At 42.0% G+C, this 120,861-nt stretch overlaps 6 protein-coding genes, 1 long non-coding RNA gene and 9 other non-coding genes across 22 annotated transcripts; 11 read left to right on the top strand and 5 right to left on the bottom strand.

The window, feature by feature from the left end:
- Positions 1–6,265: 6,265 nt before the first annotated feature.
- Positions 6,266–15,959, bottom strand: LOC118385159 (period circadian protein homolog 1-like). Of its 3 annotated transcripts, none has more exons than XM_035772057.2 (17): positions 15,779–15,958; positions 14,095–14,729; positions 13,709–13,962; positions 13,475–13,596; positions 13,151–13,352; positions 12,655–13,035; positions 12,387–12,540; positions 11,993–12,233; positions 11,709–11,823; positions 11,289–11,558; positions 11,032–11,190; positions 10,616–10,924; positions 9,385–10,502; positions 9,117–9,282; positions 8,194–8,371; positions 7,803–7,953; positions 6,266–7,637 (listed from the first exon to the last, which is right to left on the bottom strand). In XM_035772057.2, exons 2-17 carry the CDS (start codon positions 14,421–14,423, stop codon positions 7,320–7,322), a joined length of 4,467 nt encoding a protein of 1,488 aa, XP_035627950.1. In that variant the 5' UTR covers positions 14,424–14,729; positions 15,779–15,958; the 3' UTR covers positions 6,266–7,319. The 3 variants fall into 3 exon arrangements, 2 of the variants coding, with proteins under 2 accessions (XP_035627950.1, XP_035627953.1); XM_035772060.2 differs by having other exon boundaries at positions 13,709–13,929; XR_004825962.2 differs by lacking the exon at positions 6,266–7,637 and having other exon boundaries at positions 7,804–7,953; positions 9,395–10,502; positions 15,779–15,959.
- Positions 15,960–23,229: 7,270 nt separating this feature from the next.
- On the top strand, positions 23,230–28,010 carry LOC127930745 (uncharacterized). The gene is made up of 2 exons (XR_008139214.1): positions 23,230–24,560; positions 24,594–28,010. It is a non-coding gene; the product is annotated as an uncharacterized LOC127930745 (long non-coding RNA).
- Positions 26,451–34,695, bottom strand: LOC118385158 (vesicle-associated membrane protein 2-like). The gene is made up of 5 exons (XM_035772056.2): positions 34,384–34,695; positions 29,220–29,322; positions 28,814–28,972; positions 28,583–28,634; positions 26,451–28,409 (listed from the first exon to the last, which is right to left on the bottom strand). Coding segments are annotated over exons 1-5 (333 nt in total). The 5' UTR covers positions 34,386–34,695; the 3' UTR covers positions 26,451–28,392.
- Positions 34,696–46,900: 12,205 nt separating this feature from the next.
- On the top strand, positions 46,901–47,034 carry LOC118385765 (U8 small nucleolar RNA). The gene has a single exon (XR_004826109.1). It is a non-coding gene; the product is annotated as a U8 small nucleolar RNA (small nucleolar RNA).
- A 417-nt stretch (positions 47,035–47,451) lies between these two features.
- Positions 47,452–47,533, top strand: trnas-gcu (transfer RNA serine (anticodon GCU)). Its single transcript has one exon. It is a non-coding gene; the product is annotated as a tRNA-Ser (tRNA).
- Positions 47,534–47,958: 425 nt separating this feature from the next.
- trnat-agu (transfer RNA threonine (anticodon AGU)) lies at positions 47,959–48,032 on the top strand. The gene has a single exon. It is a non-coding gene; the product is annotated as a tRNA-Thr (tRNA).
- A 425-nt stretch (positions 48,033–48,457) lies between these two features.
- Positions 48,458–48,539, bottom strand: trnal-uag (transfer RNA leucine (anticodon UAG)). Its single transcript has one exon. It is a non-coding gene; the product is annotated as a tRNA-Leu (tRNA).
- A 240-nt stretch (positions 48,540–48,779) lies between these two features.
- Positions 48,780–59,702, bottom strand: LOC118385156 (uncharacterized). Of its 3 annotated transcripts, none has more exons than XM_035772055.2 (5): positions 59,320–59,702; positions 52,103–52,160; positions 51,820–51,852; positions 50,016–50,173; positions 48,780–49,830 (listed from the first exon to the last, which is right to left on the bottom strand). In XM_035772055.2, the coding sequence occupies exons 2-5, from the start codon at positions 52,149–52,151 to the stop codon at positions 49,123–49,125; spliced, it is 948 nt and encodes a 315-aa protein (XP_035627948.1). In that variant the 5' UTR covers positions 52,152–52,160; positions 59,320–59,702; the 3' UTR covers positions 48,780–49,122. The 3 variants fall into 3 exon arrangements, with proteins under 3 accessions (XP_035627948.1, XP_035627946.1, XP_035627947.1); XM_035772053.2 differs by having other exon boundaries at positions 52,103–53,016; positions 59,320–59,701; XM_035772054.2 differs by lacking the exon at positions 59,320–59,702 and adding an exon at positions 52,876–55,670.
- A 7,663-nt stretch (positions 59,703–67,365) lies between these two features.
- On the top strand, positions 67,366–77,661 carry LOC118385155 (trimethyllysine dioxygenase, mitochondrial-like). Of its 3 annotated transcripts, none has more exons than XM_035772051.2 (9): positions 67,366–67,533; positions 67,642–67,740; positions 67,918–68,092; positions 72,182–72,358; positions 73,038–73,317; positions 74,114–74,233; positions 76,129–76,365; positions 76,696–76,834; positions 77,008–77,661. In XM_035772051.2, exons 3-9 carry the CDS (start codon positions 67,921–67,923, stop codon positions 77,137–77,139), a joined length of 1,257 nt encoding a protein of 418 aa, XP_035627944.1. In that variant the 5' UTR covers positions 67,366–67,533; positions 67,642–67,740; positions 67,918–67,920; the 3' UTR covers positions 77,140–77,661. The 3 variants fall into 3 exon arrangements, with proteins under 3 accessions (XP_035627944.1, XP_035627943.1, XP_035627945.1); XM_035772050.2 differs by having other exon boundaries at positions 67,915–68,092; XM_035772052.2 differs by lacking the exons at positions 67,366–67,533; positions 67,642–67,740 and having other exon boundaries at positions 67,943–68,092; positions 71,899–72,358.
- A 365-nt stretch (positions 77,662–78,026) lies between these two features.
- Positions 78,027–86,358, top strand: LOC118385153 (H/ACA ribonucleoprotein complex subunit DKC1-like). Its single transcript, XM_035772048.2, has 15 exons — positions 78,027–78,189; positions 79,248–79,309; positions 79,429–79,515; positions 79,869–79,960; positions 82,407–82,591; positions 82,705–82,769; positions 83,152–83,278; positions 83,378–83,508; positions 83,788–83,931; positions 84,044–84,164; positions 84,363–84,481; positions 84,696–84,799; positions 85,148–85,187; positions 85,333–85,485; positions 85,884–86,358. The coding sequence occupies exons 1-15, from the start codon at positions 78,174–78,176 to the stop codon at positions 85,935–85,937; spliced, it is 1,500 nt and encodes a 499-aa protein (XP_035627941.1). The 5' UTR covers positions 78,027–78,173; the 3' UTR covers positions 85,938–86,358.
- Positions 79,570–79,782, top strand: LOC118385758 (small nucleolar RNA SNORD17). Its single transcript, XR_004826102.1, has one exon. It is a non-coding gene; the product is annotated as a small nucleolar RNA SNORD17 (small nucleolar RNA).
- On the top strand, positions 80,008–80,087 carry LOC118385753 (small nucleolar RNA SNORD83). Its single transcript, XR_004826097.1, has one exon. It is a non-coding gene; the product is annotated as a small nucleolar RNA SNORD83 (small nucleolar RNA).
- On the top strand, positions 82,896–83,079 carry LOC118385759 (small nucleolar RNA SNORD17). The gene has a single exon (XR_004826103.1). It is a non-coding gene; the product is annotated as a small nucleolar RNA SNORD17 (small nucleolar RNA).
- On the top strand, positions 83,568–83,700 carry LOC118385754 (small nucleolar RNA SNORA36 family). Its single transcript, XR_004826098.1, has one exon. It is a non-coding gene; the product is annotated as a small nucleolar RNA SNORA36 family (small nucleolar RNA).
- On the top strand, positions 84,214–84,291 carry LOC118385766 (small nucleolar RNA SNORD83). Its single transcript, XR_004826110.1, has one exon. It is a non-coding gene; the product is annotated as a small nucleolar RNA SNORD83 (small nucleolar RNA).
- Positions 86,359–86,624: 266 nt separating the features above from the next.
- LOC118385154 (55 kDa erythrocyte membrane protein-like) lies at positions 86,625–104,209 on the bottom strand. Its single transcript, XM_035772049.2, has 12 exons — positions 103,590–104,209; positions 91,552–91,680; positions 91,319–91,397; positions 91,053–91,138; positions 90,840–90,908; positions 89,306–89,502; positions 88,657–88,760; positions 88,438–88,518; positions 88,242–88,322; positions 87,942–88,144; positions 87,688–87,762; positions 86,625–87,508 (listed from the first exon to the last, which is right to left on the bottom strand). The coding sequence occupies exons 1-12, from the start codon at positions 103,710–103,712 to the stop codon at positions 87,332–87,334; spliced, it is 1,404 nt and encodes a 467-aa protein (XP_035627942.1). The 5' UTR covers positions 103,713–104,209; the 3' UTR covers positions 86,625–87,331.
- Positions 104,210–120,861: the final 16,652 nt, after the last annotated feature.

The following is a 120,861-nucleotide window of genomic DNA, read 5'->3' as shown; positions in this document are numbered from 1 at the left end:
ATTTGCCTCAATGAAACATAGAGGGGGGGGGCACAAAGGAAAGAGAGAACTAAAAGAGAGCAACAGAGACTAACTTCCCACAATGGCTGGACAAATGTTTGCGCAACAGATTTATTCAAAGGCATAAAGAACTGCACCTTTACAACCAAGGTCACTTCTCTTTACATACCAGTACGACCATCTGACCAGTGACCACTACACTCTTTGAAAAAATGGTTCCAAAAGGGTTCTTCCACTGTCCCCAAAGGAGAACCCTTTCGGGTTACAGTTAGAACCCATTTTGGTTCTAGATAGAACCATTTTGGATTCCATGTAGAACCCTCTGTGGAAAAGATTCTACCTGGAACCAAAAGGGTTCTATCTGGAACCAAAAAGGGTTCTTCAAAAGGGTTCTCCTATGGGGACAGCCAAATAACCTTTTTAGGCTCTAGATAGCACTTTTTTTTCTAAGAATGTACCTTGACTGATGTATTTAGATCAATGGTTCTTTATCAAAATCATGACATTTTTGATATTCATGAATATCATTGACAATTAGAACAGCTTTATCTAAGCAACATTCCCAAAGTCGGAAGAATGTAAAGCTACACCCAGTATCTGCAGCCCCCTAGAGCTCCACATACAGACAGACTCCCAGTCAGGGCGGCTTTATCTGCCCCACAATGCAACGAGCGAGATAGGGCACAACACTCCAGAGAGAGCTGGGGGAGTGTTTTCCATGATGGCCCTTTAACCCACATCGCTCGGCTGGGGCCTGTAGAGGGAATGCCGTTTCAGACAGACCATAAAAACAGCCTCATTCAGGGGGACAGAGCAGTAGAACCATGATCAAAGCACAGGGGAGCCCAGAGGAGGGGCATTGACATATGTCTATATATTCACATCCCGTCGTCATAGACAGATGGTCTCTCATTTTAACATGGATTCATGACTTACTGATTGATTTATATAAGCTAGCTAGAGCCAGGGGTCTGCTTGAAATGTTGTTATGGTTCTGTAATTATAATGGTATGATGTGCCCTCTTATCAACAATGCTATGGAACAGCTGTTCATTAGCTTGCCTTTGACTCCCAAATCAGTGTCTGCTGAATGTTGTACAGATGTAGGAGCTTAATTTGACACCTCTTTTGTTGCTGAGAATGTTCCTGCACTACAGGAAATGCTAATTTGTAGTGTATTTTAAGGTTTAAAAAGGCTTTTAAAGTTTGTAATTAAAAATTAAAATTTCCTGTTGCCGCTGATGCAAACTGGCTCAAATTAAGATACTACATCTGCATGTGAGGCAGCAGTGGAGGCAAGTGGGAGGAGCTCATTGTAATGGTGGGAATGGAATAAATGGAAGAGTCTCAAACACATCAAATATATGGAAACCACATGTTGGACACCATTCCATTTATTCCATTCAAGCCATTATATTGAGCCGTCCTCCTATAGTCCTCTGAGCCGTCCTCCCACCAGCCTCCTCTGAGAGTCAGAGGGCGCAGGAATGTGGTGACTTGCAGAGTGAGTCCGCTTGGGGGGCGGATGGTGTCTGTGTTTAAGGGCTGCTGGACCTTAGGAGTACAGTATGAGTAACCCAAACACCTGGCTGGAGTCCAAGGGTGTAGACCTCTGTTTCTGCCAGGATTCCAGAACAGTCCGTCATGATAGACACACATCCCTGCAATGGGGCATTATGGGTCTGTGGTGGGGGAGGGAGGGCTGGATGGATGGAAAGGAAGGTTCTTGGAGCAGAGAACAAGACATGAACTGAGGCGATGGAACGAAGGGGGTGGGAGAATGCCACTACAACCAAGGGCTACTCAACAGTGCCAAGTATTTATGGTGTAGATTGAGTCATGTTTATTTCAATCCCCCCTGCACACTCAAAACATCTCTGGAACCAATTTGGGGGGGTATTCAATAAGAGATGCGTCAAGGAACGATAGAGAGAGATGCATGAAATGGGAGTGACAACAGCCTTCCATGAAGAATGAGTGAGGAGGGTGACAAACTGCAACTGCTGTTCCCAGAAGAATCAAAAACCATCAAAGTGTACTGGTCGTGTACACATTTTTGCAGACGTTATCGCAGGTGCTATGAAATACTTGTGCTTCTAGTTCTAACAGTGCAGTAATATCTAGCAATACGATAACAATACACACATAATTCAAAAAGTACAAAAAAAAATATAGAAATTAAGAGATCCAAATCTCTTCTCTCTCCTGGTAGTTTCACGCCAAAGCATTCGCTCCTGCTTAAAAAAAGAGCAGTGTCCACAACATGCACACACACACAGAAAGAATATAAAATCCCTCACAAATATTTACTCTTGCAATAAAGATGTAAAAATATCCAAGCATACAGAGTAATGGGTGCATCAGGTTATTCAGAGAAATGTCCAAGGCAAAGAGAAACAGTAAACGGACACTAAAGTAGACAGTGGTGTGTCCATAATCATGAGAAGGAGGGTGAACATTATGGATATAAACAGCCAATAGGCCAGGTGACCACATGTCTTATGGGAAGTATTGTGGTTAGATTTGGATCATAGACACTGTGAGGGAGCAATGAACTTGAGATGCAGAATTTTTTTTAAATACAAAAATAGTTAGATATTGACATTTTAGCAGATGCTCTCATCCAGAAGCAATTAGGGTTAAGTGCTTTGCTCAAGGGCTCATTGACAGATTTTTCACCTAGTTGGCTCGGGATTCGAACCAGCAACCATTCTGCCCAACATTCTTCACCACATTATTTTGTTTCCAGCCAACTCAGGTCTCATGGGGAAATCCATACACTACTTCAGTGGTATTCAAAGTTGGGGTCATAAACCTCAAAATGTAAAATATATACAGTATATATATATATAAAATATATATAAAATATATACAGTTGAAGTCTTTGAAGTTTACATACACTTAAACTCATTTTTCAATCACTCCACAACTTCCTTGTTAACAAACTACAGTTTTGGCAAGTCGGTTAGGACATCTACTTTGTGCATAACACAAGTAATTTTTACAACAATTGTTTACAGACAGATTATGTCACTTATAATTCACTCTATCACAATTCCAGTGGGTCAGAAGTGTACATACACTAAGTTGACTGTGCCTTTAAACAGCTTGGAAAATTCCAGAAAATTATGTCATGGCTTTAGAAGTTTTTGATAGGCTAATTTACATAATTTGAGTCAATTGGAGGTGTACCTGTGGATGTATTTCAAGGCCTACCTTCAAACTCAGTGACTCTTTGCTTGGCATGTTGGGAAAATCCAAAGAAATAAGAAAGACCTAAGAAAGAAAAAAAACACCTGAATGTACCACGTTCATCTGTACAAACAATAGTACACAAGTATAAACACCATGGGATCACGCAGCCGTCATACCGCTCAGGAAGGAGATGTGTTCTGTCTCCTAGAGATGAAAGCACGGGAGTGGCAGCATCACGCCTGATTGGTGGAGTGCTGCAGAGATGGTTGTCCTTCTGGTAAAGTGCTCCTATCTCCACAGAGGAACTCTGGAGCTCTGCCAGAGTGACTATCAGGTTCTCGGTCACCTCCCTGACCAAGGCCCTTCTCCACCAATTGCTCAGTTTGGTCGGGCGGCCAGCTCTAGGAAGAGTCTTGGTGGTTCCAAACATCTTCCATTTAAGAATGATGAAGGCTACTATATTCTTGTGGACCTTCAATGCTGCAGTGTCACACCCTTAAAGAGCCTTTTTATGTCTCTATTTGGGTTAGGTCAGGGTGTGATTTGGGTGGGCATTCTGTTTTTTAGTTCTTTGTTTCTGGCCGAGTGTGGCTCCCAATCAGAGGCAGCTGTCTATCGTTGTCTCTGATTGGGGATCATACTTAGGCAGCCCTTTTCTCTCCTTCTGTGTGGGATCTTGTCTTTGTTTGTGTGCAGGTAGTTTTGAACAACGAAGCTGTTCAGTTGTTGTATTCTTTTGTCTTTTCTAAAGATTCACTTTGTTAATAAATTATGTGGAACTCAAAGTACGCTGCGCCTTGTTCTCATCCTTCATCCGACGACACCCATGACATGCAGACATTTTTTGGTACCCTTCCCCTCGACACAATCCTGTCTCGGAGCTCTATGGACAATTCCTTTGACTTCATGGATTGGTTTTTGCTCTGACATTCACTGTCAACTGTAGGACCGTATTACAGGTGTGTGCCTTTCCAAATTATGCCCAATCAATTGAATTTACCACAGTTGTAGAAACATGTCAAGGATGATCATTGGAAAAAGATTATCATAGCAAAGGGTCTGAATACTTATGTAAATAAGGTATTTCTGTTTAATACATTTGCAAAAATGTCTAAAAACCTGTTTTCACTTTGTCATTATGGGGTATTCTGTGAAGATTGATGATAAACATTTTATGTAATCATTTTTAGAATAACACATTTTGTTTTTATTACAGCATGAAATTCAAACGAATTATATGTATATTTTTGTCACTGGCCACTGGTCTACAACATGATCCTGTTGCAAGACAATTAACTTTTTGTCATAAACCCATTGTTATATTTGGGGAAAATACAATACATTACTGAGTACTACTCTCCATATTTTCAAGCAAAGGGGTGGCTGCATCATGTTATGGGTATGCTTGTAATTGTTAAGGACTGGGGAGTTTTTCAGGATAAAAAAAAAAGAATGGAGTTAAGTACAGAGAAATCCTAGAGGAAAACCTGGTTCTGTCTACTTCCCACCAGACATTGGGAGATTAATTAACCTTTTAGCAGGATGATAACCTACAACACAAGGCCAAATCTATACGAGTCGCTTAACAAGAAGACAGTGAATGTTCACGAGTGGCCTACTTGAAAATCTATGGCGTGACCTGAAAATGGTTGTCTAGCAATGATCAATAACCAATTTTATAGAGCTTCAAGAATGGGCAAATGTTGCACAATCCAGGTGTGGAAAGCTCTTAGAGACTTACCCAGAAATACTCAGAGCTGCCAAAGGTTCTTCTACAAAATATTGAATAGTGGTGTGAATACTTATGTAAATGTGATATTTCCATATTTAATTTTCAATCAATTTGCAAAAGTTAAAAGAAAAATGTTTTGACTTTTTGTGCGTAGATGAGTGAGAAAAAATATATTTAATGTATTTTGATTTCAGGCTATAACAAAATGTGTAATAATTCAAGGGGTATGAATTATTTCTGAAGGCGCTGTACAACGTTTTTGAGAAAGACAATTTGAAAGATACAATTGTATGTATTTATTGGTTTCTTTTCATTTTGATAAGAGATATAAATGCAATGAATTTAAGGTTATTTGTGCACATAAAAATCTAAATTTACAGATTTTAAGGCTGTGTCATTAGATTTGGGGTGGGATTGCAAGAAATTCTTGGGGGGAAAAAATATGATTGAAATTTATGGTTTTCAAGAGAGATTAACATAAGTGCATTCTAGCGTATAGGTAAAGTTTTCTAGAGGACTCTACTACTAGGCTAACAACGAAATAGACAATCATTTGAGTCTCTGTTCTTTAGCCCAATGGTGAACAGTCTGGCATCTGTTGAAAGTACAGTTGACTGGTCCTAACCATTTGACCATGAGTCCATCCGTGGGTGGAGGTGAGTGCCAGTATAAGAAAAAATCCCTCTGCCTCCTCGCTCACTGGGCCAGTGTCCAGCAGTTCTCAGTCCCTTCCTGCACATGGAAAAGACAGTGTAATGTTCAGAAACACTTTGCACTTCGTTTTGCAATTCCAGAAAGGGAGAATACAGACGATTTGATTTAAGAAGCGAGGTCTTTTAGCTATTTGTTAGTCCTAGTGGAGCCCCTCACAGCCGCCACACTGGGTTTATCTGACCTAAGACCCAATCTGCTCTAATCTACTCTAAGTCCCACTTCCTGTTGCACCTAACCTGTGGATTTGGAGCGGAAGATTCCAGGAATTATTTTGACCCATGTCAATACTACTGAGGACTGGAGTGTGGCCTGCTGCGAGGGTCAGGGATGCCCCCTCTTAACAAGCTGTGGAGGACCTGGGTGGTGGACAATAAAACAGCATTTCTTAGGAATATATTGGTGGCATCTTTAAATGACTTCAATGTGTTCAAATACCTAGATCAACCAATGTGGCCAACTTCAGAAAGTCCATGTTGTATCACCCATCAGGATGCTGCCCTTGAAATGAGCCTAAAACAAATCTGTCACAACACCATCTAGTGGCAGAGAAGGCAGAACACATGACTAGATTTTAGCTCAAACTCACATCCTGCACATCACAAGAGACAAAAAACAAAAACCCAATTATATTTCAGTTTTTTTTATTACATAACAAAATCCTCCGAAGAGATGTAATAAGTGACTATCAAATCATTTTATTTACACTAATGAGATGGAGAAATAGTGGGGGAATAAGAGGCAGCAGAACATATTGGCATTCACCAACTCTGTATGAACAAGGCCTGCTCTTGTAAAGCTCAGTCAGTCAGCCCCTGCTCCTTTCCTCCCCACGCTCTCACATCACTGTATGGTCCAATCAACAAGACTGGCGCCATCGGGTCTGTTACCATGGGAACACCCATCTCTACTCCTGACAAATCAAAGATACCTTTTTGTACAGAAATACCCATAACGATGCAAACAAATAAAATGGTCTTTAGAAAATGTGTATTTCTCTGGAGGAGACAAAATAGTCAGGATGTTTGCCCAATAATGCTTAAAACGTGACATCTTGTTACAAGCATTGCAGTGTAAAATTATATTACAATAAAATGAACCATTCAGAACATTACATTACAGCCCACAAAAAAACTGTAGTATGCCTGCTCTTGGTTGGTATACTGTAATAAATACACTGTACAATAACTGAAATTACTTTGAAAATATTAAAAAGAATTCTACCAAATATATTTTTCAACATGAATTTTGGATTTCATTTTTTTACGACTGATTTGACATCATTTTCCAATATGGACATTGGGACTATTAAATGATATTGCGTTGATACATGCAATAAATTGTAAACTACCAAATTGTCACTACAGGGGAGGAAAAACCCCAAAGCAGTGAATTACAACTGGAACATGTCTTCAGTCCAGCGGACCAGGCACCAAACATGCCAATTAAATATTTACCAAGGGCTTCTCTTTCCAGTTTACATTTGAAATATATCAAATATTTACACCTTCTTAGATGCAATATACATTGAGCTACATTCTCCATGTGTTTAGACAGGAACAGGTATTCTTTGACTCCTTATTTTCACTTCTTTGTTCCAACACAACACATTGACCGTGAGCTTGGCCCCCGTTTGTCCCAATGCATTGTGGTTTAGAGTCATTGGCCATATAAGAAGTCCTCAGTTGCCGTTTACAGCCACAGAGTCCCCTTTCTCTGTTACAGATGATGAGGATGTTACCTCCAACTCCTTCACTCTGGTGTCCTTACAGTTTCCTTCCTGCTCCCCTTGCCTCTCAGCCTCACCCCCCTTAGTCTCTGTCTGGGGGGCTTGTGGTGGAGAGATGGAAGTGTCTGTTGCCGTGGTAACATGTGTCTCTGTGTGTGCGGTAGCCTCTTCCTGTAGCTGGAGGACCCCAGTCAGATCCATGTCCTGCAGCTCCACATCAAAGGTCCGGGGGGCGGAGGTAGCTGGAGGAGAACCGCACCCGGTACAAGTCTAAACACAAGCAAAGGGACAAGAGATGAATAAACACATCTTTTACAAGTACATTCTTTTTTGAATTACTCTCCACTGTCATCTATACTGATTCCTGTGAATCTTTGTGGTCAGAGAGACAGGGTGTAGCTACTAGCTCCAGTATGTGTCTGTGTGCTGACTTACAGGGTTGTTGATGGCCTGTGGCAGGCGTCCGGTGCCCATCCAGGGGTGGACCTGGATCAGCTCTCTCTTCTGCTCCTCAGTGAAGTGCGGCTGCCGTTTCTGCACCGCCCTCAGTACCATACGATCTTGCCTTAGAACAGTCTCCCTGTCCCTGTAAAATCATACACATGTCCATAGATAAGCCATAGTCTAAAATGTTGTATTAGCAGCATAATGGTGTGTGGAGAGCTTCTATTTTTCAGTCTGCATTAATAAATAATATACAAATATACGACTTGCATTCCATGCACATCAATCATAAATACAATTAAATAGCTGTAGCATTAATTACTAATCATGACGGGTTAAGGTAACTATGACTACAATTGCCATGACTACGACGGTTTCTTACCTGGTGGGCATTTGGTACGTCATCATAACCTTGTCATCCGTGTTGGCCATGAGGAGCCAGATAGGGTTCTGAAGGACATACTTCATGAGCTGGGCCTCTTCAGCCCCGCCTGCTGCCTGCTTATGGTCGTTCTCCGATGAGTCAACGCTGCCAAAGTACTTGCTGGTGTTGCTGCTTCCTGTGGTTGAAAAAGAAACATGTTCAGTTATGTCCTGAAACTATCAGTCATTATATACAAATATCCTTGACCATCACAGTGCGAAGAAGAACATCTGGCCGGTGTTAAAACCTCTTTACGGATCCATTTTCGCTGAAAATGACATACCCAAATCTAACTGCCTGTATCTCAGGCCCTGAAGCAAGGATATGCATATTCTTGATACCATTTGAAAGGAAACACTAAAAGGTTTGTGGACATTTTCAAATAATGTAGGAGAATATAACACAGTAGATCTGGTAAAAGATAATACAAAGAAAGAAACAGTTTTTTTTTTAACCATCACCTTTGAAATGCAAGAGAAAGGCCATAATGTGCCAGCCCAGGCGTAATTTCGATTTTGGCCACTAGATAGCAGCAGTGTATGTGCAAAGTATTATACTAATCCAATGAACCTTTGCATTTCTATTCAAAATGTTGTATCAAGGCTGCCCAAATGTGCCTAATTGGTTAATAAATACATTCTCAAATTCACAATTGTGCACTCTCCTCAAACAATAGCATGTTATTATTTCACTGTAATAGCTACTGTAAATCAGACAGTGAAGTTAGATTAACAAGAATTGAAGCTTTCTGACAACATCAGATGTCTATGTCCTGGGACATTTTCTTGTTACTGACAACCTCATGCTAATCACATTAGCCTACGTTAGCTCAACCGTCCTGCGGGGGACTGACCGATCCTGTAGAGGTTAATTAAACTCACTTGTGTCACTCCCTGAGGTGCTGCATCCATTAGAGCCAGAGGACCCGGAGCCAGAGGACCCGGAGCCAGAGGCAGCCGAGCCAGTGCCTGAGCAGGCGTCCTCTTGCAGCAGAAGGTCCAGCAGGTCACTGGAGGTGGACATGGCGTCCTGGTTATCAACATCAGCCTGGAGGAAGGGAACACAGGAGAGACAGCGGTTAATGACAAGAACTCACTAGACTCAAAACCTTTTCAGAATTACATTTTGTTTAAATAGTTTAAAACCCACATTATCGTACTCTTTGGCATCACCCTTCATGTTGCTGCTGCGGTTAACAGAGCCTTGACCTCCGACCTGAGACGACGAGCCAGGTGGGGGTGGGGTCTGCTGCGCCCCTGTTGACATGCCCTCCTGCCTGTTGCCTGGCAACTCCTCCAGCTGCAGCAAGTTGAGGGGGGAGGAGCATCGTGACTGGAAGAGGGGCGAGTTGGTCCCCTCCAGGGGGGATTGGCATGTGGACTGAGGGGTGCTGGAGCGAGAGTTGCCACGTGGGAAAAAAGTGGGATCAATCCTGGGTAAGGCAAAGCAAGGAAGCCCGGGCACCGGAATGGGATTTGGGAAAGGTAATGTTTGGTTGGGATTGTGAAAATCTTGTGGGATCATCGACAAAGCAGGATGGACCTGTAATGCAGGATGGACCTGTGACGGGTTGTGTTGAGCTAGAGGCATGCCATTCATCTGCGTTCCAGAAGGGTTGAATTGAGCCAAGACAGGATTGAGTTGTGGTAGTGGAATAGCCTGGTTGAACTGTGGTAGTGCCTGGTTAAGTTGTGCCATACCAGGGATACTGGGGTTAAGGTGAGGCATGGCTGTGTTATACTGAGGCATGGCTGTATTGAGCTGGTTGAGCTGTGGTACACCTCCATTGAGTTGAGGGAACATGTAGTTGGGCAGAACAACCATCATCGGGGGAGCCATTGGCATGGAAATCTGATTGGCATGCAGGGGGTACTGGAAGCCTGGCTGGGGGCTGGGGTAACCCATCTGCATGGCATTGGGGTTCACCCCGGTGTGGGCCAGGAGTTGTTGTTGCACGTTGGGGTAGAGGGGGAAGAAGGGCAGGACTCCTGGAGGGTACTGGGACACGGCAGGAGGGAGGCTGGCCACAGAGGTGGGCCAGGAAGAGGACGAGGTCAGAGGTCCCTGTCTCATTAGGGGTTGACCCATGGGGAACATGGGGCCTTGGTGCCCCTGCCCTTCCCTTCTGGAACTTCTGTTCATCCCTGAGCCTGTCTTGGGACGGCCCCCGTGCTGGGAGCCCTCCTGCTGGTGCTTCGGCTTCTTGGCCCCCCGGCCCCTCCTCCGTCCGTTACCACCTGCTGGGTAGTCCTTCGAGGTGTGCACTCCTGACACACACAAACACACACGGGTGAGCTGCATGGAAAAACAATGGATTCTCATCCACATCATCTTTCAGAGACAATAGAAACTAAATCTCCACTTGAAGTGTCCATCTTACCTTTGGGTGTGGTGGTGTGTCCTCTCAGAGGAGAACCGGGGTCCAGCATGCGGAGCTGTCCCAGGTCCCTAAACCGGCTCAGGAACACCTGTTCCTCCTGCTGGGTGTGTGCAGACAGCACCTCCTTGGTCAGACCCAGGCTGCCTGAGCATCCAGCCGACCTGCGGCTATCCCTCTCAGGCAGGGCAGGGCTGGGTGTTGCTGGGCTGGGAAAGGTTGAGGGACGGGGGGTCACTGCCGTGGTGATGGCGTTGTTAATGGCTGGGGGGGTGGTGGTGGGTGGTGTCTCCTCCATCATCATGATAATATCTGCAGGGAATAAGGTTGACACTATATTTGAGACTAGAGAGAAGAGACAGAGGGAGGTAAATAACAGCCAGTCAGACAGTCAGTCAGATAACAGGGATGTGTCCTACCTGACTCTGGGGGCTTCTTGTCCCCTACATGGACGATGGTGCTGCTGAAGCTGCATTGGGACGTGAGCGAGACCACACTTTCAGCCTTGCAGTGCAGCGCCAGAGGACTCATCTGTGGCCCCCCTTTAGACCCTTCCTTACCCTGTGACCCTTCGAGATCTGTAGGGAAACACAGATATTTGGTCCAAAATACCTGCAGACCTTAAAAGAGGCATAAAAATACATAATAGGATTTCAATAGGATCTGTATTGTATACCTTTAGCTGTTCCAGACAACTCCCTCTGCTTGTCATCGTCTGACGTTGATGATGTGGTGCAGGAGGAGGAGCCACATTTCCTCTTCACTGTGTTGGGGACGTTACAGCTCTCAAGGTAGCGTACGATGCTGTCCAGACAGTTGATCTGCTGGTAGGAGTAGTTGGCTGACGGATCTTTCCTTGACTGCACAGAGGCCAGGGTTTTAGTTGGCCCCAGAGCGCCAATAGGTCCCAAGTCTTTGTTTAAATTCTCTGGCGTCACGAGGTCTCCTGAGAAGAGGAAAGGGAAGTACTGTTAGAATTTCATTTTCATCTCGACCCTTGTGGTTATACTTTTGTAATGAAAACGTTCCAGACATTTTAGAGCACACCGTGACAAGACATTTTACTACAAATATGACTACAAAGTCAAATGTTTACCAGCGCTGGCGTGTTTGCGGAGCGGTGGGCGGTTGCGGGACTTGATGAAGACCTGCTGACCATTGGTCTTCACCATGTGGACGTCTTTACACATCTGCTGGAATGTCATCTGCTGCTGTAGGACAGATAAGAGAGGGTAAAGAGTTAGACGATGACACCTCAACTTTCTTCTGAGTCAATTCCACTAATTAAAATAATGTCGTTTGTTACTATTTTGTAACCACAAGTTATAAAGTACCTTGTTAAAATCTGCGTAAAACATCTGTGATTGTATTAGTACTCACTGGTCTCTGGATAGTCATCTGGATGATACCCTTAGTGGAGGGGCTGCTGCTGCCTGAGGAGCCCGGGCTGGGCCTGTGTGGCTGGGATCCATGGGAGCTGCAGTAGCCCTGGGAGACACCACTGTGGACAGGCTGCACCAGCACACGGTGGATTTGCTCACTGAGCCTAGGGATCTCTGGAGACATGGCCCGCACCTCCACCTCCATACTAGGGGTAAACACATCTTCGTTCAGGGGACTCCTGCAGATGAGGGGAGAAGGACAAGGGAATGGGGTTTAGAACAATGCAATATGTACTGCTTGATAGCGACACAAACAGGTTACAGTTCAGTTAAAATGTGGCTATTGCAAGCTTGTGAAGGTCATTGACATAGCAGAGAGGTGGACTACTCACGTTCTGACTTTGTGTCGACCCACGATGAAGGCCACTTTGCGGCTCCAGGGGTTGACGAAGGAGGACCAGCTGGTATCTATGGTGAGATACTCCCCGTTCCGGGCACACATACGCAGAGGAGAGTGTTCAATGGGCTGCCCCGCTGACTGGAGAACTGAGCGGAGAACCAAAGATGTTACAACTATTACTACATAACCAGTCATCTATTTGCTGGTTTCTAAATCCTTACAGAATATATAAGGCATGACTGTTAGACAGGAGTACTCACTCTTCTTGTGTATGGCCACCATGACAGGCCTGTCATCAGGGTGGAGGTACATGAGGACAGGAGTCCCAACCAGGTCCTGGGGCAGGTAGCCTAGCAACGGCACAGCTCTTTCATCCACTTCCTGAAAGAGACAGCCGGGGGTGTGGCTAGTGTTAAAAATCCTCTTGTCCGCTGGGATGCGGGGAGCTTCGTATCCTGAGTGCACCTTCTCAGCGATGAGCAGGCAGCAGGGCTGTGGCTGGGACATGTCGGAGTCCCGTAGGGTTAGCTGGTAGGGGGTCATACGGAAGGGGTAGTACCGCACCTCCCCGTCGCTGTCCCTCCCAATACTGATACGGCAGAACATGGATTTCTCCTGGGTGCAGTCCACAGGGGAGGTCACTGAGCGAGATTGGGGGGGGGGGGTACATTAACATCACATAGACATGCAAAAATGTGATCATCCATTTCCATTTGAATTCAGAGCTAAATTAAAGGACTGCTGTAGGAGACTTACTGGAACCAGTACAGGAGGCCCAGGGGGGCAGGCGGCAGGGAGCAGTGCTGCTGTAGAAAGTGCTGACGTCCTGGGGGGCCAACAGCTCAGAGAAGAGTGTCCCCTGGAGTCGATTAGGCTTAGTGCGCAGCATGGGAGAGGCCTGGGGGGAGATGTACACCACCTTCCCAGAGAGGAAGGACACTCCCACTGAGAACGTGTCCTGTACAGGAGAGAGAAGAAACAAGGGAGGTTAGAACAATGGTTTGTTGGGTTTAGCTTTTAGTCTGTTTGAGAGCTGTTGGTCTGGTTTGTAGTAGATGAAGATTGTGCTCTAGTTCCTACCGTGTTCTGGAGTGTGTATTCAGAAGTAATGTTGTCCAGTTCCTCTGTGGTGAAGGCAGAGAGGTCCAGACTGCAACCGTGGCTCTCTTCCACACTCCACTGGTGATAATACTCCTGATTCGCTAAACACACACGTATAAATAGAATATAGATAGTAAGCTTGCTATTTCATGCTAAAGCCACACAGTATACAGTACATCTAGCAAAAGGCAGGCTCAAAAAGCAGCATCTTACCTCGGACTTGTTTGACACAGTTGAGAGCATACTGCAGGGAAGCCAGGGTGCTGGAGCGGCCTTTCGCCCCGTGGTCTGCAGGCATGCGGATCTTTAGCTCCTTCAGAGCCATGAGCAGCTCTCTCTGGGTCTGCAGCCGGGCTGGCTGGTCACTGCTGCATCCGCTGGTGGACGGGTGGTCCTGCTCCGAGCTGCCACTCAGCAGGCTGTAGACCATAGAGCTGTTGGGAGGGGAAGAGCTGTGGGAGTTGGCGCTGACAGGGGCAAAATAACATGTTATTACCACCGCTGAGCAGACACTTTTATAGTATTATAAGAGGTGTCTACTGCCTACCATCTGAAAATGGTTGTGGTGTTTCAAATATGAATTCTGTTAAATGTGTTACCTTTTGCTCTCTGTTGTCTCCATGGCAGAGTCCTTCCCGTTATGGGAGCTGCTGCAGGTTGATGTCTCACGTCCCATGTGACCTTCCACCTCTCGTTCGGCTGAGTCGTTCCCACTCGAGTGGGCATCGGTGTCATCGGAGTTTGAGGACTTGGGGGAGGACTTGCCCCCAGACCGAGTTCTCTTTCCATTGGAGCTACCAGAGCTGCCAGTCTGACTCTGTCCAGACTCAGGGGACTGGCAGCCCGCCTTCAGTCCCACCACATTTTCTTCTACACCTACTCCACTAGTGTCATTTACAGAAGTGGTATATGCATTCTCATCACTCATAATAACCAGTATGAGTGATTGACTATTGCTGTTTGACAAAAATGATATGTCAAAACAAAGAACTGTGACACTAATACTGCTACTAGGTGGGTCTACTAGACTTAGATAGAGTCATGGTTTGGTCAAGTAAAAATGAGCCAGAAGATAAACTACTGTGTCTCATTGATCTTGAGATTGTATTTTTTCTTTGTCAATTCTAAGCTTATGAATCTGATAAGCCAATTGAAGAGAAGATGGGTGAAACCTTTATCAGTTTGCTCTTCCTCATGTGCACAGTCAGTGTGCGAAATGGTTTTGACAGAATACCTGATGGAAGAAACAATTCCCAATTTATGAGTGGTGAGTAACATAACATCATGAGTCATACATCTGTGTAAAGACAGTGTTACATCTCATCTGCAATTAAACATTCATATAATGACACTGCTGTAAAAGTTAGTGTTCACCCAAACTACAAATGTACATAACTAAATGGCTTGATTTGAAATCATCTAAGGTCATATAAGCATCCAAGTAAGGACTTTCTTAGTAAGGATTTAACTAATAGCAAAAATAATCACGTTAGGCTCTAAACATACTCAAAAAGTTGTACATAGCCTAATGTCAATCTATTAAGACATTCAAATAATATTGCTAGCTAGGGGAACTATCCTTTTTCCAACAACCTCACATTCATTTTTGGGGGGCTCAAAAAACTTGCTCTCCATATATTCCATTGACCATAATAAATCATTTCATCACTTCGAAGAACAGTTAACCGACGATATCAGGTGACATATGGTAAACGAACTTCACAGCCCATTTCACTATCTGGCATGTCTTGAGGGTTTTACTGTAAGTAGCAGGAAGACACCGTTGGGAGATATTATTGTTGACGACAGAAGACAACGTGGGCAGGATGACCCCGGTGGGGGATGTTTGTGTTGACGACAGCGAAGGCAACGTGCCTCAACTCGACTGGCTATGGCACGACCCGCATGCGCTCATGCATTTATTCTACCTGACACAAGTCTGGCAACAGATGGGTCTCACTTGTAGTGAACACGAATTGACCAAAACAACATTAAATTGTACCTCGATATCTGACCGTATATTGAAATGTGTATCGATATACAACATAAATCCCTTTAACGTGTCAGTACTCTTGCCAGCATGCCACAACAATGTTAGCTACACTAGCCAATGTCAATGCTGTTGCAGATAGCTTGATCATATATATATTTTTTAATGCTAGCTAAGTTAGCTATGTAGGAACTATTTATTGTACTACTAATAATATAGCTAGCAAAGTAGCGTTATTTTTTACCAGTTAGCTAGCTAGGTAGCAAGGTTTTGATCAAAGTTGACATTCTCACCTTTTTCCATGAAGAAAAAGTACGCTCCGTGGTATTTTTTGTTTTAATGTCTTCAAACAATGTATTCTGTAAAGTTAGGCTTAAAATTATTGAAATTGCAGAAACCTAGAATGACATCTTTAGCGAAACAACTCAATGTGGATCGCCTATAACTACACAGAATGTGTAGAGAACTGCACATTCGCTTTATATGACTGGGAGGGAACACGGAAAATAACACGTGCTTGCTCCCATGTGTTGCAGTGATTGGTCCTCAACTAACACTGACTCCGCCCTAGTGCAGTGTCCCAGGCCTGGCGAATGCATTCATTGGTTGAGTAGGGCGGTGTCCTTGGCTGCACGGGGCTCTGCTATGCTTTTCTATCACGTTGCCCCATCGGTGCCCTGTCGGTTCCAAAAGCATGCGAGAACGTTTGTTGGCAACGTGCCTCCATCAATACTCTGAATTGGCGACATTTCCTCACCCCATCCTTTCATTGTGTACGTTACTGAACCACAACACATGCATGTGAACCATTGTAGAGGTTTCTTTATATCAAATTGTTTCCCCATACTAACCAGGTAATAATAAAGGAAACAATGCATGGAAATTGGTAAGACACATTTGAACTCAATTCCAGACTTTGCCGACTAATTGCCGACTAAATGAGCTTACAAATTCTACTGCAGTATGACAAGCCTTTGCACAGACATAAATCATTTCCTCACCAAAAGTCTACACTACTGCCAGAGGAGGAACCCCCACCCCCCTGATAACACTAGCCTACTATTAAAATAATGTCCTTAATTGAACCGTTAACACAGAGGTATTAAACCCTGCCTCTGTTTTGGTATAAAAAAATGTTTTTTAAAGCTGTGGGATGGGCCTGGAGAAATATAACCCCTCTCAAATTCATAGACAGAGCTATGGAGGCAAGGACTGACCATCCATTTAAATCCATAAAATAGTTTTAACCATGTGTTGAGGTTATACAGTGTTTGTTTACATGTACATTGTTTATAAACATTGGAGTAAAACAAGCTCATATAATTGGTTCTGATGGGGTATGACAGTTGAGCTAAGCTCGTGACGCATTTATACATTATATTCTTCAAGAATCAATGGGTATCATTCATTTATACGTCCAAAAATGGATGTAGCAACTAAGGATTCTAGCTTCAAAAGCCATAATTCATTCAGTTCCATCCCTTGTAATTGTTTTCAGATTCTAATTGTTTCTAGATCCTTATGCTATCTTCATTATTTGTATTGTTTACATTTCCCTTTGGGCATTAAAATGAAATATCATTTCATCTCGGGCAGTAACACCAACAACATGTGTCATGTGGTGCAGCTATGGGGGGTGACACATGGGGTGACACATGGGGTGACATGCATTCACAATTCAATGAAGTAATTGTTATGGTAAACATCCACTGGGTGGTGCTACTGACTTTTTGGACCTGCCTTCCTGGGGTGTATTCATTCTGTTGCAGAAAAAAATCTAAAAGCTGCAATATGTAGCTTTTGGGGCAACCCTACCTGAGTTATATATCTGTCATTCTCATTGAAACAAAGTCTAGGAAACAGTTGATCTGTTCTTTTAATGTTCTACCTTCCTTTATCTAGGCAAGTCAGTTACTAACAAATTCTTATTTACAATGACAACCTACCCAGCCAAACCCAGATGACGCTGCACCTGGATTTGAATCAGCAACTAGTAGTGATGCCTTTTAGCACTGAGATGCCATGCCTTAGACCGCTGCGCCACTTGTGAGCCCACTATGTTCTATGTGTGTTATTTCTATGCTTCAAAACAAATCAAATCAAACTTTATTTGCCACATGCACTGAATACGTGTAGACTTTACAGTGAAATGCTTACTTACAAGCTCTTAACCAAAAGTGCAGTTCAAGAAGACGAAAATATTTACCAAGTGGGCTCAAATAAAAAGTAACAATAAAAAGTAAAACAATAAGAATAACAATAATGAGGCTATATACAGGGGGCACCGGTACTGAGTCAGTGTGCAGGGGTACAGGCTAGTTGAGGTAATCTGTACATGTAGGTTGGGGCGAAGTGACTATGACAAGGTAACAAACAAACAGCGAGTAGCAACAGTCTACAAGGGGGGTACAAGGGGCGATACAAGGGGCAATTTTTACGAATTGTTCAGCAGTCTAATGGCTTGAGGGTAGAAGCTGTTGAGGAGCCTTTTGGTCCTAGAATTGGTGCTCCGGTACTGCTTGCCGTGTGGTAGCAGGGAAACAGTCTATGACTTGGGTTACTGGAGTCTCTGACAATTTTATGGGCTTTCCTCTGACACCGCCTATTATATATGTCCTGGATGGTAGGAAGCTTGGCCCCAGTGATGTACTGGGCCATTCACACTTCCCTCTGTAGCGCCTTACGGTCAGATGCCGAGTAGTTGCCATACCAGGCGGTGATGCAACCGTTCAGGATGCTCTCGATGGTGCAGCTGTAGAACCTTTTGAGGATCTGGAGACCCATGCAAAAATCTTTTCAGTCTCCTGAGGGGGAAAAGGTTTTGTTGTGCCCTCTTCATGACTGTCTTGGTATGTTTGGACCATGATAGTTCGTTGGTGATGTGGACACCAAGGAACTTGAAACTCTTGAACAACTCCACTACAGCCCATTCAATGTTAATAGGAGCCTGTTCGGCCCGCCTTTTCCTGTAATCCACGATCAGCTTCTTTGTCTTGCTCACATTGAGGGAGAGGTTGTTGTCCTGGCACCACACTGCCAGTTCTCCAACCTCCTCCCTATAGGCCATCTCATCGTTGTCGTGGGTTGTCAGCAAACTTAATGATGGCGTTGGAGTCGTGCTTGGCCACATAGTCGTGGGTGAACAGGGAACACAGGAGGTGACTAAGTGCACACCTCTGAGGGGCCCCAGTGTTAAAGATCAGCGCGGCAGACGTATTGTTGCCGTCTCTTACCACCTGGGTGTGGCCCGTCAGGAAGTCTAGGATCCAGTTGCAGAGGGAGGTGTTTAGTCCCAGAGTCCTTAGCTTAGTGATAAGCTTCGTGGGCACTCTGGTGTTGAACGCTGAGCTGTATGAACAGCATTCTCACATAGGTGTTCCTTTTGTCCAAGTGGGAAAGGGCAGTGTGGAGTGCGATTGAGATTGCGTCATCTGTGGATCTGTTCGGGTGGTATGCGAATTGGAGTGGGTCTAGGGTGTCCGGGAGGATGCTGTTGATGTGAGCCATGACCAGCCTTTCAAAGCACTTCATGGCTACCGACGAGTGTCACGGGGCGGTAATCATTTAGGCAGGTTATCTTCACTTCCTTGGGCACAGGTGCTATGGTGGTCTGCTTGAAACATGTAGGTATTACAGACTCGGTCAGGGAGAGGTTGAAAATGTCAGTGAAGACACTTGACAGTTGGTCCGCGCATGCTTTGAGTACACATCCTGGTAATCCGTCTGGCCCAGCGGGTTTGTGAATGTTGACCTGTTTAAAGGTTTTGTTCACATCGGCTACCGAGAGCATTATCACACAGTAATCTGGAACAGCTGGTGCTCTCATGCATGCTTCAGTGTTGCTTGCCTCAAAGCGAGCATAAAAGGCACTTAGCTCGTCTGGTAGGCTCGCGTCACTGGGCAGCTCTCGTCTGGGTTTCCCTTTGTAGTCCGTAATAGTTTTCAAACCCTGCCACATCCGACGAGCGTCAGAGCCAGTGTAGTAGGATTCAATCTTAATCCTGTATTGACGCTTTGCTCGTTTGAGGGTTCATCTGAGGGCATAGCAGGATTTCTTATAAGAGTCCGGTCCTTGAAAACGGCAGCTCTAGCCTTTAGCTCGATGCGGATGTTGCCTGTAATCCATGGCATCTGGTTGGGATATGTACGTACAGTCACTGTGGGGACGACGTCATCGATGCACTAATTGATGAAACCGATGACTGAGGTGATGTATTCCTCAATGCCATTGGATGAATCCCAGAACATATTCCAGTCTCGGCTAGCAAAACAGTCCTGTAGTGCAGCATCCTCGACATCTGACCACTTCCGTATTGAGCCACTGGTACTTCCTGCTTTAGTTTTTGCTTGTAAGCAGGAATCAGGAGGATTTCAGATTTGCCAAATGGAGGGCGGAGGGAGAGCTTTGTATGTATCTCTGTGTGTGGAGTAAAAGGTGGTCTAGGATTTTTTCCCCCCTGGCTTTTCCCTGGTTGCACAAAATTTGGTAAAACTTATTTAAATTTGCCTGCATTAAAGTCCCCTGCCACACCATTTCTGCATATGCTTCTTTGTATATGGCCTTATAGAGTTGGTTGAGAACGGTCTTAGTGCCAACTTCGCTTTGTGGTGGTAAATAGAAGGCTACGAGTAATGCAGATGAGAACTCTCTTGGTAGATAGTGTGGTCTACAGCTTCTCATTAGGTATTCTACCTCAGGCGAGCAATACCTCAAGACTTTTTTAATATTAGACATCGCGCACCAGCTGTTATTGACAAAAAGACACACACCTCCACCCCTCGTCTGACCAGAGGTAGTGTCTCTGTTCTACCGGTGCATGGAAAATCCCGCCAGCTCTATATTGTCCGTTTCTTCGTTCAGCACGTCTCGGTGAAACATATGATGTTACAGATGTTACAGTTTTTAATGTCCCGTTGGTAGGACAATCTTAATAGTAGGTCATCAATTGTATTTTCTAACGATTGCACGTTAGCAAGAAGAATAGAAGGCATTGGGAATTTGCTCGCTCACCTCCGGATTCTCAGAAGGATCCCCGAACTGCGCCCCCTTTCCTGGCATCTTTTTTTAACGCAAAAGGCGTGGATCTGGGCCTTTTCCAGTGAAAGCAGGATATCCTTCTTGTCGGACTCATTAAAGGAAAAAGTTTCTTCCAGTTCACGGTGAGTAATCGTTTTTCTGATGTCCGGAAGTTATTTCGGTCATAAGAGAGAGTAGCAGCAGCATTATGTACACAATAAATAAATAAATAAGTTACACAAAATGCAAAAAAATAACAGTAGTTTAGATTGTACATTGATTCTCTACATTTGCTTGTTTTGTCACGTAAACTGAAATTAAGCGAACTTTTAGAATTTTAGCAACCAGGAAATGGTGTACTGATTTCTGCATATTGCACCTTTAAACAGAAGCAAACAGAAATTAAACAAGGATAGACCTACCTGAATTTGTCCAATAGAAACTCTTGTTTGCTCTGTTTGTTTCCATTTGGTTCTTGAACAGTAAACTGTTTCCGTAATGAATTACACCCCTGCTGAGGCCTTCTCCTGACAAGACTGCATTTGCAATCTCTAGGCATTGTGAGGGGATATACCTATAAACACTAATGTCAAACCAATGAAATGTTGACTCAAACCTATATTTCCTATGGCAAAAGTGTTGAAATAATTCTATGAATGTGCTGTGCCCATTTCAATTACAGTTGAAGTCGGAAGTTTACATACACTCAGGTTGGAGTCATTAAAACTTGTTTTTCAACCACTCCACTAATTTCTTGTTAACAAACTATAGTTTTGGCAAGTCGGCTAAGACATGTACTTTGTGCATGACACAAGTAATTTTTCCAACAATTGTTTACAGACAGATTATTACACTTATCACTGTATCACAATTCCAGTGGGTCAGAAGTTTACATACACTAAGTTGACTGTGCCTTTAAACAGCTTGGAAAATTTCAGAAAATTATGTCATGGCTTTAGAAGCTTCTGATAGGCTCATTGACATCATTTGAGTCAATTGGAGGTGTACCTGTGGATGTATTTCAAAGCCTACCTTCAAACTCAATGCCTCTTTGCTTGACATCATGGGAAAATCAAAAGAAATCAACCAAGACCTCAGAAAAAAATAGTACACCTCCACAAGTCTGGTTTATCCTTGGGAGCAATTTCCAAACGCCTGAAGGTACCATGTTCATCTGTACAAATAATAGTATGCAAGTATAAACTCCATGGGGCCACGCAGCCGTCATACCGCTCAGGAAGGAGACGCTTCCTGTCTCCTAAATACGAACGTACTTTGGTGCGAAAAGTGCAAATCAATCCCAGAACAACAGAAAAGGACCTTGTGAAGATGCTGGAGGAAACAGGTACAAAAGTATCTATATCCACAGTAAAATGAGTCATATATCGATATAACCTGAAAGGCCGCTCCACAAGGAAGAAGCCACTGCTCCAAAACTGCCATAAAAAAGCCAGACTACGGTTTGCAACTGCACATGGGGACAAAGATCGTGCTTTTTGGAGAAATGTCCTCTGGTCTGATGAAACAAAAATATAACTGTTTGACCATAATGACCGTCGTTATGTTCAGAGGAAAAAGGGGGAGGCTGGCAAGCTGAAGAACACCACCCCATCCATGAAGCACAGGGGTGGCAGCATCATGTTGTGGGGGTGCTTTGCTGCAGGTGGAGCAGTTCACAAAATAGATGGCATCATGAGGATGGGGGAAATTATGTGAATATATTGAAGCAACATCTCAAGACATCAGTCAGGAAGTTAAAGTTTGGTTGCAAATGGGTCTTCCAAATGGACAATGACCCCAAGCATACTTCCAAAGTTGTGGAAAAATGGCTTAAGGACAACAAGTCAAGGTATTGGAGTGGCCATCACAAAGCCCTGACCTCAAACCTAGTGGGCAGAACTGAAAAAAACATGTGCGAGCAAGGAGGCCTTACAAACCTGACTCAGTTACACCAGCTCTGTAAGGAGGAATGGGCCAAAATTCCCCCAATTTATTGTGAGAAGCTTGTAGAAGGCTACCCAAAAGGTTTGACCCAAGTTAAGCAATTTAAAGGCAATGCTACCAAATACTAATTGAGATATGATGAAATAAATAAAAGCTGAAATAAATGATTCTCTCTACTATTATTCTGACATTTCACATTCTTAAAATAAAGTGGTGATCCTAACTGACCTAAAACAGGGAATTCTTACTTGGATTAAATGTCAGGAATTGTGAAAAACTGAGTTTAAATGTATTTGGTTAAGGTGTATGTAATCCTCCGACTTCAACTGTACATACAACTTCATCTGAATGTACAGTTCACACACAGTGTTCTTCTGACCTGGCCTTTGGTTCCTGTTTTTGGAGTGGATTCACAATGTTGGTGATCTGAACACTCAACAAATGTTGTCTTTACTAGCATAGATGGACACCTTCCCATAGTAACCCTAGCTAGCCTAAATATAATTGTATAATCCACATCTTCTCTCCAGGATGGTGAAACCCTAAATTGGTGAGAGATTATGTGTGTGATTCATACATTCCATGAAAGCTACGCGACGGCTGTCTGCTAAAATATTTTGTGAAGACAATTTATAGTTATTTTAGGTTCATGTTTTTGGTGTGTGATTAATCTCTTTCTTGCTCAAATTCAAGTGAGATATGACATCCTGACTTGGTGACATGACAAATATATCTGGTTTGCAATGCAGTTGTACATAAATCAATTATATTATCGGACCCATTTTATCATAGATTTAATTTAATTTCATCATTAGTTTCAAACTCGGAACAATAAACACAGGTCATCAGAATGATTGGTTTTCCAATATATATATATATATTGGAAAACCAATGAATATCATGGAAATATATATATATATTTCAATGATGTTCATCAATATAATAAGAGATTGATCGATTTACACTACAATTGTTTTTTATGTACTTCTGGTTTTAAATTGGTTTCCTCTGGTACATTGCAATCCACTTTGTTGAATATACAATCCCATTCAAAACAAAAACACAATAAATAACATAAAACAGACTGAACAGAACACACTACCCATGATCCCCCAGTCTATTCCCTCCTGAAAGGCAAGGCAAAAAGAGGCAATGTTGACTGTCACTTCCCCCAACCACAGTCCTCAAAGAACAAAATAATATTCCCTCCCCAAAATGAACAGCTCAAACAAAAATAATCATATTAACAACAGAGGAATCTGTTTCGAATCGTGACACCATTCTAAGAATTCTGGAAATTTGACTAGAGGGTTAAAATAACATGTATTTTTCCAGTAACATCCCATTTTCTTAACTTGTCTGACATGATTAACATAGAGAACAAGTCTTTATTTAATCCCCCCCCCCCCTCTTCCAATGTACACACAACCCAAGCCATTGACATCATACCTAAGTTATTACTAACTTTATGCAAATTACAAAGAAAACATAGGGTCCGACATGATATTTTATAAATGTCATGTGTTTTAGTTAGAGCATTGTGATTTTATTGCCAACCTGTGACGGTCCAGTGCCTCAAAAGGTTGCCTCCTATGTTGAATCCACCGAACACCTCTAAGGGTTGGCAATAACACAATATTCTCATCCACATCATATTCTAGCCCCGCAAAATGCACCCAGAATACAACAGGAAAAAGTGCCTGGACATTAAAAGTTGCACAGACCCATCTTCACAGAGAAAAAAAGCAGCAGAAAATGAGCACTCACAGAACATAAAGTTGTCTATTTTTGTATCTAAATTTACTGAGCACTCTTAGGTCAACCCTTGGATATTTACTGAGCACTCTTAGGTCAACCCTTGGATATTTACTGAGCACTCTTAGGTCAACCCTTGGATATTTACTGAGCACTCTTAGGTCAACCCTTGGATATTTACTGAGCACTCTTAGGTCAACCCTTGGATATTTACTGAGCACTCTTAGGTCAACCCTTGGATATTTACTGAGCACTCTTAGGTCAACCCTTGGATATTTACTGAGCACTCTTAGGTCAACCCTTGGATATTTACTGAGCACTCTTAGGTCAACCCTTGGATATTTACTGAGCACTCTTAGGTCAACCCTTGGATATATACTGAGCACTCTTAGGTCAACCCTTGGATATTTACTGAGCACTCTTAGGTCAACCCTTGGATATTTACTGAGCACTCTTAGGTCAACCCTTGGATATTTACTGAGCACTCTTAGGTCAACCCTTGGATATTTACTGAGCACTCTTAGGTCAACCCTTGGATATTTACTGAGCACTCTTAGGTCAACCCTTGGATATTTACTGAGCACTCTTAGGTCAACCCTTGGATATTTACTGAGCACTCTTAGGTCAACCCTTGGATTTGTGAACAACACAGTAGTCCTACCCCGACACGTCGTGTCATGTCACTCCAATTCACTGAGACAATAATAACGAGAAGGCAGCCCTCAATTTTTTGTCACCTTCAAAATTGTGATTATTTACTATTCAAATGTTTATATAGCTTCATGTAGTTTTTCGTTTTCACATTGTAGATTTTCATGAACTATTATAATCCCTGACCTGAGGAAATAGGAACCCCCTTCCCCCAAATATACCCCCACACTACAACACCAGACAATACAGACTTGTTTTTATACATGTTTTGTTTGTTTTGTTAAACAGCTATAGATAATGGTCATAGTTTTTTTTATCTTTAAATTGTTGTCAGCACGACAGAGACACACAAAAGATAAGTTGTGCTATTATTAGTTATAGGAGCATATGTCTAAAGACTTGGTACAGATTAAAGTAGTTTTATGGTGGGGGAGAGGGATGAAGCACATTTTACTTAGGTTTGGTTTCTCTTGCATATCTTCAAATAGCACATAATGTCACCATCTATTTGCCGGGTATGACATGTTGACTAAGATCTGAAAGGGTTAAAAGGTCATGTGACTAGGTATTTTGGGTTAAGGGTATGCTTTCAAAAACAGGTACCAGTACTATTGCTGTTAAAGTGACCCGGGTAAAATATGTTGTGTTCCTCTACTTGTTTTTGATGGCAGTTGGCAGCATAAGCAAGAAGACCTGGTCTTTGGTAATTTCCCTCTGAATTAGTTCTCGCTCTACTTAAGTGGATTAAAGGGGGAGGGTGGGGGATATGCTTCACAGGGAGATAATGGATAAGGCCATTCCCATTAACATGTGTGTGTGAGAGAGAGAGAGAGAGAGAGAGAGAGAGAGAGAGAGAGAGAGAGAGAGAGAGAGAGAGAGAGAGAGAGAGAGAGAGAGAGAGAGAGAGAGAGAGAGAGAGAGAGAGAGAGAGAGAGAGAGAGAGAGAAAAGAAAGAGAGAGTGTGGGGGGGGGGGCGAGAGCAAGAGCAAGGGAATATCTGTGTCGTTTATTCGTAAAGTGATGGGTGGTTGGGGGGGGGGGGCTCTGCCAGTTAATATTCCTTGAGCATACCTGGAGAAATGGCAAACTTGACCAGTCTGAAAGAGTCAGTGGGCTAATCTGTTACCTCACCACTCTGCTCATCGAATTCAGTTGTCATGGAAACAGCTTGCCCACATCGGTGAGGTCTAAGTGGCCTAATCTGTCAAGATAAACTAGGGATATTCCCAGGGCGGCAGTGTTTCACCAACACACACTCACACACACATTCACAGTGTAGGATCCTGAATCAGTGAGGGGGGAGCTGGGGACGGAGGTGAAACAGGAGGATGTAGGAAGTATGCAGATCCGGTGGACCAGAGGGGAAGAGGTCATGTTGAAGTGACATAACCTATGGGAACAACTATATATCCCACAGTTCCAGGGGTCTTTCTGTTACTACTCATAACGTAGGCTAACAGAGCTGGCAGATCGATAGCACTAGCAACAGGTAGGCCTTTACGAGGACATGGGACAAGAGGTAACCATGCAAGAGCAATCCACTAAGACCATACCATTAAGCGCACCAATGAGAAAATAACAGAAAATAAAAGCCTCTCCCTAGTTTCTTGGCAGTGTTTATCTTACAGAGGTAAACCGCAAAAAGACACATACACGCAATAAGGTAGAGAGGAGCTCACTGCTCACAGCAGTTAGTGAAGCCCTGCTTGAGTTCAGTTTCCTCTTTACCTGTCTGCTTCACACAAACACAAAAATATGCTATATAAAATATACTCTATTACTATGTTTAAAAAAGAAAAAGGCAGTAACTAGGGAGAAATGAAAGAAAGAGAGAGAACCACAGCACTAGCTAAACGCTCACTCTATCTTGTGTGCTGGAATGCTAAGACGTTTTTCATGACATTTCTAGGAATGTTCACTTAAGTTTTACAGCAACTCTGAATCTGTCGATGAAGCTGGTACCCTTTCTCTAGATCCTCTTGTTCTACTACTGTTTGTCTATGCCAGTTGCTTCATCTATCTTAATACTTGTACCTTCACTTTCAAATAAGGCTGAGTTGTCTGTGTGTGTGCTCATCAATAGGTGAGGTTTTGCTGCAAGAGGTTCTCTCTCTGCCGGTCATTCTGTTCACCAGTCAGACAGCGGTCATTCTGTTGACCAGTCAGACAGCGGTCGTTCTGTTCACCAGTCAGACAGCGGTCATTCTGTTGACCAGTCAGACAGCGCCATCAATATCAAAGTCCTTTGTGCATTTCACACCACCTAACCGTTTTCAGTCAGCCATTCCCCCTACACAAAATAAAGAGTGGATGGGAACAATTTGACCATTAAAGTGATACGTTTTGATTAGAGACTAAGGCTTTTACTGTGTCATTGTGATTATTTAGTTAGTAATGACATCTCTGTAGGATTGGTCCATTGTCACAGCAACTTTATGCAATTTTATGTTGCTGAAATGAACAGATGAATCAGGTTCAAATTATGATCCACCATACAAAAACTAGTTATTCCCTCCTTTCTATCAATATTGTTATTTTCCCCACTCTGGCTTGTTATATTGATCTCTACGATAATATTTACGGTTACTTTATACAGGCTATCTATTTTCTGTTTTCAAAGATACTCACACATACATGTGCTACAGTGACAGCATTTGTACTAGACTGCCATTAAGGAATGTTCTCGAAATAAGACACTAAGTCAAATCAAAAAAACATCTACAGACATTGGTCCAATTCTAATGGTAGTTTAAAAAGAGAAGGTATATGACTAGGAAACAACAGACAGGGAAACAGAAACAAAGACAAAGAGAAAGGGTGAAAGGATTCTGAAGAGACAGTATGGCTACATGGTATAGAAGAGAGAAAGTGATGGAGAAGCAAAAGATGGGAGAAGAGGATGGGAATAGTGATGAAGTACCTCGGTTAAAGGACACTATGTCGCTGTGCAAAGATGCACCTATACTCTATGTGAGACAGAGCAAGAGAGAGAAATCCAGAGACAGGCAGAGACAGTGAGAGAGAATGTGCAAGATATACACACTCTGATTAATAGGCAGTAGTTCAAATCTGAAGCATAAGTCAAATTAATACAACAATTCAAAAATACAAAACGCACACCCACACACAACCTACAAAAACATTATATCAGAATAAAACTCTACAAAGAACTATATATATGTCTGGTATATAACAATTATCACCAGGGTCATCATTTTCCTTTCCTGTTGTTGTCATCGGTAACAATCACAACAAGTATTGGAGTCTGAGTATGAACGACAGATTAGAAAAGCAGGAAGTATTTACAAAGGAGGCAGGTCCACAGATTAACAGGACATAGACTGACAGGAGTCCAGAGGTGAGGCGGTGGAAGCAGGGGTGGAGGGGGTCAGGGCGTTCAGGGCAGGGTCATATTGAGACTATTTAGGAGCAATTTAATGAATTCAACGTTAGTGGATCATTTCCTCATCAATTTAAAGAATTTTCTGTTGCAAGGAAGCGGGCAGTCTTGACTGCAGACTGGGGTAGGAGCCACTCATCTTAGGTGCTGAAGTAGACTGGAGAGAGATAATTAGAGAGAGAGAAAGAGGAGAGAGCGAGAGAGCGAGAGAGAGCGAGAGAGAGCGAGCGAGAGAAAGAGAAAAAATATATATACATATATAATTTTGAAGCAGAGAGTATATCTTCATTCAAACTGCCATGGCAGGAAGAGTGTGGGTGTGAACCTTACCGATGAGGACAATGAGGACAATCGCACATATCAGCCCCAGGATAATCATCATCTAGAGGAAGCAGAGTTGGACATGAAGAGGCAGTAAATCAGGGGGGATGAAACATGAGGTTAATCACAAAGTATACTTTTAATTCATTTAATTATGTTTTAACATGAGTCTGAAAAGCCTCAAAGGAAATGACTATTATCATGAATTAATGTACTATCTATCCCAGTCTATACCCTTACCTTGGCATTCTTCCACCAATACTTGTTCTTGAGTTTTGCAGCGCTGGTCTCGAACTGTGAGGCTCCAGCCTGCAGAGCATCGGCCCGATCATCCAGCTCTGACAGCTTCTGATCACGCTCCAGAACCTTATCCACGTTTACACGCATGATATCCACCACCTGGGGAGGGAAGAAACATGGGCCGAAAGGGGACAGGGTGAATCACTCAATCATCTCAGACTGAGTGGCTGTGTGTGTTCTCCACACAGTATCACAGAGTAATGTATTGTTTACATTAGTGTGTTGGACACGCATTCTTCCAGTTCATGTCAGCTTGTGACTATTCACAGCATGTGAGCAATGTAAAGATATTTCTGTGGGTCAGTACGTGTGTAATACAAGGTGAGTGTGTCTGCATGTTCCTCACCTCATCCACCTGAGCCTGTGTCTGTTGCAGGCGGCGGTTGCTGGTGAGGTTGGGAGGGGGCGCCGCTCCATCTGCGGGGGCGCCGGCAGCAGCTGGGGCAGACCTGTCAATCAAACACAACTCGTCAGTCAGTCTATTCACCTTCAATGGTGTAAGAATGAACATGTAGTAATGCATGCATCTACTAAATAGGCAAACCAATCCCTTTGGTACATAAAAGTCAAATAAGTTACTATCAAATCATGGCTGCTTGGAATTATCCTTTTCTTTTCAAGTCTTCTACTCCACTAGCCAGCACCTCGCCTAAACAGGTGTGCATTTGTTTCGCCTCCAGATTGCTTGGAATTATCCAACATCACAGTACTCACTGAGGCTGAATCTCTACCTTATAGGTTTGGATCAAGTCAACAGCTTGACTGGATGATGGGAAAGGTAGGCAGAATATCTTTCTTTAATGAGCCTCAACAGGTTGAATGGTTTATAAATACTGAACAGTAACATCCAACACCAGGATCCAAGGGCCTAGATAAAAGGATCCACCAAGCATGAAATACAATGATAAGAATCAGCTGTGCTTACAACTCTTTTCCACTGTATTCATAACGCCCACTACTGAAGCACATTCAGTGAGGTTCTGAATGAATCCAAACCATCACATTCTCTGTTTCTATTTTGTGAAGTGCACCAGTCTCTCCTGCAGAAAAGCACCCCCACAACATGAGGCTGCCACCCCCGTGCTTCACGGTTGGGATGGTATTCTTCGGCTTGCAAGCCTCCCCGTTTTTCCTCCAAACATAACGATGGTCATTACGGCCAAACAGTTATAGTTTTGTTTCGTCAGACCAGAGGACATTTCTCTAAAAATGCTTTTTTTATGGTGTTTTTGGAGCAGTGGCATCTTCCTTGCGGAGCGGCCTTTCAGGTTATGTCGATATAGGACTCATTTTACTGTGGATATAGATACTTTTGTACCTGTTTCCTCCAGCATATTCACAAGGTCCTTTGCTGTTGTTCTGGGATTGATTTGCACTTTTCACACCAAAGTACATTCATCTCTAGGAGACAGAACACGTCTCCTTCCTGAGCGGTATGATGGCTGCGTGGTCCTATTGTGTTTATACTTGCATACTATTCTTTGTACAGATGAATGTGGTACCTTCAGGCGTTTGGAAATTGCTCCCAAGGATGAACCAGACTTGTGGAGGTCTACAATTTTTTTCTGAGTTCTTGGCTGATTTCTTTTGATTTTCCCATGATGTCAAGCAAAGAGGCACTAAGTTTGAAAGTAGGCCCTGAAATACATTGACAGGTACACCTCCAATTGACTCAAATTATCTCAATTAGCCTATCAGAAGCTTTTAAAGCCATGACATTATTTTCTGGAATTGTCCAAGCTGTTTAAAGGCACAGTCAACTTAGTGTATGTAAACTTCTGACCCACTGGAATTGCGATACAGTGAATTATAAGTGAAATAATCTGTCAAAACAATTGTTGGAAAAATTACTTGTGTCATGCACAAAGTAGATGTCCTAATTGACTTTCCAAAACTATAGTTTGTTAACAAGAAATTAGTGGAGTGGTTGAAAAACAAGTTTTAATGACTCCAACCTAAGTGTATGTAAACTTTTTTTTGTGTCGGTGTGATGATGGCGTGTATTGTGTCTCGCCAGTATTTCCAGCACCCAAGTAGAGCAATAGTTGTGTAACTGTAACTGCACCCCCAAGCAGGGGTCATACACTGTAAACTAAATGGCTTTAGGGAAGTAGTCATTTTCATAATAGCTCTAACTGTATGTGAGAGTGAGTATCAAACTCAATGTTATTTAATTTGAAATCTCTGTAGCCTTTTTATTATTGTATAATCATAGGGGTATTATAGGGATAAGTGGGAAATAATTAATACACAGCGTTGAGTATGAACCGCTTTCAATCTTGTTTCTCAACGACATCTTGAGGCTGCCTCCTGTCGGTAGTGACCCTCTTCCTCCAGCAGAGTGAGACAAAACTCAGTATAAAGGTCACCTTTAAGTCCGTCACACACAGCTAATCTCCATGTGGCTACAAATCCTTCTGTACACTCCTGATGTTTTTGTTTGCCTGGCTTTATCAGTCCAAAGCAAGCCCTGTCTGGAAACATACATTTTCTGACTTGTGCCATTTTGCCACATGAATGATTATGCTACCCAAATCGTATGTATTTTACTGGGAGCCTCCATTATGTTAGTGATGTCTAGGTTGGTCGTGTTCTTTCTCATCTTGTTTATAGGCCAAATACTGCCCAGTCTCTTTCACCTTCACTGCAGAAGGGACCATCGTCACCGCGCCGCGAGGAAAAACGAGATGAACGATGGATGAGGACGGTTATTGGCAACTCACCCTGTGTGTTTTGTAGATCATTGCCTACAACAACCATTGTTTTCTCAGGGACTCGAGATAAAAGCAGAGGGTGGATTGTGTGCACAGTGACAGGGGGAAATATTCAATGTGAACGACAAAATGTATTGTGTAAGCTAGCCTCGGAAATAAGACTAATGGAGTGACGACAGCAGCCTTGGGGGAAATCCAGGGCAAGACCACGCTGTAAAGGGGTTACCATGAATTTGACAGTAGTACAGGCAGCTTGATGGCAATTAAACGTCTGTATATCATATTAAAGTACACCTACTGTAATATACATATGGTATCTAATCAAGTACTGTGTAATGACACACAGTACAGTGCCGTACATTTTACTGTATTATACTGTAGAAAAGTAAATGCTACCGTGATTGGAATGAATTCATTGATTAATTCATTGAGGGGAGGGGTTTGTATTTCACAGTATTTTGCTGTTATTACAACGGATTGGTGCAAGCAGGTTTACTGCTTGGTAAAGTGTTCACACATTACATCATTTTAATTCATATTTGGTGTTTTATATCACTTGCACTTCTAAAGGCCTTTAACAGAGGCTTCTAAATTGGCAGTGACTACAGGGCAAAACAGAGCAAAAGAACTTGTCAAAACGCTCAACCATTTAAGGTTTAAGACTTGCTGCCACTCCAATCTCTCCACTGCTCCGTTTAAATTGATGGGGCTGGCTCTAAAACCAAATAGAAGTTAAATTGGCACAACATTCTCACTCGCAGGTGCAGCAAATATGCCTCAAAATATGTTAATGAGCCAGAAACAACAATACCATGCATCAAACTAGTGGTCAAAGGGTTTTGTCAGTCTAAAGATACAGTACGGTACTGTATTCTGTGGGATGGATCTACAGTAAGAATCGAAATAGAGCCATTTCCCTACAAGACTCCATAATTTACAATATGCTGCAGTAAAAGGTTTCAGAGTTGTTTTACTGATAATACCTCAAATTACTATATTAATTACAGTTTTATTTACAGTGCAGGCCTAACTCACATTGGCAACGTCCTCAACCAATATGATGGAAAAAACGTCCCTTGTCAAGTAAATCAGCATATCAGCCAGTTAACAGTTCATATTCCCTTTGAAAAAACAGCTGTCATGCTCTGCTTGATCATTCTACACACACGCACACGACAATTAGCCTTTTGTTATTAATAGGCAACTACATTAACTAGTAGGCCTAAATACACGTCTTTCTTCACTTTAAATGACCGATTGACATAAACATTCAAATGAAGCATTCACAAATAGTCTTTCATCCATTACGAGACAGCGCTCACACACACCATAGTCACAAAGTGGACTAGCCTGTAAATCGGTTTCAGCACCGTGGGAAAACAACGAAAGGCAGCGCTGTCCAGTGTTGAAAAGTAGGATTGGCACGGGCGTTGCATGGTTCCCCAACATTTCTCCCATTTCAGTTAGCATAAAGAGAGGGGGTTTCATTTTTGTTGAAAAGGTGAGGGTGGTCCTGAGTTTCGTCTGAAAGCAATGTCACCACCAATTTATCGGGGGCGTTACAGTGAGAAAATAGGATACATACATAACCAATGGTATGGCTACATGTGTTTATCAACAGCATGTTGAAGATGTAACATTGACATTTGTTGCCTGGCCTCAACGAGGTGTACCGGTAGTCTATTTCAACACCTTGTTTGTATGCACGAATCAACAGAGAAAAGACTAACACGGCCATCTTCCCTGACAGTGAAACACCTGCGTCCTGTAACCTAGCAGTTGCAAAAAACAAAAAATACAGACGAGTGAACATAGTAGGGCTATAGCTTGTCAAGGAAAGGATCAGAAAACGGTCACATCCCCAGTGTAGCCTCGAGTCCTCAAATAAAATACTTAAATCGCGCGACAATCGACAGATATGAGCGTCAGTTACCCCCACCCCCACCGTTGGTTAGCAATATCAAGTAGACTAAACCCATAAAATGGCTAATAATAGTCACCTCTACATCCATTACATCCAAGATAATATGGATGTGTTGCTTCTCTAATAAGATGTTAAACATGTTGAATTAAATAAAATATGTTTTTAGGTCGAAGTTGCTCATAATAAGTGTCTTTTGAGCACTATCCATTCATTTGTCTAGAAAGGAATAGCAGAAACCAATCCAAATAACCAAATTACAAATGTGTAGGTTTTCTACTTTCAATTCCAATTTAATTTTACAAATGGATATTCAGATAGCCTACAGACGAATAAACGGACGTCAACCCATTCAAATCAAACCAGTTCAACCCGGAGAAAACGCGTGCATGTCCAATTCCAATGATAAGAAAATACATATTTTAAATGTGAAGAAATATACCTAATTATAAATAGCCAACGTGACTGAAATATGTTGTAAAGAAATATGGCTGACAACAGGGGCCAATGAGTAACCGTTATTCGACGCCTATGGAATAGCCTATAGGCTAATGCTGGATATATCCCATTTAACCTATGTGTGTTATAATGTGTTGTCAGTAAATGTTGATAAATAAACATCAAATAGTAAATATAGTTAATCAACACAATGATAATGCAATTATAGTGGTCTTTAACCCTGACGCACGATTCAAATGCCATATATGCCTTGGAGACTATTGTTAATTTAATTGGCTTTCTAAAACCATTTCTGAACAACAAATAGGCTTGCACCCTGCTGCCCACCGACCATGGAATGATACATTTACATTAGACAACAAGCAAACAAAGAAAATACATGTCACCGGTAGGTTAGGCAACAGGGTGATACTCACATTTCTTATGATGGTTTATTAATGTACGCAAATCCGACTGGAATGTAGGCTATTCGCCTAATAAGTGGCTATTGAGTGGGCTGCCTTCAGCGCTCTTTTTCCTCTCGCTCCCTCTCAATTGATTCCCTCTTCTGGCGTTTTATATAGGAGGGAGTGATAATGTTTACCACCAATATGTGTTTATTTCCCCTTGTAAATGTTCCCCCTTTTCTCCGTTCGTGTGCTTCTTTTATGCCGCACCTCGCCAATAGAGTTTTATTATAACTGAGCTACAGCTAGACTCATCTGTGTCAGTACTGTAATGAACATGTAATAAACAGACACTTGGATGAGGGGAACGAAAATGGCTCGATGACGTCATTCGTCATCAAGGGAGCCGCAGGTTTAAAGGGGTGGTCAGCCAAAGGAATGGAATACATATGGCAGTGTGCCCATATACGGTCAAGGTTTACCAGGGGTTGATCAGTTTTAAAATCCATAAAATCTTAATGGTTAGGAAACTATGTCTCATTGAAAACCATAATGTATTAGTTGAAAAGGCAGAGTGGCCTATTGTCATTTTGAGGGTGGACCTCATTAAAGGTGGATGGAACGTCAACAAAATGGCGTTCCTTGTAAAGGGGTGGGATGAAACTCCAGCCTCATTGAAACCAGCAGGTTAATCCCGAGAATTGAGATTTAACTACCGTGGTGTATAAAGGTTGGATATATATATATTTTTTTGTACCTTTATTTAACTAGACGCCACTACTGTGGCGTCTACAGGTTGGATGTTTTTTTATTTAACCTTTATTTAACTAGGCAAATCAGATATTAACCTGATATTAATGCCTGGCAACACTTCCATAGTCTACAGTGGTGGAAAAAGTACCCACTTTTTATACTTGAGTGAAGATCCCAATAAAAAGTCCCAATAAAACACTTACTTGAGTAAAAGTCAAAAAGTTATTTGTTTTAAATATACTTAAGTATCAAAAGGACCGAAGACAGCCTTTAAACAAAGTTACTTTTTATCATGTTTTTCATGTCTTAAAACTGCTTTACTTTTGTTAAATCATTTGTACACATTTTAAAGGCTTTTACAGAATTGGATGTTTTTTTACAATAAACATTACTTTTATTCATGGTTATTTCTATTGTTTTTAACAACATGTACTTAATTTAAATGTAATACTCGAATGCTGTTTTATGATTTTATGACGTTTTTATGTGTATAAACAATGTAAACAAAAATGAGCTGTTTTTAAAGGAAATTGATCAATAAAAACTTGTACTTCTTAAAATATACTTAAGTATCAACGTTAAAAGTACAATTATAAATCATTTCAAATGCCTTATATTTAGCAAACAGCACATTTTTTATGTTTTTTAAAACTTTGCAGATAACCAGGTGCACACTCCAACACTCAGACTTAATTTACAAACAAAGCAGTGTTTGGTGAGTCCACCAGATCAGATGCAGTAGGGATGACCAGGGAATTTGTCTTTAAATGCGTGAATTAGACCATTTTCCTGTCCTGCTAAGCATTCAAAATGTAGAGTCGGACACTCAGCCGACTCCAGACTGTATATTATGTTGCTGATTGAGGGAACTGTACTAAATCTGTAAGCAATCACGCTGAAGCGAGCCTAATAGTGATAACTTTGAACCTCTTTTGAATGAAAGATATTAACAGGCGGAAACTCTATCCACTTTTGGTCAATTACGTTGTCGTCCCCGCAGGACTCGTCCACCCAAATTTCCGGTTTCCACTAGTTACCACAAACACAAAGACAAATTGAACAAATTCTTGAATATTTTTTGTTGTTGCTTTTTGGTCTTAATTTAAGGTTAGGAGTAGGCATAAAGTAAACAGTGTGGTTAGGGTTGAGGTTAAGTTCAAGTTTAAAATCAGATTTTAAAAAGAGAAATTGTAGAAATTATGACTTTTGTGCTGTGATACCTAGTGACGACCCCAGTTTCCTCCACTGGAAAGCAAAACATATATACAGTACCAGTCAAAAGTTTGGACACATCTACTCATTCAAGGGGTTTTCTTTATTTTACATTGTAGAATAATAGTGATGACATCAAAACTATAGAATAACACATATGGACTTACGTAGTAACTAAAAAAGTGAAGAAATCAAAATATATTTTAGATTCTTCAAAGTAGCCACGTTTCACCTTCATGATAGCTTTGCAAACTCTTTGCATTCTCTCAACCAGCTTCATGAGGAATGCTTTTCCAACAGTCTAGAAGGAGTTCCCACATATGTAGAGCACTTGTTGGCTGCTTTTCCTTCACTCTGCGGTCCAACTCATCCCAAACCATCTCAATTGTGTTGAGGTCAGGTGGTTGTGGAGGCCAGGTCATGTGATGCCATCACTCAGGCTGGAGGTGTGTTTTGGCTCATTTTCCTGTGGAAAAACAAATGATAGTCCCACTAAACGCAAATGATAGTCCCACTAAGCGCAGATCGGATGGCGTATCACTGCAGAATGCTGGGGTAGCCATGCTGGTTAAGTGTGCCTTGAATTCTAAATTAATCACAGACAGTGTCACCAGAAAAGTACCCCCAAACCATCACACCTCCTCCTCCATGCTTCACGGTGGGAACCACACATGCAGAGATCCCCTACTTTGCGTCTCACTGGAACCAAACATCTCAAATTTGGACTCATCAGACAAAAGGATAGATTTCCACCGGTCTAATATCCATTGCTCGTTTTTCATGGCGCAAGCAAGTCTCTTCTTATTATTGGTGTCCTTTAGGAGTGGTTTCTTTGCAGCAATTCGACCATGATGGCCTGATTCACGCAGTCCCCTCTGAACAGTTGATGTTGAGATGTGTCTGTTACTTGAACTCTGTGAAGCATTTATTTGGGCTGCAGTCTGAGGTGCAGTTAACTCTAATGAACTTATTCTCTGCATCAGAGGTAACTTTGGGTCTTCCTTTCCTGTGGCGGTCCTCATGAGAGCCAGTTTCATCATAGCGCTTGATTGTTTTGCAACTGTACTTGAAGAAACTTTCAAAGTTCTTGAAATGTTCCGTATTGACTGACCTTCATGTCTTAAAGTAATGATGGACTGTCGTTTCTCTTTGCTTATATGAGCTGTTCTTGCAATAATATGGACTTGGCCTTTTACCAAAATAGGACTATCTTCTGTATACCACGCCGACCTTGTCGCAACACAACTGATTGGCTCAAATGCATTAAGAAGGAAAGAAATTCCACAAATGAACTTTTAACAAGATGCACCTGTTAATTGAAATGCATTCCAGGTGATTACCTCATGAAGCTGGTTGAGAGAATGCCAAGAATGTGCAAAGCTGTCATCCAGGCAAAGGGTGGCTACTTTGAAGAATCTGAAATCGAAAAATATATTTGGATTTGTTTAACACTTTTTTGGTTACTACATGATTCCATATGTGTTATTTGATAGTTTTGATGTCTTCACTATTATTCTACTGATTGGAGAGTAGTTGTTGCCTGGACTGGTTGCCTTTGTAAGCATATAGTTATAGGCTACATAGATTCAACCCCAGTTCTGAGTTGGCTGTTGTTTGCAGATCGTTTCATGATGCTCTGAAGAAATTGCTGCTGAACTATTTGTCAGATATTCACGATTTTATGTCAAGCATTTTATTTTTTTCATCAAAGAAGTCAGGCTTCCAAATGTGGAAGGACATGCGCACCACTCTGTTTTTGTTGTTGTCGTCATTTTAGCAGACCAGAGTTGTAATGCCAGGGTTGTGGGTTCGATTCCCATGGGGGACAAGTATGAAAAATGTAGGCACTCACTACACTAGTGTCCTCCTTATCCAGAGCCACACTTCCTTTGAGCACAAGGGTGCCCTTTTGACATTAACGATGCGCTTTTGGTCATTTTTAAAATGTATTTTATTACGTTTACCTAGGCAAGTCAGTTAAGAACAAATACTTATTTACAATGACAGCCTACATACAGCCTTGATTCTATCCAGGGTGTCTGTAGTGACACCTCTAGCACTGAGATACAGTGCCTTAGACCACTGCGCCACTCGGATAGCCCTGAAGTTAACAATAAAAAATAAAAAATTATAGGCCAAGTTAGCTAGCTGGAAAAAAGTATGGCCAGATCACACAAACATTTATTGTGAGACGCTAATACTAATAACTACATCGTAATATATTGGCAATACATTTCACATACACTGCTATATTGTGTTTGAGTGACTAATGAAGACTCTAGATTGAAGGATGCTGCTGACAGTCAAGAATTTTGACAGGTTACCAGTATGGAGCGAGATAGCGGCCAAAAGGTTGAACATATGTATCGTTAAGATCGTAAGAAAATCCATAAGTAAATTGTTAAGATTGTATGAAAAACCAATGCATGAAACATGAAATGTAAACGTTAAATTAGATCTGTAAGCGTACAAACCCTATGTTACAACTATGAATGAACATTTACACGTTCAATTCATACTTTACGCCTCCCTTTACTTGGTTACAGACCTTTTTTATACGCACAAACTATTGTCAGTAATGAGGCATCTACTTTGGACATGAAACAAACGTAGCTAGTCGAAGCTAGCTAGTCATGTATGCTTTTTCTGTTGATGTTCACAGGTGACATTTTCACAAGTGGCTTTTCTTATGATCCTGACAATTTACGTATAGATTTTCTTACGATCCTAACAATTTACGTATGGATTTTCTTAGGATCCTAACGATAAGTACGTTCAACCTTTTGGCAGCTATCTGGCTCCATATACCAGCCAGTGGCCTTTATAGCACCCTATCCTACATTACCATCCTACACTATATATACAAAAGTATGTGGACACACCTTCAAATTAGTGGATTTAACTATTTCAGCCATACCCGTTGCTAACAGGTGTATAAAATCGAGCAAACAGCCTTGTAATCTCCATAGACAAACAATGGCTGTATAATGGCCTTACTGAAAAGAGCTCAGTGACTTTCAACGTGGCACAGTCATAGGATGCCACCTTTCCAACAAGTCTGTTTGTAAAATTTCTGCCCTGCTGGAGCTGCCCCGTCAACTGTAAGTGCTGTTATTGTGAAGTGGAAACCTTTAGAAGCAACAACGGCTCTGCCGCGAGTGGTGAAGCACGTATCGCATAAAAATCATCTGTCCTCGGTTGCAACACTCACTACCAAGTTCCAAACTGCATCTGGAAGCAATGTCAACACAAGCACTGTTTGTTGGAAGCTTCATTAAATGTGATTCCATGGCAGAGCAGCCGCACACAAGCCTTACCATGCACAATGCCAAGTGTCGGCTGGCGTGGTGTAAAGCTTGGCGCTATTGGACTCTGGAGCAGTGGAAATGCGTCCTCTGGAGTGATGAGTCACGCTTCACCATTTGGCAGTCCAATGGATATATCTGGGTTTAGCGGATGCCAGGAGAATGCTACCTGGCCGAAAGCATAGTGCCAACCGTATAGTTTGGTGGAGGAGGAATAATGGTCTGTGGCTGTTTTTCATGGTTCGGGCTAGGGCCCTTAGTTCCAGTGAAGGCAAATCTTAACGCACAACATACAACGACATTCTAGACAATTCTGTGCTTTCAACTTTGTTGAAACAGTTTGGGGAAGGCCCTTTCCTGTTTCAGTATGACGATGCCCCAGTGCACAAAGCGAGGTCTATACAGAAATGGTTTGACCCGATTGGTGTGGAAGAACTTAACTGGCCTGCACACAGAGCCCTGAACTCAACCCCATCAAACACCTTTGGGATTAATTTGAACGCCACCTGCGAGACAGGCCTAATTGCCCAACATCAGTGCCCAACCTCACTAATGCTCTTGTGGCTGAATGGAAGCAAGTCTGCGTATCAATGTTCCAATATCTAGAGGAAAGCCTTCTCAGAAGAGTAGAGGCTGTTATAGCAGCAAATGAATGACATGCTCGACAAGCAGGTGTCCACATACTTTTGGTCATGTAGTGTATCACCACTAGTTTACACAGCTTATAGATCGATATCTTACCTACTGGAACCTATGAACCTTGTCAGTGAGGTTAGTTTGCTAATGTAAATGGCACGAACATGGCTAGCGTACTGTTAGGCTAACTAACTAGCTCGCTAGCTAGCTACAATTATTTATATATACATAATTGGTTAGCTATGTCTTGTTAAAAATGGTAACTAGCCGTGCATGTCCAACTGGGTGTCCAGGTGGGTGCCACCATCATTCGACTTCAGCTGTATATAAGGCTGGGTACCATGAGATATTGCTCTAAATCTAGTTTTCATCAGACAGCAACTTAACTTAACTCTGGCTAAATACAGTACATTAAACACAGTGATGGTGTTGACTGATGACTCACTCTGAACTTATTTCCACTGCTCTATCGATCGCTCCATACATTCATCATTGAGAAGAAACTCTTAGAGGGCTAGGAATCTCCTGGTATCTTCTTGCTTTGTAAAGTGTTGTAGCCTGTAAGGAAATTGTTTTGCCGACATTGTTGGGGAGTAGTGAACTACAGTACATATAGTTCAACAAGTAATTGAACTACATTTTGAAGTAGCTTGGTAGTAATAAACTAAATTGAAATCTTGGTAGTGAAATCTTGGTAGTGTCTTCAGTTGATAATTACTTTTTTGCCATGTAGCAGTGTAGCTAATTACTGGAACTACACAATACTTTTTTTTAAACAAAAAGACAAAGAAATATGGGTGTAGTAGGCAATGATTTCCTTTCTTTTTTGGGGCATCAGACCTACCTAATTCGTGTTTGAAACATATTTTTTGTGTATAATAGGCAAAATGACATTCATATGACCCATATGACCCAACATACAAAGTGATATGTTCTTACAATTTGTAGTCTATGACATTTGAGATTTACATATGACCATTTTTCCCAAAGCAGTATGGATGTAGTGAACAACTTTTACAAATTAACTTTAGTTAAGTAAACTATGTTTTTCTTAATGGTAGCTTTCGTTTAGTTTTACTTCTTCCAGTGTAAAGTAATTGGTAACTTGGTGAACTATATTTTCAGAGTAGCTTCCCCAACACTGTTTGCCAAACAGTAAATTCATTAACAGTTTCAAAATGTCTACATGCGTGTCACATTACATAAGTGTGTTATCAAATTATGTGCAGCATGAGTGAGGAGCTAGCAGTTGCAACACAGAGGTTCCTCATGACAGGCTCGTTAGAAATGAGTGGCGCCGGCTGTACCTTGCAGCAGTTTGACACAAGAGGCACCGTGCTCTCGCGCTGTAAAAGGGACATCGGCTGCACTGATAGTCTAGATAGTTGACAGACTAGCGAAGGGCTACCAAAAAGATCAACCCGACAGATTATCGGTCGTTCTCTATTTGGCTCTCATTCAAATTACCTCCAATGTTGTATTTAAAAAAAATCTTGTTCACTCTCTTAAACTAAATACCATGACTGTTTTCTCATTCGCTGGGAATGTTGTTTGGAAAGTCTGATACAATATAATTTGGTTGATATCGTTATCAACCTGCATAACCCTTAAAAATATAAACGTTAATGTGCAGGGTGTGCTATTAGTGGTTCCTTTTTTGTTGTTGCAAAAAAGCATTTATTTTTGCTAAAATTGTAGTGGGTAGTTCCAGTAGCAGTATTCATTTTGTCAACAATAACTGTGATGAAAGATATTAGTCAACAAACTATTTTTCCTGACGAAAACTAATGACAATAACGAGACCAGATGTCCTGAAAGAAACGATAACTATAACAATTTATTTTAATTTTTGTTTGGCGAAAATGTAACAAGATGAGAAATCCACATGAGACTAATGGACATTCAATTTGACATGAAGCTCCTTTTAATATGTTTTGTCCAATCATAAATGCATGCATTTGCAGAATATTTTGTGCAATCTTGTCATTGGTGGGTAAAATGCCCTTCAATTGTGCAAACGGTCACATCAGTCAATCCTCTCTCTGTTTTGAATTGATATGCGCAGCCAGGAAACGTCAATTGTAATTTACCAAAATAAGGAACAATCGTGTTTTTGATCGTCTTTGTTTTCATATAGGCCAATTTTGCTCTAATCACATCAGAAGCTCTATTTGCCATGTCCGCTGTTATTCATTTATCTATGTTGCTGCTCGTGATCCATAAATGTGAGTTGCGGTTGTTTTTCTTTGTTCAATTGGAAAAACGAATGCTATTTGCTGAATACTAGTAGTGAAAGCACTGTTATTTACAATACTCCGGGGGATATGATGGGGAGAAAATCAGAGCTGTAAATTGTTTAACCTGCAGCCAAGGCTATATAGCCTATACATGGTTAATTATGTCTGGCATTGGTTCAAATCTGCCATAATAACAATGTTACCAGCTAAGGTATACGAGGGGATGGTAGGCCTAGTTGGACAAGGCTATCTGTGCACAAAATGGAAGATAAAGGTAAATATTATTTAATTGAAAGAAAATGCACAGACTATTATTTGACTATAATGACCAGACTTTTAGTCGACTGATAATAAAAATGTTACGAAGGATGAAATTACTAAAATGTGACTAAGGTTTAAAGTTATTTTAAGACTAAATCTAAGACTAAAACTAAATATAAAATACTCAAGCTAATACTAAACTAATACTAAAACTAAATCTAAAATAGCTGCCAGAATTAACAATATCCAGTAGTTTGCTAAACCGCTACATGGAAAAAAAGTCCACTGAACAAAAATATAAACGTAACACATAAAATGTTGGTCCCATGTTTCATGAGCTGATCCCAGAAATGTTCCATACGCACAAAAAGCTTATTTCATTCAAATTTTGTGCACAAATTTGTTTGCATCCCTGTTAGTGAGCATTTCTCCTTTGATAATTCATCCTCCTGACAGGCGTGGCATATCAAGAATCTGATTAAACAGCATGATCATTACACAAGTGCACCTTGTTCTAGTGAGAATAAAAAGCCACTATACATTTTTTATTTCACCTTTATTTAACCAGGTAGGCAAGTTGAGAACAAGTTCTCATTTACAATTGCCGACCTGGCCAAGATAAAGCAAAGCAGTTCGACACATACAACAACACAGAGTTGCACATGGAGTAAAACAAACATACAGTCAATAATACAGTATAAATAAGTCTATATACGATGTGAGCAAATGAGGCGAGATAAGGGAGGTAAAGGCAAAAAAGGCCATGGTGGCAAAGTAAATACAATATAGCAAGTAAAACACTGGAATGGTAGATTTGCAGTGGAAGAATGTGCAAAGTAGAAATAAAAATAATGGGGTGCAAAGGAGCAAAATAAATAAATAAATTAAAAACAGTAGGGAAAGAGGTAGTTGTATGGGCTACATTATAGGTGGGTTATGTACAGGTGCAGTAATCTGTGAGCTGCTCTGACAGTTGGTGCTTAAAGCTAGTGAGAGAGATAAGTGCTTCCAGTTTCAGAGATTTTTGTAGTTCGTTCCAGTCATTGGCAGCAGAGAACTGGAAGGAGAGGCGGCCAAAGAAATAATTGGTTTTGGGGGTGACTAGAGAGATATACCTGCTGGAGCGTGTGCTACAGGTGGGAGATGCTATGGTGACCAGCGAGCTGAGATAATGGGGGACTTTACCTAGCAGGGTCTTGTAGATGACATGGAGCCAGTGGGATGAGTATGAAGCGAGGGCCAGCCAACGAGAGCGTGCGTACAGGTCGCAATGGTGGGTAGTATATGGGGCTTTGGTGACAAAACGGATTGCACTGTGATAGACTGCATCCAATTTGTTGAGTAGGGTATTGAAGGCTATTTTGTAAATGACATCGCCAAAGTCGAGGATTGGTAGGATGGTCAGTTTTACAAGGGTATGTTTGGCAGCATGAGTGAAGGATGCTTTGTTGCGAAATAAGAAGCCAATTCTAGATTTAACTTTGGATTGGAGATGTTTGATATGGGTCTGGAAGGAGAGTTTACAGTCTAACCAGACACCTAAGTATTTGTAGTTGTCCACGTATTCTAAGTCAGAGCCATCCAGAGTAGTGATGTTGGACAGGCGGGCAGGTGCAGGTAGCGATCGGTTGAAGAGCATGCATTTAGTTTTACTTGTATTTAAGAGCAATTGGAGGCCACGGAAGGAGAGTTGTTATGGCATTGAAGCTTGCCTGGAGGGTTATTAACACCGTGTCCAAAGAAGGGCCAGAAGTATACAGAATGGAGTCGTCTGCGTAGAGGTGGATCAGAGACTCACCAGCAGCAAGAGCGACCTCATTGATGTATACAGAGAAGAGAGTCGGTCCAAGAATTGAACCCTGTGGCACCCCCATAGAGACTGCCAGAGGTCCGGACAGCAGACCCTCCGATTTGACACACTGAACTCTATCAGAGAAGTAGTTGGTGAACCAGGCGAGGCAATCATTTGAGAAACCAAGGCTGTCGAGTCTGCCGATGAGGATGTGGTGATTGACAGAGTCGAAAGCCTTGGCCAGATCAATGAATACGGCTGCACAAAATGTGTAGTTTTGTCACACAACACAATGCCACATATGGCTCAAGTTTTGAGGGAGCGTGAAATTGGCAGGCTGACTGCAGGAATGTCCACCAAAGCTGATGCCAGATAATTAAATGTTAATTTCTCTACCATAAGCCACCTCAAATGCTGTTTTAGAGAATTTGGCAGTATGTCCAACCGGCCTCACAACCGCAGACCACATGTGACCACGCCAGCCAAAGATCTCGCCTTCTTCACCAGCGTGATCGTCTGAGACCAGCCACCCAGACAGCTGATGAAACTGTGTGTTTGCACAACCAGATCATTTCTGCACAAACTGTCAGTAAACGTCTCAGGGAAGCTCATCTGCGTGCTCGTCGTCCTCACCAGGGGTTTGACCTGACTGCAGTTTGGAGTCATAACCAACTTCAGTGGGCAAATGCTCACCTTCGATGGCCACTGGCATGCTAAAGAAGTGTGCTCTTCACGGATGAATCCCGGTTTCAACTGTACCGTGCAGATGGCAGACAGGGTGTATGGTGTCGTGTGGGGGCGAGAGGTAAGCTGATGTCAACGTTGTGAACAGAGTTCCCAATGGTGGTGGGGTTATGGTATGGGCAGGCATAAACTAGGGACAACAAACACAATTGCATTTTATCTATGGCAATTTCAATGCACAGAGATACGGTAATAGATCCTGAGGCCCATTGTTGTGCCATTCATCCGTCGCCTTCACCTCATGTTACAGCATGATGCACAGCCCCATGTCGCTAGGATGTGTACACAGTTCCTGGAAGCTGAAAATGTCCCAGTTCTTCCATGGCCTGGATACTCACCAGACATGTCACCAATTGAGCATGTTTGGGATGCTCTGGATCGACATGCATGACAGCGTGTTCCAGTTCCCGCCAATATCCAGCAACTTTGCACAGCCATTGAACATCTATACGAAGGAGATGTGTCGCGCTGCATAAGGCAAATGGTGGTCACACCAGATACTAACTGGTTTTCTGATCCACGCCCCTACCTTTTTTATTTTTTAAAGGTATCTGTGACCAACATACTTATATCTGTATTCCCAGTCATGTGAAATCCATAGATTAGGGCCTAATTTATTTATTTCAATTGACTGATTTCCTTATATGAACTGTAACTCTGTAATATCTTTGAAATTGTTGCATGTTGCGTGTGTATTTTTGTTCACTGTAATTAACTACTGAAAAGACTGCAACGATTTTAATTTAGTTAAACTACCATCAAGCCACTGCAAAATGTAGCTGAATTATTAGTTTAATTATATGTAGTGGCACTACTCCCCATGTATGTGTAGTGTAATACCTCATGTGGCATGGTGACAGGGAGTGATATAGGCTAGGAGCAGATAGGAATTAAAACATGAAGGAAAACATTATCTGTAACTTTAATTCATCAGTAAATTCATCTTGAAATACACTGGCTGCTGCTAAAACTGCTTTCTGGGTCCAACTGTTGAATCTGTTTTCGAAATGTGTTTCTTTCGGTCACTGTCACGATAAGCAAGTGCAAAACACATTTCCATGGGGGCACAGTCTTGCGAGTTTGATGTTGTGTTTGTACATTTCTGCTGCGTACAGCATCAGAGCACCTTTACCACCAGTGAACGGGATCAGTGCTGGAGTAGCAGTCTCGCGAGAGCTAATTTATTTCGTGTTTTATCTTTTGTATTTATTCAGCGAAATAGCACAGTAATTAGAACGAAGTTCCCCGCATAAGGTTTGCTTGTAGAAATAAATGGTTGTACTTTATATGATAGTACAAATGTTACATTTAAAAAAACAAATAAACGAACTAGAGTAAGCACCAATAGGAAGGCTGGTGGTGCTGAGATTATGCTAATATTCGCCGCAAAGCATTCTCATCAAATAAGCAGAGGATCTTGACGTTTCATGACATGTGCGTATATATAACGATAGGCATACACAATATCAACTTTTGGATGGTGCTGACGTGGACTTAAAATTAGAACTATATCAGTATCGTCTAAAAAGAAATGTTTTATCCATGTAACCATGACCTAAAATGACTTGCCACGCATACTTGACCATCGCTGCCGTGTTCACAATCCATCGTCAGTGAGGTATATCCTTACCTGTTACTTCAGAAATGAAGTATCAGAACATGATGAATGGAGATAGATGAGAAATGATTATTCTCACCTGGTCCTCGGAGAAACGCAACACTCCGGGGATCCTATTCTGATTAATTGACGACGTAAGACGTTTTGTTAAATGAAAGTCACAAGTTCGGAAACGGTAGTTATTTTTCTCAATAGTTTGTAATAAATAAATACAAACGCAAAGTGCCCTGTACATCCAGCCAATTCTAGGGAACTGATTTGAAAACTTGATGACTTCCGCCCATGCACACTTATAAGATTCCCTAAAAATACGCCATTTCGAAACGGCTAGTGACATTTTTGTAGCAGGTGGTAATTTTCACGCAGCAGGTTTGGATAATCCTTCCTACCTACCCAAATTTGTAAATCGCTCTGGATAAGAGCGTCTGCTAAATGACTTAAATGTAAATGAAATAGTATTGACATCTCAAATTCGTTAGAAGGCAAAAATAATGTCATTTGTGAGATATTCATAAACAACATGCAATAAATGTATGTGGTGACGAGGTGGCCGAGTGGTTAAGGCGATGGACTGCTAATCCATTGTGCTCTGCACGCGTGGGTTCGAATCCCATCCTCGTCGGTGGAAGAGATTTTGTCGTGGATGTGAGATCTGGAATTGAAGTTTGTTTTCGTTTCATGTATAATGTAAATGAAATAGTATTGACATCGTTAACATTGTTAATGTTACGTATAGCTCGATTTCTAAACGAGTATTTAGGGAAATTAAATTCATGGTGATTTTTGCAAACAGTGCGGTGCCTCTATCGACATTCAATGTAGGCCTCTCAAAACCTTTATAAATCATGTACATTTTCTATATTTGACTACGGCAGTTACAAGACTGGGTCATAGCGATACAATTGAAATGCAGACGGCTACTTTATTTCGTGACCTGTAATAAATAACACTATATTAATAAATATAGACTGAATTAGGCTATAATGTCGTAAAATGTAAATAGATAGACAGCGTACAAAAAACATTTCGCTTCATTTTGTTGCCAGTGGTGCCGTGGCTTAGTTGGTTAAAGCGCCTGTCTAGTAAACAGGAGATCCTGAGTTCGAATCTCAGCGGTGCCTTTTACAACAGAATGTTGTTAAATTAGTCATTTTTAAGTGCTTTGAAGTATACACTAGCTATATTCCTACATTCGCTGTTATATGTATTCCACCATGTTTACATGTTACTGAACGAACAAACTCTCACAGAATTAGATGTTCATCTATGATTCTCAAACGTCAAATTTCGAAGTGTATAAGGTTACATTTAGGCACTAACTGCGGATTTTTAAGGTTTAGTTTAGGCATTAACTCCGAATGGGTAAGGTAAGGGTTTAGGTTTAAAACAAAAATATAAAAAAACGACTTTCTCTCACTGGATTCGAACATACAACCGGAAACAGCAGCAAAAACAAGACCTACTCAAAATAACACACTGCAAACCCCAATCTCCCCGAACATATAATGGCGGTCGAATCACGGGTGACCTGGCCTAAAAACTCAAATGGCAGCGGTGGGATTCGAACCCACGCCTCCTGAGAGACTGGAGCCTAAATCCAGCGCCTTAGACCGCTCGGCCACGCTACCTTACAGAAACTCAGGAGAAATGTTTTTCAAAACACAAGTCATAGTCAGCTAGCTATTTGGTAAAGTACTCATTTTTGTGTTGCTTCATTGTCCCTTATTACATACTCACTGGCACACACATACTGTACGTTGTCCTGCTAATTACTCTAGCTAGCATTAGTTTGTAGAAACAGCAAATCTAACAAAATGCACACACAAAAAAAGTAGTGCTATTCCTACACATTTTAAATGTACAAAACAGACTGTCCAGATAGATCGTTTAATTTATAGTTTCAGTTCTCACCGCTGGAGGGCGACCTTTTACCACAAACAATTTCAAATGGGACGTGACACTTCATTTTTGTTCATATTAATTGATAACAGACACACACGTTGAATACAATATATTATAAGTCCGTTGTCTGTACAACTCAAAACAATATTCTCTGATGGAACTGAGAAATGTCATACATGTGGGGACATTTTTGTGTTTGTGTACAATTGTGTTTATGATTTTGCTCACAGTCCGACCTAAATGACCTTCTGTTGTATTGCAGTACTAATGTGTTATGTTTGTACTTAGATAAACAAAACAAAAAACTGTCTACTGGGGGTCAGGTGCTGGGTCGGAATAGAGGTAAGGGTCAAAAAGGTCACGTCCCCAATCATAAGGGTCAGAAGGTGCTACTGTCTCCTCGGTGGCCATTTCTTCTTCTTCTTCCTCCTCCTCCTCCTCCTCCTCCTCAACAGGGGCCACCACAACAAGTGGGAAAGTAGGGGGTGGTGGTGGCTCAGTCACCTGGACAGAGCGAGGTGGGTGATCGATCAGGCAGTCAGGGTCCCAGTAAGGGTCGCAGTCATACTCCATCCCTTTAATGACAATGGGAGAAGGAGGTGGGAGAGACTTCTTAGGAGGGGGTGGAGGTGGGGGAGGTGATTCAACAGCTGGCTCCGCAGGTCCGGCAGCGGCTATGACCACCTTGCCGGTTTGGGGTTTGCAGGTAGGGTTGTAGCGTGGGTCACAGAGGACTGGGATGGCCCCTGCAGGCAGGTAAACGATGTGAGCTTTACAGAGGGGGTCTTTGGGGTTACACAGATAAAGGACATCAGCCTCAGTTAGAGAAAGTGATCCTGGTGTAATAGGAGGGGGCTGAGTGGTAGGAAGCACTGTGGTGGTGGTAGGAGCTGCGGTGGTAGGTGGAGGGGTTATCACACCCAGGGCATTCTGGTAGCTGGAGGCGTCTGGCCCATAGACCTGCTCTAGGTGACGCATCTGCTGATACAGTATCCTGATCTTGTCAATCTCATACAGCTGGGAGAAATGGAGAGAGAACCACACAGGATTTGAGAATGAGAGGGAGGGAAAGAGAAAATAAGTAATCAGATTGGTTGAGGGATGGACAGATGACAAGAACCTGAATTAAATATGGTTTAAGATTCATTATAATGCTGCAATAAATTAAAATAAATCTCTCATGATGTGATCCCTTTACTCACTCCTTCAATATGGCCTATGCTGTTGTAGAATTTGTAGTAGTACTGGAAATCAGGCGTGCCGCGGTGCCACTTGGGGTCCGGGTTGACGTTCCGTTTGGAGCGTGACTGAGACAGGAAGCCATGAGCCTGGGCAGAGTCTATGCTGACCTCCCCTACAGCTGCATTTAATGACAGGAATCATGGTGGGAGAGAGGGTGGATGGAGACAAAACATGTAAGCAAAATAATTAGAAAACCTCTTTCTTTCTCACACGCGTGAACAATCTCTCTCTCTCTCACACACACACACAAATCAAAGAGTAGGCTACCCAGTAAAACAAGCATGTGCCGATGTTGTATTTTCTAATATTAGGGTCATTCCACGAAATGAGTGCCTTTTGCATCCCCTAGATATTTTAAGTAGAAAAATATATTGAATTTTAAACGCCTGCTATATTAAATGAAGTGCATTTTAATATAGACCACATGGAGAATTCAATAAATCTGATTTTGAATACGAAAAAGCATTTAGCATTTTGACATGTCCCTCTATCAACCCTGTGTTACTTCTAGGAAGATTCTAACCCATTTAATCCCCAACGTTTCACCATCTTTGTAAAGCCCTAGTTATTTTTTTGCTTTGACAAAGTTATTTCTGAAGATTATTTTTTATTTCATGTGATTAGTGTTCATTTAACGTTTTTCCCTCATTTTAAGGTCAACCCTGTTTTGTGAACTGAACTCTCGTTTTAATATGGTGAAACATTTTCTTATTTTTTTCAAAAGAAACTTTGAACATCTAATAGTCAAATCATAGTGTAAATGCAGGTGAGCCGTTTTGGCCATTTTTTTGTTTTTTGTGGTGGAAAACTGAGGGTGTCGAGCTTAACACATCAACCCTGTTACCCATAGATAGACATGCTAACACATCAACCCCGTTACCCATAGATAGACATGCTAACACATCAACCCCGTTACCCATAGATAGACATGCTAACACATCAACCCCGTTACCCATAGATAGACATGCTAACACATCAACCCCATTACCCATAGATAGACATGCTAACACATCAACCCTGTTACCCATAGATAGACATGCTAACACATCAACCCCGTTACCCATAGATAGACATGCTAACACACCAACCCTGTTACCCATAGATAGACATGCTAACACATCAACCCCGTTACCCATAGATAGACATGCTAACACATCAACCCCATTACCCATAGATAGACATGCTAACACATCAACCCTGTTACCCATAGATAGACATGCTAACACATCAACCCCATTACCCATAGATAGACATGCTAACACATCAACCCCATTACCCATAGATAGACATGCTAACACATCAACCCTGTTACCCATAGATAGACATGCTAACACATCAACCCCGTTACCCATAGATAGACATGCTAACACATCAACCCTGTTACCCATAGATAGACATGCTAACACATCAACCCTGTTACCCATAGATAGACATGCTAACACATCAACCCTGTTACCCATAGATAGACATGCTAACACATCAACCCTGTTACCCATAGATAGACATGCTAACACATCAACCCTGTTACCCATAGAGACAGGCTAGAAATGTTTTCACAATTTCATTTTTTTTGTGCAGCTTGCAGTCAATGGTTACTTTATTTAGCACGTAAAAGGCACTAAGTCTTTCAACCTTTTGAGATGGGAAAATGTGTTTTTTTATTAAGTTGAATATGTGCTCATTATGACAGAACGTTCCAATCAAAAGTTTTTTGACCAAGTTACACTTCTCAAAATGCACACAATTAGTGGAACGACTCATTACTTCTAGCCTTCAGAGGTGTAGCATCCAGCAAACCTGCAGAGAGGGATCAGGGGTAGAGGAAACAAACAGGGTCAGAGGAGGAGAGGCGGCTTTTGCTCCAGAAATATCTGCACTCAGAACTTTATGAAAACAATATAACATCTATTTCATAAAAATCTCTTTGCATTTTCACTTGCATCGACTGAAAGAATCTGACTTTTGCAATAGAAAGATAATACCCCATTCTATAGGCTATATTTAGTTGCCATCTAGGCATAAATGTTGGTTTAATGTGGAAACAGACCTGGCAGTAGGCAGCATAGTGTCCCCGTCAGGAGAACCTGAACAATCATCCTTGCGCCCTGGAGAACACACAGGAAGAAGCATGACTGGCGTAAAATATAGCTTGAATTCTGTTTTGATTATAGAACACACTAACATGCTCACCCAGTAGAGTTGTACTGGCATACAGACCAGCTGCATGTGCCAGGGTGATCAGAGATGAACTGACAATTCACAATGCTCCAGTTCCTCTCATATTTGAAACTACGTCAACATTAGCCTGTACTACCTGCATAAAATAATAGCTAATCTAGATGACTTCACAACAAGATTTTAATTTACCCCATGAATCACTTCAATCATCATTGTTGTTCTTATAACAGATTAATTACATTACACAGGAGCCTAAACTGGAATATAAAGATTTTCCCACTGCACTACAGAAAAGGCTGTTTTAGGTATGCAATCAACCTTTCCCAATAATAATAAATATAGGAATTGAATTAGCCTAGCCAGGCCTCTTGACCACCCTAATGATCAAAGTATATATCATATTAAGTACATCATCTGCAAATCATATTCTTACTTACCTGTACTTGGATCTCTTCACAGTCTAGTCTCAGCCAGACAACTTTACAGTTCATAAATACTGTACTCAACACCACTCATAATTTGGGTGCTTTCCATTGGCTATTGACCCCAAGTAACTCCACCCCTTGCACCTCCACCATCATTTTCTTCTTGATATGTGTAAATTATTAAAGTGCTCATTAAATCGCTATTATAAGTGCGTACACAAGGGTAATAAAGTCAAACTTCAAATGAAATCCAACGCGCTGTACAATGGTGACATCCAGGCACCCGCGGAGGGCTGAAAACGTGCACGGGGAGGCAGGGTTCCTTGACGTTATGGCCCCACTCCAGCAGCATATGGTCCTGTTAGAAATACTCAGAAGAAGATCTCAACTCACAAATACATTGTAGGCCACCTCTTTATGTCATATCACTACCAGTACGGTATGGCATGAACCTCATCACCTGACGCATGCATGTAGGTCAAATTTGTTCATACATTTCCCAATACAGAATACTTTCCCAAGTTTTTCAAAAAGGTCGAATACAGCCATTTTTATCTCAATATCAAATCATTTCTGGGTACGAATTAAGTATCTTACTGTGATTCTTTTTGACCATTTTAATTTAAAAACAAACAAAAACAGCTTCTTAGCAAGCAATTTCTCAAGCAAGAATTTTGCTAGGACTGTCAGGGAGTGTTCTGAGTGGGGAGGGGGAAACGGAAAATGAGCTGTTATTAGCAGAGAGGGTTGGAACCATCTTTCTTATTGGTCTATTAACTAATTTGCCGCATGGTGATGTCACCATGGAAGGCCAAAACTCCCTTCCACCATGACATTTCAGACAGTCTTTTCAAACAGCTCAAACAACAGGCATTTACCATTATTTTCACAATTTCACATATTATTGCAACCTCATAATATGACAATATATATAACACACAATAAAATCGTGTTTTTGACTGCACTGGGCCTTTAAGCTCGGTTCAGATGTGCGTTGAACGGCAAAAGTAACCCCTTCTCACAAAACAGATGGAGTTTTCCGTTTTAACTTCTGTTACTTGGCAAATTAAACATTTGGTTGTGGGTGTACGGTTGACTTCTGTTTCAGTAAATACTGCTTAAAAAGTATATCAAAACCGCTCTTTACCACCTTGTTACTAGAAATGATGGTCAAGTAAATATTTAAGACCGGCTAAAAGTACATTGAACATAACCACATAGCACCCATATGTCATCAGTAACAGTTTGCACTGTCAGACATTCAAATTCTATGGCTCTAGGTTACGTTTCTTTTTTACTCTTGCTTTGGGGAATTTAGCCAGAACACCGGGGTTCACACCCTTACTCTTACGATAAGTGCCATGGGCTCTTTAGTGACCACAGAGAGTCAGGACATCCGTTTAACCTTCCATCCGAAAGACAGCACCCTACACAGGGCAATGTCCCCAATCACTGCCCTGGGGAATTGGTAGAAAGGAGTCTACATGAGAGAAATGAGCATAGAAGGATACACACACACACACAGCAAGCTTCTGTAAAATTGCTGTCAGAGATTACATTGCGCTACTTTACGATCACCCTGAGGGAGATAAATATCACAGAAAAACATTGTACCTCTGTGATCTTTAAGGAAAATACAGGTACCTTGTCATCATGTTCTCCACCGGGAATTGAGAAAGCACAGTGAATCACTACCCTTCATAAACCAGACAGGCGCTGTGGCAAGGGGCCTCCTTGTTTACATCTTTACTTTGATAACACAGTCACTACAATTTAAAACACATAAAATTAGTATTAGGCCTATTTGTAAACCTATAGAAATTATTCTTAAAAAAAATATTTTTACATGAATGGAAAAGCGGGACTGAGGGGTGGCAATATGTCAGTAAAGGACTTCATCTGGGTTGTAGTCGTGGCAGAGGCCCCCTGAACAGGCAAGAGAGGCACTTTAAGGAGGCGGAGGCGTCTCAAAGTGCTTAAAACAGGTGTGAGGGGGGTGGGGTAGGAATCTGAGATATGCACTGAAACAGTGGGGAGACCCTGACAAGAAACATTCTCACCATAATAATCATATATAATATCCTGTAATGATACAGCAGAGGATTATAAACCACTTTCATGGCCAACCTGTCCTAACCAGTATATCCCCCACCCCCTTCAAAAAACAAACATTCCAAGGAAATGTTTGGGGCGTACATTAAGACAACATACTACCATTATATGGCAGACAGTGGAGATGACTAATATATACTTTTGTCATAATACTGTTAAAAGGTAGTCTTTTCAAGTCGTGTATCTTTGATACCTCTACAATGCTTCACATTAGGGATAAAACACTGTGGTAAATAGTATTTGGGGTTTTAGGCTGGGTATCTGTAAAGCACTTTGTGACTGCTGATGTATTTTATAAAGCCATTTTTTTAAAAACATTTGATTGATAGATATAAACATCAATGTGGAATGAAGTTCAAGATATGTTATTCGTCACTGGCCTTACAAGTTGGGATGTTGTAGCAAGGAGACTGCTATCCTCCTCAAGATCAAGGGAATCGATTGGTATTGCGAAAACTTTGGTTAGTTGTCAACGTAATAATAAGTGCTACTTTGATTTACGAGTCAACATTCAAAGCTGTATTATTATAAAATACCTTCCAGCTACAGTCGAGTTCACCGTCATACTTCGACAACACCTGGGGTGGTAAACTACAACTAGACAGAGTCTCAATGCAAGATGAATAAACACTTTATTTATCACTTCTTCATCCAAACATACACTTCACATTTCTAATACCTTGTGTAGTGTTTGTCATGTGATCTTACGGTCTTCCACTAAACTCCTATCTGTATGAGTTTATGGGCCTGTTTGCGCTGTCCCTTCCCATGTTGGTCACATGCTTCGTAAACAACAGCTGTAGTTCCGCTCCAGTGGTCGCGCTCGGCCAGTGCTGTCAGACCGAGACAAGTGCAATGCCCCTTAAGATTGCTGGCAATTGCCCACGACTCCGCCTCTCAACACAAGCTAGTCTTAGTGGCCCCATTTAGAATGAAAAACCACATTGAAGAATAGCACATGATCAGCAACTAGTTGCACTAAATTCCAACAAATTAGACAAAACAGAAATGACTGCTGGGATGTTCACACTAGAGATCCCTGGCAATGTTATTTGCGGCAACTGTGACCAAGGAATTCTTACCCTCTGGTGGAACTGGCTGAGTGGTGCAACATATGAGTCAGAAAAGGCTGGTTTTGCAGTAGGTCTTGAGTTGATCTACTTGCACAAACAGCACTTTGGACACCAAGGAGCATAATGAACTAGTTCAATGGATGCCATCATTTCCAGAAAATATGTAATTGGGCAAATAGAATGAAGTAGACTTCTTGTTGGATGACCACGTCAGAGTTTAGCAGATAGGAAGTCTGCTTTGTGACAGAAGTGCTCACATTGCGGTAGGTATAGGGAATAACCATTACCTGCACTGTAAGCACTTTATTACACAGTAGACAAGCTCCCCACAAAGCACCAGCACAGAACATTCTCAGTAAACCTTGTGAAGCATCAGGGGTCTCCACACATTCATTCAATGAAATGTAATGTAATTAGGGGGTGAAGTGTTAAAAAGATTAAAGGAAATGTTTTATGTATAGACTCTTCCAATTTTCCACAGTCCACAACACTTACGGATGGTCAATTTGAACCAATCCTAGAGATCTGAAACCAGGCATCGAGTTGGCAGATACAGTGCCTTCAGAAAGTATTCACTCACACCCCTTGACTTTTTCCACGTATTGTGGAAAACGTATTGTTGTGAATTTAATATGGATAAAATTTTGATTTTCTTGTCACTGGCCTACACACAATACCCAATAATGTCAACGTGGAATTATGTTTTTTGAAATGTCTTGAGTGAATAAGTATTGAACCCCTTTGTTATGGCAAGCCTACATACATTCAGGAGTAGAAATGTGCTTACTTCTTAGGGATAGGGGGCAGTATTTTCACGTCTGAATGAAAAGCGTGCCCAAAGTAAAGTGCCTGTTTATAGGTAACTTATTAGATACTTTGTAGTCAAGTTGGGCGAGTTGGAACCGGTGTATTTTTGAATCAAACGCTCTAAATAAATGGACCTTTTGGGGATATAAAGAAGGAATTTATCGAACAAAACGACCATTCATTGTGTCACTGAGACATTTGGGATTGCAAAAAGAAGATATTCAAAGGTAAGGCATTTATTATATCGTTATTTCTAACTTTTGTGTCACACCTGCCTGGTTGAAAATTATTTTCATGTGTTTGTTTGCGGGGCGCTGTCGTCAGATAATCGCATGGTGTGCTTTCGCCATAAAGCCTTTTTGAAATCTGACACAGTGGCCAGATTAACAAGAAGTTAAGCTTTATTTTGATGTATTACAATTATATTTTCATGAATGTTGAATATTAATATTTCTGTAGTTTGAATTTGGTGCTCTGCAATTTCACCGGATGTTGTCAAATCTATCCCGCTAACAGGATTGGCGCGTTAAGGGACCACTAAGAGGTTTTAACAAGTCACACAATAAGTTGCATGATAGTGTTTAATAAGTATTGTGGAGTACAATATTGTTTAACATGATTTTTGAATGTCTACCTCATCTCTGTACCCCACATACAGATAATTGTAAGGTCCTTCAGTCGAGCAGTGATTTTCAAACACAGAATCAACCACAAAGACTAGGGAGGTTTTCCAATGCCTCGCAAAGAAGGGCACCGATTGGTAGATGGGTAAAAAAAAATAAAAGCCTACATTCAATATCCCTTTGAGCATTGTTTAGTTATTAATTACACTTTGGATGGTGTATCAATACACCCAGTCACTACAAAGATACAGGCGTCCTTCCTTTAGTTGCCAGAGAGGAAGAAAACCATTCAAGGATTTCACCACGAGGCGAATGGTGCCTTTAAAGAGGAACTGAAAGTGTTTAACTACATTTCAGAAATAAAACAAAACAGACAATCATAATACCAGTTAACAATATCCAATTCCCAGTTGATGCTACAAAACCAACTTCATAAGAGGTTTTAAAAATACATTATATTTGACTAAAAATTCCATGACGTACAGTAGGGCAGTGTTGGAAGAATAGATGGATGCAGTTCAATGCATGATTAATATAATTCACCGATACATTCCTTGGTAGTCCCAAAAACATTGCTGTCGGGTTGTAAATCACAGCTGGCCTGATACAATGTTTGCTGCCTTCACCTATTTGGGATGCACCGTTTCAATGACTTAATATTTTGGACAAAAATGGACAAATGTAACAAAGCTTGGGATTGTCAATACAATGAAACTAGCAAAGGCAGTGATCACAAGTCATTCATGTGGCTAATAGGCTAGCATATATATTTATGTATCTATTTATTTAGCAAGCTCAACACACAGAGCCTAACTTTAGCTAGCGTAGCACCACGTATCATCGGCATATTCAACAGCGTTTAAGACATATTTTACCTTCAATAGGGTTGTGATCTTGTGATCAAGCCATCAATGTTTTGTGATTTTTGATGTCATAAATGTCAGTGGAAATAACATTACTACTATAAGCTTTTTTTTATTGGCATATGGTCCCCAGTTATTGGCCACCTTACTATTTTGTTCAATTACAAGATACAGTGAGGCAAAAAAAGTATTTAGTCAGCCACCAATTGTGCAAGTTCTCCCACTTAAAAAGAGGAGAGGCCTGTAATTTTCATCATAGGTACACTTCAACTATGACAGACAAAATGTGGAAAACAATCAAGGGGTGTGAATACTGTCTGAAAGCACTGTATGTCCCACAGATTGAAATAGACTGCTCCAGGCCAGGTGCAGGTACTAGGGAAATAATATTCTATCCACAACATTGGGCATGTTTAGGTCTGAATAGCATTTAATGAGACCACAATCTCAAATAACCTTAATAGTACAACATTCATTGTAAAAAAAAAAATGTTGTAGCCATGACCCTGGCTTGAACTAATTGGGGTGGGGAGTTGGTTTGAGGTTGATTGTAAAACAAGCGTTTCACACACGTGACCATCCCCTCCCTCTCGCATATATCTACCTGAAAGGCATATAGTAATAAATGTATGCGCTATGCAACCTTATTAGAGCGCCAGTATATATATTTTAGAAAAGCTAGCTGGTTTCGAATAAATAGGTTTCAGTGAGCAGTCAATTATTTGCCAACACACCGATTGTGAAAGTACACTTCTAAAATTAGGTAATAGATTACACATGACAGATAAAACAATATAGCTAGCGTTAGGTAATTTTTGCTAGATGAAATCAACCTGGTGATGCACTTTCAGACCTAAACAAAACGTTGGGATTATTGAGATTTGTCCTTACAAATTCAGCTAACATTTGTGCCACTTTCTTCAGGGGTAGCTATTTAACGTTACCTTCCTAGCTCAGAGATCCCTTTGTTGTGTAGCTAGCTAGCTAACGTTAGCAAGATGGATAGTGGCGCGTTTAGGTTTACACGTCTGATACAACCAAGTTGTGGACAAGCTCCATAGCTCAAATTGCCTAAAGACTTGAGCATGCAAACAATTTAGTTTGATGATCAAAGCAACATCGAGGCAACAAAAACAATCGAAAATAGGCGCGCATGCCAAACCAAAAACAATTCGTTACTAACCTTTAACTTGACTTAAAAACGCAGACTTTGTCGCCGTTTGTGCGGCTCACTTCTTACAAGCCCAAATTCCACGTTCTTCACAGAACCATTCAAACAATCTCTCCAACAGCCGCTGTTTTGGTAAACAAAGAAGCACATGGCTTCACAACCATAGCGAATATTCTTATTTTCTTCCGCTCATCAAATAGCTAGTACCTGCACTCTAAATGTTTTTGACCTTTCGGACATCTCAAAACATGTTGCTCTAGTGAAACTTCCATACTTTATCAACGAAACAAAACATTTTTACTTGCAAAAATATGAAAGTCTTCAACATGCTTTTTCCATGTTGCAAAACAGGAATGTATTCATTACTCAGATTCCGTTGCAAAACATTTGGCAACAGAAACCGTTTACTTCAAACGGAAACGATAGTTTATATTGGGTCAAATGCAGGTAAACCCCTCCCGGTTCCGTTCGACGTTGTTTGCTTCCGTTTGGTTCCTAAAATAAATGGTATGTTTCCGTTGCAAAACCAACAGACAAAACGTTTTACAACATAATTAGCGTGATGAATTACACCCCAGGGCGAGCAGTGAGTCGTCCGCAGAGATCCCTGCCCGCGCGTACAGGATGGATCTTGAGGGGATTTGATTAATGTCACGGTGCACTTAAATCGAACTTCCTCAGAGTGACGCATAGGGTTTGTAACTACGTACAACACTTCGATTGTACTTTTTTTAAATCAATTTTATCGCTCGCGGGTCATCCCCTAATAACAATATATAATTCCCAAATAATGTTCTTAACCCATTTTAGAGGTTCAAATGTATTGGGACAAAGGTATGTCTATTAAAGTAGTATTTGGTCTCATATATGTAGCCCGTAATGACCTCATCGAGTTTGTGCTCTTTGTTTTGGTTGTGTTTCAGATTATTTTGTGAAGATAATGGTACATTATGTCCTTTTGGAGTCACTTTTATTGTAAATAAGAAACACTTCTACACGAAAGTGGATGCTATTGTGATTATGGATAATCCTGAATAGGAGGGAGTGTATTTGGGCATCTGTAACTTTCTCACTCATCATTATTCAAAATGAATTCAGGACTATCCGTAGTCATGGTGGCATCCACATTCTGTAAGGTTCTGTATTTATTTTCTTAGTCAACCTTGTGTTCTGTTTCTTTGTGTTCTTGAACGTAGCCCTGTCTTTCATTTTTTTAAATTGATTTCACCTGTGTTAGTTACTCACCTGGTCTCATCAGCTCCTTATTTAGTTCGATGTTTGTGCCTTTGTGAGGTATTGTTCGTTTTGACTCTACTAAACCTTTTCTTAGCTCGTTTGTGAGAACCAGTTATAGCATTCAGTCCTAGTTTTGATTCACCTGCCTGTGTATGGCCATTGCCTGCTTTCTGTGAATGTGTAATAAACACCTGCTGCCCTCTGCATGTGAATCTACACCTTTTTCTCCCTGAGTATTCATTACACATTCATGTAGGAGTGTTTTGAAACATTATTTTCCTATATACTCCAAAATGACCATTTCTATTGGGCACAAAGTCGTCTGAAACACAATCAAAACATACAGCAAATGAATGCAACCTATTTGTGGAGTCACAAGCTTGATGTAGTCATTGCGTACTATGAATATGGGAACAAATACTTCACTTTTTACTACTTTACTGAAACACATTTGTGAATTTGTCACAATACTTTTGCTCCCCTAAAATGGAGGGGGGGGGGACTATGTACAAAAAGTGGTGTTATTTCTAAACGGTTCACCCAATATGGATGGAAATACCCCCACTTTAAACCTGATGGTCTTCTCTTTAACCCCATAGTCATTGTTTGATTTCAAACCAACACTTTTGAAGTATAGAGCCAAAAGAAGAAATGCTTTACTGTCCCAATAATTACAGGGGCACTGTATATTTGCAGTTTGGGAGTGTGTGATATGGGGGTTGGAGACATGTTGATTATGACATTACTAAGAAAACGTGTATCAACAATGGCAGCACTGAGCCTTGCTGTTGAAAAAAAACACATCAGTGTCCGACTTTCGGCTGTAGCATATGCACCTTCCCCGATTTCACTCCTCAGACTCTAGTCTGCAGTCGGATGCTTCAGCCTTACCATTCAAACATTCCCAATATTGTATCCTCTACAGCTCGCCAGTTTAGTAGTCCTAAAAAATTGTTTCTACGGCCATTCCTACGGGGAAAGAATAGTGTCTAAGGTCTGATGTTAACACAGGATTGGGAGATCTTATATGTTTTGATATGAGATAAGTCAGTTAATTGCAGTCCCTTAAAAATACTAAGTACCTCTGGCACCTCTCTCATTTGTAAAATTATATTGTGGGGCACTTAAACATTTATTTCGTGAATCTTTCTTGGGCATACCAAGTGTTTGTTGTGTGAGATAATAGGATATAGGACAATAATGGTTTATATATGTTACATATTAATGAAAAATAGCTTAATAAGACTGATTTTGGACTCGTGTTCTTTCGTGCGCGCTTCATACCTGTGGGAAACAGTCAATGAGAATGATGGCTCCAACATAGGCTACCCTCACTCGCCCACTATTCAATTAAGACTATTTTCGCAGATCATTTGTTTACCATTAGGCCTATAGTAGAGCGAAAGCGTGCAATGTATTCGACAAGTAATGCTAATCTAGTATACATATTTATTTTACTCTTTTTTCTCCCCAATTTCGTGGTATACAATATGGTAGTTACAGTCTTGTTTTATCGCTGCAACTCCTGTATGGACTTCGGAGAGGCGAAGGTCGAGAGCCGTGCGTCCTCCGGAACGCAACCCAACCAAACAGGACTTAATCCGGAATCCAGCCGTTAGAGGAATCACCGGACACCTGGCGACCGAGTTAGCGGGCACTGCTGCCGGCAGTGCGTGATGGGCCAAGGACATCCCTGCCCGCCAAACCCTCCCCGAACCCGGACAACCCAGCTGGTTGCGACAGAGCCTGGACTCGAAACCAGAATCTCTAGTGGCAGTGCTTTATACCACTGCGCAACTTGGTTGGCCCCAAATCATGCTAATCTAATTAGAGGGATCACAGCCAGTAGTCATAAACCCCGCCCATTTCTACAATTTATCTTCTTAAAATGTGATTTTAACCTAACCTTACACCTAACCCTAACTCCTAACTCTTAAATTAAGACCAACATTCGAATTTGTGCTTTGATCAATTTTTACGATATATCCAATTTAGACTTTGTGGCTGTGGTAACTAGTGGAAACCTAGAGGCGCAGTTCTGAAATGTTTAAGAAATTTAATAATAGTTTTTCCTTTTAATATCAGCCCTGCCTCAAATATATTTAAGTAATAAACATTTCAGAACCTGGACCAAAACTGGATTATGCCAGAGGGAGGCAGAAGAAAACCGGAGGACTAGGGAATGTGTTGACTGATAGCAGAGATACTGCATATAATAACGAGATGATCTCCTCCCTACAAATAGGAGTCGTTGCCCCAAAGGCGGGAAGGCAGATCGTCTGTTTATCGCGGTGTATTCCCGCGTGAGCCGATTTTGACTGGAGTGAACGTTTTTCTCGGCCAGAGTGACAACACACACACACACACACACACACACACACACACACACACACACACACACACACACACACACACACACACACACACACACACACACACACACACACACACACACACAATAACATATGCACTATACATACACATTCATTTATTACTTTAGATATGTGGTGGAGAAGGGGTCTGAGGGCACACAGTGTGTTGTGAAATCTGTGAATATATTGTAATGTTTTAAAATTGTATTATCTGCCTTAATTTTGCTGGACCCCAGGAAGAGTGGCTGCTGCCAATGGGGATCCATAATAACCACAAACTCAAAAGCCTGTAACAGAAAACTTGGACACGCAGGTTCGACTTCAAACAAGGAAGCAAAATATAATCCATTGTTCCATATTGTGGGTAGGCAGGTTTTAGCAACAGCAGTGCTGGACTGTGGTCGACATGGATGATAGTTCTGATGCTATTGGTGGGATGATGAAAGTCATGGACCTGGATGGTCTGTGGTGAAAAGGAAAAGTGGCCCTACCACAAGCGCTGCTGACAGCAGTGGTACTTCTTGTGTTGAGGACGTGAAGAGGGTGAAGGAAGTGAGGAGTGGAAAGTTATAATCGTGTTTGATGCGACCACGGGTCTCATCTACACCCTATTTGATTAACCAATGCTGTTAAGAAAGATATAGGGGAAGTCACATTAGCCCAGTTCATTGGTAATGGTATAATGTATATAATATATATGTATATAATATTTTGTTCTGACCATGTTCAGCAAGGGAAGATTCTGAACATGAAAATTCTCAATGGGAAGAAAATCACAAGTCATGTCCCTGGAGCTTCAGCTAGGCTGAGGGGGGTCATTTCTGGGGTTCTACTATCTATGTCCATAGAGGATATAAAATCAAATGTAGAGGGGGGCATAGTGGTTGAAGCCAAAAGACTGTTCAGAAAGAAAATGCGGATCGAGCACGCCCCCATTCTCATCGACAGGGCTGTAGTGGAGCAGGTTGAGAGCTGCAAGTTCCTTGGTGTCCACATCACCAACACACTATCATGGTCTAAACACAATAAGACAGTCGTGAAGAGGGCACGACAAAACCTATTCCCCCTCAGGAGACTGAAAATATTTGTCATGGGTCCTCAGATCCTCAAAAGGTTCTACAGCTGCACCATCGAGAGCATGGTTGTATCACTGCCTGATATGGCAACTGCTCGGCCTCCGACCGCAAGGCACTACAGAGGGTAGTGCATACGGCCCAGTACGTCACTGGGGCCAAGCTCCCTGCCATCCAGGACCCCTATACCAGGCGGTGTCAGAGGAAGGCCCTACAAATTGTCAAAGACTCCAGCCACCCTAGTCATAGACTGTTCTCTCTGCTACCGCACGGCAAGCAGTACCGGGACACCAGGTCTAGGTCTAGGTCTAAGAGGCTTCTAAACAGCTTCTACCCCCAAGCCATAAGACTGAACAGCCAATCAAAGGGATACCCAGACCCCTCTTTTACGCTGCCACTCTCTGTTTATTATCTATGCATAGTCACTTTAACTCTACCGACATGTACATATTACTTCAATTACCTGACTAACCCGTGCTCCCGCACAATGACTCTGTACCGGTACCCCCTGTATATAGCCTCGCTATTGTTATTTTACTGCTGTTGTATAATTATTTGTTACTTTTAATTTCTATTTTTTTACTTATCTATGTTTTACTTTACACTTATTGTTTCTTAAAACTTCTTAAGCATTGTTGCAAAGCCTTAATAGGCTTTGGAGATACAGCCCCATTTTGTGATCAGTTGTGCTGTAATGTTTAAGCATTTACCTGATGAGGTCATGCTTGTTCTCCTGGGATTATTTAATAAGATTTGGAGTGATGGGGTTATACCTTCTGGTTGGAAACGTGCAGTAATATTACCTTATGTAAAGCCTGGTAAGAACCCTTCATGGTGCTGATAGTTATAGACCAATAGCACTGACCTCTAACTTGTGAAAAGATGATAGTCAATAGATTGTCATATTTCCTGGAGCATAGAGGTGTATTGAGTCAATGTCAAAGTGGATTCAGTAAAGGTAGATCTACTTTGGATGCATTAGTAAAGATGAGAAATGAAGTTGAAAAAAACTCAGGTCATGAAAAAAGTGATGGCTACTGTTTTTTTTCTCTCCATTTAAAAGGCCTATGACACGATGTGGAGAGAAGGCCTATTGATTAAGATGGAAAGACTTGGTATTGGTGGGAGATTATATAACTGGGTTTTGGTCCTCTCATTTAATCGCTCTTTTTGAGTTAAAATTGGATCCATTTTATCTGATGACTATGGAGTTGACAATTAAATTCCTCAAGGCAGTGCTATCAGTCCTATTTTGTTCAACATTATGATAAACAATGTGTTTTCAAATATAGGCAGGGGTATTGGGGCTTCCCTATATGCTGATGATGGAGCTATTTGGAAGAGGGAAAGGAATGTCTCTTGTGTGATCAAATCTTTTCAACAAGCTACAGTGGATGTTGACAGATGGTCAATTGACTGGGTTTTTAAATTGTCTGTGGCAAAGTCTTGCTGTATATTCTTCATGAAGAATAAAAGTTGTTGATAATATACAGTTGTTTCTGTATGGACAGTCTATGGGGAGTGCAAATATTCAATGAGTGATATACATGGAAAGATCATGTCATAAATGTTTAAACAAAGTGAAGGAACGTGGTGAATCTTATGCACTTGGTCTCCGGTTATGAATGGGGTGCTGACAGACAATCGTTGATGGATATTTATAGAGCTCTGATCAGGACAACAATTGATTACGGATGTATAGTTTAAAGGAACAGCAGCAAAGACTTCAGTATATCCAGTATATAGCTTTAAAGATATGTATTGGTGCATTTAAATCAACATATGTATGTGGCTTACTAGTGGATGCAGGTGAGATGCCTTTGGATATATGGCTTTAAAAAATTGTAATTAGCTTATTGGGTTGAAAGGATGTGAGGTTGAGCATCCCACTGCTACTGTTCTAGATGACTGTTGGGAATATACTAGTAGACAAGGCAGTGGTTTTGGTTGGAAAGTTGGAAAGTTTGCTGATGAGAGTCGTTTGAGGGAGATGGAGTTTGGCCCTTCTGTGGTGATAGAGGATGTTCCTCCATGGTTACTCCCAGATCCTGTTGTTGATCTAACCTTGGTAGAGAAAATGAAAGATTGGTCAGAAGTCAGTGATATAGGAAAACTGGTTGACGATTACAGGTGGCGACCCGTCATTCAGGGCAGTTTTGAGCCCTACATATTTGGCCTGTTTTGCATGATATTTTGGCATTAATACGTGTCACATATCAGTTTGCAAAAAAATATGGAGTGTTGCACCGTGATTAGCAACGCCAAGTCGAAGGTAGAGCTCGAGAATTCTAGCTCCTTGGGTGCTTCCATAGAGTTACATTAGAAGTGCCCATCCAAGAAGGCTCACGGTCATTGGCCACAGATAAAATGAAAATTCACTTTATATCTACAGTAGCTTTGATTGGACGGATCATGTCAACATCTTACTTTCTAAATCTTAGCTAGCAGTCATCATCATGAATCAAGTAGACAATCTACTGACAAATCCTTTTTAATCCATCCTTGTCATATGAAGAGAAATAATGAAGAGAATTTATAGATAAAACGTATCGTTGCTCATCGGCCATGGACATAAACATTACAGAACAAGTTGGAAATCGCAAATTCAACAATGAGTGGTTTGGAAGGAATCAGTGGCTAAGTGCAAGCATTGCAAAGCAATCATTAGCCTGCTATTGTGTTTGTGTTTGTGTTGTCCCAAGTCTAAGATTAAGGGTTTCTTTTCCTAGTTTAAAATTATAAACATTCAACATTGGCCATGCTGTCAATGGAGCATGATTTGTGCCGTACTCCAAACAACTGTTAACTCAGAACTGCAAAATCTGACTGATTAGTGAGTTCAAGACAACTGGGAACTCGGGAAAAACGAGCTAGGACTGGGAAAATACGTTTTGAGTTCCCAGTTGTCTTGAAAGCACCATAAATCCAGAGAATGGCAGACTTTGATGACAAAATTTGCCCACGAAGAACTGCCGCCAAGGTGAGTCCAAAAATGTATTGAATGGTGCTGCATAAATTATGTAATATGCCACTACTACACCCATTCTCTCAATTCCACTTAAGACATTGTACATTGAACTCTTCATTACATTTGATTGGCAAGCATATGAATGGTTTGTGCCTGGAGTGCATGGTCGATGAAACAGTGGATCATGTGTTGTTATATTGTTGTAAGTATGTTGAAGAGAGGGAAAGATTGAAGTTTAGGGTCATTGAGGTCAGTTGGAAGGGATTTGGGGGATGGTGGAGGGTCTTAGAAGTTAGTAGGCTCTTTTTTATTTTCTCAGTACTGAGTTAGGTAGGAGGATTTAGGAATGTTGTAAACCGTGATTGACCACACACTCCAGCACAGTAGGTGGCGGCATATACCTTTAACGTTGGTTTGCGGACCGCCATTATATCGAAGAAGAAGCAGAAGAAGAAGAAGAAGAAGAAGAAGAAGAAGAAGAGTGGATCCTCTCGCTTCGTCTCTTCCTCTATGCTGGTAGCTACTGTACCTCTTTGGTAGTAGCTAACTATCGGTTCTTAGCGTCAACGTTAGCAAGGTACGTGTCCAAAGTTTACTATCCTGCAATTGCTAGCCTCCAAAGTGTATAAACGACTTGGAAAAAACTAACTTGCTTAATAATTTATCTCATCGATTGTCAATGTAGCTTCATCGAAGGTCCAAGAAGTCTTCATTCCAGGTCACAGTAATTAGTGCTGCTAGCTACATAAACACAACTGACTGGAATCCACACGAGCTCCTTTGTGTGAGTATTGCATGATCAGATCAACAGAAGCTGAATTGTTATTAATCACAACAATTAAGATGGGGAAATGATAATTTGTGCGGAGTCCATGTCAGACTCAATCAAATAACTCCTATAGTTGTGTTCGGAATTTGTCCATGAACAGTGTTCCATCTACATTTGATTTTCCATTAGCAGACAATGTCTTTGGCTCGGATGTTTTGCCGTTTAAATGGCTATTTGCAACCCATATCGAAAGCACGGGCTCCTTTGGTCTCTGGATTCATACGAACCCAGATTGAAGTGAGACATTGGCTGCATACTGTTCCACAGTCGACGAGTTGTCACTGGCAGCTTAAGGAAGACAGCCTTGGTAAGTATTACTCGTTGTATCAGCCCTTTACCAAACTCTAAATGAACATTTGATTTGCTCTATAGTCTTGTTTTTGAATACAGCTCCATATGCGTCTGCCCTTCTTTTAGGCTTTTGAAAAGCTCCCTGGTCTTTGTAGTTGAATCTGTGCTTGAAGTTCAATACTTGACTGAGGGACCTTAAATATGCTGTATGTATATTCATAAGCATGTAACTTCACTTTTGCGCACTTGCTCTCCGCTGGCCTCTCTCTTAAGCGCTTGTGGAGTCATTTTTTAAATTTAACTAGGCAAGTCAGTTAAGAACAAATTCTTCTTTACAATGACTGCCTGCCAGGGAACACAGGGTTAACTGCCTTGTTCAGGGGCAGAACGAAAGATTTTTACCTTGCCAGCTCGGGGTTTCCATCCAGCAACCTTTCAGTTCAACGCTCTAACCACTAGGCTACCTGCCTCCCTGAACGCTAGACTAGACTAGACTAGACTAGATCTAGACTAGATTGTTGACTTTTTTTGGCGGCGGGCTTTATTTCTTAGACTTAATAGACCAGGCAGGGATCAGCAACTGGATTCAGCCGTGGGACAATATTTTTTCTTTAAGTGGATTGTCAGGGACCGAAACATGATTACAAATAATTTGTAGACTGTAAATTGACCTCAAGAAGCCCAAACATATTTATTTGACTAAAACATCATTTCAAACCTTGCTTACATTTGTGTACAATGACATCTCTGTTATGCGTGGTGTTATGCGTGGTGTCATCTCTGTTATGCGTGGTGTCATCTCTGTTATGCGTGGTGTCATCTCTGTTATGCGTGGTGTTATGCGTGGTGTCATCTCTGTTATGCATGGTGTCATCTCTGTTATGCGTGCTGTCATCTCTGTTATGCGTGGTGTCATCTCTGTTATGTGTGGTGTCATCTCTGTTATGCGTGGTGTCATCTCTGTTATGCGTGGTGTCATCTCTGTTATGCGTGGTGTCATCTCTGTTATGCGTGGTGTCATCTCTGTTATGCGTGGTGTCATCTCTGTTATGCGTGGTGTTAGGTTCTTAATATAACAGGGTAAAAACTGCCGGACAACTATGAAACGCTCTAACCAAGTTTATTCACCCAATGGGTCACACAGCTGAAAAGACATATTCACACAAGCACTGGTATAACCCTTCCTTCTATGCTGAGTCTCTTCCTTACACATCTGAACAGCCAATGCACCTCTGTTGCTAGACATGACTTTCGTGATGCATGTTCTGTCTCAATTCATTTGACCCGAACTCAGCCCAAATTCTGCTGTCCTGTTGACTTGTACCAGACTGTGGCCCTTCTCCTTCCAATAGAATGAATACCTGATGTCTAACAATGACATGTTCTGACAGAATGTGAACATTCTACATTCCCCCCATTCCCTCAGTGACATGAATAAGGATATTTCATATTTTCAAGTCAGAACCCATCAGTGGGAATATTTGAACAGGTTTCCTAAATTAAAATCACTTATTGCTGATTTCATTTTACAGTCTTATGTCCCAAATGTTTTTTATATAAAAAAAATATATATACAGTACCAGTCAAACGTTTGGACACACCTACTCATTCAATGGTTCTTCTTCATTTTGACTATTTTCTACATTGTAGAATAATAGTGAAGACATACAAACTATAGAATAACACATATGGAATCATGTATTAACCAAAGGTTTTAAACAAATCCAAATATATTTGAGATTTTTCAAAGTAGCCACCCTTTGCCTTGATGACAGCTTTGCACACTCTTGGGGGGGCCAAATAAAACCGACCGTGGGACAAATTCGGGCCGCTAGAGTTGGGGAACCCTGTAATAGTCCGTTTGAATGTTTAAATACAGCAGCCAAAGGAACTGTAAGAGTTTTTGAAAGAAGAGACCCACTGGGCACAGACGTCAGTAGTTTTAATTTACATTTGGTTGAGTAGTCAACTAATGTGAAATAAACAAAACATGTCAGTTTCATTGGATTTAGGTTAAAAGTTGGGTAAAACATTGATTAAATTCCACTTTGATTCAAAGTCATATATATATACAGTGGGGAGAACAAGTATTTGATACACTGCTGATTTTGCAGGTTTTCCTACTTACAAAGCATGTAGAGGTCTGTAATATTTATCATAGGTACTCTTCAACTGTGAGAGACGGAATCTTAAAACAAAACTCCAGAAAATCACATTTGTATGATTTTTAAGTAAATAATTAGCATTTTATTGCATGACATAAGTATTTGATCACCTACCAACCAGTAAGAATTCCATTCCGGCTCTCACAGACCTGTTAGTTTTTCTTTAAGAAGCCCTCCTGTTCTCCACTCATTACCTGTATTAACTGCACCTGTTCGAACTTGTTACCTGTATGAAAGACAACTGTCCACACACTCAATCAAACAGACTCCAACCTCTCCACAATGGCCAAGACCAGAGAGCTGTGTAAGGACATCAGAGATACAATTGTAGACTTGCACAAGGCTAGGATGGGCTACAGGACAATAAGCAAGCAGCTTGGTGAGAAGGCAACAACTGTTGGCGCAATTATTAGAAAATGCAAGAAGTTCAAGATGACGGTCAATCACCCTTGGTCTGGGGCTCCATGCAAGATCTCACCTCGTGGGGCATCAATGATCATGAGGAAGGTGAGAGATCAGCCCAGAACTACATGGCAAGACCTAGTCAATGACCTGAAGAGAGCTGGGACCGCAGTCTCAAAGAAAACCATTAGTAACACACTACGCCGTCATGGATTAAAATCCTGCAGCACAAGCAAGGTCCCCCTGCTCAAGCCAGCGCATGTCCAGTCCCGTCTGAAGTTTGCCAATGACCATCTGGATGATCCAGAGGAGGAATGGGAGAAGGTCATGTGGTCTGATGAGACAAAAATAGAGATTTTTGGTCTAAACTCCACTCACCGTGTTTGGAGGAAGAAGGATGAGTACAACCCCAAGAACACCATCCCAACCGTGAAGCATGGAGGTGGAAACATCATTCTTTGGGGATGCTTTTCTGCAAAGGGGACAGGACGACTGCACCGTATTGAGGGGAGGGAAGATGGATGGGGCCATGTATCGCGAGATCTTGGCCAACAACCTCCTTCCCTCAGTAAGAGCATTGAAGATGGGTCGTGGCTGGGTCTTCCAGCATGACAACGACCCGAAACACACACAGCCAGGGCAACTAAGGGGATGCTTCTTACGGAGCCACTCAAGGTCCTGGAGTGGCCTAGCCAGTCTCCAAACCTGAACCCAATAGAAAAACGTGTGTATATATTTATTTATTTATTATTATTGTTTTGGTTGAAATGACATGGAAACAACATTGATTCAACCAGTTTTTGCCCAGTGGGGAGAATGCGCGATGGCGATAGGCTATAGCAGTTATTTACAGACCCATAACCATTCAATCTTCATAAAGTGAAGCAAACGCCGTCTTCATCTTATTCTAGGCCTGTACTGTTCCTGTGAATTTTTATTATGTGGATAAGAAAGACCAAACGTGAACTTAAGACAAGGATTTTTGAGTATAAGAGCTCCATTCGCAACCACAAAGTGAGGAGGAGATGGAGGAAGGAGATGGGGGAAAAATGACTTATGGACCACTTGGGCACTCTTGCCTCAGCAGGTCTCAATGAGGAATGTTCCTTTTCTTGTTATTCGTTTTTATTAACAATTTTTTTTTTTTCGCTCTAGACTGCTTTTTATTGTGGTAGATGTTCGACACAGTGTCCAGGTCAAACTGTACACAACAGTGAGAGTCTGATCCTCCAGTAACAGTCTGCTGGTCTTTCAGCTCCTTCAGTCTCCTGATGGCCGACTTCACTGTGACTGCAGACGTCGTGTTGTATGTCCAGGCGCCTACAGCAACAGTCTTCATGCAGGACCCACAGAGCCAGATACCAACAGCCTTCCTGTTCCTCTTCTTGTTTTTAATATACCCTCCTATAGGCTTTGACATCATAATGTATCATTATTGTGTGTTTGTGTATATATATTTTACATATTAAATCCTAGTCTGGAACTGGCACTTTTACATTATAGGCTAATATGTACTTCTGACATTTTGGTTTTGGCAGAGCTCAGCTATGGAGGGCTTGTGATGCACTTTGCCTATGTGTGGCTACGGGATCATTGCCACTCTGCCTCCTGCTTCAACAGCAAGACCAACCAGAGGAACCTGGATACAGCAAATGTGGAGCTAAACATACGTCCTGCCAACACCAGGGTGGATGATGAGAATATCTTCCTCACATGTAAGTCTTGGTTTGAAGATTTATTTTCCCAACTGAGGGATGGAAAATATTCTCTACCCAGTTTCTCACATCACATACAGTAAGTAGGTGGCTTTCTTTGTTTTGATTTTTAAAAATAATAATAATAATAATTCTCCAAATGAATAGCTACAGGTGGTTTTGGCATGAGAAACAGTTTCCTTTGGAACCAAAGTGAAGAATTGAGCTTGTTCTTTTCCCTTTTAGACCCTGTAGGAAGCCCACATTATGGAGTAGCCTAGGCTAAAAATGATCTTCTCCACTGCCAAACCTGAGATAGTTATCTTCTGAAAAACAAGTATCTTTTGTGGAGACCTTTGACTCTTCAAAAAAGGTTGTAATGTACTGCTGATATTGCTGCCATATGCTTTATTTGAATTACGTGTTTGTACAATGGTACATCTTTTCACAAGCCATTGGTTAAACTGTAACCGTTCTCACTTACTCAGTGAGGTACTGAATCTAGGTCAGTTTGATGTTGTCAAGAACTCTAAATCCATGCCAGTAGTTAAGCCTATCATTTGATCATTTTCAATGGTGAACCGCAATCCCATTTTTCTTTATGGCAGAACTGTGATCTATGCACCTATTGTTACTCATCCATTCTTTTTAACTGTTATTGAATCTATAATAGATGGAATTGTCTTTTTGTTTACCTCAGGGCCTGATGGTCATGTGACAAGGTACAACCTGAGCTGGCTTGCTCAGAACAGCTATGAGGGACAGAAGCAGAGTGCCATGCAGCCACACATCATCTGGAACTCTGACATCTATACCAGTGCCAAGGTGCCCTCTGCTAACTGGGACAAGTTTATGAGCTGTGATGATGAACTGAAAAAGTTCCTTGGGCGCTTTCTGCTGTACGGCATTGCTTTTGTGGAGGGCGTCCCGCCGACTGTTGAGGCCACAGAGACTCTTACCCAGAGGGTCAGCCTCATCAGGTATAGTAAACCCCTCTGTGATTGCCTGGGGTAGGGAATGAGAAGTGGGGTTGAGGGGGCTTAAAGGTAATGGCATACCACCCACCACAATGCATACAAAAGATGCATGGTTTTCGAGTGGGGGATTATTTAATAAGGATTGAGACTAAACACCCCGGATATCTATTTTTGGAAGGCATTAAAGAAGCTTGATATTTCTCAGGGTTGGCTTGTTTAAACTCTTTGTTTTGCAAAGTAACAGTGCTACAGAGAAGGTTTTGGTTTCCTTCACATCAACTTTGATATGTTTGTCAAGTTAACATGCACAACAGACTTCTGCAGTTGGAATGGAGGGTAGAATTGTCAAAATAATGGGCATTGTTGCACTTTGACAGTGTCTCCTCTGCCAGTGCAGTGAGAAAGGAGAGGTACTTTGCCCTCATTAATCCACCAGGTCTGTTCATTAAGGACTCTGCAGGTGGTGTGGTTTTGAAGTTTCAAACGCCTGAGCAAGCGCACTAATCCCTCTTTGTACTGGACTCTACTTTGGGGTGAATGGAAGGGAGGGAGGAAGCAGCGTGTTATACGAAATGCATTGCTCGTGGTTGCCAGATGAGGGCATTTTCTTATTCTAGTCCAGTATATTTGGTTATCAGAAGTAATTGCCGCCCTCCTGACACCCCAAATAAGTAAAATATCACTCACTATTTGGATCACAGTTGCCATTATAATCTTGTTTGAATTGTTATTGTACTGTATAATGTTTTAGGTATCACTTTTGACTCTACTTTTTGTTTTCATTTTTGTTTCCTACTAGGGAGACTATGTATGGGAAGATGTGGAACTTCACATCCGATTTCTCCCGAGGAGACACTGCCTACACCAAACTGGCACTGGACCGTCATACAGACACCTCATACTTCCAGGAGCCATGTGGGTATGTATTTAGATGTTCACACATAGATGGGTGTTATTTGAACTGTATTGGAGTAATCATGTCAGGTCAAAGTAGCAAGGCAGTACACCTGTCTATTGGTTAGGTTGAGATTCCTCAGATAAAGACACATGTATTAGAAATTTTAAAAACTACCTTATTTACATAAGTAGTCAGACCCTTTGCTATGAGATGCAAAATTGAGCTCATGTACATCCTGTTTCCATTTGATAATCTTTAAGATGTTTCTACAACTTGATTGTAGTCCACCTGTGGTAAATTTAATTGATTGGACATGATTTGGAAAGGCACACATCTGTCTATATAAGGTCCCACAGTTGACAGTTCATGTCAGAGCAAAAACAAAGCCACGAGGTAGAAGGAATTGTCCGTAAAGCTCCGAGACAGGATTGTGGCGAGGCACAGATCTGGGGAAGGGTCACAAAACACTTCTGCAGCATTGAAGTCCCCAAGAATAGTGGCCTCCATTATTCTTAAATGGAAGACGTTTGGAACCACCAAGACTCTTCCCAGAGCTGGCTGCTCGGACAAATTGAGCAATCGGAGGAGAAGGCCCTTGGTCAGGGAGGTGACCAAGAACCCGATGGTCACTGACAGAGCTCCAGAGTTCCTCTGTGGAGATGGGAGAACCTTCCAGAAGGACAACCATCTCTGCAGCACTCCACCAATTAGACCTTTATGATAGAGTGGCCAGACAGAAGCCACTCTTCAGTAAAAGGTACATGACAGTCCGCTTGGAGTTTGAGAAACAAGATTCTCTGGTCTGATGAAACCAAGATTCCACTCTTTGGCCTGAATGCCAAGTTTCACATCTAGAGGAAACTTGGCACCATCCCCATGGTGAAGCATGGCGGTGGCAGCATCATGCTGTGGGGGTGTTTTTCAGGGACAGTGAAACTCGTCAGGATCAAGGGAAAGGTGAACGGAGCAAAGTACAGAGATCCTTGATGACGACCTGCTGCTCAGACTGGGGCGAAGGTTCACCTTCCAGCAGGACAACGACAATAAGCACACAACCAAGACAACTTAGGAATGGTTTCAGGACAAATCTCTGAATATCCATGAGTGGCCAAGCCAGAGCCCCGACTTGAACCCGATCGAACATCTCTGGAGAGACCAGAAAGTAGCTGGGGGGGGGAGGGGTACAATTGAATCTATTTTAAAATGAGGCTGTAACCTGGAAAACGTCAAAGGGTCTGAATACTTTCTGAAGGTAGTGTATGTATATGTTAGGCTATTACAGTGATGTTACAAAAATTGACAGTTGTAACAACAGATCCAGCATTGGCTTTTTAAAGACATGCTCCAGAGCTTTGGTGACTTGTATGTATTTTTAAAACCTACCACTTTGGGCTGAATGTGTCAATGTGGAGTTCATATATACATTACTGTCTTATCTCAATTAGCCACGAAATCCCTAGTTTGAAAGGGACTGTTTTCTGGAAGTCATTTTCCCTGCTTTTTCCCCCACGTGGGCCAGCTACTAGCAATTTGAGTTCTAGCCAATGAGATTTAGCCCATCGCCATTTGAGTGACCGCTAGAAAGACGCACGCACACACAGCAGAGCGAGAGCAATGATGTGGTGCGCATATGTGATATGGTAGGCCATTTTCTGGGACCACTTTTGGCTTGTGAGTGCTACTTTCTGAACTACTGGCTAAAAAGTATACAAAAGTACCGGAGAATCTCTTCAACTGATAAGACACAAGTCCGATGCACATTGCCATGCCACAGACATCTTGATAAAATAAGCTATAATACAACATGAAACTAAGCTCTCCCTTGGCCTCCCATCAAATGACAGGGCAATAGCCACCTACTGGGCATTTCATAATAACATGTGACTGACTTTGATGCCATTGACTTTGACTTGCAGGATCCAAGTGTTCCATTGCCTTAGGCATGAGGGAACAGGAGGAAGAACACTACTTGTAGATGGATTCTATTCTGCTGACAAAGTGCTCCAGAAGACACCTGAGAACTTTGAGCTGCTAGCACAGGTTCCTATCAAGCACGAGTACATTGAAAATGTCAGCGACCACCATAACCACATGATCGGCATTGGCCCTGTGCTCAACGTGTATCCCTGGAACAATGAGGTGTACATGATCCGGTATGACCAGTCTGTTGTAATTTGAGATGTGTATGTCTCCCTGAATGTCTTGCTTTAAACATATCTTCCAACGTCATTGGCCATACAACCTTACATTAACCAGCCTTGGTTACCTATTAACTTAAAATGTTGTATGCGTTTGAAACATTATACACCCATCAATACAAATTAACTCCCTTTGGAAGGTTCTTAGTAGAAGGCTCAGGATCTGGCGCTCATACGCAGCGAAACTTGTTATTCCAGCTCCTTTGAGATCAATGTTATGAATTATATGATCTGATATTGAGTATTAATATGGTATCACCTTCTGTTTTGTCACGTGTCTTACAGATACAATAACTACGACCGTGCAATCATAAACACAATCCCCCATGACATTGTCAAGCGATGGTATGTGGCTCACAGAGAGTTGACCACCGAGCTGAGGAAGCCGGAGAATGAATTGTGGATCAAACTGAAGCCTGGAAAGGTAAGGAAAAATAGTTGCCTTTTCATTGATCGAGACAAAGGATTTAGCACTACTTGATCAGTTGAGCTAGATATTGACATTGGGGGGAATCCCACACTTAACTGTAAACCAGGATTAAGCTGTAGGTGATTGGTGCAGTCTTACAAAAAATATGTTCCCTCTTTTTCTGTAAGGTTTTCTTCATTGATAACTGGCGTGTCCTGCATGGCCGGGAGTCCTTCACAGGGCTGCGGCAACTGTGTGGCTGCTACCTGACCAGAGACGACTTCCTGAACACTGCCCGCTCCTTGGGTCTGCACGCCTAAGTGAAGAGCCACCCTGAGTCTTCAACCATTCCAGCCAACACCAAAGTCCTTTAGAAATAAAACACCATCCCCCAATCAGTCATACATGTTTAAGGAGATTGAAAAGTCTTGTAGAATCAAATTGTTCTTGTATGAGCATTAACTGAGTGAAATCAAGTATTTCCACTGCATTCATGCATGTTATATATTGTTAATGCGGAACTAAATTGTACTGTACTTTAGAAATATGCTCCACCCAGAAATATTTTACATGAGATATTGTTAGACTTGTTGAAGTCAAGAAAATGGACTGTGATCTGTTTGGGATTTAAGATTTGTTGACATGCATTATGCTCTTGTCACAACAATCATCTTTTGAACTGGAACTTAACATATTGAGGTGTTTAACTACATTTTTGGCTTTGTTTTATAGGGATTAGTTTCTAGTATTTCTGAAGTACTTTTGCTAGTCATTTGTTTATGAATGTATTAGGAAATGTTGCCTTGTTTACTTAATGAAATAAATTGGGTGATTTTTCAGCACCTTTTTTCCTGATTTATATTGGGTGACTTAAAGTTTTTTTTGTCATGCCCAGACAAAACAAGGGAGTTGGTTATACATATCTCTGACGAAGCCATATCCAGCATTAAAAGGAAAGTACAGAGCCATGTTAACTTGGCAAAATGTTCTCGAACGTTGCAGACCCATGAATAGAGCCGATGTGATTCCTTTGTCTACATGTCAGAGCTATCAGAAGTTGAACGTTCCAAAACGTTAAATCCTGCTGAACGCGCCCCAGATTAGTTATTTGGTCTGATTGTCATGCATAGACCGTGTATATATAAAGGTAGCACATACTACCATATTTGTTGAAGCGACGCTCACTGTTCGACCTACTTTTTCTCGTTTGGTTGGATTTGGAATGAACTATCGCGAGGCTTGGTGAGGCGATGGGGCCTTTTCTTTAAAAGTCATGCGTACTGAACACGTTCCGTGCCATCCGGGATCCCATTGAACACACGTTGTCTCAAGTCAGTTGCACAGCAGACCGAAGATGGCGGACGTACAAAGTAAGTAACCCTTGCACAGTCTAACAGTACAATCTTATTTCAAAGTAGCCAGCTACAACTGCTGTGGAATTTTAGGTCGTTGTTGTATATGTTTATTTACTAGGAAATTGTGAAATACTACTAGCAGCACTGCACCCAACATTGAGGCATGATCAAACAGACGGCCACGTTCCCATTAACTTCGCATGACCCATCGTAAACCATGTGGTTATCAAACTAGCTACACTTATAGCAGTATATTAATTGATGTATCTAGTTTAAGTTACATGCGCATACTCCCGGATCATGGTATTGCAATAGTGCTGAATTCTGATGGTAAGATGCCTAGCTAACTTTAACCACTAAGTCGTCATCGGTCACATAGTTACTAAATGCCGTAAGTAATACCGTTAGTGCACTGTACACATCTAGGTGGCAAGTAACTAATGACGAAGTTAGCTAACTATCAACGAAGTACACGATGTTGTGTAAGTCGTGCTCAACGGCAGCCTCGGAACTTTATCCTAGCTAGCTAGCGTTACGCCATTTTGTTAATAATCACAAGCAACTAACGGTTTCATCCAGACGCTGAAAGCATGGTGGCCACGTGGTCTGAAACGGTACCGCCAATTCATTCATATTAATTAACGACTAAGTTAACTTGCTTACTTGCAATGTCTGAGTTGTATATGTGTTGTTATACACGTTTCTGTAACTGCGGACACCGTACATAATTGTGTAAAATTGACCCGTGAAGGCACATTCACACAAAGTACCACGTGCCCGTCGTGTCTGCCACGTGGGAGCGCGTTGCCAAATCGAGTGTTGGTATGCTGGTGAGACGGTTATTAGCTATCAATTAGCCGGGTAAACTCAACTTGGGTTTAGTTGTATTAGTCGTATTTACGGGATGTGCACGGGTATACATCCAACGAAGTGCATACGTTATGTACAAGTTTCTTCTCGACAATGCACTTCTGTTGAAAACTAAGGGGAATAATCCAGTATGGAAACGTCAGGGAACAAAACATGTTTGTTGCTGGCAACTAATATTATCCATTTGTTTTTTTCCTTTCAAGTGAACTCTGCGAAAAAGCAGAAGAAGAAGAAGGAAAAGACCGTTGCTGTTGATGACGTTGGGGTAAGTCCTTACAGTAATTGACTGAATTACCAGTTGCTACAAGCTTTGTTCACTGTTAGATTCAAATTGTATAAACGCCTGGGTACATTTTTCCTAAATTCCTAATTTTTGGGATACAGGATATTCAGGAGAGTGGAGATTTCCTCATCAAACCAGAGTCCAGAGTTGCTAGTCTGGACACATCTCAATGGCCGTTGCTGCTAAAAGTGAGTTTGCCTACTCTTGTCCTGTCATCTATCTGTAAAAGCAGGATGTTGTTTTTGAAATGATGAACTTGTTTATCCATTCGCTGAGTGCTGCTGGGCCCTGGCCTTGCAGCCCCCTGTGTCTGTTCTTGACTCAGGGGGTTCAGCGGCTTGACTCTATGCTTTTGCCCCAGTGTTCTACTGGGGTTAACTGCGTTGGGGCCAGGTGTGCTGGTGCAATGGTTAAGGGACCGGCCACAACCAAGACGAACATAAACTCCTGATCACATCCCCTCCATGCAGTTACATTTGGTTATTTGTAAGGTAAATTCTTAATTCTATCATCTCCCCCCTTGACTACTTTTGTCATACAGAATTTTGACAAACTCAACATCAGGACAGCTCACTACACACCCTTGCCAAATGGCTCCAACCCTCTGAAGAGGAACATTCAGGATTATGTCAGGTAACTTTTGGTCTTTTTTGGCTCAGTCTTGTAAAAACAGATATGGAGCCACATGATGAATGTAAATAGATTGCACTAGCACTATATGCAAAGATGACTCCTTATCTATCACCCCTGTCTGATGGCTCCACTAGAGGTCGATTTTAATTACGGCCTATTTCAAGTTATAACGATCGGTAATCGTCTTTTTTGGATGCTGATTACATTGCGGTCCACGAGGAAACTGCAAGTGCATCGTCAAAAGGACCTTGTGGCTGCAAGGAGCCACGGTAAGTTGCTAGCTAGCATTAAACTTATCTTGTAAAAAAAAATCAATCTTAACATAATCACTAGTTAAATACACACGGTTGATAATATTACTAGGTCAACTAGCTTGTCCTGCGCTGCATATAAATTAACAGGCACCGCATTGATTATCATTGACGGGTGATGATTTAACAAAAGTGCATTTGTGGAAAAACCACAATCGTTTCACGAATGTACCTAACCATAAACCCCTCGCCTTACTTAACATCAACACACAGAAGTGTATTTTTTTAATGTGTTTTTAGTTAAAAAAATTAGTGTTAGCATGCAATATTAACTAGGGAAATGATCACTTCTCTTGCGCTCAGTGCAAGCAGAGTCGGGGTATATGCAACAGTTTCGGCCACCTGGCTTGTTGTGAACTGTGTGAAGACTGTAATTAATTTGCCAGAATTTTACATAACATTGAAGGTTGTGCAACGGAACAGCAATATTTAGACTTGAGTTGCCGGCTGTTCGTGAAAATACGGAACAGTTCTGTATTTCACTGAAAGAATAAACATATTGTTTTCGAAATGATAGTTTACGGATTTTATTTTTATTTTTTTTATTTCACCTTTATTTAACCAGGTAGGCTAGTTGAGAACAAGTTCTCATTTGCAACTGCGACCTGGCCAAGATAAAGCATAGCAGTGTGAACAGACAACACAGAGTTACATATGGAGTAAACAATTAACAAGTCAATAACACAGTAGAGAAAAAGGGGAGTCTATATACAATGTGTGCAAAAGGCATGAGGAGGTAAGCGAATAATTACATTTTTTCAGATTAACACTGGAGTGATAAATGATCAGATGATCATGTACAGGTAGAGATATTGGTGTGCAAAAGAGCAGAAAAGTAAATAATAAAAAAAACTGGGGATGAGGTTGAAAATGAGTGGGCTATTTACCAATAGATTATGTACAGCTGCAGCGATTGGTTAGCTGCTCAGATAGCTGATGTTTGAAGTTGTTGGGGGAGATAAAAGTCTCCAATTTCAGCGATTTTTGCAATTCGTTCCAGTCACAGGCAGCAGAGTACTGGAACGAAAGGCGGCCAAATGAGGTGTTGGCTTTAGGGATGATCAGTGAGATGCACCTGCTGGAGCGCGTGCTACGGATGGGTGTTGCCATCGTGAACTGAGGCGGAGCTTTACCTAGCATGGCCTTGTAGATGACCTGGAGCCAGTGGGTCTGGCGACGAATATGTAGCGATGGCCAGCCTACTAGAGCATACAAGTCGCAGTGGTGGGTAGTATAAGGTGCTTTAGTGACAACTTTGTTTTGCTGAGTGGAGTGTTGGAAGCAATTTTGTAGATTACATCGCCGAAGTAGAGGATCGGTAGGATAGTCAGTTTTACTAGGGTAAGCTTGGCAAATTATATAACCATTATCATTACCATATTAATGAGCAAAGGTTCATATTTCTGTGTTTATTATATTGTAATTAAGTTTATGATTTGATAGAGCAGTCTGACTGAGCGGTGGTTGGCAGCAGCAGGCTCGTAAGCATTCATTCAAACAGCACTTTACTGCGTTATGCCAGCAGCTCTTAGCAATGCTTGAGGCACAGCGCTGTTTGACTTCAAGCCTATCAACTCCTGAGATTAGGCTGGCAATACTATAGTGCCTATAGGAAATTCCAATAGTCAAAGGTATATGAAATACAAGTGGTATAGAGAGAAATAGTTGACGTGTCATAATAACTACAACCTAAAACTTCTTAACTGGGAATATTGCACCCCACCGGCTTTCATATGCTCATGTTCTGAGCGAGGATCTTAAACGTTAGCTTTTTTAGATGGCACCTATTGCACTTTTACTTATCAAACACATTTTTTGCATTGTTTAAGCCAAATCAAACATGTTTCATTATTTATTTGAGACTAAGTAGATTTTATTTATGTATTATATTAAGTTAAAATAAGTGTTCATTCAGTATTGTAATTGTCATTATTACAAATATATATATATATATAAAATCGGCCAATTATTCGATATCAGCTTTTCTTGGTCCTCCAATGATCGGCATCGGTGCTGAAAAATAATAATCGTCCGATCTCTAGGCTCTACAACTGATGCCCTTTTAAAATATTGAAGTGTTTTCTGATTTAATTTTGCTCCACTCTAAACCCCATCTCGATCCATGTGACTTTCAGGACTGGCTTCATCAACTTGGACAAGCCTGCCAATCCCTCCTCTCATGAGGTGGTGGCCTGGATCCGACGTATCCTGCGAGTGGAGAAGACTGGCCACAGTGGCACCCTGGACCCCAAGGTGACAGGCTGCCTCATTGTGTGTGTGGACAGAGCCACACGACTGGTCAAGTCCCAGCAGAGTGCAGGTGAGATCCTTTGTATGACCAACCCCTTCCTGCTCTAAATGTTTACTTCCTGATGGTGATGTAAACACATTAAGATTGGCCTCTACTTACTACTCTTCTGCCGTCTGTTTCAGGCAAAGAGTATGTGGGAATTGTTCGGCTGCACAATGCTATTGAGAATGAGCACACACTTGCTAGGGTGAGTTCTCTTGTTAATGCAGTTTTTACTCTTGGCATGGTTCAGAGTTTGTAATTTAACTGTAAAAGTATGGCAATAAATTGGTGACTGCTTTTTTTTAATACGTTACTGCCTCTTGACATGGATGTGAGATGATGAACGTGTTTATCCATTCTCTGAGTGCTTGCTAGGGTCCTACTTTCTCTGTGGTGCTCATGCCTGTTTTAGCCACTCTTGCCACCTCAGTGTTCTACTGGGGCAGCTTGTGGTGGAGAAAGGGGTAGGACTGGAGGGCCCTGCGAAACAAAGACGAGTTGACACACCTGATCACACATTAGTAAAGAAATTGGTGTTATACCAGTGTTGTGGGACATTGTGGGTAATCCTGCGCTTTTTTCTTTAGGGTATTGAAACCCTTACAGGGGCTTTGTTCCAGCGACCACCACTCATCGCAGCTGTTAAGCGGCAGTTGAGAGTTAGGACCGTTTATGAAAGCAAACTCATTGAGTATGACCCAGAGAGGAGATTAGGTGAGGAATCCAATTATTTATTTCCCTATGCGGAGGTTAAAAATCTTTGTCAATACGGCTGTTTTAGAGATGCTAATCTAACCGTATTGTTTGTTGCAGGTATTTTCTGGGTGAGCTGTGAGGCTGGGACCTACATCAGGACCCTGTGTGTCCACCTGGGGCTCCTCCTGGGTGTTGGTGGTCAGATGCAGGAGCTGAGGAGAGTTCGCTCTGGTGTTCTGGGAGAGAGGGTGAGTCTCGTACCTCTTTCATACTCCTTTGGCTGTGTTTTGTCTGGTTACATTGTACGGTCCAAAGTGTTGAGTTCGGTTCTGGGCCTCTCCCCAGTCCTGGTAATTATTCTTTGGCACAGAAATGGCATAGAGTGGCTCTGAATAGAAAGTGGACATGCCAGCCACTTGATTCCACTCTAGCCAACATGTTATGGGAATGTTGATACTTAGGCATATGTTCTGCTTTATGCGTCATGTATTTTGAACTCATTCGATGTTGGAATGTGTTCTCTGCAGGACAATTTGGTGACCATGCACGATGTGCTAGATGCTCAATGGCAGTATGACCACAACAAGGACGAGACGTACCTTCGCAGAGTCATCTACCCACTGGAAAAGCTTCTAATATCTCACAAGCGTCTGGTCATGAAAGACAGTGCAGTGAGTTTTTGTTTTCTGACTCTTAATTGACAGTCACTGTCATTTTCCAAGCGTGACCCTGTGTAGAGGACTGAACAAGTCTTTGAATGAGTTGTATGATTTTTCTCCCCAGGTGAATGCGATCTGCTATGGCGCAAAGATCATGCTGCCTGGTGTCCTGCGATATGAGGATGGCATTGAGATCAACCAGGATATTGTGGTTATAACGACCAAAGGAGAGGCCATTTGTATAGGTGAGCAATAGAAGTATGCTGTTCTGCAACGCAGGTGATTTTTCAAAAGGCCACATGATGATCTTGTAGATGGCATTAGCACTATGTGCAAAGATGACCTATTATCTATCACCCTTGACTGATGGCTTTGAAAAACCACATTTCTCCATATGTATATTTATGTTCCCATCTCAAGTTTGTTTCCTTTCAATTTTCCAGCTACTGCCCTCATGACGACTGCAGTGATCTCCACATGTGACCATGGGGTGGTGGCCAAGATCAAGAGAGTCATCATGGAACGAGACACCTATCCCCGCAAGTGGGGCTTAGGCCCAAAGGTAATATCTCTTGTGCAGACTATTGGTAGTCTACTCATTTACATTTGTCTTTTTAGCAGCTGCTCTTATCCAGAGTGACTTACAGTGGTGAGTGCATACTGGTCCCCCGTGGGACTCAACTCACGACCCTGGTGTGTGAGCCACATGGAACTATAACAGTTTATGCTTTTAGTCCTGTATCAGGAAGATTCCAACTCTCATTTGTAATGAACAGGCCAGCCAGAAGAAGATGATGATCCAGAAGGGTCTGCTGGACAAACATGGCAAAGCCAACGGCAGCACTCCATCGAACTGGAAGGAGGGCTACGTAGATTACAGGTGTGAAACCAGTCTGGTAGGGGCCTTGATGGTGCAGTTTGGTATGCATGTTGTGATTCTAGTCAGCAGACAGTTATCCCTTTCTGGTCTGCCCTGTGGTCTCTGAGGGAGTCAGTCTGCAACATCAACTCTCATAGCTCAGCAGAGATCTGGTTATGCATTCTGCCTGGCTGGCAGCTGAGCTGTGTGAACATTCATAGCTACTAATTTCCACTCATGTGTGGTAACTTGCAATCCAAATGTTTGTCAACAGTTGTTTAGTTGTTTGAGCGTGTAGGTGCATTTTGTTAATCGGTCTTAAGGAATGAGTCTAATACAAAGAGTGACATGTTGCCTTCTCCTTTTCAGTGCGTCCAAATCCACGGCTGACGGAAATGGTGAAGCAAAGGTATGCTTATATGAGTTGATACTCTGGCATTGATTGGTTTGATATTGGATCAGTATTGGGACACACTCCAAAGAAGGTATAGTTTATTCCATGTATGAACTTGTGCGCACAATGAGATGGGATAAACATTGTCTCCGTCTTTCAGAGGAAGCGCGAAGACAGTGACAGTGATGCAGCAGCACCCTCGGCTCCTTCCACTCCGTCGGGAGAAGAGAAGAAAGAGAAGAAGAAGAAAAAGAAGGAAAAGAAGCAGAAACTAGAAGCTGATACGGAGCCAGCAGCAGAGACAGACGGAGAGGTGTGTTTCTGCTCTGAATGGACAGCAGTATGACCTTGTGGCTCTGGTCACATGTTGTGGTTTTCAGCAGTATTTTTCTAATATACATCCAGTTAATGGAGTGCCTTCCCTATGACTGGTGCTTGCACTGGAATGTTTATATATCCCATGCAGAAAGTTATCCCTTTCCAACCTACTTGTTTTCTTCAGAGGGAGTCAGTCTGCTACATTTTTGCGGGTGTTTTTCTAGCATGCGCATTTGGTCATGTTGGTTCCTTACATCTTCTACACCTATTTTGTTAGCAAAGTCACTACAGCTACACCCAACATCCTCAAATTGTAGAGGGCGTTTTCACATAGGACACTTGAATTGCTTTAAACATTAGCCAAAGGAATAACAAATCTCTTCTTATGCACAGGTTGGTGAGAGTGCCAAGAAGAAGAAGAAGAAGAAAAAGAAGGAAGCAGAGTGAAGAGCTTATGAAGCACATGGACAATGAAAAGGACCATAGAATGAGTGCCTGGTGATATTTACCTAACAGATGCAATGGGCACTGAAGAGGCAGCAGGCATAGCAAGAACCCAGAGTTTTAAACCTTTTATGTTAATCAAGTCTGTCCAGAATGGCCGCACATGGATAATCATAAGGGGCTTGGACTAGGTAAGGCTTGTGATCATGCGGTTAATGGTTGCCATCTCAACCGCCACAGTATGACCATATTTTTGTACTCATGGCAGTGACATTTAGTTTTTAAATGTTTTAAGTACTCCCTGTGTGGACGGCAGTATTTGTGTACCTCTACATGCGATCGGTTTTATTTTATATTGTACTGTAAATACAGAAACCAGCTGTGATCATAAATTGTCATTTGAAATGAATATTCTTTTTTGTAACTGCCTTGGTGTCGTTTTTCTACCCAGTTGCTAGGATCTGAGGCTATTTTCTAGTGTAATGAAGGATGGAGTGAATTATTAATGTAATTTCTTATTTGGACCTACCTTTTGCACCAAATGAGTGTGAAACTTCAATCAGTAATATGGGGTGGTGGGGGTTTAATTGTTTGAGAATGCCTTACACCATGACAGGTATATATTTCTGAGTTGAGACCAGTACTGAGGTTGTTAAAAAATTTGTTCACTTAACATGACAGACTTGACAATTTCATGTAGAACATGTCTCCCTGTATTTTAATACATTACCATGTATATTAATACAGCTACGCAAAATCTCATGACTATTAAACCAGAGTTAAGGATACTGATACACTTGTCAGGTAGTGGCATTGCCTTCACAGTAGTGGTCCACTTTAATTGTTAATAGACTAACAATCCTATCTGCAGTTGTATGGTACCAATCACTTGGCACCTAAAAGGCCTGATTCACTAAGGTTTTACAAACATCTAAATGATCCCCTTGGTTGGGTTCATTGTACTTTCTCTGAAATAAAATATCTATTGCTCTTTTATTTTGCTTCTGTGAAACTTAGTTACAATTACATAGTGATTAGCTGCTATGCAAAGAATGGTGTATGAGTGACCAGGGTCTGTATTCACAAAGCCCCTCAGAGTAGGAGTGCTGATCTTTTATTTTATCTTTAACTAGGCAAGTCAGTTAAGAAATTCTTATTTTCAATGGCGGTTTAGGAATAGTGGGTTAACTGCCTTGTTCAGGGGCAGAACGAGATTTTTTTTTTTACCTTGTCAGCTTGGGGATTTGATCTTGCAACCTTTCGGTTACTAGTCTGGCCATAATCTTTTCCCATTCTGATCTAAAAGGCAGCTTATCCTAGATCAGCACGCAGAGACACTTTGTGGATATTGGCCCAGGTTTGGTTAAATATATAATGGTTGTTCAGGGGTACACAGGTCAGTAGACCCATGAAACAGGCACCCATTGTGGGGTGGCGGTGGCTTGCTCCATCCCTTCCTCCACTCCTTTCACACTCTCATCAACATCATTGTTAACCAGCTGCACATCAAAGAAGTGGCTGTAGCTGGAGAGGATGGCATCTGACTCCTTCTGGATCAACTGCACCGCTTCTGACTACAAGGAAAGGTACAAGTTATCAGATTACAAAGTCAAGCTCCTGAGGGGTTCAGCATCTCATTACAGACTGAAAATGTTGATGCCGTAGTGTGATTGGTTGGAGAGAGCCATATTGTAAATGGTCCTTAACTGAAATCACCTTCATTCCTGGATGTAAGAAATGAGCAGTAGCGTACCTGAGTAGCTGAGTTGGTGGGTGCAATGAAAACCACCAAAGGTGCAAAGTCTGCCGTCCGCAAGAGTTTCAATGTCTGCATAACAAGAAAAGAAGCCAAACCATCTTGTTATTCATCTGACTCAGGAAACAAATACCTTGTTCTGCTAACCAATAAAAAAGAAGCCAAACCATCTTGTTATTCATCTGATACCTGAAACAAATACCTTGCTCTGCTAACCTTGGGTTTGTGTAATTAGTTATTTCTATGCCTACCTGTGGTTCAACATCCAGCACAGCGATTTTTCCTTGCTCATGGATCTTCTGGATAGTCTCTATTTTGGTTCCAAACATGTACCCCTGGAAGCTGCCATACTCCAACAGCTCATTCTCAGTGATGCACTTGGTCATGGTGTCGTTGGAGATGAAGTAGTACTCCTGCCCGTTCTCCTCGTCCTTACGTGGGGGTCTGGTGGTGTCTGTTGTTTGGATCGAGCCACAGTTAATGGTGGGTTTTGGAAAACCAATTGCTCTCAAACCAGATAGAAGACCATTAGAAGTAAAGGCCTTACTTACGTGGTGCTGGGTAGGCAAACTTCCCTGGGTATTTGGTCAGCAACAGGTTTTTGATATGGCTCCTTCCTACACCCGGTGCACCTGCACAGAGAGAGGTTCATCTAACCACTTTTAGTGTGACAATCTCAAATATTGGGTTTCAAATGAGGGTTTAGGCAGGCAGGTCTCGCTTATGATGATCATATATGGGGCTTACCAATAAGCACCAAGGTTTTTCTGCTGAAGGCAGGGAGCCGAACAACCTCTTCATAGGAAATCACGTCCAATTGGTCAAAGACTAACGAGGGAGAAAATAATATAAATTGGTGGTTTAGGGATCTAAAACAATGCCATGCAATGTCAAAAACATTATACATCTAGTTAGTATAGGTAGTTCTCAAGATTGTATTGGGTATAAACAAATGGCAAGTCTTACTAGAGCTGTGCTTGGCCAGATACTTGTCTTTGCACTTTTTCTTCTTTCCAAAGGGGCTGCAGGATTGGGTGCCCTCTGTGGCCTTGCTTTTACTTGCCATCCGCCTGGAGCAGAGAGGAGAGACTGGGGGTTACTCACACACTGAATATTTTAGAGCGGGTCTCAACGTAATGTTGAGAGTTAGAGTAATAGAATACACAAGGTGCATTTTCTAATTCCAGTTGTGCATCAGCAGTTTTTCTCTTGTTATGTCAGTCACTGACTCACTCAACAAACTAAATTAGGATTCTAGGGATTTCAGTGCTTAAACATATTAATACAACAGCAGCTAAGATGGGGAGAAGTCTGTCCATAATAAAGCGTCACTCTGCCTTCTTAACAACACTATCAACAAGGCAGGTCCTACAGGCCCTAGTTTCGTCGCACCTGAACTACTGTTTAGTCATGTGGTCACGTGCCACAAAGAGGCACTTAGGAAAATTGCAATTGGCTCAGAACAGGGCAGCACGGCTGGCCCTAGGATATACACAGAGAGCTAACATGAATAATATGCATGTCAATTTCAGTGCTTAAAGCAACGTTCAGGCAATAGCTTTTTTTTTTACAGGTAATCAGAGTGGGTGTACTCTCCTACTTGGTGTACCATTACCATTCTTGAAGTTCTGGGGAGGGGACGAGTCCAGCGAAATCAGAGGTAGAGCTGTCCACCCTGCCTTGCCACCAATGTGGGTCCTGCTTGTTAATGATATGAATGATGTCACCCGTTTTGAACTTCAGCCCTGCCTCTTTGCATGGGATGAGGTCATCTTTGGCAGGGTCGTAGTCAACCTGAGCCCTCATGTACATCTGTGGAGGAAGTAACACAGAACTGCTACACACATAGAGATGGCTGAAATGACACGATGCCTTGTCTGGAAACTGGGAAATCATGTTCGCCATCTGTGCATTGTGGTTGATATGGTTGTTGCAATGAAGTGTAGCACTGCAGTTTCCAGCATATGGTGCAAAATTGTATATTATTCTGAATTAACTCAGGAGATAGTACTGTGGCTCAGATTAAATGTACCTGTCTAAACAGCATCCTAGATGTTAGTGAGTAATATTTATTGATCCTTCCTGTGGTATGCTCTATGATGCAACCCACAGAGGATCTAGCAGCATCCACAGGAGGGATTTGGTCTGTAAAAGTTTATTGTTTTGTATATATTTACAATATAGTTTAGGACATGCTACTAATATATCAATTGCCAAAGGGCATTGAATTAGACTCTCATCACTGACCACACTATTCGTGCAGTTATCATAATGCCTGGACAATGGACATGCTTCTGTTATTATGGATTTGACAAACATGCATGCTATAACACTGTTTTCCAATTAGTTCACATTCATAAATGAAACTCATTTCTCGAAATGTTGAATTATTCTAGGTTGAGAGGCAGATTGATGGTGGAGATATGATTGCATAATGTGACCAGCAGATGGCAGAGTGAAACGCTGAGCACTGCCAACGTGTTTCAGTTCAGTTCGCCAGTCTAACATGACTGCTGATCTGTATATTAGACCATTAGGGGAATCTAATGGTTGCATAGTCATCTGTGTCTTTCATTGTCTTAAGGGTAGGGTTCGCCTGACAAAACTCGATTTAATCCAGAGAATTTGGGAGAAGACATGATTGGAGGTACAGGATGGTACCGTATCAAAGACGTGGTTACGCTTCAAGCATGGTATCGTAGAGAAAGAACCTTAACACCGCGGAACCATGTTTATTTGTCTTATTACAATGGTGGTAGTGAATAATCCAGGAATTTGCTGATATGGTCAAAATATAATAGGAACAGTATGTAGATGACGATATGACACGTGACCAGAGTAGGTTATGAGTCACCAATAGATGACTAAATAAAGTGACTGATGCCCTCTGTAATGACTGTCAACCCCTTGTCAACTAAAGGGTATACTATTACACTATGTACTATACCTGGTGTATTTCTCTGATGAAATCATTTGGAATATCATGGCAGAACTAGTACAACAAAAGAGTGTAACCCTGCTTGAATAGGAACCATTTCTTTGATCATGCATGCAGTTGAAATTAGATGTCAGGGTGCATAAAAATGAACAAATCAGTCCATTCTTAAAGGGGAAAATGTGCAGATCCAATGGGTCATTGATTGGCTTACCTCACACACAGGAGAGCACCTTGGTTGGTTGGGGATGATTTTCATTGTGACTACTCCGTTGGTATCTTTCTGTAATGGAGGATGACGACCATTTGACTTACACTCCACACTATCAAAACTAGGATTGTGAGATTACAACATGTCACCCATTCTCTCAGGGGCAGAATGCTCTTCAGTACAGTTTGTGTTAAAACAGAGATGGTAGCGACTTGCCAGGATCTTTTGCAGTTGGTCGACAGATTGGTTGGCCACACTCTTTCCATTGATCTCTGCTATTTCATCCCCTTCGTTTAGATAACCTGGAGATGGACAACAAATGATCAGCACAGTACAGAGGATCAGAATGACCAAAGAGTGTTTGTTATCAGGCAAATAACTAATATCTATTTGCTTTACAAGTATGGGAATACTGTTGCTTTTCTAATACAAATTCATTACAATCACTTCAGTGTGTCAGTCAGTGTGGTTGAGTTCTGTACCTTGTCTGTGTATCATGCCCCCATGTAATATTCTGGCCACAGTGCACTTCTGTTTTCCATTCAATTTTAGAGTCACCCCCTAAAGGCAAAAAACACATGACAATCTTTCCTCAAGATGACAGATTGAGTCACTGAGAGATAGAGACGAGAGACGAGGGAAATAACGGCGAGAGATAGCCCAGAAAGGGACTGAGAGAGAAAAAAAGAGTGGAATTGGCATCTGAATGGTTTACCATGGGCTCTGAGGGATTTTTTTCAAACGCCACCTCACGCATCCTGGTTGGCTCAGTTCCGTTCATGTGACCAGCACTGGCGTTGGTGTATACTTCAGCTCCCGTTGTCTCATAGGCTGGCATAAGCCCCTACGGAAAAACATGTCAACACTTAACATCAATAGGCATAGGAGATGGATTCATTAACATGGCTTACTGGGGTGAAAAACTGGGGTGAAAAACCCACTGTGCACACAACTGGAATGCATTCCTCCTATACAAAATGCCATTTTGGATTATCATCTTGGCAAAATCTCATAATCCGTCCAAAACATCCAAGTTTGGAAGGTTACTATGTGTCAATGGTTGGCCCTATTCCTTTTATAAATTGTGGGGCAGTGCAATCATGAAAAATGTTTTTACTATCTCGTGCCAAGCACCCAAACAACTCAAAATGATAAATAATTGCCAGTTGCAGCAGTACAGCTACAATTTGGAAAATGTTGTGGACTAGGAATAAATAAATACATTGTTACAATGAGCGAAACGTCCTGATCATCTGATGTTTCAGAATTAGAACACTGGCATTTCCAGTGGCGTTATTAAAAGCTTTTTTCGTCTGCACCCCAACAGCCATGTTTCATTTGCAGTTTCAGCATCTGTTCGAGGTTGAAAATTAACTCCACATTTTCACCAGCTCATTAGGCAGGGACAACCCATGTCCGCTACTCTGGTACACAAAAGGTTGTCATGGCTACGCCTGAGTGAACTCGTGTTAAAAAGAAAAGTATTGATATGAAAAAACAAATCGCTCGTAAAGTTGAAGACATTACATTACACCCACAAATAACAACCTCGACTATTTGACCGCTGTCTGGCTGTGAGAACACTGAACGGTGTGTAATGTCGCTCAGAGGAATGTGTCCTTTACTGGTGAACCCTCCACTCCAACCGTTCCATTTCAACCAGGTTTGATTGAATCCAATGCCAAATGCTGAAGTACACCAAAAGTACACTATGTTAATGACCTTTTTATGACCATGATATACCACGGCAGCAAATTCAAAACATAGATCCAAATGTACACCATGAGACTCTTTTAGTCCAGATTGGAGTCTTTCCTTTCCTGAATTCCACACAGCAATAATTGAAGTGGGACCTCCTGTGGGATTTGGCCTGTTCTGCTGTCTGGATGTCCCTCCATGACACATGCTTTTATCACATTAACTAAATCCCTTTCACTGCCCCCAGCCACATGGGCATTATCACATTGCTCGCCCTGCCAGGGATGAGTAAAACCACTCACGTGGATGGCCATCATACTAATCTAGCCCCTGACTGTTCTGTACATGGACCCCAGGGTGACAAAGGTTACTTATCAGCATTATTGTGCAATAATGAAATGAAGTCTCCTATACTCCCTGTAGGAACAAGCTGCCAGCTACGGCGGCAAACGTTTGTTATCTAACATAGATACGTTTGATTATCTTTTCATAGATAACTGCTAGTGTTCCTTTACTGTTAGCGATCTCAGGCTGTATAGGGACATGGAAAGTAATAACATTAGTTCAGAGAAATCACAAGGTGACTTCGTCAACCATGCAAACAGAAACAACTTTTCTTTTTAGATAGGTTAAGAATGTGTTCAATGTGTTTGGCCACACAATGCTGACACAAATGAATTCTCAGGGACTCTGACAGCTTTGTTTTCACAGTTATCCGCTCACATACAAATAATTAAGCCGATAAGAAGGGGGAATCTGTCATAGTTTTTTATATGAATGGAAATCAATACGCCAGTAGTTTTGTCTAGTCTAGTCAGATCCACTGGCTAAAGGAACGGGAGGTGGCGATGATGTCTTTGAGAGAAAACTACAAGGCCATAAAAATGATAAACAACTCCAATGGCAATGACCTGTTACTTCCATCATCATCATTTCACAAAGGCATTTCCTTTATCTTATTTGTTTTAGTCTCTCCTTGTTCCTTGTAACTGAATGTACCCTCTCTCACATTGGACCCTCTCTCACTATGTACCCTCTCTCACCACGGACCCTCTCTCACTATATATACCATCTCTCACTATTTACCCTCTCTCACTATGTACCATCGCACAATGTACCCTCTCGCACTACGTACCCTCTCTCACTATGTACCCTCTCTCACCACGGACCCTCTCTCACTATTTACCCTCGCTCACTATGTACCATCGCACAATGTACCCTCTCGCACTACGTACCCTCTCTCACTATGTACCCTCTCTCACTATGTACCCTCTTTCACTATGGACTGTATTTCACGATGTACCATCTCTCACCACGTACCTTCTCTCAGTATGTACCCTCTCTCACTACATACCCTCTCTTAATATGTACCCTCTCTCACTATGTACCCTCTCTCACTATGTACATTATCTCACTGGGTACCCTCTCACTATGCACCCTCTCTCACAATTGACCCCCTCTCACTATGTACCATATCTCAATATGTACCATGTCTCAATATGTACCCTCTCACTATGTACCCTCTCTCACTACGGACCCTCTCTCACTTTGGACTCTCTCTCACTATGGGCCCCCACTCAATATGGGCCCTCACTCACCATGTACCCTCTCTCACTATGGACCCTCTCTCAGTATGTACCCTCTCTCACTATGTACCCTCTCTCACTATGTACCCCCTTCACTATGTACCCTCTATCACTATGTACCTTCTCGCACTATGTACCCGTTCTCACTACGAACCCTCTCTCACTATGTACCTTCTCACACTATGGACCCTCTCTCACTATGGACCCTCTCTCATTTTGTACCCTCTCTCATTATGTACCCTCTCTCACTTGGGACCCTGTCTCACTCTGAACACTCTCTCACTATGTACCTTCCCACACTATGTACCCTCTCTCACTTTGGAATTTCTCTCACTGTGTACCCTCTCGCACTATGGGCCCTCTTTCACTATTTGTACCCTCTCTCGCTATGTACCCGCTCTCACTATGTACCTTCTCGTCCTATGTACCCTCTCTCACTTTGGACACTCTCACTGTGTACCCTCTCTCACTATGTACCCTCTCTCACTATGAACCACCTCTCTCACTATGTACCCTCTCTCACTATGGGACCTCTCTTACTATCTAGCCTCTCTCACTATGGGCCCTCACTCAATATGTACCCTCTTTTACTATGTACCCTCTCTCACTTTGGACCCTCCCTCACTAAGTACTCACTATTTACCATTTTCCCCTATGTACCCTCTCTCACTACAGATCCTCTCTCACTATGGACCATCTCTCAATATGTACCCTCTTTTACTATGTACCCTCTCCCACTATGTACCTTCACTCACTATGTACCCTCTCTCACTAAGTACCCTCTCTCACTTTGGAACCTCTCTCACTATGAACCGTCTCTCACTATGTACCAGAGGTCGACCGATTATGATTTTTCAACACCGATACAGATTATTGGAGGATCAAAAAAGCCAATACCGATTAATCGGACGATTACAAATATATTTGTAATAATGACAAATACAACAATACTGAATGAACACTTATTTTAACTTAATATAATACATCAATAAAATAAATTTTGTCTCAACTAAATAATGAAACATGTTCAATTTGGTTTAAATAATGCAAAAACAAAGTGTTGGAGAAGAAAGTAAAAGTGCAATATGTGCTATGTAAGAAAGCTAACGTTTCAGTTCCTTGCTCAGAACATGAGAACATATGAAAGCGGGTGGTTCCTCTTAACATGAGTCATGCAGAGTCAGGATTCCCCCTCCTCTGAACTTCACCGTTTGTCTGAGATGGAACAGAACAAGGTCTCACACACACACACACGCGCGCACACACACACACACACACACACACACACACACACACACACACACACACACACACACACACACACACACACACACACACACACACACACACACACACACACACACACACACACACACACACACACACACTTTAACACCATGTGGACTAGCCTGCAGTGTTCAAGGAAAGCTTAGAGGTGTCTTATGGTCAATGTAAGTAAACATGTTGTTTACTTTGCAACATAATGTAGATATTTACAGGACACCAGTAATAGGAGAGTAGAAACAGTCCCTGTCATCAATGTAGTAGAGCTCTCTCTGTACTGCATCCCTCGATAAACTCTGATGAAAAGACATCCCCACACAAGGGCATAGAATGCAGTAAAGAGTGCATAGAGCGCAGTATGCTGCTTATCCACTAAGACGGACCAGTCCTGTAGGAGACACCATCATACAGACAAACAGGTTCACAGCCTTGAACGTTCATTACATTACTCATATTGTTCAGCAGACAGAACTGAGTCATAAAGAGACAGGGAAGGCTCACTCAGCCTCCAATAAATCCTCCTGCGAAGTGCTGACCCTGGTTGGACTGAGAGGGAAGTCACATGTCTAAAGGAAACCGTCAGACTTTGGTCTAAAGGTCAACTGGTATCATCTGGATAATTAATATATGTAATAGCAGAAAACAGCCGAGAATAGCAGGAGAACACACAGCACTGTAATTTATTGAATAAGCTGAACTTACAAAGTTGCAAAAACATTTTACTTTCCAATGTTGTGTTAATGATGACCACGGCACACATGGTTCCCACTTTTACCTCCCATAGTCAATGAACTGTCTGTCCACTAGTCTTGGATTTTAAGATCACCTTTGTATAATTGACAAGCTCCAGTTTTCCTGAAGCGTTTTTTGGAACTTCTGAAGTGAGGACCAAGTTTAAAAAATGTTTTTTTTCTAAGATCCCATTTCCATAGTTACAAACAAGAATCAAAAAGGTGTGCGTCTAAAGTAAGACATAAAAGGAGAGCTTACAGCCTTTCAATACCCAATAAAGTTTGAAAAATAATTTACCAAGTGAGCTATCAAAACAGTCCAGTTAAAGCTAAAGTATCTTATTTTATTTTAACATAATAAATGACTGGCACCATATCCCAGTGACAAGGCCAAACAGTGCCTCATGCCAAAAGAGTCCTGTTACTACCTAATGCGAAATATGGAATTCGTTATGCTGTTACAGTGAAATTAGGCAGGCACCCACTGTAGGTATTGGCAGTTTAACAGTAAACACATTGCGTAGTCCTCCTTGTGCAGGTATCAAAGTTTGAATATAGCATTATTAAAATATTACAGCTACTCATTGTATTATCCCTCCTAATGTTGGAGACTAAGTATTCTCAATAACCCCCTTTATCTCATATTGCTGAACTAGTCAAGGAGTCAGGAATGCAACATAGTTTGATAAGCTATCTGAAAAAACAGTTACAGGCTCAGACGTGCCAGGGTGGATTCAACTGGGCAGTTCCTTGGCACTCACAGTCTCCCAGAAGAAAAACACTCTGTCGTTCTGTGGCTTCCTACTTCCACTGCACTGAGCCGTGTCAGAGGGGAGGGGGGTCACGTGATCTCTGAGTCAAAGAAAAACAAGCTGTCTTGAATCCTTGTTTTTTTTTTGTACAAGTGAGTCATTGGTGCTGACCCCTGATCTCATTGTGTGAACAGAGGCCTCTGGGAGTTGTAGTCGTGCACCAGTGACCGACGCAAAGAATGTACGGATCAATGTAAGTAAACATGTTCACAAATTAAGATAGTTCACTCAGGCCATTTACCATTGAAAAAAATGGTCTGTGCCGGTATACTTAACTGGGTGTGTCTCCCATAGACACCAATGCAATAGCAGCTAGGTCTGGTCTACTAAATTCATTGACTTTAATTGAACCAGAAAGAAAAAAACAGAGAAAAGAAAACAGTGCGTGGGGTTTCTCGCTTCCTCTTCCATCTCTGAAGGAAGCTTGGTTATTGAAAGGGAAAAGGGAAAAGTGGGGGAGGGGTATAAAAAAACAACAGGGCCATGTTTTCTTTTACAAGACAGCTATAAGGCTCACTGTTGTGTGTTCTTTCATTTGTCTGTGGTTCCCATAATCTAATCCAGTGTTGAAGATGGCTGTGAATACACCATTTGTCTGTGGTTCCCATAATCTAATCCAGTGTTGAAGATGGCTGTGAATACACCATTTGTCTGTGGTTCCCATAATCTAATCCAGTGTTGAAGATGGCTGTGAATACACCATTTGTCTGTGGTTCCCATAATCTAATCCAGTGTTGAAGATGGCTGTGAATACACCATTTGTCTGTGGTTCCCATAATCTAATCCAGTGTTGAAGATGGCTGTGAATACACCATTTGTCTGTGGTTCCCATAATCTAATCCAGTGTTGAAGATGGCTGTGAATACACCATTTGTCTGTGGTTCCCATAATCTAATCCAGTGTTGAAGATGGCTGTGAATACACCACTTGTCTGTGGTTCCCATAATCTAATCCAGTGTTGAAGATGGCTGTGAATACACCATTTGTCTGTGGTTCCCATAATCTAATCCAGTGTTGAAGATGGCTGTGAATACACCATTTGTCTGTGGTTCCCATAATCTAATCCAGTGTTGAAGATGGCTGTGAATACACCATTTGAAAGAATAAGTGTTCCAGTGAAACAGGAACAGCACAATACTGCTAGACAAATAGTTTAAGGTGGAAACTGGATCTAATGTCTCTGTAATCATGTTTGAGGGATAACAAGGCCAGCAAAGTTTGATATGAAATCAGAGAGCCACATTGTTCATGGGGTCATGTTTTTTGTTTAAATGAGGGGATGTATAACACAAGCACATTCACAATGTTCTAGTCTCTGTCTGTCCCTGTTTAATCCAATGAGTCCCACTGTAATGCCTGCGCGTTTTGGACTTCTAACTTGTTGTACCATTGGATTTTTCAATTTCTTCTGCATCTGTAGATACCAAACATTTGTCTGTGTGATTACAGGGGCTGAGCTAGAGTGGTGTTTGTGAGACAAGGACAGATCCCGAAGGGGCCCGTACTTTGTACAAAAAGTCTGTAGAGTCCCGAATGGTTTGAGCTAAGAACTATTAAAAGCTACTGTCACTATGAAAAGCTGAGGCTGACGAACCTGCACTTGTTCTGCTCTATGATGCTCACAAGCTACACAAGAGTCGTTAGAAAGTACGGGGTTCTTCTATAGAAGATCATAGGAAGTCCCAGGAAATAGTGTCTCCAATTTTGCAATAAGCTCACATAGTTGCTGTCACAAACTCCAAACAGTTGTCACTAACTAGTTGGATATTCATTTCCCATTGAGCAAACAATTTATATACTTACAGCATTCATATAAATTCATTTTTATCAGGTTTTTGCTTTGGCAGACCTATTTTTGATTTATTTACATTTATCAATAATACTTTTATCAATAATACTCAATAATACTCATGACTGCAACTGTCAAATTGTTTTGTGTTCTACTTGCAGCCATGGTTGTCCTGAAAAGGACTTCATTGGCATGTAGCCTCGAGGTTAGCACATTGGGCCAGTAACTGAAAGGTTGCTGGTTTGAATACCGGAGCCAACAAGGTGATAAATCTGTTGCTGTGCCCTTGAGCACGGCACTTAATCCTAATTGTTGTACAATGGCGACCCTGGCCGTGACCCCACTCTCTGCGGGTGTCTCAGGGGGAGTTGGGTTATGGGAAAAAACACATATCCATTACACACTTGTCTATAACAGGACAAATATAAGCACCTCCAAAAGGATTATTAAATATAAGGGCTGGACATGCAGATAAATGAAAGTCAGATAAATGAAAAGACAATTTTTGCTGGGGTCTCGGGACTGATAGGGTTAAACTGCACCAATGACACAGGGGTTTGGGATGGGAGACATTGTGTGTTAGGCAGACGTGGCTATGTGTCTATTTATAGAAAGCTGCAGTTCTTTAGCCTGGATGATTAGGCTAGTCTCTAGTGAAACATGACTCAGTGTGTGGCAGGCAGGAGCAGGCTGAGTCTGCACATGGCAGGCGGGTAAACACACACAGGAAGCCTTACAAACATACTGCACTCTAATCGATCTGGCGAGAGTCGCTTTTCAGTTCAGCTACAGATGCAAAATACACACTTGCAGTCCAAGGCAAGCATCAGAAAGATGGAAAGGTAAAGTCAATGTTGGACACACACACATACATGCAAACAACGAGACACCAGCACTCATCTCTACGATATTCCAGATTTCACAATAGATGCAGATTTCAGATTTCAGCTTCTCGTTGAGGTACACTTCAACATGAGGCTCTGCACTAGGTTATTACACACGATGTCAGGGAAAGAGTCCATGCAAGGCTTCCCTTCTCAGCACTCAACGTTTCACAATGTTGAAGTTGCTACTTCAATGTCACTTTCAGACATACTTTGTTTAACGTATCAATCAGAGGACATGTTTTCCTTTTTTGGAAGTATCATGACTTCTTTCGAACTTGATTGGCTGACTTTCTCCCTCACTCGTTTGCTCCTCCTTCACTGATCAAGCAGAGTGAGCCACTGGAACCTATGTTATAGAGACATTGAACCACGGGTCATTTCCCGTTTCACACTGCATATTTAAATATTGTATCCCCGACGTAGATCATCAGAATATTTCTACTACTGTACATTGTATTTTAATTACACTGTTTATACACACAGTATATTTATTCATACACTGGACTCTTGACATTGCTTACTCTCATACGTCTACTGCTGTCCATATCATTATCTTGTATCAATTCTCAAATCAAATCAAATCAAAGTTTATTTGTCACGTGTGCCGAATTCAAAAGGTGTAGTAGACCTTACAGTGAAATGCTTACTTACAGGCGCTAACCAATGGTGCATTTTTTTTTTTAAAGGTATGCGTGTGTGTGTGTGTGTGTGTGTAGGTAAGTAAAGAAATAAAACAACAGTAAAAAGACATTTGAAAAAAGAGTAGCAAGGCTATATACAGACACCTGTGCTCAGACATATAGATTGAATTTGATTACTCCTACAGTGCTATTTGGCTTGTTAATCAGATTTATCCCATCGTTCTTGATTTCTTGTATTTTTTTTCTGTCCATTACATTTGAATTGGTTGACATTTTATTGCATTGTTAGGAGCTAGTAACATAAGCATTTCGCTGCACCCGCTACAACACCTGCTAAACTGTGTACGCGGACAATAAACGTCCATTTAAAATGTTTCTATTTAACCTTTATTTAACTAGGCAAGTCAGTGAAGAACAAATTATTATTTTACAATGATGATTATTATTTTACAATGATTTTACACCCCTCCAAACCCGGACGACGCTGGGCCAATTTTGCACCGCCCAATCACAGACAGTTGTGATACTGCCTGGGATCGAACCAAGGCTCGAACCAGGGTCTGTAGTGACGCCTCTAGCACTGAGATTCAGTGCCTTAGACCGCTGCGCCACTCAGGAGCATAAAATAGAGGGGTGACCCAGTCCTCAAGTAAATCCCATCAAACTCCAGACAGTAGGGGCCCTAAAGGGCACTAGAGTTTGCGAATATGGGTGATTGTTAATAGGACAACTGATGGCTACAACCATCAAACTAGTAGTAGCACATTCATGGGGTGCACATTAATGTAATACATGTATCCTTATATTGCTCAGTATTGCATCAATTCAGGCAATTTATCACGATATGGATTTTTGTCCCTATCGTCCAGCTCTACCATGCACCCTAACCCTAATCCTCTGACCCTGACCAGGCCTATTGTCCAATCATCACATGACAAGAAATCCCCCTTTGAGACAGACAAAGGAGAAGAGGGGTTTGTTCGTTAACCTCCTGCCTGCGTTGAATAGGTACACCTGGCTCTGCATTTCACTCAAGCAAGCAAACAAAGACAAGGATTTGAGAATGTCAACCTGATCTAGGGGACTGAGGGGATTAACAATCTGCCTGGCTAATCTACTACAGTAGTGCCTCATCAAGAGGCTGATAACATTAAGTCCTCACCTTTGGGGTCAAAGGTCCATGGTGAATTGTGTGGTTGGAATGGGATCATACTACTGCTGTAAGACCCTTAAAAGACACGTGGAAGTCTATCTCAAATAATTAAGAAGACAGATGAAAATCCATATTAAAACATCCAGAGCAGGTGTCTCAGTTTGGAAAACATCCCTTGATGTAATTGCAGCTTATTATAGGAGCGTAACACATTGTTGAATTGAGATGCTGTACATGGTCAACATATGTACATGTCTAAACAAGTGGAAAGAAGTGTTAAAAACAGTAGTAGGCCTATACTGTCTACGAGTACCAATGTCAGTCCCCTCTTCTAAAGGATACAACTCTCCATTATGTAGACATCACATGTATCTTCCCTATTGCTGTGAAACAGTTAACCTGTTTCCTCTATGTGCCTGGTGTGTGGTTTCTGTTCCTTGTTAGAGAAATAGCAGAACTGAATCTTACTTATTATGACTTGTCTGGTGCAAATTAAGATGGGATTTGACAAGCACTGATTTTTTCATGATGCAGTAATGTCTTGGGAGTGACCTAGACTGAAACTTTGAACATGTGCATGACATAGGTGAAATTGCCACATGTCCCGCCCCAATATTCAGGTCAAGTTGACGCCCCCCTACTTCTCAATTTCCAAACAGAAATGGAGTGTGCCTTTGGTGGTTCAGTGATGTGTAATTCTGGTAATGCGCACCGCGACCGACGTAGCTAGTTTGCTAGCTAAGCTAGCCACTTGTAGCTAGCCAGTAACTCCTCCAGTATGTGTTGACGGTCATTTCACAGCATTTGTTTTTGGATGGAAGCTGTAGAGATCGATAAGATCTGTAGCCAAATATCTTATTCATCACCTTTTTTTGTTGTTGCATTAAATTACCTGGTATGAAGGCGCATTTGTCAGTTATATGACTGTACGTTTGTTTATGTGTAACTATGTGTTGTTGTTTTTGTGGCACTGCTTTGCTTTATCTTGGCCAGGTCGCAGTTGTAAATGAGAACTTGTTCTCAACTGGCCTACCTGGTTAAATTAAGGTGAAATAAAAAATGTATTTAAAAAATATAGTCTAAAGCTGTTACTCTTGCGTTTTTGCCCAAAGTCGACCTATAAAGTACCTGTCCAGTGTTTCCAGATTTTTTATGAAATATGTCTATAATTAATTACAGTTTTCCTTCCAAAAAAAGGTAAATAATTATGTTAAAAGCAACTTTTCTGTTATGGAATGATGTGGGTGTACTCCAACACCAGAATGGTGTGGGTTTATACCGGCCATTCAAATATTAATGCCAGTAGACCGCTGACTGGCCAGCTCAACTTCCTCAGGAGGATGACGCCATCCTTTATGAGGAAATAACAAGCATTTTTTAAATGGTCTGCTTGGGATGGGTTTATTTAAGTGTTTTTTTTCTACAATTTATGCTTTGGCCACAAATATGAATATAGGATGGGTCATTATTTGGGTATGAGTTAACAAGATATTCACCGAACAGTTACTTTAAACCCGCAAAATGTTCTCTTAGCTTCATGGCCAAATGTGTAGAGTAGCAGGACATTTGCTTTAAATATGCAAAATGTTCTCTCATCCTCATGGCGAAATGTGTAGAACAGCATGAGATGAGCAATAAAACTGCACATTTTTCTCTCTGCTCCATGGCAAAATGTGTTGAAATGCAAGACGTTACCCGTTTTCCTAACAACATTATTTGAGAATGAGTTAACAGAATATTCACTGTACAGTTACTTAAAAAACGCAAAATGTTCTCTCAGCCTCATGCCAAAATGTGTAGAGTAGCAGGGAATTAGCTTTCAAGCTGCAAAATGTTCTCTCATCCTCACGGCAAAATGTGAAGAATAGCATTAAACCTATATTTAATCATGTATATGAAAAACACAAAAAGCACATGAACACCAAGATGATCGTCTTAAACCGAGTTGTATCAGCGCTGACCTGCGCATCCTCTTACCCCCTGCGTCTTGAACTGATGCAATGAAGTTGATGGACATATCTGTCTTGCTTTACAACATCACCAAGGAATGAATGTAGGCTACATACAGCCTTCCATATAGGCGTATAGGCCTACTGCTGATTTGATTAAGACATTTTATATAATTATATTATTATGGCAATGGTATGAATTTATTGTAGATAAACCGCTTACCTTTTCCGGCTTTGGTTTATTTTGGAGGAGCTGCTCCAGGTACAGGTCGGAGAGGGCTGTTCGAGCGCTGTTGACCCGCTCAAGTATGACAGCAGGTTCGTTTTTATTGGATTTTAAAGTCATCTTTACCGGTTAGCAAAAAAATAAAAGTGAACGTGAAGCGCCCTTGTTCAAGGTCCGCAATAGGCTGGTCCTGGGTGTAGCTGGGCCAGGGGAAATGAGTGATAACGAACCCTGGCGGTCTGATCAATTGCTGTTCTAGTTTAAAGTCCGTGGTTTTGATCAATACGGAGGTAGCTATATTGCATTATAGGCTGCAAGGACACAGCTGACAAAGCAAGAAAACATTCCGGTGCTAAAGAAGGCTGGCTCAATGCAGTTTCCTCAGTGGTAGAGCTCTTACGTGCTGCTGAGGGCAGAGGCGAATACGCTACGAGAAGCTTACCTTCATGCATAAAGGCGGTATTACAGCGTCATTTGTTTTTTTACATCGGACTGCTATATGAAACACCTGGGAAATGTCGAACACCAGTAAAGACCACTTCAGCCGAGAGGATACCCCTCAGAAATGGTGTTTTCTTCTAATCTCGGCGCAGTGTCTGCAGACACCATAGCAGACAGCCAGTCACATACACTGAAAAACTGTACAAGTGCGCCAATGTTGCAAGGCAAAAAGCTGAAACCAATAATGCTCATGAAAGAAAGTTTAAGGTCAATAACAGTCAAAATCATGTTTTTCATGAAATTAGAAGATATTTGGATTAAACCAGATCAAGGTATGATGACCAAAGTAGGAAAAATGTTTCTACTACATTGATAAAGATTGATCATAAAGTTACTGGTCCCCTCCCCCATGTCAAACACCTGGATTCAGGAGGCATGATTATTAAAGGATTAAGGTGACATCATTGCGAAACAAAATTACATAATTGATGCAATTTCAAGTGTTGTTTGAATTGCTTTGTGTATCAACACATTTGCTTGAGGTGATTTTACTGCAATACTGCTTACTGCATCCACATTTCTTGATACAGTGCCGTCAGAAAGTATTCAACCCCCTTGACCTTTTCCACATTTTGTTGTGTTACAGCCTGAATTTAAAATGGATTAAGTTGAACATTTTTGTCACTGGCCTACACACAATACTCCATCATTTGAAAGTGGAATTATGTTTTTCGAAATGATTCAACCCTTTTCTTATGGCAAGCATCATTTTTAATCACTACCTCATCTCTGTACCCCACACATACAATTTATATGTAAGGTCCCTCAGTCAAACACAGATTCAACCACAAAGACCAGGGGGGGTTTCCAATGCCTCGCAAAGAAGGTCACCTTTTGGTAGATGGGTCAAAAAAAGCAGACATTGAATATCCCTTTGAGCATGGTGATGTTATTAATTACACTTTAGATGGTGTATCAATACACCCAGTCACTACAAAGATACAGGCGTCCTTCATAACTCAGTTGCCGGAGAGGAAGGAAACCATTCAGCGTTTAAACAGAGTTTAATGGCTGTGATAGGAGAAAACTGAGGATGGATCTACAACATTGCATTCCCTCTACAATACTAACTTAATTGACAGAGTGAAAAGAAGGAAGCTTGTACAGAATATAATACTCCAAAACATGTTTGCAACAAGGCACTAAAGTAATACTGCAAAAAATGTGGCAAAGCAATTAACTTTTGGTCCTGAATACAAAGTGTAATGGTTGGGGCAAATTCAATACAACACATTACTGAGTACCACTCTCCATATTTTCAAGCATAGTGGTGGCTACATCATGTTATAGATATGCTTGTAATCTTTAAATCCCAGGGAGTTTTTCAGGATAAAAAATAAACAGAATGGAGCTAGGCACAGGCAAGCTGCTTTTCACCAGACACTAGGTGTCACGACTTCTGCCGAAGTCGGTCCCTCTCCTTGTTCGGGCGGTGTTTAGCGGTCGACGTCACCGACCTTCTAGCCAGCACTGATCCGTTTTTCATTTTCCATTGGTTTTGTCTTGTCTTCCTTCACAACTGGTTCCAATCCCATCAATTACATGTTGTGTATTTAACCCTCTGTTTTCCCTCATGTCCTTGTCGGAGATTGTTTGATTGTATGTGATGTGTAAGTTGTGTTGGTGTGCGATAGGTTTTGTACCCACTTTTGTTATTTTGTATATTTTGGTTTTTGGAGTTTTGTCAGCACTTATTAAACAAATCCGTTTATACCAAGTTCGTTCTCCTGCACCTGACTTCCCTGCCACCAACACGCACCAATTACACAATGAGATTAATTCATCTTTCAGCAGGACAATAACCTAAAACACAAGGCCAAATCTACACTGAAGCTGCTTTCCAAGAAGACAGTGAATATTCCTGAGTGACCAAGTTCAAGTTTTGACTTAAATCTACTTGAAAATCTATGGCAAGAACTGAAAATGGTTGTCTAGCCATGATCAACAACCAATTTGACAGAGCTTCAAGAATTTTGAAAGGAATAATGGACAAAGGAATACTTTCTGAAGGCACTGTAGGCTTTTCAAAGAACTGTCAGTCAACGCAAGCTCATTCATTTAAGCTCCCCGCCCACTCAGCTTGTCTTTTCAAACTTCCCCTTAGTTAGCCATACATGAAAAAAAAAGTTCAGTATTTCAATCCCCCCAAAATATTATGAGTGATATTTTAGTCACTCTAAATATTATTTTACATGGGATTCAGAATGATTGTTTGGGACCTTCAAAACATTTGCATCATATAGCCTAGGCCTAATAACCATAGTATATGCTACTGTTGAAAACAGCCAATTTGAAGCAGCTGCTTATGTAATTTGAGGTTAGAAAATGATAAATATGCCTAGGATATGAAAAGGCGCAGGTTAGTCTACACAAATGTGCCCCACACTAATAAATAGTTAGGGACAACCGATAGTGGAAGCTAGATCTGCACGGTCTTCTATTATTGATTAGCCCGTAACACACTCGTACAGCCTCCTCCATTTAAGATGCAAAGGCATATTTTTCCTTAACTAGCTTTAATGGCAAGCCATCTTAATAAAACACCATTTCCACCACCATTTTCAGATTTTGACCTAACCAAAACAATAAAGAAAACATAGAATACTAAGGTCAGGGCGTGACAAGTGCAGATCTAGTATCGGCTGCCTATGTTAATAAATAGTGTGATAAATAGACCTTATGATAAATAACTCAGTAAGTGTGTTATGAAACATTACCAAGGATTTCATGAGTTTACCAAAGTAAGCCTATTTGAGAGGCTATAGGGAGGTCAGTGATCTGGCAGTGTGGTGCTAGAACAACATCCTCCCCTCAACGTCAGCAAGACAAAGGAGCTGATCGTGGACTACAGGAAATGGAGAGCCGAGCACATCCCCATCCAGATTGTTGGGGGTGTAGTGGAGCGGGTCGAAAGCTTCAAGTTCCTCAGTGTCCACATCACAAAGGAATTATCATGGTCCACACACCAACACAGCAGTGATGAAGGCATGACAACGCCACTTCCCGCTCAGGAGGCTGAAAAGATTTGTCATGGGGCCTCAGATACTCAAAAAGTTCTACAGCTGTACCATTGAGAACATCTTGACTGGCTGCATCACCGTTTGGTATGGCAACTGCTTGGCATCCAACCACAAGGTGCTACAGAGGGTAGTACGTACGGCCCATTACATCATTGGTCAGAGCACCCTGTCTCCCAGATCCTCTATACCAGGCTGTGTCAGAGGAAGGCCCTATAAATTGTCAAAGATTCCAGCCACCTAAGTGATAGAGTGTTTTCTCTGTTACCACACAGCAAGCGGTATCTATGCACCATGTCTGGAACCAACAGAACCCTGATCAGTTTCAACCTCCAAGCCATAAGACTGCTAAATAGTTAACTAATTACCTGCACTGACCCTTTTTGCACTAACTCTTTTGACTCCTCACACACGCTACTGCTACTGTTAATCATCTATCCTGTTGCCGAGTCACTTTATCCCTACCTATATGTACATATCTACCTCAATTACCTCATACTCCTGTACATCAACTGTGTATATAGCCAAGTTATCGTTACTCTTGTATTTATACCTAGTGTTATTATTATTATATTATTTCAAATGTTTTCTCTCTGCGTTGTTGAGAAGTAAGCATTTCACTGTTAGTCTACACCTGTTGTTCACGAAGCTCGTGACATAAAATTGGATTCGATTTTGATTTGAGAAAAGCCCTGTCACATTATTTCATATCCGATTGTTCTTGGTAATTAACCCTTGTCTGCCATCCTGTGGTTTAATTACGTTAATGCACCCATGGTCAGCGCTTGTCACAGTGACCAACACATAAAATAGGCTAGTGGCCAATCCTAAAAAAGGCCTTTTAGTTTTTGATATACCCGTAGTCAAGGTAAAACAAAACACAACCATGATTTTTTATCATCTGTAATGTCTCTCCTTTATAAAATGGATGGTTGTGGAAAAATATTTAACTGAAAAAGTGGTTAAATTGATAGATATTGTGACACACCCCCTAAACTCAAAACGTGCAGTACAATGCCTGGTTGGTTGTGGCAAGAACTGCAACGCTGCTGGGTTTTTCACTCTGTTTCCCATGTGTATCAAGAATGGTCCACCGCCCGAAGGACATCCAGCCCACTTGACACAACTGTGGGAAGCATTGGAGTCAACATGGGCAAGCATCCCTGTGGAACACTTTGTACAGTCCATCCCCCGACAAATTGAGGCTGTTCTGAGGGCAAAAGGGGGAGGTGTCCTAATGTTTGGTATACTCAGTGTATCTCTCTATTATGCGTGGGAATACGTTGAAACAGATTTCTAAAATTAAAATCACTTGGAGCTGATTTGCTGTTGTTTTTAAAGTATTGTATGTCCGACAATAAAGTATAAATAGTAAACACTTTTTTGGGAGGGGCTCAGAAAACTTTGGGGAGCAAATAAAATGACCCACAGCCCAAATTTGGCCCTTGGGTCACCCGTTGGGGAACTCTGCGCTAGGGGAATCACCCTACTCTCACACTTAACAAAATATTTTAGTGTCATTATTTGGCAACATTTGCAACACACCTATCGGATCAAATTAAAATGAGTTTCTTATAGAAAGACGGGAATCGTCAGGATTTCCCCTTGAGCGTGAATTATGACTACATTTCCACCTCATAAATAATCAGTATTTATTCATTCTATATAGCTGAGCATCTCAAAGAGAACTCTATTGTCTTTTTAAAATCTACACCACATATACAATGTAGAACAAACTGATTTGAATTAGATCAGATAGGCGTGTTGTAACTGTTGCCAAATAAGGGCATTACTATATATTGCTAAGAATGTGAGAGTTAAAAAAAAAAGTATTTCACCTTTATTTAACCAGGTAGGCGAGTTGAGAACAAGTTCTCATTTACAAATGCAACCAGGCCAAGATAAAGCAAGGCAGTGCGACACAAACAACAACACAGAGTTACACATAAACAATAAACAAACAAACATACAGTCAATAATACCATAGAAATAGTATATTTACAGTAACATAAATAACAGTATGGGGATGAGGTAGTTGGATGGGCTATTTACAGATGGGCTATGTACAGGTGCAGTGATCTGTGAGCTGCTCTGACAGCTGGTGCTTAAAGCTAGTGAGGGAGATATGAGTCTCCAGTTTCAGTGATTTTTGCAGATCGTTTCAGTCATTATCAGAGAACTGGAAGGACAGGCGGCCGAAGGAGGAATTGGATTTGGGGATGACCAGTGAAATATACCTGCTGGAGCGCGTGCTACGGGTGGGTGCTGCTATGGTGGCCAGTGAGCTGAGATGGCGACAAATATGAAGCGAGGGCCAGCCAACGAGAGCATACAGGTCGCAGTGGTGGGTAGTATATGGGGCTTTGGTGACAAAACGGATGGCACTGTGATAGACTGCATCCAATTTGCTGAGTAGAGTGTTGGATTTTGTAAATTACATCGCCAAAGTCAAGGATCGGTAGGATAGTCAGTTTTACAGGGGTATGTTTGGCAGTATGAGTGAAGGATGCTTTGTTGCGAAATAGGAAGCTGATTCTAGATTTCATTTTGGATTGGAGATTCTTAATGTAAGTCTGGAAGGGGAGTTTACAGTCTAACCAAACATCTAGGTATTTGTAGTTGTCTATATATTCTAAGTCAGAACCGTCCAGAGTAGTGATGCTGGACGGGCGGGCAGGTGTGGGCAGCGATCGGTTGAAGAGCATGCATTTAGTTTTACTTGCATTTAAGAGCAGGTGTGAGGAAAGGAGAGTTGTATGGCATTGAAGCTCGCCAGGAGGTTAGTTAACACAGTGTCCAAAGAAGGCCCAGATGTATACAGAATGGTGTGAGAGGTGAATCAGAGAATCACCAGCAGCAAGAGCGACATCAATGATGTATACAGATAAAAGAGTGGGCCCAATGATTGAACCCTGTGGCACCCCCATAGAGACTGCCAGAGGTCTGGACAACAGGCCCTCCGAATTGACACACTGAACTCTGTCTGAGAAGTAGTTGGTGAACCAGGCGAAGCAGTCATTTGAGAAACCAAGGCTGTTGAGTCTGCCGATAAGAATGTGGTGATTGACAGAGTCGAAAGAGTAATTGTCTCTGGCCCCCTCCCAGTTAGGGGGAGTGATGAGCTCTACAGCAGAGTCTCACAACTCAATCGCTGGTTGAAAACTGTTTTCTGCCCCTCCCAAAAGATAGAATTTGTAGATAATTGGCCCTCTTTCTGGGACTCACCCACAAACAGGACCAAGCCTGACCTGCTGAGGAGTGACGGACTCCATCCTAGCTGGAGGGGTGCTCTCATCTTATCTACCAACATAGACAGGGCTCTAACTCCTCTAGCTCCACAATGAAATAGGGTGCAGGCCAGGCAGCAGGCTGTTAGCCAGCCTGCCAGCATAGTGGAGTCTGCCACTACCACACTCAGTGTCGTCAGCTCAGCTATCACCATTGAGACCGTGTCTGTGCCTCGACCTAGGTTGGGCAAAACTAAACATGGCGGTGTTCGCCTTAGCAATCTCACTAGGATAAACACCACCTCCATTCCTGTCATTATTGAAAGAGATCATGATACCTCACATCTCAAAATAGGGCTACCTAATGTTAGATCCCTTACTTCAAAGGCAATATAGTCAATGAACTAATCACTGATCATAATCTTGATGTGATTGGCCTGACTGAAACATGGCTTAAGCCTGATGAATTTACTGTGTTAAATGAGGCCTCACCTCCTGGCTACACTAGTGACCATATCCCCCGTGCATCCCGCAAAGGCGGAGGTGTTGCTAACATTTACGATAGCAATTTTTAATTTACACAAAAAAAATGACGTTTTCGTCTTTTGAGCTTCTAGTCATGAAATCTATGCAGCCTACTCAATCACGTTTTATAGCTACTGTTTACAGGCCTCCTGGGCCATATACAGCGTTCCTCACTGAGTTCCCTGAATTCCTATCGGACCTTGTAGTCATAGCAGATAATATTCTAATCTTTGGTGACTTTAATATTCACATGGAAAAGTCCACAGACCCACTCCAAAAGGCTTTTGGAGCCATCATCGACTCAGTGGGTTTTGTCCAACATGTCTCTGGACCCACTCACTGTCACAGTCATACGCTGGACCTAGTTTTGTCCCATGGAATAAATGTTGTGGATCTTAATGTTTTTCCTCATAATCCTGGACTATCGGACCACTATTTTATTACGTTTGCAATTGCAACAAATAATCTGCTCAGACCCCAACCAAGGAACATCAAAAGCTGTGCTATAAATTCACAGACAACACAAAGATTCCTTGACGTCCTTCCAGATTCCCTCTGTCTACCCAAGGACGCCAGAGGATAAAAATCAATTTAACCTTGCGCAATACCCTAGATGCAGTTGCACCCCTAAAGACTAAAAACATTTCTCATAAGAAACTAGCTCTCTGGTACACAGAAAATACCCGAGCTCTGAAGCAAGCTTCCAGAAAATTGGAACGGAAATGCCGCCACACCAAACTGGAAGTCTTCTGACTAGCTTGGAAAGACAATACCGTGCAGTACCGAAGAGCCCTTACTGCTGCTCGATCATCCTATTTTCTAACTTAATTGAGGAAAATAAGAACAATCCGAAATTCCTTTTTGATACTGTCGCAAAGCTAACTAAAAAGCAGTATTCCCCAAGAGAGGATGACTTTCATTTTAGCAGTGATAAATTCATGAACTTCTTTGAGGAAAAGATTATGATTATTAGAAAGCAAATTACGGACTCCTCTTTAAATCTGCGTATTCCTTCAAAGCTCAGTTGTCCTGATTCTGCACAACTCTCCCAGGACCTAGGATCAAGAGAGACGCTCAAGTGTTTTAGTACTATATCTCTTGACACAATGATGAAAATAATCATGGCCTCTAAACCTTCAAGCTGCATACTGGACCCTATTCCAACCAAACTACTGAAAGAGCTGCTTCCTGTGCTTGGCCCTCCTATGTTGAACATAATAAACGGCTCTCTATCCATGTGTACCAAACTCACTAAAAGTGACAGTAATAAAGCCTCTCTTGAAAAAGCCAAACCTTGACCCAGAAAATATAAAAAACTATCGGCCTATATCGAATCTTCCATTCGTCTCAAAAATTTTAGAAAAGGCTGTTGCGCAGCAACTTACTGCCTTCCTGAAGACAAACAATGTATACGAATTGCTTCAGTCTGGTTTTAGACCCCATCATAGCACTGAGACGGCACTTGTGAAGGTGGTAAATGACATTTTAATGGCATCGGACCGAGGCTCTGCATCTGTCCTCATGCTCCTAGACCTTAGTGCTGCTTTTGATACCATCGATCACCACATACTTTTGGAGAGATTGGAAACCCAAATTGGTCTACACGGACAAGTTCTGGCCTGGTTTAGATCTTATCTGTTGGAAAGATATCAGTTTGTCTCTGTGAATGGTTTGTCCTCTGACAAATCAACTGTAAATTTCGGTGTTCCTCAAAGTTCCGTTTTAGGACCACTATTGTTTTCACTATATATTTTACCTCTTGGGGATGTTATTCGAAAACATAATGTTAACTTTCACTGCTATGCGGATGACACACAGCTGTACATTTCAATGAAACATGGTGAAGCCCCAAAATTGCCCTTGCTAGAAGCATGTGTTTCAGACATAAGGAAGTGGATGGCTGCAAACTTTCTACTTTTAAACTCGGACAAAACAGAGATGCTTGTTCTCGGTCCCAAGAAACAAAGAGATCTTCTGTTGAATCTGACAATTAATCTTAATGGTTGTACAGTCGTCTCAAATAAAACTGTGAAGGACCTCGGCATTACTCTGGACCATGATCTCTCTTTTGAAGAACATATCAAGACCATTTCAAGGACAGCTTTTTTCCATCTACGTAACGTTGCAAAAATCAGAAACTTTCTGTCCAAAAATGATGCAGAAAAATTAATCCATGCTTTTGTCACTTCTAGGTTAGACTACTGCAATGCTCTACTTTCCAGCTACCCGGATAAAGCACTAAATAAACTTCAGTTGGTGCTAAATACGGCTGCTAGAATCCTGACTAGAACCAAAAAATTTGATCATATTACTCCAGTGCTAGCCTCTCTACACTGGCTTCCTGTCAAATTAAGGGCTGATTTCAAGGTTTTACTGCTAACCTACAAAGCATTACATGGGCTTGCTCCTACCTATCTCTCTGATTTGGTCCTGCCGTACATACCTACACGTACGCTACGGTCACAAGACGCAGGCCTCCTAATTGTCCCTAGAATTTCTAAGCAAACAGCTGGAGGCAGGGCTTTCTCCTATAGAGCTCAATTTTTATGGAACGGTCTGCCTACCCATGTCAGAGACGCAAACTCGGTCTCAACCTTTAAGTCTTTACTGAAGACTTATCTCTTATCTCTTATCTCTTTACTGAAGACGTATCCCTTGCTGTCTCTGCCTGGCCGGTTCCCCTCTTTCCACTGGGATTCTCTGCCTCTAACCCTATTACAGGGGCTGAGTCACTGGCTTACTGGGCCTCTCTCATGCCGTCCCTGGAGGGGATGCGTCACCTGAGTGGGTTGATTCACTGATGTGGTCATCCTGTCTGAGTTGGCGCCCCCCCTTGGGTTGTGCCATGGCGGAGATCTTTGTGGGCTATACTCAGCCTTGTCTCAGGATGGTAAGTTGGTGGTTGAAGATGTCCCTCTAGTGGTGTGAGGGCTGTGCTTTGGCAAAGTGGGTGGGGTTATATCCTTCCTGTTTGGCCCTGTCCGGGGTGTCCTCGGATGGGGCCACAGTGTCTCCTGACCCCTCCTGTCTCAGCCTCCAGTATTTATGCTGCAGTAGTTTATGTGTCGGGGGGCTGGGGTCAGTTTGTTATATCTGGAGTACTTTTCCTGTCCTATTCGGTGTCCTGTGTGAATCTAAGTGTGCGTTCTCTAATTCTCTCCTTATCTCTTTCTTTCTTTCTCTGAGGACCTGAGCCCTAGGACCATGCCCCAGGACTCCCTGACACGATGACTCCTTGCTGTCCCCAGTCCACCTGGCCGTGCTGCTGCTCCAGTTTCAACTGACCTGAGCCCTAGGACCATGCCTCAGGACTACCTGACATGATGACTCCTTGCTGTCCCCAGTCCACCTGGCCGTGCTGCTGCTCCAGTTTCAACTGACCTGAGCCCTAGGACCATGCCCCAGGACTACCTGACATGATGACTCCTTGCTGTCCCCAGTCCACCTGACCATGCTGCTACTCCAGTTTCAACTGTTCTGCCTTATTATTATACGACCATGCTGGTCATTTATGAACATTTGAACATCTTGGCCATGTTCTGTTATAATCTCCACCCGGCACAGCCAGAAGAGGACTGGCCACCCCACATAGCCTGGTTCCTCTCTAGGTTTCTTCCTAGGGTTTGGCCTTTCTAGGGAGTTTTTCCTAGCCACCGTGCTTCTACACCTGCATTGCTTGCTGTTTGGGGTTTTAGGCTGGGTTTCTGTACAGCACTTTGAGATATCAGCTGATGTACGAAGGGCTATATAAATACATTTGATTTGATTTGATTTGAAAGCCTTGGCCAAGTCGATGAATACAGCTGCCCAGTATTGTCTCTTATCGATGGCGGTTATGATATCGTTTAGGACCTTGAGCGTGGCTGAGGTGCACCCATGACCAGCTCGGAACCAGATTACATAGCGCAGAGGGTGCGGTAGTAACCGAAATGGTCGGTGATCTGTTTGGTAACTTGGCTTTCGAAGACCTTAGAAAGGATAGGATAGATATAGGTCTGTAGCAGTTTGGGTCTAGAGTGTCACCCCCTTTGAAGAGGGGGATGGCTGTGGCAGCTTTCCAATCTTTGGGGATCTCAGACGATACGAAAGAGAGGTTGAACAGGCTAGTAATAAGGGTTGCAACAATTTCAGCAGATAATTTTAGAAAGAGAGGGTCCAGATTGTCTAGCCCGGCTGATTTGTAGGGGTCCAGATTTTGCAGCTCTTTCAGAGCATCAGCTATCTGGATTTGGGTGAAGGAGAAAAGGGGAGGCTTGGGCAAGTTGCTGTGGGGGGTGCAGGAATGTTGACCTGGGTAGGGATAGCCAGGTGGAAAGCATGGCCAGCCGTTGAAAAATGCTTATTGAAATTCTCAATTATCGCGGATTTATCGGTGGTAACAGTGTTGCCTAGCCTCAGTGCAGTGGGCAGCTGGGAGGAGGTGCTCTTATTCTCCATGGACTTTACAGTGTCCCAGAACTTTTGGGAGTTTGTGCTACAGGATGCAAATTTCTGTTTGAAAAAGCTAGCCTTTGCTTTCCTAACTGCCTGTGTATATTGGTTCCTAACTTCCTTGAAAAGTTGCATATCGTGAGGGCTATTTGATACTAATGCAATACGCCACAGGATGTTTTTGTGCTGGTCAAGGGCAGAGTAGGGTGACTACCCTACTGGGTCTTGAACCCAGACCACCAGCACCAATTTCAAATGCCCCAACCACGATCCCAATAAAATATATCTTTAGGGCATTTGCTTATTGGGCCACTATAGTTAGGCACTGTCCAGAAGAAACCTGAACCCCTCCTCTATAGGCACTTATGTAGATGAAACTACTTGATAGGCGTACGAAAAAGGGTGAAAACACTTTTAAATACATCTCAGCTCTGTTAGAGGTACATTGAAGAAAATGATTTTATTGATCATAGTGATTCAGTACTGTCATTAAAACAGGTTAACATACCCCACCAACATTAGACAACGATACAGAAAGGTCTTACATTTCTGAAATTAGTATATTAAATCAGTGATCAGTGTACGTTTGGTGGGAAGTTGATGGAAACCCTCAGAAAACTGGACACGTTAATTTTATTCCAACATTCCCATGAAATGTGTCTAAAACATTCATATATTAAATTCTGAGAACATGGTAACCATGTTCTGGGTAAGTTCTACTTGACATTAAGGGAATGGTCTCTTGGAAACATTCCTTGCACATCACAGGAACATTTCTATGAAAACGTTAGTTAATGACCTAATGGGAGCCTTCTCTAAAGTTGTGGTAACATTTGATATTAGCTGGGATTATCTGAATACAGAAAAGGCAGCAGACAGCTTGGCATTTAAACACCTAGTATTGCAAGTCACAAGCCTCTTTTTGGATCAATGAGGAAACTCGGAGGCTCCAATGAAAGGAAAGAGAACTCTGGACACCCTCTCCCTAGCTCTACAACTTGTGGCATACTGACTGTGGTATAACTTGTGTCTCCTTAAGCTTTGACTCAACGCTAGGCCAAAACGGCTGCCTGAATCCAACATGACCTTCCGCCGCCTCACTGAATTTGTGATGCACATTGGGATGTTCCGGTGCACTCTTCTGCTGTTTGGGTTGAGCTGGTACATTTTTAAAAACATTTTAAAATCTTGTCCACCATCCTGGCTGTCTGTCCTGGAGTTGCTGTATGTTGACTTGTTGACATTATGGTCTAACACAACCATCAATTTACTGGGCCATCACATGTCATAGGAATTGTACCTCTCCAGTCTGCCTTGGAGTTGCCGTACATGTTGATTTGGTGACGTTATGGTGTATGGGGAGGATGCAACCACAAGATCATGTGGTCATCATAGTGAACCAACACATGTCTCTAATGTCAATCTCATCCGGAATCTCCCAGAACTGACATTGAAAGCCCCACTCCACCATCAGTACTCCCTCTGGCAGTTACTACAGAAAGAGACACCATGGAACTGGACCATCAGTGGGCCATTCAACTGACCAAAATGCCATCTGGAAAGTGCATTGCCTTATGTGCTAATACCCATGGCTGGCCAGCACATGTGACACCTGAACTGGATTCGCATGGCTGTGGTGACTTATGCATTGGTCTGGGAAACTGTTGTAATGGAATTTTAATGTTTGTGCTTTTTTTATAACACATTTCTGTGTTCTATTCATGTGCTGTTCTATAAACCAATTTTTGTGTTCATGCAAGTGGCTCACTGTACAAATCCTCACTATCAGTAGCTGCAATTTCGTAGTATGCCTAGACCTTGTTTTGTGAACGAACGAACGATATCTCAGTTTCAAGGTCTCAGCTTAAAGAAAAGCCTCGTCAGGTATTGGTCTGTCACATATTATGAACCAGTATTGGTCTGTCACATGAATTAAACAAAATGGCAATGATGAATTAATTATCGTAAATCATGCAAATATAACTTGTCTGTGTATAGCCACATATAAGACAACTGCTGGGACTTCCCAGGCAGAGTTCTTGATTGACATGTGTACTATGGTGCATTGAGTTGGTTGGAACCTCTCCAGAGCGAGAGGGGTTGAGTGGGGATGCCCATCTCAGATGCCAGGGTAATGTCCATGACACTCACATTGGCCCACGAGTCGATGAGTACCTGGAGAGACTTGGACTGGTCGCCCCACCGCAGGATGGCACAGAGAGGGGGGCGAGCAAGGGGAGACAAAAAATATCTTTAAGGCCCACCAGAGTACTCACTCCAACGAATGAGCTAGGTCTCTTGAAAGGACAGGTAGACACATAATAACCGGCAGTACCACAATATAGACAAGTGATTCTGGGTCGCAAGTCTGCGTACGTGTTAGGCTGGATACAGCCTAGCCCTGCCGAGCTGCATCGGCTCAGGAAGAGGTGAATCGGCAGTCTCCGGAGGCTCTTGTTGGGACTCGGGTAAGCTCGGATCCTCTCGGGGATGTAGACACTGGGGACATCCGGAGTTCAACAGATGCAAGGTGGGATCCCTGAGTGAGCAATTGGGACTGCAATCGGAACTCGTCTCCCTCCTACGTTCCCGTAGCCGACCATCGATCCGGATGGTTAAACCGATGACATAAATGAGTCGAGATCCGACGGTAGTTCTCGGGCTGCCAGCTCATCCTTTACCTCCTCCGATAATCCGCGCAGTAACGTGTCAAACAGCGCTTCCGGGTTTCAGATACCCTCCACTGCTAGCATGCAGAACTCCACCGCATAGTCTGCCACACTGAGGGTGTCCTGCCGAAGCCGAAGCTGGAGTGACCTTTTGGCAGCCTTTCTCCCGGACACCGGAGCCTCGAAAACTTTTCTCACCTCCGCCACAAATCCCAGGCTCCAGACTGAGGCAGACGGTGGATTGTTGCTCCCCCATTATTATGCTGATGTGCCCTCCCGCACATCAGCATAATAATGTACGCAATATTTGAGCAGTCCGAGGGGAACGAAGAAGGCTGCAGCTCGAAAACGAGGGAGCACTGGGAGATAAAGGCCCGGCGGGTTCCGGAATCACCATTGTAGCACTCCGGGGGAGGTAAGCGGGGTTCCCGGGAAACCGGGGTCAAAGCGCTGCTAGCAGCCGGGTTACTGAGGGGCTGGGAGGTTACCGTCGTGGTAGGCTGCCTGGTAGGAAACCCACGGAATTGCTCCCGCAATGTGGCTAATGCTAGGTCGTGATGTTCAGCCATGTCCTGGAACCCTTCCATCAAACCGCATAGCAACTCCTTGTGTCTACTAATGATGGCTCCTTAGGAAGAGATGGCATTGCAGAGCTGGTCCAAGTCTGCTGGGTCAGTCATGGCCAGTTCGTACTATCAGGTTTCAGGTAAGACCCAAGTGCAGACTGTGTTGAAGTAACAATGTTTATTGCAACAACAGGGGCAGGCAAACCACAGGTCAAGGCAGGCAGGGGTCGATAATCAAGAGTAGCTGCAAAGGTACAGGATGGCAGGCAGGCTCAGGGTCAGGCAAAGTGGTCAGGCAGGCGGGCTTAGAGTCAGGACAGGCAAAGGTCAAAACCAGGAGGAGGAGAAAAAGAGAGACTGGGGAAAACAGGAGCTGGTTCACTTGAACAAACAAGACGAACTCGCACAGACAGACAGAAAACACAGGTATAAATACCCAGGGGATGAGTGGGGAAGATGGGCGACACCTGGAGTGGGGTAGAAACAAGCACAAGGACAGGTGAAACAGATCAGGGCATGACACAAACATAAACAAAGATGCTGTATGTCATCATGTATGGTGGCTGCTTGATAGGCTCCACCACTTCTGCAACCCCTTTACTGTCAATCAAAGCACAGGAATCATCTTCAAATGTATGCGTGTGGAGCTGTGCTACGTCCCTCACAATGGTTCTTAATCGTACTCTATGACCTACGACCGAAGTAATCTCTAGTTAACCTGAGGTTGCCCTTACTGGTTTTGTCACTCTCCTTATCTCCTGCCCGACCACAGCCAACTAACCACAGTAAATATTGGCATCATAATCATCCTACCCGACTTCCAAAGGAATATTTAGAACGTGAGTAATGGCAGGACTTTTTGCAACATTCAACATTAAAAACTCCAACCGCAGGACAATTAGGAGTTGGAATATGGAACGCCGTTTGGTCTTTGCCAGTCAAAAAAGCAGCCAGCAGCCAGCTAGCTTCATCTGGTTAGTGAGGCACGACCACCCCGTGAGAGCCCTTTGTTGCCAGGAAATGGTGGGGTTATGACGAGCCAACTAGGGAAGGCCTAGTATCACGGGAAATGCAGGAGAGTCAATGAGAAAGAGACTGATTCTCTCATCATGAACCCCCTGCGTCTCCATGGCCAGGAAGATGATGGCCTCTCCGATTAGCCTGGACCCTAATGGTCGACTATCCAGAACTCAGGTAAACAAACAGGTGGACAACAGAGGACTCTGGATGAGAGTGGTGCATACTCACCTGGTGTGACGTCAGAGTCCCCTGCCTGCTGCCTCGACTCCCAGAGGGACCAACCCGGCACCGACTGGCAGTGTACCCTCTGCGGCCACAGATGGTGCATGTGAAGGCCCCTCCTCCAGCCTCCCTACTTGCAGCCCCTCTCAACTCCATGGGCACCGGAGCAGGAGTGCTGGGAGATGGAACCGACAGAGCCCCCTCAGGACGTCCACAGATGACTAGCAGGTTATCCAACCGGATGGACATATCCACCAGTTGGTCAAAGGTGGTGGCATCCCTGCAGGCCAACTCGGACATCCTCACGTAAGCTGCATTGATAGTGTTCGATGAGGGCCATGTCGTTCCATCCTGCACCGGCGGCCAAGGTCCGGAACTCCAGCTCGAAATCCTGCCCCATCCCCTGCCTCAAATTGAAGAGTCGTTCACCCACCTCTCTACCTTCAGGCGGATGGTCAAAGACAGGTAAACTCCTCGAAGTGGTCCAACGCCGCGTCTTCCTCTCCCTACACGGCGTTTGCCCACTCCAGAGCTCTCCCCGAGAGGCATGAGATGAGGGCGGATACTCTCTCTCTTCCTGAGGGAGCTGGGTGAACAGTGGCCAGGTATAGGTCCAGTTGGAACTGTGCGGCCGTCCCATCATACTCTCTGGGAAGGGAGAGACGTATTCCACTTGAGCTGGTCGAGACTTCCTGTCTCTCCCAGCGGTCCATGTTCTGGACAACACGATCCATCATGGCACCGAGATGATGTAGCATAGCCGATTTCGTCGACTCCTCTGACCGGGGTACCTGTTCCTGCTGACTCCATGGTTAGGTGTAGGATCCTGTTAGGAGTGTGTATCGGAGGCGAAGTCAGGTGCAGGAGAGCAGAGTGTAGTGAACAGGCACACTTTTTATTCCGGTCATTATGACAGCACAAAATAACGTAAAAATGTGCCCAAAACACGGAACATAGACAAAAAGTAACGCGCGTAATAATATCCACAAAATCAAAATCAAAATACACGTAACACAAACAATCCTACACAAAGACATGTTGGGGAACAGAGGAATAAATACATATGAATTGATTGGGGAATGAACCAGGTG

This window comes from Oncorhynchus keta, chromosome 6 (genome assembly GCF_023373465.1).
Source record: "Oncorhynchus keta strain PuntledgeMale-10-30-2019 chromosome 6, Oket_V2, whole genome shotgun sequence".
Lineage (NCBI taxonomy): Eukaryota > Metazoa > Chordata > Actinopteri > Salmoniformes > Salmonidae > Oncorhynchus > Oncorhynchus keta.
Note: the sequence above shows the minus strand (reverse complement) of the source record. Positions and strands in the feature narration are given on the sequence as shown.

Excerpts from the sequence above, each read along its gene's own strand:
- LOC118385159 (XM_035772057.2), bottom strand. The coding sequence starts at position 14,423 with ATGAGTGATGAGAATGCATATACCACTTCTGTAAATGACACTAGTGGA. Across the intron at positions 13,036-13,150 it reads GGCCTCCTGTACTGGTTCCA|TGACCTCCCCTGTGGACTGC; the intron begins GTAAGTCTCCTA and ends AATCTCGCTCAG. Across the intron at positions 11,191-11,288 it reads GTTGTCTGGAACAGCTAAAG|ATCTCGAAGGGTCACAGGGT; the intron begins GTATACAATACA and ends GTTTCCCTACAG.
- LOC118385158 (XM_035772056.2), bottom strand. Across the intron at positions 28,973-29,219 it reads CACAGGCTCAGGTGGATGAG|GTGGTGGATATCATGCGTGT; the intron begins GTGAGGAACATG and ends TTCCCTCCCCAG. Across the intron at positions 28,635-28,813 it reads ATTGGTGGAAGAATGCCAAG|ATGATGATTATCCTGGGGCT; the intron begins GTAAGGGTATAG and ends TGCTTCCTCTAG.
- LOC118385156 (XM_035772055.2), bottom strand. The coding sequence starts at position 52,151 with ATGATTGTTCAGGTTCTCCTGACGGGGACACTATGCTGCCTACTGCCA. Across the intron at positions 51,853-52,102 it reads ACTATGCTGCCTACTGCCAG|GTTTGCTGGATGCTACACCT; the intron begins GTCTGTTTCCAC and ends CCCTCTCTGCAG. Across the intron at positions 49,831-50,015 it reads GCATAGGCCATATTGAAGGA|CTGTATGAGATTGACAAGAT; the intron begins GTGAGTAAAGGG and ends CATTTCTCCCAG.
- LOC118385155 (XM_035772051.2), top strand. The coding sequence starts at position 67,921 with ATGTCTTTGGCTCGGATGTTTTGCCGTTTAAATGGCTATTTGCAACCC. Across the intron at positions 73,318-74,113 it reads CAGAGGGTCAGCCTCATCAG|GGAGACTATGTATGGGAAGA; the intron begins GTATAGTAAACC and ends GTTTCCTACTAG. Across the intron at positions 76,366-76,695 it reads AATGAGGTGTACATGATCCG|ATACAATAACTACGACCGTG; the intron begins GTATGACCAGTC and ends CGTGTCTTACAG.
- LOC118385153 (XM_035772048.2), top strand. Across the intron at positions 83,279-83,377 it reads TGACCCAGAGAGGAGATTAG|GTATTTTCTGGGTGAGCTGT; the intron begins GTGAGGAATCCA and ends TGTTTGTTGCAG. Across the intron at positions 83,509-83,787 it reads CTGGTGTTCTGGGAGAGAGG|GACAATTTGGTGACCATGCA; the intron begins GTGAGTCTCGTA and ends TGTTCTCTGCAG.
- LOC118385154 (XM_035772049.2), bottom strand. The coding sequence starts at position 103,712 with ATGACTTTAAAATCCAATAAAAACGAACCTGCTGTCATACTTGAGCGG. Across the intron at positions 90,909-91,052 it reads ACCAACTGCAAAAGATCCTG|AAAGATACCAACGGAGTAGT; the intron begins GCAAGTCGCTAC and ends CCTCCATTACAG. Across the intron at positions 88,145-88,241 it reads GTTTGCCTACCCAGCACCAC|ACACCACCAGACCCCCACGT; the intron begins GTAAGTAAGGCC and ends TCCAAACAACAG.